At 43.8% G+C, this 144,179-nt stretch overlaps 4 protein-coding genes across 6 annotated transcripts; 2 read left to right on the top strand and 2 right to left on the bottom strand.

The window, feature by feature from the left end:
* The first annotated feature begins 14,563 nt into the window (after positions 1 to 14,563).
* Positions 14,564 to 38,775, top strand: LOC106611315 (forkhead box protein O3-like). 2 transcript variants are annotated; one of them, XM_045723670.2, is made up of 4 exons: positions 14,564 to 14,991; positions 15,206 to 15,335; positions 15,454 to 16,031; positions 35,179 to 38,775. In XM_045723670.2, the coding sequence occupies exons 3-4, from the start codon at positions 15,492 to 15,494 to the stop codon at positions 36,637 to 36,639; spliced, it is 2,001 nt and encodes a 666-aa protein (XP_045579626.1). In that variant the 5' UTR covers positions 14,564 to 14,991; positions 15,206 to 15,335; positions 15,454 to 15,491; the 3' UTR covers positions 36,640 to 38,775. The 2 variants fall into 2 exon arrangements, with proteins under 2 accessions (XP_045579626.1, XP_014066839.1); XM_014211364.3 differs by having other exon boundaries at positions 14,564 to 16,031.
* Positions 38,776 to 44,921: 6,146 nt separating this feature from the next.
* LOC106611316 (F-box only protein 30) lies at positions 44,922 to 53,685 on the bottom strand. Its single transcript, XM_014211368.3, has 3 exons — positions 53,461 to 53,685; positions 46,441 to 48,643; positions 44,922 to 45,984 (listed from the first exon to the last, which is right to left on the bottom strand). Exons 2-3 carry the CDS (start codon positions 48,583 to 48,585, stop codon positions 45,781 to 45,783), a joined length of 2,349 nt encoding a protein of 782 aa, XP_014066843.1. The 5' UTR covers positions 48,586 to 48,643; positions 53,461 to 53,685; the 3' UTR covers positions 44,922 to 45,780.
* Positions 53,686 to 53,804: 119 nt separating this feature from the next.
* Positions 53,805 to 74,286, bottom strand: LOC106611339 (pancreatic secretory granule membrane major glycoprotein GP2-like). Its single transcript, XM_014211467.3, has 9 exons — positions 74,031 to 74,286; positions 73,227 to 73,369; positions 72,894 to 72,998; positions 62,668 to 62,828; positions 62,183 to 62,318; positions 56,390 to 56,484; positions 55,050 to 55,215; positions 54,649 to 54,763; positions 53,805 to 54,253 (listed from the first exon to the last, which is right to left on the bottom strand). The coding sequence occupies exons 1-9, from the start codon at positions 74,116 to 74,118 to the stop codon at positions 54,078 to 54,080; spliced, it is 1,185 nt and encodes a 394-aa protein (XP_014066942.1). The 5' UTR covers positions 74,119 to 74,286; the 3' UTR covers positions 53,805 to 54,077.
* A 20,500-nt stretch (positions 74,287 to 94,786) lies between these two features.
* On the top strand, positions 94,787 to 142,676 carry LOC106611317 (metabotropic glutamate receptor 1). Of its 2 annotated transcripts, none has more exons than XM_014211372.3 (10): positions 94,787 to 94,973; positions 95,819 to 96,669; positions 107,346 to 107,595; positions 129,006 to 129,241; positions 133,962 to 134,208; positions 135,659 to 135,827; positions 136,268 to 136,394; positions 137,923 to 138,311; positions 138,812 to 139,338; positions 140,035 to 142,676. In XM_014211372.3, the coding sequence occupies exons 2-10, from the start codon at positions 95,940 to 95,942 to the stop codon at positions 141,020 to 141,022; spliced, it is 3,663 nt and encodes a 1,220-aa protein (XP_014066847.1). In that variant the 5' UTR covers positions 94,787 to 94,973; positions 95,819 to 95,939; the 3' UTR covers positions 141,023 to 142,676. The 2 variants fall into 2 exon arrangements, with proteins under 2 accessions (XP_014066847.1, XP_045579625.1); XM_045723669.2 differs by having other exon boundaries at positions 94,788 to 94,973; positions 140,070 to 140,316.
* The last annotated feature ends 1,503 nt before the right edge of the window (positions 142,677 to 144,179 follow it).

Genomic DNA, 144,179 nt, shown 5'->3' with positions numbered 1-144,179 from the left:
TGGACCTCAGGAGCGCGTACAATCTGGTGCGTATCCGGGGAGGAGACGAGTGGAAAACCGCATTCAGTACCACATCGGGCCACTATGAGTACCTCGTCATGCCGTACGGGTTAAAGAATGCTCCAGCCGTCTTTCAATCCTTTGTTGACGAGATTCTCAGGGACCTGCACGGACAGGGGGTGGTGGTGTATATTGACGACATCCTGATTTATTCCGCCACCCGCGCCGCGCATGTCTCCCTGGTGCGCAAGGTGCTTGGGCGACTGCTGGAGAATGACCTGTACGTCAAGGCTGAGAAATGTGAGTTTTTCAAACGAGCCGTTTCCTTCCTGGGGTATCGCATTTCCACCTTGGGGGTGGTGATGGAGGATGACCGCGTTAAAGCCGTGCGTAATTGGCCGACTCCGACCACGGTAAAGGAGGTGCAGCGGTTTTTAGGGTTTGCCAATTACTACCGGAGGTTTATCCGGGGCTTTGGTCAAGTTGCTGCTCCCATTACCTCACTGCTGAAGGGGGGTCCGGCGCGCTTGCGCTGGTCAGCAGAGGCGAACAGTGTGTTCAGTCGCCTGAAGGAGCTGTTTACCGTCACTCCAGTGCTGGCTCATCCGGATCCCTCTTTGGCATTCATAGTGGAGGTGGACGCGTCCGAGACTGGGGTGGGGGCCGTGCTATCACAGCGCTCGGGCACGCCACCCAAACTCCGCCCGTGCGCTTTCTTCTCTAGGAAGCTAGGGCCGGCGGAGCAGAACTATGATGTGGGGGACAGGGAGTTGTTAGCTGTGGTCAAGGCTCTGAAGGTGTGGAGACATTGGCTTGAGGGGGCAAAGCACCCTTTCCTCATCTGGACTGACCACCGTAATCTCGAGTACATCCGGGCAGCTAGGTGACTGAATCCGCGTCAGGCCAGGTGGGCCATGTTCTTTACCCGTTTCCGGTTCACCATCTCTTATCGGCCAGGTTCACTGAACACGAAGGCCGACGCACTGTCCCGCCTATATGACACCGAGGAGAGGGCCATCGATCCGGCTCCCATTCTTCCGGCGTCGTGTTTGGTAGCTCCGGTGGTATGGGAGTTGGACGCGGAGATCGAGCGGGCGTTACGGTCGGAACCTGCACCATCGCAGTGTCCAGCAGGTGTTCAGTACGTACCGCTTGGTCTCCGTGATCGATTGATTCGATGGGCCCATAATCTCCCCTCTTCGGGTCACCCTGGGATCGAGAGGACAGTGCGGAACCTGAGGGGGAAGTACTGGTGGCCCACCTTGGGTAAGGACGTGCGGTTTTATGTTTCCTCCTGCTCGGTGTGCGCTCAGAGCAAGGCTCCTCGACACCTGCCTAGAGGGAAATTACACCCCCTTCCCGTTCCACAGCGGCCGTGGTCACACTTGTCAGTGGACTTCCTCACTGACCTTCCCGTATCGCAGGGGAACACCACTATCCTGGTCGTTGTGGATCGGTTCTCGAAGTCCTGTCGTCTCATCCCGTTGCCCGGTCTCCCTACGGCTCTGCAGACTGCGGAGGCCCTGTTTACCCATGTCTTCCGGCACTATGGGGTGCCCGAGGACATCGTTTCTGATCGGGGTCCCCAGTTCACGTCCAGAGTTTGGAGGGCGTTCATGGAACGTTTGGGGGTCTCGGTCAGCCTGACCTCGGGTTTCCACCCCGAGAGTAATGGGCAGGTGGAGAGGGTGAACCAAGAGGTGGGTAGGTTTCTAAGGACGTATTGCCAGGACCGGCCCAGAGAATGGGCGAGATACGTGCCATGGGCAGAAATAGCCCAAAATTCTCTACGGCACTCATCAACCAACATGTCACCGTTCCAGTGCGTGTTGGGCTACCAGCCGGTCCTGGCTCCATGGCACCAGAGCCAGACCGAGGCTCCTGCGGTGGAGGATTGGGTGCAGCGCTCGAAGGACACCTGGAGAGCCGTCAAAGACGCACTTACAAAGGCGAGTGGACGGCAGAAGAAGAGCGCTGACCAGCACCGCAGTGAGACCCCTGTTTTTGCACCAGGAGATCGAGTCTGGCTCTCGGCTAGAAACCTGCCCCTCCGCTTGCCCTGCCGGAAGCTGGGCCGGCAGTCTGTAGGGCCGTTTAAAGTCCTGAGGAGGATAAACGAGGTGTGTTACCGGTTACAACTCCCATCTTACTACCGTATTAACCCCTCGTTTCATGTGTCTCTCCTCAGGCCGGTGGTGGCTGGTCCCATGCAGGAAGGTGAGGTGCCGGAGGTTCCTCCCCCCCCCGCTGGACATTGGGGGGTCCCCGGCGTATAAAATACGCGCCATTCTGGACTCCAGACTTCGGGGGGGGGGGGGCCTACAGTACCTCGTCGACTGGGAGGGGTACGGCGCAGAGGAGAGGTGCTGGGTACCCAGGAGGGACATTTTGGACCCACCACTACTGAGGGAGTTCCACCGCCTTCATGGGGATCGCCCTGCGCCTCGTCCTCCGGGTCGCCCTCGAGGTCGGTGGCGGCGCGCTGCGGGAGCCGCGCGTCAGGAGGGGGGTACTGTCACGAATCCCACCGAAGGTGGCTCCCCTGCCTGCTCGGGCGGCGCTCGGCGGTCGTCGTCACCGACCTACTAGCCGCCGCTGATCCTTTTTTCCTTTTCTTTAGGTTTGACTTATTGTTTGCACCTGTTCCTCATTTGTCTTTTGATTTTGGTTATTTAAGCCTGGTTAGCCCGCCCAGTGTTGTGCGGGATTATTTTAGCGTCAGGTTGTGTTTTTTCATTGGATGTGCTGGCGATTTATTACTGTGAGATTGTAGGCTGGCTGTGCACCTGTTTTGGGCACTTGGCATTTTTTCCACGCCGTTTGTGTTGGCGTTGTTCGTGTTGTGTTTTGGATTAAAATAAACACACAGTTCCGTACCTCTGCTCTCTGCGCCTGACTCCTACCACCACTCCTAGCAATCGTCTGACACTGTGTGATAGTGACCATAGCAGACTGTATGTTGGAGGAGCTGTCTGATAGTGACCATAGCAGACTATGTTGGAGGAGCTGTGTGATAGTGACCATAGCAGACTGTATGTTGGAGGAGCTTTGTGATAGTGACCATAGCAGACTGTATGTTGGAGGAGCTGTGAGATAGTGACCAAAACAGACTGTATGTTGGAGGAGCTGTCTGATAGTGACCATAGCAGACTGTTTGTTGGAGGAGCTGTGTGATAGTGACCATAGCAGACAGTATGTTGGAGGAGCTGTGTGATAGTTACCATAGCAGACAGTATGTTGGAGGAGCTGTGTGATAGTGACCATAGCAGACTGTTTGTTGGAGGAGCTGTGTGATAGTTACCATAGCAGACAGTATGTTGGAGGAGCTGTGTGATAGTGACCATAGCAGACTGTATGTTTGAGGAGCTATCTGATAGTAAGTGGGTCTCTCTCCTTCGACACTATTTTCTCCCATAATTCCCGCAGAGATCATAACACATTCTAAATATCTATGTACTCTCTACTGTAAGTCGACATGGAGACAAATGTCTGCTAAGTGGCATATATAATGTATTTTCCTTTCCAGACGTTGGGAGTGTTGGATTCTAGCTTGGAATATACTTATTCATGTTACCATACTACTTTACATGTATAATGAATATATATATTGGGGATCAATAGAGGTTGGATAAGGGGGAGTGAAGAAAGTTGACATTCTCTCAGAACATGTTATTGTAAAAACCTAATGTATCCTATGGAGAAAGGCAAAGAGCAACAGTCTGGTTTCATTCACTGATAAGGTTGGATAGCCGTCAATTAGCGAGGAGTGATGAATTATGGGCCGAGGTCAGGTCAGATGAAGTCAGAAGGAACAGTCATCACTTAAGTTCCTGCCTAGCAACAAAGATGTATTGGCTGTCTAGAGGTGCAAGGAGGGGACTCCGCCTAGAAGTAGGGTATAAATATATGTGCTTGTGTAAACATGTCTTTGTCTCCTGCAGCTGTTTTACCCAGTGGGGGAATAAACTTGGTTTGAGCTTCACTAGTCGTCCGTGAGTTTTACTCTGTTCAGAACTTAACAGGAGCCAGTGACTACGTTGAGATCTCCAGGCTCTTTGATACGGTCTTCATCAGGAACATTTCCCCGCTCACTATGAAGCAGGACACTCAAGCTAGATGCTTCCTAACGCTCATAGATGCCTTCTATGACCACAAGGTACATTCTGCACACTGCTCGCGTAATCTATCAATCAATGAAATATATTTATGAAGCCCTTTTTACATCAGCAGATGTCAGAAAGTGCTATACAGAAACCCAGCCTAAAACCCATGTCTATTTTAGTTGGGGTAATATTTTATTTTCATTTTATATGTAGATGTAGCCGCTGAGGTTGTTCGATTAACATTGTTGGATGCACTTGTATTTGGTGAGTTGCTGAGAACTAGCCTGGTCCCAGATCTGGCTAAAGGAGAACTCCCAGTCTCAGTAAACCGCTCATCCTTGGTTTCTTCAGGTACGAGTGGTGATTCTGGCCGATCACCCTCTGGATCACAACCCCGGCCAAGGCCAACAGCTCTGCACCCCCCCCCCCCCCCCTTCTCCTTCACCCAAATCCAGCCAGCTGATGTTCTGAAAGAGCTGCAAAATCTGGATCCCTACAAATCAGCTCGGCTAGTCAATCTGGACCCCCTCTTCCTAAAATTATCCGCCGCCATTGTTGCAACCCCTATTACTAGTCTGTTCAACCTCTCTTTCGTATCGTCTGAGATTCCTAAAGATTGGAAAGCGGCCGCGGTCATCCCCCTCTTCAAAGGGGGAGACACTCTAGACCCAAACTGTTACAGACCTATATCCATCCTGCCCTGCCTTTCTAGTCTTCGAAAGCCAAGTTAACAAACAGATCACTGACCATTTCGAATCCCACCGTACATTCTCCGCTATGCAATCCGGTTTCAGAGCTGGTCACAGGTGCACCTCAGCCACACTTAAGGTCCTAAATGATATCATAACCGGCATCGATAAAAGACAGTACTGTGCAGCCGTCTTCATCGACCTGGCCAAGGCTTTTGACTCTGTCAATCACCACATCCTCATCGGCAGACTCAATGGCCTTGGTTTCTCAAATGATTGCCTCGCCTTGTTCACCAACTACTTCTCTGATAGAGTCAATGTGTCAAATCGGGAGGCCTGTTGTCCGGGCCTCTGGACGTCTCTATGGGGATGCCACAGGGTTCAATTCTTGGGCCAACTCTTTTCTCTGTATACATCAATGATGTTTCGCTTGCTGCTGGTGAGTCTCTGATCCACCAGCAGATGATATCATTCTGTATACTTCTGGCCCTTCTTTGGACACTGTGTTAACAACCCTCCAAACGAGCTTCAATGCTATACAACTCTCCTTCCGTGGCCTCCAACTGCTCTTAAATACAAGTAAAACTAAATGCATGCTCTTCAGCCGATCGCTGCCCGCACCTGCCCGCCCGTCCAGCATCTCTACTCTGGACGGTTCTGACTTAGAATATGTGGACAACTACAAATACCTAGGTGTCTGGTTAGACTGTAAGATCTCCTTCCAGACTGTAACGGCTGTCTTCTGTCTTCTGTAAAAATGGACCAAGGCGCAGCAGGTATGTGAATACTCATCTTTAATTAAAATAAAGGAGTAGAGCATCCACTTAACAATTCAAACAATATATCAGACAGACCAACACAGAACAATCACACACACAAGACTGCCACGTCCTGACCCCAAAACTACAACAACAGCTCCATCTGCTGGTCAGGACGTGACAGTACCCCCCCCTCAAGGTGCAGACCCCGGAATGCACCTAACAACGAAAAAACACCAACAAACAAAATCCCCAACAAAACCCATAAACAATAACCCCTAAACAATAAGGGAGGGAAGGGAGGGTGGCTGCCGTCAATGACGGCACTGTGCTACACCCTCCCTCCCCAACCCACCTATCCTGGAGGTGGCTCCGGTGCAGGACGTGGACCCTGCTCCACCCTCGGCGTCGCCCACTTCGGTGGAGCCGATAGCTGCGCCAGGCAGACGGACCCCTCGAGCCGGGCCGGAGGACAGGAGGGCCCCTCGGGCTGGGCCGGGGGACAGGAGGGCCCCTCGGGCTGGGCCGGGGGGCAGGAGGGCCCCTCGGGCTGGGCCGGGGAGCAGGAGGGCCCCTCGGGCTGGGCCGGAGAGCAGGAGGGCCCCTCGGGCTGGGCCGGAGAGCAGGAGGGCCCCTCGGGCTGGGCCGGAAGGCAGGAGGGCCACTCGGGCTGGGCCGGAAGGCATGCGGGCCACTCGGGCTGGGCCGGAAGGCATGCGGGCCACTCGGGCTGGGCCGGAAGGCATGCGGGCCACTCGGGCTGGGCCGGAAGGCATGCGGGCCACTCGGGCTGGGCCGGAAGGCATGCGGGCCACTCGGGCTGGACCGGAGGGCAGGAGGACCACTCGGGCTGGACCGGAGGGCAGGAGGACCACTCGGGCTGGACCGGAGTGCAGGAGGACCACTCGGGCTGATCCTGACAGGCCGGGCACCCTGGCAGATCAGGGCAGGCGGGCACCTCTGGCAGAACCGGGCAGTCTGGCCACTCTGGCAGAACAGGGCAGTCCGGCCACTCTGGCAGAACAGGGCAGTCCGGCAGAACAGGGCAGTCCGGCCACTCTGGCAGAACAGGGCAGTCCGGCCACTCTGGCAGAACAGGGCAGTCCGGCCACTCTGGCAGAACAGGGCAGTCCGGCCACTCTGGCAGAACAGGGCAGTCCGGCCACTCTGGCAGAACAGGGCAGTCCGGCCACTCTGGCAGAACAGGGCAGTCCGGCCACTCTGGCAGAACAGGGCAGTCCGGCCACTCTGGCAGAACAGGGCAGTCCGGCCACTCTGGCAGTTCAGGGCAGTCCGGCCACTCTGGCAGTTCAGGGCAGTCCGGCCACTCCGGCAGTTCAGGGCAGTCCGGCCACTCCGGCAGTTCAGGGCAGTCCGGCCACTCCGGCAGTTCAGGGCAGTCCGGCCACTCCGGCAGTTCAGGGCAGTCCGGCCACTCCGGCAGTTCAGGGCAGTCTGGCCACTCCGGCAGTTCAGGGCAGTCTGGCCTTCCTCCTCTTCTGCTGCTTGGTCCTTTGGTGGAGGGTAGTTCTGTAACGGCTGTCTTCTGTAAAAATGGACCAAGGCGCAGCAGGTATGTGAATACTCATCTTTAATTAAAATAAAGGAGTAGAGCATCCACTTAACAATTCAAACAATATATCAGACAGGAACAGTTTTGCAGGCACACAACACGCAGTGCAAAAACAACTACCCACAAAACCAAGTGACAAACATACTCCTACATATATGACTCCCAATCAGGAACAACGATCCCCAGCTGTTCCTGATCAGGAGTCACAAGACCAACACAGAACAATCACACACACAAGACTGCCACGTCCTGACCCCAAAACTACAACAACAGCTCCATCTGCTGGTCAGGACGTGACACAGACTCACATAAAACATCTTCAATCCAAAGTTAAATCTAGAATTGGCTTCCTATTTCGCAACAAAGCATCCTTCACTCATGCTGCCAAACATACCCTCTTAAAACTGACCATCCTACCGATCCTCGACTTCAGCGATGTAATTTACAAAATAGCCTCCAATACTCTACTCAATAAACTGGATGCAGTCTATCACAGTGCCATCCGTTTTGTCACCAAAGCCCCATATACTACCCACCACTGCGACCTGTACGCTCTCGTTGGCTGGCCCTCGCTTCATACTCGTCGCCAAACCCACTGGCTCCAGGTCATCTACAAGACCCTGCTAGGTAAAGACCCCCCTTATCTCAGCTCACTGGTCACCATAGCAGCACCCACCTGTAGCACGCGCTCCAACAGGTATATCTCTCTCGTTACCCCCAAAGCCAATTCCTCCTTTGGCCGTCTCTCCTTCAAATTCTCTGCTGCCAATGACTGGAACGAACTACAAAAATCTCTGAAACTGGAAACACTTATCTCCCTCACTAGCTTTAAGCACCAGCTGTCAGAGCAGCTCACAGATCACTGCACCTGTACATAGCCCATCTATAATTTAGCCCAAACAACTACCCCTTCCCCTACTGTATTTATTTATTTTGCTCCTTTGCACCCCATTATTTATATTTATACTTTGCACTTTCTTCCACTACAAATCTACCATTCCAGTGTTTTACTTGCTATATTGTATTTACTTTGCCACCATGGCCTTTTTTGCCTTTACCTCCCTTATCTCACTTTATTTGCTCACATTGTATATAGACTTATTTTTCTACTGTATTATTGACTGTATGTTTGTTTTACTCCATGTGTAACTCTGTGTTGTTGTATGTGTCGAACTGCTTTGCTTTATCTTGGCCAGGTCGCAATTGTAAATGAGAACTTGTTCTCAACTTGCCTACCTGGTTAAGTAAAGGTGAAATAAAAAATAAAAAATAAATACATTCTGTATACTTCTGGCCCTTCTTAAGACACTGTGTTAACAAACCTCCAAATGAGCTGCAACACCATATAACACTCCTCCTGTGGTCTCCAACTGCTCTTAATTGCTAGTAAAACGAAATGCATGCTCTTCAACCGATCGCTGCCCGCACCCGCCCGCCCGACTAGCATCACTACTCTGGACGGTTCTGACTTAGAATATGTGGACAACTACAAATACCTAGGTGTCTGGTTAGACTGTAAACTCTCCTTCCAGACTCATATTAAGCATCTCCAATCCAAAATGAAATCTAGAATCGGCTTCCTATTTCGCAACAAAGGCTCCTTCACTCATGCTGCCAAACTTACCCTTGTAAAACTGACTATACTACCGATCCTTGACTTCGGCGATGTCATTTACAAAATAGCCTCCAACACTCTACTCAGCAAATTGGATGCAGTCTATCACAGTGCCGTCCGTTTTGTCACCAAAGTCCCATATACTACTCACCACTGCGACCTGTATGCTCTCGTTGGTTGGTCCTCGCTACATATTTGTCACCAAACCCACTGGCTCCAGGTCATCTATAAGTCTTTGCTAGGTAAAGCCCCCACCTTATCTCAGCTCACTGGTCACCATAGCAACACCCACCCATAGCACGCGCTCCAGCAGGTATATTTCACTGGTCATCCCCAAAGCCAACACCACCTTTGGCCGCCTTTCCTTCCAGTTCTCTGCTGCCAATGACTGGAACAAATTGCAAAAATCACTGAAGTTGGAGACTTATATCTCCCTCACTAACTTTAAGCGTCAGCTGTCAGAGCAGCTTACCGATCGCTGCAGCTGTACACAGCCCATCTGTAAATAGCCCATCCAACCAACTACCTACCTCATCCCCATATTTGTTTTTTGTTTTTCTGCTCTTTTGCACACCAGTATTTCTACTTGCACCTCCTCATCTGCACATGTATCACTCCAGTGTAAATTGCTAAATTGTAATTACTTCGCCACTATGGCCTATTTATTGCCTTACCTCCTTACTTCATTTGTACACACTGTATAGAGATTTTTCTATTGTGTTATTGACTGTACGTTTGTTTATATGTAACTCTGTGTTGTTGTTTTTGTCGCACTGCTTTGCTTTATCTTGGCCAGGTTGCAGTTGTAAATGAGAACTTGTTCTCAACTGGCCTACCTGGTGAAATAAAATAAAACAGAAATAAACTTCTTTGTACACGATGGAAATCACGAAAACCACCGTTATGAACTTATGGATGACCTTGACCTAAAAATGTTAAGAATTGCTCCAGTATTTTATTGATCTCAGAATTCTCCAATTCAAACATTTTAGCAAAATCAACACTTCCCTGCATATTATGCGTGGGCTTGCAAATTTGACCAATCACAGCACTATTTCCACATAAAACAGTCAAATCATCACATAAAACTGATCCAACACACAGTACAAAAAGAGAGCTCTCAATTTCAACCAATCACCACGCATCTATTTGACCTGCTACTGGTCACTATTACTGCTGTTTACATGTATATATTATCACTAGTATATTACCATCAGTATTTATATACTCCTGCTACCACTCACTTTTCAGCCCTGTTTATATGTATATATTACCACTAGTATATTGCCATCAGTATTTATATATTCCTGCTACTAGTCACTATTACTCCTGTTCACATGTATATATTACCATCAGTATTTATATATTCCTGCACTAGTCACTATTACTGCTCTTCACATGTATATATTACCATCAGTATTTATATATTCCTGCTACTAGTCACTATTACTGCTGTTCACATGTATATATTACCATCAGTATTTATATATTCCTGCACTAGTCACTATTACTGCTCTTCACATGTATATATTACCATCAGTATTTATATATTCCTGCTACTAGTCACTATTACTGCTGTTCACATGTATATATTACCATCAGTATTTATATATTCCTGCTACTAGTCACTATTACTGCTGTTCACATGTATATATTACCATCAGCATTTATATATTCCTGCTACTAGTCACTATTACTGCTGTTCACATGTATATATTACCATCAGTATTTATATATTCCTCCTATCAGTCACTATTACTCCTGTTTACATGTATATATTATCACTAGTATATTACCATCAGTATTTATATATTCCCCCTACCAGTCACTATTACTCCTGTTTACATGTATATATTACCATCAGTATTTATATATTCCTCCTATCAGTCACTATTACTCCTGTTTACATGTAAACTAAACAAAAAAAGAAACGTCCTCTCTCTGTCAACTGCGTTTATTTTCAGCAAACTTAACATGTGTAAATATTTGTATGAACATAACAAGATTCAACAACTGAGACATGAACTGAACAAGTTCCACAGACATGTGACTAACAGAAATTGAATAATGTGTCCCTGAACAAAGGGGGGGTCAAAATCAAAAGAAACAGTCAGTATCTGGTGTAGCCACCAGCTGCATTAAGTACTGCAGGGCATCTCCTCACGGACTGCACCAGATTTGCCAGTTCTTGCTGTGAGATGTTACCCCACTCTTCCACCAAGGCACCTGCAAGTTCCCGGACATTTCTGGGGGGAATGGCCCTAGCCCTCACCCTCCGGTCCAACAGGTCCCAGACGTGCTCAATGGGATTGAGATCCGGGCTCTTCGCTGGCCATGGCAGAACACTGACATTCCTGTCTTACAGGAAATCACGCACAGAATGAGCAGTATGGCTGGTGGCATTGTCATGCTGGAGGGTCATGTCAGGATGAGCCTGCAGGAAGGGTAACACATGAGGGAGGAGGATGTCTTCCCTGTAACACACAGCGTTGAGATTGCCTGCAATGACAACAAGCTCAGTCCGATGATGCTGTGACACAAAAAGAGCACTTTTTGCCAGTCCTGTCTGGTCCAGTGACGGTGGGTTTGTGCCCATAGGCGACGTTGTTGCCGGTGATGTCTGGTGAGGACCTGCCTTACAACAGGCCTAGAAGCAGTCAGTCCAGCCTCTGTCAGTCTATTGCAGACAGTCTGAGCACTGATTAAGGGATTGTGCGTTCCTGGTGTAACTCAGGCAGTTGTTGTTGCCATCCTGTACCTGTCCCGCAGGTGTGATGTTCGGATGTACCGATCCTGTGCAGGTGTTGTTACACGTCGTCTGCCACTGCGAAGATGATCAGCTGTCCGTCCTGTCTCCCTGTAGCGCTGTCTTAGGCTTTTCACAGTACGGACATTGCAATTTATTGCCCTGGCCACATCTGCAGTCCTCATGCCTCCTTGCAGCATGCCTAAGGCACGTTCACGCAGATGAGCAGGGACCCTGGGCATCTTTCTTTTGGTGTTTTCATAGTCAGTAAAGGCCTCTTTAGTGTCCTAAGTTTTCATAACTGTGACATTAATTGCCTTCCGTATGTAAGCTGTTAGTGTCTTAACGACCGTTTCACAGGTGCATGTTCATTAATTGTTTATGGTTCATTGAACAAGCATGGGAAACAGTGTTTAAACCCTTTACAATTAAGATCTGTGAAGTTATTTGGATTTTTTATGAATTATCTTTGAAACACATGGTCCTGAAAAAGGGATGTTTCTTTTTTGTGCTGAGTTTACATTTACACGTGTACCTGCCATTCAATCATTTCATCCCAACTGCTCATGGGCGTCTACGTAGCCAGGCGCTGAAATAGAAATTGGTTCTATTTTAGACGCTTGACTCGCTGCAAGTCCTGCCTCTCCTATCTACTCATTGTTTTTTATGAGCATATACCCAAGTTGGTGATAGAATGATGAACGAGGTTTACACTCCAGTCCAGTTGGTGGCAGTAATGCACGTTAAAGTTGGTTGCCAACCGCCATATAAAATCCACAGGAGAAGAAAGATGAATGAGGAGAGATTAATAAAAAAAGATGTACTAAAAACAAACTAGGTTTCCCCTTTTTATCTGTGGATTAATTGCCAGAGTAAAGAATAGCCCAAAATGTGTCAAAATTCTACAAAGATCCAGCTAAAAAAAAGACCATATGCATTTCAGATAAAATAACAACCAAATGTTTATCTCCCAGGACAAATTAGCTATCAACAGCAAGCTAGCTAAATGTCCATGAATGTTTCATGTGTGTTTCGACTTGTCCCCAAATGAATATAGTTGGTTCACAGTGGGTTTTGGTATATTAACCTGCGTGTCATGAACTTGTCGTGTGGGGATAGACAAAATCAACATGCGCACGCAGATGCACGCTCTGAGCCGGTTTGATCAGAAGGTAAGACAGTATGAATTCAAGCCTTTGATTTTACTTTGCCATTGCACTTTAAAACCTGACCATATGGGCCTCCTGAGTGGTGCAGTGGTCTAAGGCAGTGCTAGCTGTGCCACTAGAGAACCTGGTTCGAGTCCAGGCTCTGTCGCAGCCGGCTGTGACCGGGAGACCCATGGGGCGGGGCACAATTAGCCCAGCGTCGTCCGGATTAGGGAAGGGTTTGGTTGGCAGGGATGTTCCGCTCCCATTGTAACTCCAGTGGCGAGCAGTGCACGCTGACATGGTCGCCAGGTGTACGGTGCTTCCTCCGACACTCTTCTGGGTTAAGCAGGCAGTGTGGCTTGGCTGGGTTGTTTCGGGGGGCTCTCGACCCTCGCCTCTCCCAAGTCAGTACGGGAGTTGCAGCGATGGGACAGGACTGTAACTACCAATTGGATACCACAAAATTGGGGAGAATTAGGGGTCAAATAATAAAACCTTTTTAAAAAATATATATATAATAATACAAACTGACCATATTGTGCAGAATATTTTTACATTAAAACCCTGGTATCCGTTGATTTTTTTCTATATTTTAATCATTTACATTTACTATGCAGTACATGTGAATGGCGTTTGCAAAGAAGTCTTCAAGGGAATCCACTTGTACAAATGGAACTCCTGGTTCGAGGTGCATTGCTATTTTATTTGATTGAAATCTGGTGATGAAAAGGATTGTTAATTTTAATAAGTGATGTACTGTATTATTTAATTAAAACGATCACTAAGAGAGAACTACTACAGTAGGGTGAATAATATCATAGATGTATTTAAGGCTGCTTGTCTAATGTTGAAGGCAACATCCTGCCACCTACCTTCTTCATAGTCTTACATTTTATTTAGGAAACAGAGATTACTGTAGCCTGAGTGCCAGTCTGTGATGTGCTTTCATGTCACCGCTTTGTCACTAATTGTCATGCCAAACAATTGGCTTGACAATAAGCAATGGAGTTGGCAAGCGCCCAAACAGATCTGGGACCAGGCTATAGAAGGAGACAACAGATCTGGGACCAGGCTATAGAAGGAGACAACAGATCTGGGACCAGGCTATAGAAGGAGACAACAGATCTGGGACCAGGCTATAGAAGGAGACAACAGATCTGGGCCCAGGGTACAGAAGGAGACAACAGATCTGGGAGCAGGATATAGAAGGAGACAACCGATCTGGGACCAGGCTAGGAAACATAGATTACTGGGCATAACCTTGTAGTTTAAGACATGATGACATACCTTGACTGTGCAGCACCTTGTGTAATTTTGCCCTCCAATGCGATTTCATGATCATAATAGTATTATAATTATTATTTTAAATTCCAAGTAAGTACCTCTGTAATTCTGTAGAATTATGATGACACGTCACTGTATTAAAGCTGCAATAACTTTTTGGGTGACCTGACCCAATTCACATAGAAATTGAGTTATAGATTTGTAATTCTCATTGAAAGCAAGTCTACGAAGTGGTAGATATGTTCTATGTGTGCTATTTCTATGCTTTCAGTTCATACATTTCGTTTTTGGTTTTTATACTTATGGTTTTGTACACTAGCTTCCACCTGCTGAAAATACAACATGTTTGGTTATTAAAAATATATTTCACAGCGGTTTAGATGGTACAATGATTCTCTACATTCTGAGTGCTTGTTTTGTCACATAAACGGAAATTAGAGTCCTGCATATTGGCCTTTAAATTATATTATTGTGCTGCATTCACGTACTAGTCTGAACTAGGAAACTCGGACATTTTCAATTAGCTAATTCATTGAACGCAGCACTTGATAAACTACAACCAGTAGGAAGCCGGAAAATGTCGTGTTCCGACTAGCACATGAACGCGGCATTAGTATGTTACGTTCACTTAACGTCACTTGAAACGTTCCAACCTGTCAATGTGATGCGATACAGCGTGTCTCTTTAAAAGCCGATTCCTTTAGCGCAGGTCTGTTCTGTCCTCTGGGACTACTAGTTGCTAGGCTAATTGTATTGTACTACAGTGCTAGGTGCCAGTTAGGGATGGCCTTGGAGGTTGTGTGTGTGGTGTGCACGACTACTCGAGATGAGGAGAGGTAGCGCAGAGTCACAGACGGAGCGAATGTTTTATTTATTCGAATTTCGACATGCAACATTTTGTAAGTAGCTTAACTCTACAATTGGACTCGGTGCAAATGCTGAAAATGTCTCGATGGTAACCAGTAGCTAGCTCACTGGAGGCAGGGAAAGGGCTCTCGGTGGTGCTCTGCTCATAGCTAAACGAATAATAAAGGACTTCGAAAGGAAATGGTCAAGATGGCAGCTGCACTCGGTATGTGAAGGTGCTAGTTTTACATTTTGATGTAACCCGCATATTGGAAATGGTAAAGGAACACGGGCAAACGGAGCGCTGTTGATTGAGTAGCTAACGTTATCTATTCATTGAGGACGCGCTACACGCCATTCCCAAGATAGGTGATGGAATTATATTGAATCCCTTAACGTATGTATTAACAAATTATATAACTTTTTTTTTTTTTACAAAGTACAAACAGACGCTATCTCAATGCACATAAAACAAGGGACTTTTAAGCCGCGCCATCAGTTTTGCTGCGATCAGCAGAGAAGACAGTCGACTGGACGCACGTGGAGTTCTATCAGCTGGATGTGTGGAATGTGGGTACTAGTTATTGTACTCATTGTTTTAATATGAGTCTGGTAATGTCATGCTGATATTATGCATGATAACCAAACAAATAACATTTTATTAATGGAATGCAATTTTGTTAATCAGTGTATACCGAATACAAGCGACAAACCAAGGAGAGGAATATGGCTGAAGTACCGCACAATGATATTGACATCGATCCAGACTTCGAGCCCCAGAAACGACCAAGGTCTTGTACCTGGCCTCTGCCTCGACCCGAGTCCAACACAGGGAAGCCCGACTCGAACGATGACATCATCCCGGAGGACGAGGAGGATTATGTCACAGCGCCCAGCATCTCTAGCTCCACTCCTGTCAACAATGTGAATGGTGGCATAACTATACCTCAGAACACAAATAACTTATCTGAACACCAAACCATCTCCGCCACTAAGGAAGAAGTACTAACCCCAACTTCAAAAGAGGAGACGCATGCTTCACAGACACATGCTTTCACAGCTCTCAATGGCCTGGCCTCCCAACCTAGGAAGTCCTCAACTCGGAGGAATGCCTGGGGGAACTACTCCTATGCGGACCTCATCACCCAGGCCATAGAGAGCTCCCCGGACCAGAGGCTGACGTTAGCCCAGATCTATGATTGGATGGTGAGATCTGTCACTTACTTCAAGGACAAAGGGGACAGCAACAGCTCTGCAGGCTGGAAGGTAAGCAGTGGTAGTGGGGTGACATCACTGATATGGGAACTATGCGTTCAGTCAGAATACTAACAAAGTGCTGTGTGACCGAGCCCATGTTTTTAAGGTACGCCGTCATATGAAGGTGGCGTCTGAATTGATAAAGAAATGCACTGCTTTCACTTGGACTAAATCCACCTTTTAGGTACATAATGTACATATTGTAGTGGACAGGCGCACACACACGTTAAATACTTTATTTGATTCACATTACATCAAGAAGTATTCCAACATTTTAAAGGTGCATTCAAACAGACACTCGGACGCATTCAATCACATGCATACCAAGGACCACAGTATGGTATGCTGTTAGACCATGTCTCTCGGTGTGTATTAGATGAGATCCCAGAATTTATTCAATCATGCAGCACTGTCCAGGGACTGCCCGGTCCCTCGCAGATATCACTGATGACTGTTGCCAACAGCTCTCCTGTCACCCCATGATGCAGTGTTGTACTGTAATAGAAAAAGATGCACCAATTGTCATTCAGCTCTCTTGATGAAGACCATTCAGAGAAATTCAGGACAATCAGGTGTGGTCTCGCGTTTAGGACAGAGCCATATACAGTAGAGGTCGACCGATTAATCGGTATTTTTGGATGCCGACTTGTCAGATTTAAATATATATATTTTAGACCTTTTTAACTAGGCAAGTCAGTTAAGAACACATTCTTATTTTCAATGATGGCCTAGGAACGGTGGGTTAACTGCCTTGTTCAGGGGCAGAACGACAGATTTTTACCTTGTCAGCTCAGGGATTCAATCTTGCAACCTTACGGTTAACTAGTCCAACGCTCTAACCACCTGCTTTACATTGCACTCCACGAGGAGCCTGCCTGTTACGCGAATGCAGTAAGAAGCCAAGGTAAGTTGCTAGCAAGCATTAAACTTATCTTATAAAAAACAATCAATCAATCATAATCACTAGTTAACTACACATGGTTGATGATATTACTAGTTTATCTAGCCTGTCCTGCGTTGCATATAATCGCTTAGGTACACGTTGCTCCAACCATAAACATCAATGCCTTTCTTAATCAATACACAAGTATATATTTTTAAACCTGCATATTTAGTTAATATTGCCTGCTAACATGAATTTCTTTTAACTAGGGAAAATGTGTCACTTCTCTTGCAACAGAGTCAGGGTATATGCAGCAGTTTGGGCTGTCTGGCTCGTTGCGAACTGTGAAGACTTTCTTCCTAACAAAAACAGCCGACTTCGCCAAACGGGGGATGATTTAACAAAAGCGCATTTGCGAAAAAAACACAATCGTTGCACGACTGTACCTAACCATAAACATCAATGCCTTAAAATCAATACAAAGAAGTATATATTTTTTAAATCTGCTTATTTAGCTAAAAGAAATCCAGGTTAGCAGGCAATATTAACCAGGTGAAATGGTCATTTTGCGTTCATTGCACGCAGTCAGGGTATATGCAACAGTTTGGGCCGCCTGGCTCGTTGCGAACTAATTTGCCAGAATTTTACGTAATTATGACATAACACTGAAGGTTGTGCAATGTAACATGAATAACGTTTTGTTTTGGAGATGATAGTTTCCGGATTCGACCATATTAATGACCTAAGGCTCGTGTTTCTGTGTGTTATGTTATAATTAAGTCTATGATTTGATAGAGCAGTCTGACCGAGCGATGGTAGGCAGCAGCAGGCTCGTAAGCATTCATTCAAAATAGCACTTTCGTGCGTTTTGCCAGCAGCCCTTCGCAATGCATTGCGCTGTTTATGACTTCAAGCCTGTCAACTCCCAAGATTAGGCTGGTCTAACTGTTATGAATTGGCTAGCTAGTTAGCCGGGTGCGCGCTGATAGCGTTTCAAACGTCACTCGCTCTGAGACTTGGAGTAGTTGTTTCCCTTACTCTGCATGGGTAACGCTGCTTCGAGGGTGGCTGTTGTCGATGTGTTCCTGGTTCGAGCCCAGGTAGAAGCGAGGAGAGGGACGGAAGCTATACTGTTACACTGGCAATACTAAAGTGCCTATAAGAACATCCAATAGTCAAAGGTATATGAAATACAAATAGTATCGAGAGTCCTATAATTCCTATAATAACTACAACCTAAAACTTCTTACCTGGGAATATTGAAGACTCATGTTAAAAGTAACCACCAGCTTTCATATGTTCCCATGTTCTGAGCAAGGCACTTAAACGTTAGCTTTCTTACATGGCACATATTGCACTTTTACTTTCTTCTCCAACACTTTGTTTTTGCATTATTTAAACCAAATTGAACAAGTTTCATTTTATTTGAGGCTAAATTGATTTTATTGATGTATTATATTAAGTTAAAATAAGTGTTCATTCAGTATTGTTGTAATTGTCATTATATCAAATAAATAATTTTTTTTAAAATCGGCCGATTAATCGGTACCGGCCTTTTTGGCCCTCCAATAATCGGTATCGGCGTTAAAATCATAATCGGTCGACCTCTAATATACATTGCATTCGGAAAGTATTCAGACCCCTTGACCTTTTCCATGTTTTGTGATGTTACAGCCTTATTCTAAAATGCATTTAAAAAAAAATCCTTATCGATCTACACACAATACCCCATAATAACAAAGCAAAAACAGGTTTTTGGACATTTTTGTTAAATAGAAAATAGATTTTATTTGTATTTATTTCACCTTTTATTTAACCAGGTAGGCCAGTTGAGAACAAGTTTTCATTTACAACTGCGACCTGGACAAGATAAAGCAAAGCAGTGTGACACAAACAACAGTGTTACACATGGGATAAACAAACATTCACTCAATAACACAATAGAAAAGTCTATATACAGTGTGAAAATTAAGTACGATTAGGGAGGTAAGGCAATAAATAGGCCATAGTGGCAAAATAATTACAATTTAGCAATTAAACACTGGAGTGATAGATGTGCAGATGATGATGTGCAAGTAGAGATACTGGGGTGCAAAGGAGCAAAAAAAATCAATATGGGGATGAGGTAGTTGGGTGGGCTATTTACAGATAGGCTGTAATGAATGGTAAGCTGCTCTGACAGCTGATGCTTAAAGTTAGTGAGGGAGATATGTCTCCAACTTCAGTGATTTTTGCAATTCGTTCCAGTCATTGGCAGCAGAGAACTGGAAGGAAAGGTGGCCAAAGAGGTGTTGGCTTTGGGGATGACCAGTGAAATATACCTGCTGGAGCGCGTGTTACGGGTGGGTGCTGCTATGGTGACCAGTGAGCTGAGATAAGGTGGGGCTTTACCTTTGCCAGTGGGTTTGGCGACGAATATGTGGTGAGGGCCAGCCAACGAGAGCATACAGGTCACAGTGGTGGGTAGTATATGGGGCTTTTAAGCTCTCGGGTTTGATGGGGAGCGTCGCTGCACATCTATTTTCAGGTCTCTCCAGAGATGTTCGACCGGGTTAAAGTCCGGGCTCTGGCTGTGCCACTCAAGGACATCAAGACTTGTACAGAAGCTACTTCTGCCTTGTCTTGTGGCTGTGTGCTTATGGTCATTGTCCTGTTGGAAGGTGACCTTTCACCCCAGTCTGAGGTCCTGCGCGTTCCGGAGCAGGTTTTCATCAAGGATCTCTTCCCTCAATCCTGACTAGTCCCCCAGTCACTGCGACTGAAAAACATCCCCAGAGCATGATGCTGCTACAACCATGCTTCACCATAGGGAGGGTGCCAGGTTTCCTCCATACGTGACGCTTGGCATTCAGGCCAAAGAGTTTATAGTTGAAGTCGGTAGTTTACATGCACCTTAGCCAAATACATTTAAACTCAGTTTCACAATTCCTGACATTTAATCCTAGTAAAATTCCCTGTTTTAGGTCAGTTAGGATCACCACTATTTTAAGAATGTGAAATGTCAGAATAATAGTAGAGTGACTTATTTCAGCTTTTATTTCTTTCATCACATTCCCAGTGGGTCAGAAGTTTACATACACTCAATTAGTATTTGGTAGCATTGCCTTTAACCTCTATGGGCTAGGTGGGACGCTTGCGTCCCACCTACTCTACAGCCAGTGTAATCCCGTGGTGCGATATTCAAATACCTCAAATGCAAAAACTTCAATTTTTCAAACATATGACTATTTTACACCATTTTAAAGACAAGACTCTCGTTAATCTAACCACACTGTCCGATTTCAAAAAGGCTTTACAACGAAAGCAAAACATTAGATTATGTCAGCAGAGTACCCAGCCAGAAATAATCAGACACCCATTTTTCAAGCTAGCATATAATGTCACATAAACCCAAACCACAGCTAAATGCAGCACTAACCTTTGATGATCTTCATCAGATGACAACCCTAGGACATTATGTTATACAATACATGCATGTTTTGTTCAATCAAGTTCATATTTATATCAAAAACCAGCTGTTTACATTAGCATGTGACTAGCATTCCCACCGAACACTGCCGGTGAATTTACTAAATTACTCACGATAAACGTTCACAAAAAGCATAACAATTATTTTAAGAATTATAGATACAGAACTCCTCTATGCACTCGCTATGTCCGATTTTAAAATAGCTTTTCGGTGAAAGCACATTTTGCAATATTCTCAGTAGATAGCCCGGCATCACAGGGCTAGCTATTTAGACACCCAGCAAGTTTAGCACTCACCAAAGTCAGATTTACTATAAGAAAAATGTTATTACCTTTGCTGTCTTCGTCAGAATGCACTCCCAGGACTTCTACTTCAATAACAAATGTTGGTTTGGTCCCAAATAATCCATTGTTATATCCAAATAGCGGCGTTTTGTTCATGCGTTCAAGACACTATCCGAAAGGGTAAATAAGGGTGACGAGCATGGCGCAATTCGTGACAAAAAAAATTGTAAATATTCCATTACCGTACTTCGAAGCATGTCAACCTCTGTTTAAAATCAATTTTTATGCCATTTTTCTCATAAAAAAGCGATAATATTCCGACCGGGAATCTGCGTTTAGGTAAACAGACGAAAGAGATAAAGCATGGGGTCGACTCGGGCACGCGCCGAAGCCCATAGTACTCTGATCGGCCACTTGCCAAACGCGATAATGTGTTTCAGCCAGAGGCTGCCTCGATATCATTCAGCTTTTTCCCGGGCTCTGAGAGCCTATGGGAGCCGTAGGAAGTGTCATGTTATAGCAAAGATCCTCAGTCTTCAATAAAAAGAGCCAAGATGAACAACAACTTGTCAGACAGGCCACTTCCTGCATGGAATCTTCTCAGGTTTTGGCCTGCCATATGAGTTCTGTTATACTCACAGACACCATTCAAACAGTTTTAGAAACTTTAGGGTGTTTTCTATCCAAAGCCAATAATTATATGCATATTCTAGTTACTGGGCAGGAGTAGTAACCAGATTAAATCGGGTATGTTTTTTATCCGGCCGTGTCAATACTGCCCCCTACCCCCAACAGGTTAAATTGTTTAATTTGGGTCAAATATTTCGGGTAGCCTTCAACAAGCTTCCCACAATAAATTGGGTGATTTTTAGCCCAATCCTCCTCACAGAGCTGGTGTATCTGAGTCAGGTTTGTAGGCCTCCTTGCTCGCACATGCTTTCTCATTTCTGCCTACAAGTTTTCTATAGGATTGAGGTCAGGGCTTTGTGATGGCCACTCCAATACCTTGACTTTGTTGTCCTTAAGCCATTTTGCCACTACTTGGAAGTATGCTTGGTCATTGTCCATTTGGAAGACCCATTTGCGACCAACCTTTAACTTCCTGACTGATGTCTTGAAATGTTGCGCCAAAGCCCCATACACTACCCACCACTGCGACCTGTACGCTCTTGTTGGTTGGCCCTCGCTTCATACTCGTCGCCAAACCCATTGGCTACAGGTAATCTACAAGTCTCTGCTAGGTAAAGCCCCGGCTTCTCAGCTCACTGGTCACCATAGCAGCACCCACTCGTAGCACGCGCTCCAGCAGGTATATCTTACTGGTCACCCCCAAAGCCAATTCCTCCTTTGGTCTTCTTTCTTCCAGTTCTCTGCTGCCAATGACTGGAACGAACTGCAAAAATCACTTATGCTGGAGACTCATATCTCCCTCACTAGCTTTAAGCACCAGCTGTCAGAGCAGCTCTCACAGATCACTGCACCTGTACTTAGATGGGCTGTTTACAGATGGGCTATCATCCCCATACTGTATTTATTTTATTTATCTTGCTCGTTTGCACCCCAGTATCTCTACTTGCACATTCATCTTCTGCACATCTACCATTCCAGTGTTTAATTGCTATATTGTAATTACTTTGCCACCATGGCCTATTTATTGCCTTAACTCCCTTATCTTACCTCATTTGCACTCACTGTATATATACTTCTTGTTTTCTTTTTTCTACTGTATTATTGACTATGTTTTGTTTATTCCATGTGTAACTCTGTATGTGTCGAATTGCTTTGCTTTATCTTGGCCAGGTCGCAGTTGCAAATGAGAACTTGTTCTCAACTAGCCTATCTAGTTAAATAAAGGTGAAATAAAAAAATATCCACCATTTTCCTACCTCATGATGCCCTCTATTTTGAAGTGCACAAGTCCATTCTTCAGCAAGGGACCCCCACAACATGATGCTGCCACTCCTGTGTTTCACGGTTGGGATGGTGTTCTTCGGCTTGCAAGCCTTCCCCTTTTTCCTCCAAACATAACAATGGTCATTATGGCCAAACATTTCTATTTTTGTTTCATCAGACCAGAGGACATTTATCGAAAAAGTACGATATTTGTCCCCATGTGCAGTTGCGAACCATAGTCTGGCTTTTTTATGGCGGTTTTGCAGCAGTGGCTTCTTCCTTGCTGAGCGCCCTTTCAGGTTATGTCGATATAGGACTCGTTTTACTGTGGATATAGATACTTTTGTACCTGTTTCTTCCAGCATCTTCACAAGGTCCTTTGCTGTTCTGGGATTGATTTGTACTTTTCTCACCAAAGTACACTAATCTCTAGGCGACAGAATGCGTCTCTTTCCTGAGCGGTATGACGGCTGCGTGGTCCCATGTCGTTTATACTTTCTGGAGGACTACAATTTTTTTCCTGAGGTCTTGGCTGATTTCTTTTGGTTTTTCCATGACGTCAAGCAAAGAGGCACTGAGTTTTAAGGTAGGCCTTGAAATACATCCACAGGTACACCTCCAATTGACTAAATTATGTCAATAGGCTAATTGACATCATTTGAGTCAATCAGAAGCTTCTATAGCCATGTACATTTCTGGAATTTTCCGAGCTGTTTAAAGGCACAGTCAACTTAGTGCATGTAAACTTCTGACCCACTGGAATTGTGATACAAAATAATCTGTCTGTAAACAATTGTTGGAAAAAATACTTGTCATGCACAAACTAGATGTCCTAACCGACTTGCCAAAACTATAGTTTGTTAACAAGAAATTTGTGGAGTGGTTGAAACACTTAGGGTGGAGTCATTAATACTAGTTTATGTAAACTTCTACAACTGTGTATCTTGGTTTCATCAGACCAGAGAAAATTGTTTCTCATGGTCAGAGTCTTTAGGTGTCTTTTGACAAACGCCAAGTGGGCTGCAAGTGCTGCGGAGATGGTTGTTCTTCTGGAAGGTTCTCCCATCGCCACAGAGGACCTCTGGAGCTCTGTCAGTGACCATCGGGTTCTTGGTCCCTGACCAAGGCCCTTCTCCCCCGATTGGCCGGGCAGCCAGCTCTAGGAACAGTCTTGATGGTTCCAAACTTCCATTTAAGAATGATTGAGGCCCCCGCGTTCTTGAGAAACTTCAATGCTGCTGAATTGTTTTGGTACCATTCCCCAGATCTTTGCCTCGGCACAATCCTGTCTCGGAGCTCTGGCCAATTCCTTTTCCTTGGCTTGGTTTTTGCTCTAACATGCACTGTCAACCGTGTGACCTTTTATATAGACAGGTGTGTGCCTTTCCAAATCATGTCCAATCAATTGAATTGACCACAGGTGGACTCCAATCAAGTTGTAGAAACATCAAGGATGATCAATGGAAACAGGATGCACCTGAGCTCAATTTCGAGTCTCATATTAAAGGGTCTGAATTCTAATGTAAATAAGGTATTTCTTTTTTCTTAATACATCTGTTTTCGCTTTGTCATGAGGTATTGTGTGTAGATTGAGAAATATTATATTTAATCAGTTTTAGATTAAGGCTGTAATAAAATGTGGAAAATGTCAAGGGTTCTGAGTACTTTACATTATTGCTCTGGTTTGGTTGATTTGGGCTATAGGCTAATTGTTCAGTTTTACTTAATTTTAGATCCAGGCTAGGCTACTAGGATTCTAGAGTTCCTCTGACTGACAGTCGTATCAGTGGTCGTTACCTCAACCACAAATTCATAAACCCTACTTATCTCTTAATTCGATTTTTAACCATAACCACACTGCTAACCTTATGTCTAACCCTAGCTCTTAAACTCTAGGTGGCATTTTGCCTTCCCCTAGCAGTTCAGCCATTAGCTTCGCCCACGACCGGCTCGTGAACTACAATCCCCATGCTGTGTGTTAAATGTTTAGAAACGTTGATTAATCATGGCTTTTGAAACATATGGCCATTGTCTTTCATCACTGATAAATAAAACCGATAGACTTACTGTAGCAGTTTTGCACAGATCCATACAGCTATATGGGTGACTTCCCGAGTTACGTTTACACACAGGTGTTCAGAGTAGCCATATAGCACAGGTACCTGTTGTCTTCTGTCTGTTTTCTGTATACAAGGTCTGTAACATGGATATATGGCTGTGTGGGACCGCTAACCCTATAAAGGTGTGTAGTAATTGAACCTTTTTGTTTTTTGAAACTTATTTCTTGCTGATTTACAAAAATATGTTCTTTGTTTCCAAAACAGTACCGCAAGCGACGTGTGTTAATGTTTACATCAAGCATCGGGGTGCTTAACAAAACTCTCCCAGTCAGAAGATACTATTGGCAATGGGCACTAAAACAGTTTGCGTCTGTGAATGGGGTAGCCTAACCTTAAATTCATAACAATAATTGTTTTCAGTAAATTTTTACAATCTAGCCGTTGTGGCTGTGGTAACTAGTGGAAACCTGAGACTAAGGGTATTTGCATCTAGTAGAGCAGCGTTGCGCGAGAGGGGAAAAAAAACAACCCAAGGGGTACACGTTTTTGGCCGTATTACTACACGTTTTTGTTTTTGGCCGTAGTACTACACGTTTTTGTTTTTGGCCGTATTACTACACGGCTGGTTCAAATGATCAAAGCTTGATGATTATTTTGAGTCCGCTGTTTAGTGCTAGGGCAAAAACCCAAACTTGCTCCCCTTGGGGTCCCGAGGACCGAGTTTGGTGAAACCATGTAGTAAAGGACTTCTGGCCTGCAGGCCTCCATGCAAATCTCTAATCACAAAAAATAAACACTTCTTGTAAAGCAATCTTTGTCATTAGTTGCAACTTTTAAAACACTTTAGGCTAACCAATTGTTTTGGGCTCCCAAGAAGAGAAGCGGTCTAAGGCACTGCATTACAGCGCTAAAGGCATCACTACTGACCCTGGTTCAATTTCAAGCTGTATCACAACCGGCCATATTTGGGAGTCCCATAGGGCGGAGTACAATTGGCCCAGCGTTGTCCAGGTTAGGGTTTGGTCGGGGTAGACCGTCATTGTAAATAAGAATTAGTCCTTAACTGACTTGCCTTTTTTAAATAAATACAAAACTGCTAGTGATTTGTGGTTTAAGTGGATTTATTAGAACAGTTGTCAGTCACAAGATCATAACCAAGGGGCAGTTAAACACAAGTGTACCAAATGAGTCCCTTTTATAGCGATCTACGTTTGATTAGGTGGCCCATAGTGCTTGATATAAGGAATAGGCTGCCATTTGGGACGTGACGAAGGATAGCTATGATGATGGTGAGAGAGCCGTTCTTTATGTAAAACAGATCTATACAGCTGAGGATGAAAACAAAAGACTCACTACTAGTCCTGAGCAGCCTAATCATACCTGGGAAGGGAGTCCCACTAGTCCTCAGCAGCCTAATCATACCTGGGAAGGGAGTCCCACTAGTCCTCAGCAGCCTAATCATACCTGGGAAGGGAGTCCCACTAGTCCTCAGCAGCCTAATCATACCTGGGAAGGGAGTCCCACTAGTCCTCAGCAGCCTAATCATACCTGGGAAGGGAGTCCCACTAGTCCTCAGCAGCCTAATCATACCTGGGAAGGGAGTCCCACTAGTCCTCAGCAGCCTAATCATACCTGGGAAGGGAGTCCCACTAGTCCTCAGCAGCCTAATCATACCTGGGAAGGGAGTCCCACTAGTCCTCAGCAGCCTAATCATACCTGGGAAGGGAGTCCCACTAGTCCTCAGCAGCCTAATCATACCTGGGAAGGGAGTCCCACTAGTCCTCAGCAGCCTAATCATACCTGGGAAGGGAGTCCCACTAGTCCTCAGCAGCCTAATCATACCTGGGAAGGGAGTCCCACTAGTCCTCAGCAGCCTAATCATACCTGGGAAGGGAGTCCCACTAGTCCTCAGCAGCCTAATCATACCTGGGAAGGGAGTCCCACTAGTCCTCAGCAGCCTAATCATACCTGGGAAGGGAGTCCCACTAGTCCTCAGCAGCCTAATCATACCTGGGAAGGGAGTCCCACTAGTCCTCAGCAGCCTAATCATACCTGGGAAGGGAGTCCCACTAGTCCTCAGCAGCCTAATCATACCTGGGAAGGGAGTCCCACTAGTCCTCAGCAGCCTAATCATACCTGGGAAGGGAGTCCCACTAGTCCTCAGCAGCCTAATCATACCTGGGAAGGGAGTCCCACTAGTCCTCAGCAGCCTAATCATACCTGGGAAGGGAGTGCTTTCCCTTTTATTTTTCCCCAGTGGAGGTACTTCGTCATCTGCCAATTTCCATTTTATCAGTAATGTTCAGGCTTCTCTAGGAATAATGATCATAGTGATAACATAGGGCTGGGCCATATCAAACTCATTAGATGAATTCCTATTTGTTTTGCATGTAATTCCTAATGCGTGTATCATTTAAATTATTTGTATATTTTTTTGAGCGTTTGTCTGCTGGTTCGTTCATGTTGTCTTTTTGGTCTCATCTATTTAACTCCTGGGCTATGTGCACATTACCATTTATACCAGAGATCTGGATATAATGAGGAGACGCTCATGTCTCCGTCCTAACAATAGGAGTTGTGCTGAAGGCAGGTGACAAGTTTGGGTCCAAAATAAGCCCATAGAAACACATTGGGCTTATTTTGGCGAGAGTGAAACCTCTCGCTTCACCTCTTCCTGTTTACACACACCAATCCTCTCCCCCTGCCACACACTACAACAAAGATGAGATCACTTCTTCCTCTGACAAGCGGTTTCAACTTGCTAATTTGAGATTTGGTCTGACCAAATCGGTCATGTGGACTTGACACATGAAGACATGATTTGACTGTAATAGAAAAGATGACCTTTTAATGACACCCTTATGTCTCAAATTACATGCAGAGCAGACACTACTCAAATAGGACTATCTATGAACCTTTAGTCATTCTAGAAAATGCTTGCTCAGTGTGTCGCGTTTATTGCGGTACCACATACCACTAACAGCATTTTAGCCAAAGACTGTTATACTGGCTGTCTAGTCTGTGCAATAAGCATAAACACAATTTATATAAGGAATTGGCAACTTGTTCTCAATCTGAGAAATAAGGTATGCCAATTGATTTCAACATCTGAACAAAGTGGACAGGTTAGCATGCTGTTCAAAGGTTGAGACGGACAGAAGGGTGTTCATAAACTGTTCTACCCTGTTAGATAACAAATGGATCCAATTTGGCTCAACTTTAAATATGAAGATTAGCTGGCTACTGTAAATTCCGGACTATAAACCGGAACTTTTTTCCCAGGCTTTGAACCTCACGGCTTAAACAATGATGCGGCTAATATATGGATTTTTCCCGCTTTCAAAATTTTTTTCCCAAAAAAACACATTCTGTGACGTGCTCAGTTTTTTGGCGGCATGAAGCTTTCATTAGACCAATGAAATTGCCGAACGGGTTAAGGTCAAACAACTTTTTTGTTTACTGTTTTGATTAAATCGAGCGCTCTCAAACTTCCCATCATTCTGATTACGGTAGTCATTTTGTCACCCTCATCATGGCAAAGACATGGAGAAATGCATATGATGCAGCTTTCAAGTTGAAGGCGATTGATCTGGCTGTTGGAAAAGGAAATAGAGCTGCTGCACGGGAGCTTGGTCTTAATGAGTCGATGATAAGACGTTGGAAACAGCAGCGTGAGGAATTGACTCAGTGCAAAAAGACAACTAAAGCTTACTGCAACATTTATTTTTTTTTTTTTGTTACAAGCCGTGTTTTTGTTAAAGCCTGTGTAAAGTTCATTTGTTTCAATGTACCGGTAGGCACCTGCGGCTTATAGACATGTGCGGCTTATTTATGTTCAAAATATATATATTTATTTATTTATTTATTTATTTATTTATTTATATATATATATATATTTTATTTATTTAATTCAGTGGGTGCGGCTTATATTCAGGTGCGCTTAATAGTCCGGAAATTACGGTACTCACTAGCTTGAGTGATTGTTTACTAGACCTTTGCTCATTTTCTGTAATGCCCTGCTACAAGTTAGTAAAATCAAATTTACAATCAAATTGTATGTCACATGCGCCGAATACAATTGATGTAGCTTTTACCGTGAAATGCATGCTTACGAGCCATTCCTAACGATGCAGTTTAAAATTAAAATAGAACAATTTTACAAGAGGAATAAAAGGGCATTTTCTTAAACCGACTTGAAAGCCACATCCAGTAATTATTGCAAAAAAGGTTCAACTGTTTAGATGAAATTATCATTGTGGTAGGTTTATTTTTAGCCTAGGTATAAGCCCTGAATTATTCGATTATTGCTGACTGTTTTGAAATGGTGTATTTGACCTTTTACTTTTTTTTTTATTGTACAACAAAGCTTATTTGGGGAACATTTTAATAAGGTCCATGTCAACGCCCATGTGGAAATCAATTAGCATAATATAAAAATCCATCACTTTAAGCTAGAGATCTGTTTTTCATTGGATGTCCCAATCCACCACATCAGCCTATATAAAACTTCCGCATCTGCGTTGAAATGTGACCGAGCTAGAGCGGTGTTTGTCAGACCATGAGACATCCCGAAAATCGGTCTTCTCACGATCGTCTGAACAGTTTGGGTTACACAATAATATAACCCCTCTGTGTAAAGGTGAGACTCTCACGAACACATACATGGTGGTTATACACAGGCTTCACAACATCTGTCTGACGGTCCCCCGGTACCGTTTGGTTATTGGTGCATTTGAGTGCATTTGGAAAGTATTCAGACCACTTCACTTCCCCATTTTGTCACGTTACAGCCTTATTCAAAAATATATTATTGTTTTTCCTCATCAGTCTACACACAATACCCCATAATGACAAATGTATTTGTTTTTTTATATACATTTGCAAAAATATCACATTTACACAAGTACTCAGACCCTTCCCTCAATAAAACCCCATTCCTAAAGAGGTTTTCAAAGACCTGTTTCAGAATCATGGCATCTGGGAAGTTTCTCCCATTCTTCTCTGTAGTTCCCCTCAAGTTCTCAGGTTGGATGGGGAGCATCACTGCACAGCTATTTTCAGGTCTCTCCAGAGATGTTCGACCGGGTTCAAGTCCGGGCTCTGGCTGGGCCACTCAAGGACATTCAGAGACTTGTCCCGAAGCCACTCCTGCGTTGTCTTGGCTGTGTGCTTAGGGTTGTTGTCCTGTTGGAAGGTGAACTTTTGCCACAGTCGAGGTCCTGAGCGCCCTGGAGCAGGTTTTCATCAAGGATCTCGCTCTACTTTGCTCATTTTTCCCTTGATCCTGGCTGATCTCCCTGCCACTGAAAAACTTCCCCACAGCATGATGCTGCCACCATGCTTCACCATAGGGATGGTATTGGCTAGGTGCTAAGTGCTGCCTGGTTTCCTCCAGATGTGACGCATGGCATTCAGGCCAAAGTGTTCAATCTTGGTTTCATCAGACCAGAGAGTCTTTAGGTGCCTTTTGGCAAACTTCAAGGGGGCAGTCATGTGGCTTCCGTCTGGCCACTACTGTAAAGGCCTGATTGGTGGAGTGCTGCAGAGATGGTTGTCCTTCTGGAAGGTTCTCCCATCTCCACAAAGGGACTCTGAAGCTCTGTCAGTGACCATCAGGTTCTTGGTCACCTCCCTGACCAAGGCCCTTCTCCCCTGATTGCTCAGTTGGCTGGGCGGCCAGCTCTAGGAAGAGTCTTGGTGGTTCCAAACTTCTTCATTTAAGACTGTCAACTGTGGGACCTTATAGACAAGTGTGTGCCTTTCCAAACCATGTCCAATCAATTGAATTTACCACAGGTGGACTCAAATCACGTTGTAGGAACATATCAAGGATGATAAATGGAAACAGGAAGCATCTGAGCTACAGTGCGGCAAAAAAGTATTTAGTCAGCCACCAATTGTGCAAGTTCTCCCACTTAAAAAGATGAGGCCTGTAATTTGTCATAGGTACACGTCAACTATGACAGACAAAATGAGAAAAAAAAATCCAGAAAATCACATTGTAGGATTTTTATATTTATTTGCAAATTATGGTGGAAAATAAGTATTTGGTCACCTACAAACAAGCAAGATTTCTGGCTCTCACAGACCTGTAACTTCTTCTTTAAGAGGCTCCTCTGTCTTCCACTCGTTACCTGTATTAATGGCACCTGTTTGAACTTGTTACCAGTATAAAAGACACCTGTCCACAACCTCAAACAGTCACACTCCAAACTCCACTATGGCCAAGACCAAAGAGCTGTCAAAGGACACCAGAAACAATTGTAGACCTGCACCAGGCTGGGAAGACTGAATCTGCAATAGGTAAGCAGTTTGAAGAAATCAACTGGAGCAATTATAAGGAAATTGAAGACATACAAGACCACTCCCTCGATCTGGAGCTCCACGCAAGATCTCACCCCGTGGGGTCAAATTGATCACAAGAACGGTGAGCAAAAATCCCAGAAGCACACGGGGGGACCTAGTGAATGACCTGCAGAGAGCTGGGACCAAAGTAACAAAGCCTACCATCAGTAACACACTACGCCGCCAGGGACTCAAATCCTGCAGTGCCAGTGCCCCTGCTTAAGCCAGTACATGTCCAGGCCCATCTGAAGTTTGCTAGAGAGCATTTGGATGATCCAGAAGAGGATTGGGAGAATGTCATATGGTCAGATGAAACCTAAATATAACTTTTTGGTAAAAACTCAACTCGTCGTGTTTGGAGGACAAGGAATGCTGAGTTGCATCCAAAGAACACCATACCTACTGTGAAGCATGGGGGTGGAAACATCATGCTTTGGGGCTGTTTTTCTGCAAAGGGACCAGGACAACTGATCCTTGTAAAGGAAAGAATGAATGGGGCCATGTATCGTGAGATTTTGAGTGAACCTCCTTCCATCAGCAAGGGCATTGAAGATGAAACGTGACTTGGTCTTTCAGCATGACAATGATCCCAAACACACTGCCCGGGCAACGAAGGAGTGGCTTCGTAAGAAGCATTTCAAGGTCCTGGAGTGGCCTAGCCAGTCTCCAGATCTCAACCCCATAGAAAATCTTTGGAGGGAGTTGAAAGTCCGTGTTGCCCAGCGACAGCCCCAAAACATCACTGCTCTCGAGGAGATCTGCATGGAGGAATGGGCCAAAATACCAGCAACAGTGTGTGAAAACCTTGTGAAGACTTACAGAAAATGTTTGACCTGTGTCATTGCCAACAAAGGCTATATAACAAAGTATTGAGATAGACTTTTGTTATTGACCAAATACTTATTTTCCACCATAATTTGCAAATAAATTCATTAATAAATCCTACAATGTGATTTTCAGGATCTTTTTTCTTCTCATTTTGTCTGTCATAGTTGAAGTGTACCTATGATGAAAATTACAGGCCTCATCTTTTTAAGTGGGAGAACTTGCACAATTGGTGGCTGACCAAATTTTTTTTTGCCCCACTGTATATTTCAAAATTCATAGCCAAGGGTCTGAATACTTATGTAAATAAGGCATTTGTTTTATTTTTAATACATTTGCAAAAAATGTCAACCTATTCACTTTGTTATTATGGGGTATTGTGTTTGAGGGGAAAAAAAATGTAAATCAATTTTAGAATAAGGCTGTAACATAACAATGTTGAGAAAGTGAAGGGATGTGAATACTTTCCCAATGCCCTGTATATGGAGACTTAGTGACAAAAATAAGGGGTGAAATAATGTACATCTTATCTCTGATATACAGTAGTTAATCCAGCTCCCACTGTGATAATGCTGTTTTGTCATACACCAGTTCTTATATTCAACCTTGAATGTAGTTTTTATTTAACCTTGCAGTCAACCCAATTCGTTCAACACGTAACTAACCTTATTTTTAGAGTATTGATTCTATGCATCATGTGAGGCTGCTAGATGGATCACCAACCCTTTTGCTGTAGCTATTGTAAGATTTTTGTGACGGTTATGGAGTTTTGGGTAACATTTAATTGTCTTGCAATTGAGCGTAATCATTTTGGTTGAAAGATGTTTTGAGCTTGTAATCCATCATAATGCGTCTTTGACAATGAGCTATGACATCCTTAATTAATACAACACATTTTTGGTGAAACCCACGTCTCAAAAACCAATGGTTTTGACCGCTTGAAACTTTTGGGAACTAAGATTTTTACTCCCGACTACCGTTCTACTGTGCTCGTCCAAAAATGAACAACTTTACCCTCCATGTAGAAAGTAAACTGCTATTGGGTTAACTATGTCTACTTAAGACAGTTAGGCATTTTGTTCACGTTATTGTCTAGAATTGTCCGTTACTTACACGATAATACAGTAATAGTGCCAGCCCTTGCTAATGCTCTGATGCAGTGTTATGGGCCTACCTACTACGATTAGCTTTAAATCAATGGGAGGCTTGCCATTGGCAGTTGTGCTCCATACCTCCTTTTTTTCATTGGCTGGTGGCCTGAGCACAATCAATCAGCTGACTGGAAACTGTTGGTCAGCAGTGAGAGATAGCAGGAGAGCCTGAGAGAAGTGGGGGGGTAGTAGAGGGTGACAGAAATGGAGGGTTTGTGTGTGAGGGAGAGGCCCTGTCTGTTCACAAGGCTTTGCTTAAAGGCTGCTAGCGCTGCTGTGCACTGACAGGGTGGGGGAAGGGAGCACTGCACTGGGTGCTTTTGGCACAGTCTTTCTACAGGAATCATGTTTTAGATGTGATATCTTTTCACTCTGCAATTCCATCAGAGAATCCATAGAATCTTGCTTAGTTGATTTGATTTTGATTTTCCACAACTGGAAGAGTGTTTACCATGTGTTTGTTTAATGTCACATCAGTGACAAAAGACATGCAGAATAATTGTCAAGGTATTCGGTTCACAGGCCTCGTGGTAGTGTTGCACACATCCATCCCCGTGTCAGTCGACATCCTTTTTAGATGTGACCACACTGGCCAGCCAGCTAGCCTACTGGTGTGACAGGTTGGAGGAGGAAGCCAACATGCGTACCCCTGTTTCTTTCTCCACACAGAAGAGCACTTCGGGGAGAGAACCCGAAGTCTGCACGCTGCACAATACTTTTTGAGGAGGTTTTCATTTAAATGGGCTGGGACTTGTCGCTGCCTGAGGGTTGTGGAAAATGTAATTCCTACTCTTCCGTAGCGGGCTTGAGTTCAACTACATAGCTTGGCAACAAAGGCATTCATTTAACTGAATAGTGAACGTGAAGTTCCAAGATCTTGGAAAAGCCTAGAATGTGGGAAAGGAAAGGGGCTTAGGCTTTTGACTGTCTCTGCCACAAATAATTAACTTTCTTTTGACGTCAGTCCCAGCTGAGCTAAAAAAAAAAACCCACCTAAAGGCTTTGTTCTTTTTTAAAGGCATCACAACAATCAAACGTTTATATGCTATGACTTGGCCTACAAGGAAAAGTTCTGGATTGGGCTACATGGGTTCTCAAGAATGAGCCTTTGTAGTTTGATTGGATTATACATGGGGAAAATACAAATGATGTAACAAAGAATACATTTGGATCTTAATGAGGTAGGTTTGTGTTACCCTGATCTGCTAACCTTAGTCATGAGCACCTTGCCAGGCTAGTCCATAACAAAGACAGGCTGAGTCATTAAGAGTTAAGGAGAAGCATGTTTCACTTCTTACTGACTGGGTGATGAAAAGGTTCACGGTTTTATTTAACCCTGTAATTAATTGGCTTGGAGTAAGCGAGGGCTGAGGGCTTTGCTAGAAGTTTGATTTCACAAGACCAACCCATTGACCCCAAAGTAAAATATAGACCGGCATGGTCAGGCCCAATGACCCATAGTACATCGTGGACAGACTTGTTCAGTCATCTCTCACATCACAGAACTTCCCAGCTTTGTAGACTATTGTGTGATTCTAGCGGAATGCTTACGTAGGCTATTATGCAACCTGAAACCATATGGGACATATCTAATTTGTATACCACCAATCAAGCTGTCAGCTGACTCTAGCCTAAATGGTAGAAAGACTAGAACCACTCCCATCCATACATGCCATTAGCCCAGCCCTCTGAGCCCTGGTGCTGCAGTGCCAGAGATGACTTACTGCGCTGGTTCCTCTGCTCTACGGCAGTACTCGGTTAGTGTAGCCTGAATAGACTTTCATTTAGACGCTACATGGTTGAGAATATCTCCAGGGAAAGCTGTTAGACCTTTTACAGAAGACAGAAAATGGGTCACAGCTGCAGTGGAATACTGTATCTCCCAGAAGAAGACACGCATTGTATAACTAACTGCAGTGTAATAACCAGTGTATATTAGTGTTTTCTGCTTAGTGCCCAGTTTATGTATAGTTGAGTACAGAGGTTGATATTTTACACAAGTCTCCATAGGAAAAACAACTTTTTGGAGCAAAGTTACCACTTACTGCCAAGAATCTTTTAACATCAAAGACGATTCACAAATTTGCATCAGCAATTAAATCAATACTGCTAAATCCACGTGTATTGGGCTCACTCCATTAAAAAAAAAATGATCACGTTATATTGTTGCTCTTAAACCTGAGTAGTAACACTAATTACACAACTGAAGTGACCTAATTCTAACCAACCCTCTCCTCTGTCTCCAGAACTCCATCCGACACAACCTCTCTCTCCACAGTCGTTTCATGCGGGTGCATAATGAAGGAACGGGGAAGAGTTCCTGGTGGATGGTAAACCCAGAGGTTGGGAAAAGTGGCAAAGCTCCACGACGACGGGCCGTATCCATGGACAACAGCAACAAGCTGATCAAAGGTGCTCGAGGCCGCGCCGCGAAGAAGGCATCTCTAGGCCTACAAACCTTCCAAGATGGCAGCTCTGAGAGTTTATCTTTGTCCTCTAGCCTGTCCAAGTGGACAGGAAGTCCCACGTCTCGCAGCAGCGACGAACTGGACACCTGGACAGACTTCAGGTCACGTACCAACTCCAACGCCAGCACGGTCAGTGGGCGCCTCTCCCCCATCCTGGCCAACCCGGAACTGGACGAGTCTCTGGATGACGACTCGATCGCGCCCCTCTCCCCCATGCTCTACTCCAGTCCCAGCAGATTGTCCCCCTCCACCGCCACCCTCGGTCTGGGCGACATGGCCCTTACTATGAACCTCAACGACGGGCTCCCTGACCACCTGATGGGCGACTTTCTTGACAACATCAGCCTGACAGCGTCCCAGCAGCCCCAGGGGCAGGAAGTGGAGAGCATAACCAATCAGACGGGGAGCTCAGTGTTTACCTACACGTGTCCAGGAAGCAGCAGCAGCAGTAGTCTGGTCGTCCCGTCCTCTGGCAGCTTTGGCCCTCCCGGCACCATCTTCCTGCTCAGCCCCCCACCCTCCTCAGTGGCCTCCCTACGTCAGTCCCCCATGCAGACCATCCAGGAGAACCACCAAGCTTCCTTCTCCTGCCTGTCCTCTCGTTTCAACAACCACCACACCCTGCAAGACCTAATGAACCTGGAGACCCATGGCAGCCAAGTCAGCGACGTCATGCTCACACACTCTGACCCGATGATGTCACAAGCCAGCACCTCTGTCACTTTGTCCCAGAATTCCCAGCGGAATGCTATGCTTCTCCGCAAGGACCCTATGTCATCATCAATCCGGGACTGTGCTGCAGGTCCGAATTCACAGACTTCCTCAGTGCCCGGTTGGTGGGCTCAGGCTGGCTTGTCAACACCTGACAATGAAGTCTTGTGCTCAAGCAATGAATTGTCCCAGCAGGCCAACCAGCTTCTCCAGCACCTTCCGTCTCCCAGTAGAAATTCTTGTATGCAGCTTGGTGGCTCTTGTACCAACAGCAGATCTGGAAGCCTTTTGCAGTTGAATGCTCAGGACCACTTCCCAATACCTGCAGACCTTGATCTGGAGGGGTTCAACGGCATCCTGGACTGTGACATCATACGTAATGAGCTGATGGACGCTGACTGCCTTGGCTTATGCTTTGACCACTCGCCCCTGCGCTCTGATACTCAGATCACTAATAACTTAAGTACAGCAGGGGGATTCTCCAGCTCCAAACAAACCTCTTCTTCCCCAAGCTGGGTTCCAAGCTAGCTGAGGTACTGTACTACCCAGTGCCCGGTCTCAGAACAGTGTCAAGTTTGGGGTCAGTTTGAATTTCAGTTAAGGTAATTCAATGAAATTTCAGTGTACTTGCTGAATTGACATGGAATTGAACCCAACCCTGATCAGTATAGTGATCATTGCAGATGAGCTTTCATAACTCATGCATATTGTGCAACTTGATTGTATAGCAGGGCTAAGTGTCAAGTATTCAATGATTTTCTTGTTTTTATTATCAGGCATTACATATTTAGATCTGCACGTGTCTGGAAGACAAGATGGAGATGAGCTTCTTGTACCCTAAACCATGTTCCAAAAAACAAGGAGGCTTGAGTCTGCTTTCAGGGCATGTATTCACAAATCGTCTGCCAGTAGAAGGGATGATCTAGGACCAGGTCCTCACTCTTATTCATAATGATCTGAAAGGCAAAAACTGATCTTAGATTAGCACTTGTACTCTGAGGTGCTTTGTGAATACAGGCCCTGGACATGTGTGTAGTCTGTTGGGACAGTGACATTAAAAAATGTTTTTTAACCTTTTTAACACCAGTGTTATCAGTGGGATTTATGTGAAGTAGACACTGCTTTTAAGTCTCAGGGATTTGTCCTTATGTGGTGGATTGTAAACACTGATATATATATATATATCAAACTTTTTTTTTTACCCTGCTTCCCATGTCATATTTCTTAACCAAACAATATTTTTACCAAACCATTTGTCAGTCCAGTGGTTGACTGCCTGGTTACATCTAACAAGCTCCAGCGAATGTGACCCTTTTGTTGTAGATACTTGATTCAGCTTTTTATGCTTTTACTGGTATGTTCTCAGCAGAAAAGAGGACAAAATAAACAATTGTTTTTGAAAAGCCTTGCATCAGTGCACAATTCCATGCACCTATATAATAAAACATGGTTTTTATGTGTAATATCAAGTCCAAGGTAATCCACATTGTGTTAATTGTACTGTATGTAACTTGTGTTTGAATTTTCTTATATGATTTTAGTATTCAATACTCCTGTGATAAACCCTGAAAAGGATGACAAGATTCTGCTTGTAAAGGGGGGACCTGATCCTAGATCAGCACTCCAAATCTGACACTTTATGACTGCGGGCCCAGTTGTTGGCTGGTTGTTATTCCTTAAAGTGATGTAATTACAGCTTAAATCTAATTTTTGAACATTTTACAAGCATTTACTCATGCTAAATATTGACATATAGGCTAGGCCTAAAATATGATTATGGAAAATAACATTCCACGTAGAATCAGAAGCAATAAACTCTCAATGTTCTGAATTATTGCCCCGAAAAATATGAAGTCAATATTTTGAGTTGATTGCCCACATGGAGTAGGATTACGTGAAGAGACGTTAACTAACTTCATAGCAACAAAGGAGGTCTTGGTAATTAATTTCGATGGATTTAAACTCCTAATTCAACATATTTAGAATACAGTAATTGGATTGGTTTTGGGATGATTAACCATTTGACAGGCTGGTTTTATGCTGAAACAAGTTGTTTGTATCATTAAAGGAGCAATCTGCAGTTGCAATGTCCGTTTTTAGACTTTCAAATGAATGATGCATACCCATTGATTCTTGAAGAATGCAACATAGATGCCTCATGTGCTTACCTCAACTGTCGTAACCCATTCAACCCTAAATGTAAACAAACACTATAGCCTCAACAAGGTTAACTATTAGTGTGATATCATGGAGGGTCGGTCCATGAGTTTGAAAGTGCTTACATTTCTCCAACCCCATCCCTCAGCAGTTTACCAAATCAGCGGCGGGAGTGTCCGCTTTGTTGTTCAAACTGCAGATTGCGCCTTTAAAGTAATTTAACAGTATTACGTCACGTACTGTAGATCGACACCCACTGCCTACCGATGTTCTTATTTACCTCACTGGTCCTCCATGAATTGCTTCTGCATTGCTTGCTGTTTGAGTTGTGACATCTGCTGATGTAAAAAGAGCTTTATAAATACATTTGATTGATTGACCACAACCATATTTGATTTGTTGGCTTTTCCTCATGTATTTTTCCACTTTGCATTATGTTATGTATGTCTGAAAAATGGTGCATGTAAATAAAAGCTTTGTGAAGCACTATAATTGTCTTGAAAATGGATGTTATTCTTCTATTGTATTGAATATTTATATCAATCTCTGTGTATTTAAAAATGTTTGCTCTTTTCTGAGACAAAGGGAAGTCTTTTACAAGAACGTTATTAGATTTCCTATATGTCATTTGTCCTCAGACATCCTGCTATAGGAAATGGTTGTTAGGGAGACATGCTGCCATAAAATGGGGGGGTTGCAACCAGATTCTGTTAAAAACCGAGCATTTCTATAGTTCTGTCTTGTTGGGATAGAAATAGAATGGTGTGTGGAGACAAACTTGATTCATAAATTCAACAACAAACCATATTGAATTATTGTTAATCATCTACCCACAGTCATTGATTCATTGTGCAGTCCAGGCGATCACAGCCTTCTCTCCTTCTTGTTCAAAGGAATTAGAACAATCCCTTGTCCTTGTGCACTTATTGGTGGAAGTGCACCTTGTGACCATTTCTTATTGGATGTGCCCATCCTTTGTTGGAGCCAATCAGTTTCCCTGTATCCAAGAGAAGTGAGCATGTTGAGCTATTTCAATCCAGCTTGGGTAGTTGATAATATAATAATTCAATATTTGAAAGGTACAGTAGGGTAAATATCTACAGGCAAGAGATCAAGGTGCACCTGACTTATCAAAATCACTGATAATGGTTTTGGATTTGTACGGCGGAAGTTTATACTTGTAATTATAATTTTTTTAAGATAAGATCTGCTAAATACACTGAGTGTACAAAACATTAGGAACACCTGTTCTTTCCATAACCTACTGACCGGGTGAATCCAGGTGACAGCTATGATTCCTTATTGATGTCACTTGTTAAATCCACTTCAATCAGTGTAGATGGTGAAAGAAGGATTTTTAAGTCTTGAGACATGGATTGTGTATGTGTGCCATTCAGAGGGTGAATGGGGCAAGACAAAAGATTTAAGTGCCATTTGAACGGGGTATGATAGTAGGTGCCAGGCACACCGGTTTGTGTCAACTTCAACGCTGTTGGGTTTTTCACGCTCAACAGTTTCCTGTGTATCGAGAATGATCCACCATCCAAAGGACATCCAGCCAACTTGACACAACTGTGGGAAGCATTGGAGTCAACATGGGCCTGCATCCCTGTGGAACGCTTTTGACACCTTGTGGAGTCCATTCCCCAACGAACTGAGGCTGTTCTGAGGGGGGGTGTTCCTGATGTTTTGTACACTCTGTGTATATTATCAATTACAATATTTTACAAGAGCATAGTGCATTTATCTCCCTTGACGTTCCCTTGAAGTTATTGAAAGATAATGAAGTGTATTCACCAATGAAAGAACATACAAATATTACCACTAATTGATTTGGGGGGGGGCATATGCAAATCAGAACATTCTGATTTGCATAGATCAGCAATCCAGTTGGATCATAGTGTTATTGGAGTTCTAGTGCCCTCTAGAAGTCAAAGGTATGTATAGGTTCCCTTCACAAGTAAATCAGACTCTTCTTGGATACTCTGAAAAACAAGCTTGGATGAGGAACCAGTTTGGAGTTGCTTTCAGGAGCCAATGACTCACTAAAATGTGTTTATTTCTGTTTTGTAAGATTTGAGAAATGTAACTACTATACACTACAATATCTCTCCCCAGAGATGTTTTGGTTGGATTACAGCAGTAGAGATACGCCCATTGATTGTGCAGTGATACATCTCTTCATAATGAACTTGATTTTTTTTGCATTTGTTACTCATAGAGTCTCCAGGACATCCTGTCATGTCCAAGGTGGTTTACAAAGTTTCCTCTGCTGCTAAGGTAGAGCTAATGGAACCAGAGTTGTCTTCTCAGTTCTCCGTACAGAGATAGTAACACCCTCCCAGTCTTATACGTACAGACGGATATGGGGGAGGTCTGTGAGCAAAACATAGTTTAAATGCCAGTCAGTGATTGTCATATTGTCTGTTTATAGTCTTTTTTTGGTCATTTTTATTTTATTCCATTATTGTTGGACCTTTTTATAGCTCAGTTCCGGTTTCTAAAGATGTATCCTACTTCCTGAGGAGAGATCACTACCAGACCTCACCGATGGAGACCCTGCCCCCAGACCTCACCGATAGAGACCCTGCCCCCAGACCTCACCGATGGAGACCCTGCCACCAGACCTCACCGATGGAGACCCTGCCCCCAGACCTCACCGATAGAGACCCTGCCACCAGACCTCACCGATAGAGACCCTGCCCCCAGACCTCACCGATAGAGACCCTGCCACCAGACCTCAACGATAGAGACCCTGCCCCCAGACCTCACCGATAGAGACCCTGCCACCAGACCTCACCGATAGAGACCCTGCCACCAGACCTCACCGATAGAGACCCTGCCCCCAGACCTCAACGATGGAGACCCTGCCACCAGACCTCAACGATGGAGACCCTGCCACCAGACCTCACCGATGGAGACCCTGCCACCAGACCTCACCGATGGAGACCCTGCCACCAGACCTCAACGATGGAGACCCTGCCCCCAGACCTCAACGATAGAGACCCTGCCCCCAGACCTCACCGATGGAGCCCCTGCCACCAGACCTCACCGATGGAGCCCCTGCCACCAGACCTCACCGATGGAGACCCTGCCACCAGACCTCACCGATAGAGACCCTGCCACCAGACCTCACCGATGGAGACCCTGCCACCAGACCTCACCGATGGAGACCCTGCCACCAGACCTCACCGATGGAGACCCTGCCACCAGACCTCACCGATGGAGACCCAACCTCCTCCAGTCTCCAGCACACCTTTAGCAGCTGAGACTCAACCATCAGTAAACATGATGCTGTTCTCGTAGAAGATATTTAAACCATGTTGTAGCAAGTAAAGAACATTTTTTATTGGTGATGAAATTGCTGTTGATGATACACAGTAATGTGAAGGAGCTTTATACACCAGGGCCGCTAAAAGAAGCTGAACAAAACATGTAAAACAAGACACCGTGGGAAAACGTTTTTGTATAGCAAAAGTAACGCGTTAAAGCTAGAATCCTTAGATGCTACATCAATTTTTGGACTTTAATTAATGATACCCATTAGAACCCCAAATATAAGCTTGTTTTACTCAAGTGTTTGTAAACCATATAAATGTAAACAAACAGTATATAGCCTCAAAACATGGTTAAAACTATCATTTTGATATCATGGATGGGCAGTCCTTGCATCCATAGCTGTCTATGAATTTGAGCGGTTACATTTGTCCAGGTTCATCCCTCAGCTTTTGACCCTTAGTTATTGTTTCAAGTAAGGATTCTAGCTTTAAGTGCAAAATGTACCATAAACCTCATTGTAATCTGGCAGCATGATTTAATCTCAAACCTTTTTTCAACAATGTGTTATTTAACTAGAGTTTAGTAAACTGGGCAATACATAATCACCTCTTTATAACATAAATTGTTGAAAAGTTTCAAACTAAATTACGCTGCCAGATTACAATGCAGTTTATTGTAAAATGTTCACTTAACACTACAGAAATGTAGCCTCTTGTTTAAAGCTGTCATTTCATTGTTGCAAATGCTACCATCAAATGTAGTCAAATACAGATAATCCCATTGTATAGAGGCACACACACAACAGTTAGAAATGTTATTGTACTGTGAAAAATAACCTTGCATTTTATGGATAAATCATGTTTTTAAGAATGACGGTTAATCTCTTCACTCACATGCAGAAAGAAAATTGGAATTAAATCTGACGCGAGCAGAAACATGTCTAGCCTGGTCCCAGATCTGTTTGTGCTGTTTTGCCAACTCCTAGTGATTGGTTATCAACGACCATCAGACTTGTCTAAGCATCAAACAGATCTGGGCCCAAGATATGTGGGGATGATCAATAGGTTAAAATCAGACCTGAGAACAACCAGACCTGATTGGACCCAGCCAAGTTGCTCTTCTGGTTAACGAATAGGTCTTTATACTGTATGTTGTCTAGGCCTTCTAAGTCAATAAATTCCCCGTATTAGCGTAAAATAAATGTTTTAGACTATGCAGAGCCGTGGTTGTGGCCATTCGGATCTATCAGCTGTAGTTAAATTGACCCGAGACCCAATGACAATCAAACAGGACCCGTCCCGGATCCTAAGGAAAAGTTTGAATCTTAGACCCGTTCAGGTCCCAGGTATTCAGGTGGACCCACGAAGACCTCTACCTTTGAGTAGTCTATGTAATATTGGTGGCATGTTAATAACATCCTGAACTACACCAAATAATAGAAAAAAACTAAATTAAAAAAAGTGTTGCATGGAAGAATACTAAACACGTACAAAATGTGTATCAAACCAAACAAGCGTGGATTATTTCACCATATCAAACTGTTTCAAACTATTCATCCGGGGTGTTCATCATGATTGCAATAATGCAAAGTTTGCACTGGTCTTTTCCCCCAAAATGTAATAAAACACACAGGAAAGAACAAACAGTACAGGGATTCAGAGAAGAACTTGAAGTAAAATAAACATTTACTTCCTTTTAAAAAGAACACATGCAAACTGTGCCCTTAAGATCCAAGGCTGTTACAACCCAATCTTAAACCCATGAATTAAGGCGGGATTCAATTCGATTCTGCTTCGCCGACAAAGCGTCATTTAAAGGTCATTTCCAATTGAACCGAAATATACAGCATTTACTGTGAATGCGATTTCCGCAAAAACTGGAAGATTGCCTTTTAAAGCCACATTTTCTTCAACCTGCTATCAGATTGAATCCAGGCCTTAATTTCATTAACACCATCTCTAAGACTGATTAATTAAATATTGCACTCCACTTCCAAACCCAAACAGATTTTCAACTAATATTCAAACCCGGAGAAAATCATGTCAAATGATGGGTTTGGGTTTGAAACTCATCAATACTCCTGAACGCTGTACCAGTCCTAGAACTAACAACACTCTACAACCATGACAATAAAGTGACTGTTCCATGTGAAGACTGGTAGATAGACTGGTGCATCTTTTACACATAAACCAGATTCACACTATAGAGTCCGGTTTGGCTTGGCGCTATAGTGTCAATCAGGCAATACAGTACAAGTAATGGCCTGCACTATTGATGCAGTTTCATGGCAACTACCCAAATCGCAGCCTAATCTCTATACAGTGCACTACTGTTGAGCCCGGAGCGTCAAAATTAGAACACTATATAGTTCATAGGGTGCCATTTGGAAGGCAACCATGTTTTACAAACCCTGAGACACAGCAGGCAACTTCTGAACACAGTGACTACGAGAGCCAAGAGGAAAACACAAAGATAAAAACACTAATATGATAAATAATAGACGTGCCCATGATTGAATGATGATCAGTTTCCATACTGATCAACTCTAAATGAACGGAAGCTACGTTATGCCCACGTTCCTGGACCTGCAGGATTCACTGATCTATAACAAGTATTCACACAAATGGTTTTCACACAAGTAACGTTGTTCTCAAAATGAGGAACAGGAGAGTGGATACAGAAAGACAACCAATCACCCTTAACTCAAACAGTCAACATTGTTGTTCAGCCTGATACTGATGGAGGTTGAGTTAGGTCGGGATTCATTCTGATCTACATTTAAAGGTCATTTCAAATTGAGCTGACATCCGCCAAGTTTACCTTTAAAATCTGCGTTGTCTACAAGCGTGATCGGATTGAATCCCGGCATTAAATAGCTACACTGACAATATATTAACATGATCCGCTGACTCAAAAGTAATGGCATGATCCGCTGACTCAAATGTAATGGCATGATCCGCTGACTCAAAAGTAATGGCATGATCCGCTGACTCAAAAGTAATGGCATGATCCGCTGACTCAAAAGTAATGGCATGATCCGCTGACTCAAAAGTAATGGCATGATCCGCTGACTCAAATGTAATGGCATGATCCGCTGACTCAAAAGTAATGGCATGATCCGCTGACTCAAAAGTAATGGCATGATCCGCTGACTCAAACTCAACAAAAATCATGATCACCCTAAGTATATAAAACCATGCAAGACGGTGTAAATCACTCTAGCCGGGGGTCAATGAGAAATCTACTCATTAAAAGATCCCCATCAGATCCCTCCCATGACCAGAAATCAAGTCTTTATCATAAGTTAAGGCTCCATTTTCTTTTGTTGTCAATGCGGCACAGTACGGACTTAGTTCTTATAAAAATAGAAAATGTAACGTCAAAACATGTTTTATTTACACATTGACAGAGTATGTAAAAGTTAAATAATCTATTCAGTACATTGGTAACAAGAATATATACAGTGCACAAAACATTAAGAACACCTTCCTAATATTGAGTTGCGCCGCCCCCAAGAACAGTCAGTTCATCAGGACTCTCCAAGGTGTCAAAAGCGTTCCACAGGGATGCTGGCCCATGTTGACTCCAATGCTTCCCACAGTTGTGTCAAGTTGGCTGAATGTCCTTTGGGTGGTGGACCATTCTTGATAACAAGGGAAACTGTTGAGTGTGAAAAACCCAGCAGCGCTGCAGTTCTTGACACAAACCGGTGCGCCTGGCACCTACTACCATACCCCGTTCAAAGGCACTTAAATATTTTGTCTTGCCCATTCACCCTCTGAATGACACACATACACAATCCATGTCTCAAGGCTTAAAAACCTTCTTTCACCTGTCTCCTCCCCTTCATCTACACTGATTGAAGTGGATTTAACAAGTGACATCAATAAGGGATCATAGCTTTTACCTGGATTCACCTGGTCAGTCTTGGAAAGAGCATGTTTTGTCCACTCAGCGTGTATGCATATCAGATAGGTTGAAAACAATGCAGGTTTTTTCTGTCAAAACCAGAAGAGAATGATAGCAGCATTTTGTATTTGCTTTTCATAGAGCAGGGTTGGAGTGCATTTCAATTCAGTGAATTCTGGGAGGACGTCTGTAAGAACTTACTGAATTGATTGAAATGAATAGAGCTACGTCTATAATAGTACCCTAAAGCCTACATAGTGCACTACTTTTAATAGGGTGCCATTTTAAATGTACCCATGGACTCCAACCCTTTCACAGCGTTACTCATAATACTGGCTTCAGGACTGAGCGCAGTGAGCGTCCCTCTTTGGTGAGCTCTCTGGATAAGCACATGCAGGGCAGAGGGATGGCCTCGTCCCGACAGGTGATGGTGTTAAACTTGCACTTTTTCAGATGGTCGGCCATACTGGTGATGTTGGCAAACTTCCACTCCTTCACTGTACCGAAGGCTGTGCTGAATCGCCACACCTGGTTCACAAACAGAATATTATAAATGAATTAGTTCTCATCCAATAACGATAAAGCCGTTGATATACTAGATGTCATATTGTATTCCTGCTTGTGTTTGTCCTTTTGCTATGCCAAGCCTTTAATCTAATTGACAATTGTGTTGAGACAGGACAACCTGCATTCAATGGTCAGCAAATAGGTGTGAATTCTAACTTGAGATCCCCACACATCTCAGACTGTCGTACTATTCCATGGATCATAGATTTATGGGAAAATTACACTAGATAAAATTCAATTCAACATTTATTTAACTAGGCAAGTCAGTTAAGAACAAATTCTTATTTACAATGACGGCCTACACCTGATGACGCTGGCCCAATTGTGCGCCGCCCTACGGGACTCCCAATCACGGCTGGTTGTGATACAGCCTGGGTACAGATGTTAATGCACACACATACACAGTAAGTGACTAACCTTGTTTTGGATCTGCCATGAGGACGACCCATCAGGCCTTCGTGTGTTCTCCCAGAGCAGCACCACCATGCCTCTGGACTGCAGTAAACTGCCACACACATCCCTCATTGTCCGAGAGACCCTGGACAACTGGCACAGGCTGAAGCCATCCAGGAAACTGGCCACATACTGTTGCACCTCGAAGGGCAAGGAGCTCAGGTGGTCGCAGGTGGACCCGAACCGAAAGGCATTCCTGGGGAGGGTTTTATCGCCGTACTGGGGAGGCATGTCGGGCCGCACCCCAAACGAGCCCAGGTGTCTGTCATGGATGATCCTGGAGCCCTGAACAGAGGGACAGAAGCGTCTCTGGGAGTAGGTGCAGCCGTAGTAGGCCAGGGGACAGCGATGCTCCAACCAGCCGTTCAGCCCGGCGTGGATGTCCCCGTGAACGTTTTTGAAATGCGAGGAGAACTCGTCCCTGCGGAACAGCTGTCCACACACGAAGGTGAACATGGTGCGCTGCTTGGTCTGGTAACGGGCCACACACTCCAGAACCAGGTCCAGTCTGAGAGAGTGGAAGGGGCTGGGGTTGGAGAGCTGAGGGCTGGCGTGATCACAGGCCGACGCTGAGGCGATATCCCCCACCATGGTGTTAGTGGCTAGTATAGCCGAGGGGAAAGAGAAGGTCTGGGTACCAAAGTCAACGTGGTAGCCGTCTACAAACCTGCTGTCTGAGATGCTGCGGCCCCCAGGGGAGTCCCCCAGACAGAAGAGCAGCGCTGCTGTGATCAGGTCGATTCCATGGAGCCCCAATGGATCGTCAGATACCTCCAGGTCTGAGGTGTCCACTGACTTGTCCTCCATTTTGGCTCTGAACAGATAGGGGTCAGACATCAGAGCCCTGCGCCCATTAAATGTAAACACACTCATCCCTCTGAGCACCTGGAGGTTCTGTAGTTTCCTCTCCAGCCACCTGTCTTCTATCTCTAAGGGCAGATGCTGGAGCATGTTGTAGGGTTCCAGATTAGGGAGAGGCATGGGAAGAGGCAGGTGGATGGGTAGTGGTGGAGGGTGGGGCCCAGAGGTCTCCCGTGGTGCTACTATATTAGGCATGGAAAGATACGGCATCACCAGCCTGAAGTCTGAAAACCTGTTGACTTCAGAGCGTCTGGGTGGAGATCTGCTCAGATCCATCCACTCACGCTGTGTCAAGTGATTTTGGTTGTCTCCTGTATGGTTGAAACCATTACTGAGAGGAGGACAACCCACCTCAGCAAGACCCATCACATGGTCCGTCTCCACTTCCTCTGAAGACTCTATCCAATAGCTCTCGTCTCCCTGTCTGTCTGTTCCAAATCCACAGTCCACTCCGACTCCGCCCACTGCTCCGAGCTCACAGCCCGACTCTGTGTCACTTGCCTTCATCTCTACATTCTTCAAATCATTATGATTATCACTGTCCTCTCCCCTATGGAGAACCCCTTCTCTCTCACCGTTTTCAACATTTACACTGATCAAGTCAATGTCCTTGGCACTTCTGAGGACGGCCAAGGTAGCTGCTAAGTTTATTTTGTGCACCTCACTATAAGACTCATCATCATCTTCCATTTCAACCACTCCATTAGTCAAAGCAGCAGCCTCATCCATTTCAACCGTTCCATTACTAACGTCAGTCTCTGGTACACTTGACACTACATCAGCGATCTTGTAACACGTTTCCTCAGCTGATTTATTATATGTGTTCTTTGATGTGTTGGTGATGACTCTAAGAGACTCCAGTAGCATCCTCTGATCTTGCAGAGCCAGGGCCATGTCGAGCTGCTCCACCACTTCAACATTGCTCAAATGCTCATAGGACTTCCTGTCTGAATAGCTCACAGGCCAACGGTTCCACTCCATGGTGCAACACACCACACTGGCCGGGCACGTCTCTAGGTGTTTTGCCATCTTGATCCGGGGGATAGTGAAAGGGCACCCAAATCCAGTGTTGAGGCAAGGCACTCTTTCAAACGGGCATAGTAAATGATGCTCCTCCTCTTTACAGGAGTGGAAGACTGCTCCACAGACGAGAGGACAGCCAATGAGATCACAGGACATACCAGTCTCTGTGCGAATCATACACCTCCGGTTCACACAGTTCAGGCAGTGGACATGGAGCTCCTCCATCTTTGTTGTGTTGATATTCTGGATTTAAAAGGGGGTGGGGTGTTAGGGGTGAAGTGGCCTGCAATAATGAAGGGAAAAAAACACCATTATTAAAAACATTTATTAAATTGGACAATTTAGGTCTAATTAAAATAGACAAAATCAAGTTCAACCACAGTCAGTTTATGAATAGAAAAAGCAACCAGGCCATGTCCCAGTTGCTAGAAACATCCTGTCCTGTTACATTATCCCACTGACCGGCTCTCTCTCTAGCCACGGAACATGTGGCAATGGAGGCTCGTGCCTTTAAAAGGCTTGCATAGCGCCTGCTCCCTGCTGCCGTCTCAGACGGTTTCTGTTTACTAAATCTCTTACGCTGCTGCATGACATTTCACGACACTCGTCTTGGGTTGCAGTACACGGTCACGCCAGTTCTAGAATATAACCTGAAGTACCACAGGGTTCATGACCTTTGACCCCAAGGTGAGGCTGTATGAACCAGAGGCCGGTTCAGTGGTCTCACCAGAGACAGAAGAGGAAGCGAGACATCTCACTTGCTCCCTTTTCAGGTTCATATACAGTCAATGACCTAAGCAGATCAGAACCAGCTGTTATTGCATTGGTGCATATGGGAGAGCCACTTAAGCAGACAGGAACTGTGACAATTGTTTTTCAACTGTAAACGGTTCGGAGTGGGACATCTTAATTTATTCACCATCTTTGGCCTCACTGGCCTGCTCATAGCTTGATAATGACAAAACTTGAAGATTATTATAAGCAACTGTCAGCCAACCATGACAGTCTAAGGAGAAACGTTGCACTGCTGGGCTTGGATGGCTTGACAGGCCTTGAATGACTATAAACACAACAGCAGGACAGGATTCCATTTTGGAATATCTGGTCATCCATGAAAGTGGCGTGTAATGAAAATATAAAATACTAGAGATGCGTTTGCAATTATTATTGGACATATACAGGTAACTGCCAAAATAAAAGAAACACCAACATGTCTTAATAGGGTGTTGCCCCCAGAACAGCTTCAATGCACCTTGGCATAGATTCTAAAAGTGTCCTGAACTCAGTTTGAGGGATGAGACATCATCTGGTGGTTTGTTGATGGTGGAGGAAAATACTTTCTCAAGCGCCACTTCAGAATCTCCCATAAATGTTCAATTGGGTTGACTACTTTTCTCCTTCCCCCCTTCTGACACCCAGGTGCAACACGCATCTTCTGCGTGCCTGGCAGATATCTCAACTTGGATGTCAGCCCACCACCTCAAGCTTAACAAGACAGAGCTGCTCTTCCTCCCAGGGAAGGCCTGCCCGCTCAAAGACCACTCCATCATGGTTGACAACTCCAGTGTCGCCCTCTCAGAGTGTAAAGAACCTTGGCGTGACCTTGGACAACACCCTGTCGTTCTCTGCAAACATCAAAGCAGTGACTCACTCCTGCAGGTTCATGCTCCACAACATCCGTAGAGTACGACCCTACGTCACACAGGAAGTGGCGCAGGTCTTAATCCAGGCACTTGTCCTCTCCCAGCTGGACTATTGCAACTCGCTGTTGGCTGGGCTCAACGCTTGTGCCATCAAACCCCTGCAACTTACCCAGAACGCTGCAGCCCATCTGGTTTTCAACCTTCCCAAGTTCTCTGCCACCCCGCTCACTCCACTGGCTTCCAGTCGAAGCTCGCATCCACTACAAGACCATGGTGCTTACCAACAGAACAGCAAGAGGAACTGCCCCTCCCTACCTTCAGGCTATGCTCAAACCCTACACGCCAACCCGAGCACTCCGTTCTGCCACCTCAGGTCTTTTGGCCCTCCCACCCCCAATGGAGGGCAGCTCCTGCTCAGCCCAGTCCAAGCTCTTCTTTGTCCTGGCACCCCAATGGTGGAACCAGCGTCCGTCCCCCTGAAGCTAGGACAGAAGAGTTCCTGCCCATCTTCCGAAAACATCTGAAACCCTACTACATCAAACAGTATCTTAAATAATCCTCCTCACCCCGATTACTTTCTATGCCTGTGATGTGGTTGTCCCACCTAGTGCATTCATCTTAAGATAGTTAACTAAATCACTCTGGATAAGAGCATCTGCTAAATCAGGGTTTCCCCAAACTCTGTCCCCAAACTCTGTCCCCCCCTGGGAGCACATTTTGGTTTTTGCCCGAGCACTACACAACTGATTCAAATAACCAACTCATCCAGCTTTTATTATTTGAATCAGCTGTGTAGTGCTAGGGCAAAAACCAAAATGTGCACCCAGTGGGGGCCCCCAGGACCGAGGTTGGAAAACCCTGTGCTAAATGAGTAAAATGTAAAAGAGATCTGATGACAGACGACTCACTAAGCCCCTTTGAGACTCCTCTTTTCAAAGTCACTGAGATCTCTTATTCTAGCCATGGTAGCCAAATAATGGGCAACTGGGCATTTTAATACATGACGGGGAAGTGAATTGCTTAACTCAGGAACCACACCTGTGTGGAAGCACTGGATTTCAATATACTTTGTATTCCTAATTTAGGTCTTCCTTTATTAAATAGGGCAACACCCTACTAAGACACTATAAACTTGCATCTAAATATGCTTACTTCCTGCTGTAGTTCTAGCTAAGAATGTCACTTTTTAGTCAGATATGGCTAGCTACTGTTGTACAGTTATTTGTGTAGCTAGCTATATTTATTTTCTCCAGTAACTTTCATATGTAGAAATGCATAAGATACGACTAGGAAAAACAGTTCAACAGAACTTAGTCACTGCAAGAAGTAGGTACACACACACACACACAGCTAGTTATTTTTATTACTACCACTGCCCGTTTTGCACAATATAAAGAAAATAACTTGTAGCAAGGAACACAGATTTTTACAACTCACCTGTTCTATCTTATCCATTGATCTTGACTCTCAGTTACATTATATTACACAAATGAGCAGTGGTGTAAAGAACTTAAGTAGTACTTAAAAGTATTTTTACTTAAGTAGTTTTTTGGGGTACTGTACTAATTATGTTTTACTTCACTACACTCCCAAAGAAAATAACATACTTTTTTTTACATACATTTTCCCTGACACTCAAAAGTACTGGTTACATTTTGAAGGTTTAGCAGGACAGGAAAGGGGTCTAATTGACACCCTTATCAAGAGAACATCCCTGGTCATCCCTACTGCCTCTGATCTGGTGGACTCACTAAACAGAAAATCCATGGTCATCCCTACTGCCTCTGATCTGGTGGACTCACTAAACAGAAAATCCATGGTCATCCCTACTGCCTCTGATCTGGTGGACTCACTAAACAGAGAACATCCATGGTCATCCCTACTGCCTCTGATCTGGTGGACTCACTAAACAGAAAATCCATGGTCATCCCTACTGCCTCTGATCTGGTGGACTCACTAAACAGAAAATCCATGGTCATCCCTACTGCCTCTGATCTGGTGGACTCACTAAACAGAGAACATCCATGGTCATCCCTACTGCCTCTGATCTGGCGGACTCACTAAACAGAAAATCCATGGTCATCCCTACTGCCTCTGATCTGGTGGACTCACTAAACAGAGAACATCCCTGGTCATCCCTACTGCCTCTGATCTGGTGGACTCACCAAACAGAGAACATCCCTGGTCCTCCCTACTGCCTCTGATCTGGCAGACTCACTAAACAGAGAACATCCCTGGTCATCCCTACTGCCTCTGATCTGGAGGACTCACTAAACAGAGAACATCCCTGGTCATCCCTACTGCCTCTGATTTGGAGGACTCACTAAACAGAGAACATCCCTTGTCATCCCTACTGCCTGTGATCTGGCGGACTCACTAAACACATGCTTCTTCGTTTGTAAATGATGTCCAGTTTTGGAACGTGCCACTGGCTATCCTTAAATAAAACTTTTTTTTTTAAGAATGGTGCTGTCTGGTTTACTTAATACAAGGAATGTTTAAGCATTTTAACTTTTGATACTTAAATATATTTAAACCCAAATACTTTTAACTCAAGTAGTATTTTACTGGGTCATTGGACAAAGACGTCTTCTGTATGGGGGAGTTTTAAGAGCCCCGACGCTCAATCTGAACATTAATGCGCGTCGCTTGCGCTACGGGATTGGAAGCATTTAAGGACCTTATCTTTCATATCAGCGAGAAATCATGAAGAAAAAAAAAAGTAAAATTGATACACATATTGATAGGGTTTGACTTCCCACACAGCCAAATCTCCATGTTACAGACCTTGTATACAGAAAACAGACAGAAGACAACAGGTACCTGTGCTATATGGCTACTCTGAACACCTGTGTGTAAACGTAACTCGGGAAGTCACCCATATAGCTGTATGGATCTGTGCAAAACTGCTACAGTAAGTCTATCGGTTTTATTTGAAGGATTATTTATCGGTGATGAAAGCCATGATTATTGACATTTCTAAAACGTTAAAACACAGCATCGAGATTGTACTTCACATTATTAGCCAGTCGTGGGCGAAGCTAATCACTGAGAACTGTAGGAGAACGCAGAATGCTGCCTAGAGTTTGAGACCTACTGTAGTTATATTGCTAACATATGAAATTAAACATGGTAGCAAGCTAACTGGCTAGATGATCACAATGATGCAGTTAAAATGATAGCCAGCTAAACATGCCACTGCATGGCAAGTGGTATGCCTGGCTTAGCGGCTTCAAATAGAAAATAACGATGTCTAGACTAGCAACACCCGCCAGCTCACATCTGTAAGCCTACTTCAGCAGTAAATTAGCATTGCTAGCTAGCGGCTAACAAACACCCATGTGATTTAATTTACAGGTAATAAGGAGTTTGAAAAATAACTTAACTGCCGTTAACTAGCTAAACGAGTATTATAGCTAAATCAGCTGGTTACTGTTACTTGGCAAAGTTGGCTTACCCGTAAGAAAAAACGATACAGCAAATGAGTCTTGTCTTTAAATTCGGCAGCAACACTAGCCACACACAATGAAGTAGTTCGGCAATGTTGTAGCTGTTAGATAGTTACAAATATTCACGTCGTGTCTTTCGACTCCAGTCGCTGTGTTGTAAAAAGCTAACTAGCTCATCTTTGGATAGCTGCTGAAAGCTACAAGTGGCGCTAGTTGATTACGTCATCATGAAGTTTGGCTAGAGACCTGCGCCTGAAATAGATGGGCAATAACCTCACAATATTACATCTCACTGAAATATGTTGTCATAGACATTGAAAAGGTCCGAAATATTACAATTAAACGCCATAAACAGCTCTTTGAAATACCTTTATTTTTTCTCTAGAAAAAAAACCACAGAAAACTCCTTGCAGAGACATGTTTTCATTTACATCTTCAAAATCCCTCTAATTTCTACAATGAGATTTTATTTACACCCCAAACTACAGTCAATTCATACTTTCGTCTTTCCTTATGCAGAAATGTAATGTGTGTTTATGTGTGCATGCATGCCTGTGCATGCTTTAATTTGTGTCTGCGTGCACCAGTTCATATCAGTTCTCATTGCTTGAACTACTGGGTTAGATCAGCGGGCCACCTCTGAATTGTGGTGTATGTTGGATAAGGTGAGGTGAGCCTCCTGTGTTGGGTAGGAGCGTCTGGTTCGCAGCCACAGCCTCCCAAACACTCCAGTGAACAGCAGCAGGACTACAAGTAGGCCTCCCAGGACAAAGGTCTCCACCGAGGGCACACCTCCAGAGTCTGCAGGGCAAGAGCTCGGTCAGCCACATGCAGGGACGTATTCAGTAGGGCACCGCTTAGCAAAACCATTTTAAAACGGAAAACATAAATGAGCTGGGGTGTGTTCAGCAGGACACAACATTTTGGAACGTTCAGGCCAGCATACCGGAGTCACCTCTTCACTGTTGATGTTGAGACTGGTGTTTTGCAGGTACTATTTAATAAAGCTGCCAGTTGAGGACTTGTGAGGCGTCTGCTTCTCAAACTAGACACTCTAATGTACTTGTCCTCCTAAACTTTTGAATGGTAGTGTACCTCACTGTTTCACTCTAATACAACATTTTTATCTCGACTGAACATGACCCAGTACAGTATGTTGGTTATGGTAAATAAAGAGCCTTTATTGGGAGACTTACTCAGGCTGGGTTGGTCACTCTCAGGCAGACGTCGCCTGATTGGTCCATAAGATACTGTATGGGCCGTAGTGACATCTCTTCTCATCCGCCCATTGTTATCCTCACCAGAACAGTTCTGTTAAATGAAGGGTAGTAATCAACGATAGAAATTAGGGAGACATATTAAGGTACAGCAAGCAAATATATATAGTTTAATTACAGTACTATTACCCAGTCTAATTACCATATTTACTTTTTGTTTTCAATTTTCCAAAATGAAAGTTCATTGCAATAATAGACATTAAAAAATCAGTTTGTTTTGTTGTCTATTTTATGACAGCAGTGGGCCCTTGCTATAAACTAGGGTTTGAACGAGCCAGTGGGCATCATCTTTATGAAGAAAGGGGGGAGGGATCACTCACAGGCTGACAGACCCCAAGTGTGTTGTGACAGATCTGAACATTGCAGTGGAGAAACACATCCTTGTAAGAGCTGCCCACGAACTTGAACATTTGTATCCTGAACATAGCCTCTGGCCCCTGTCCATTCTTCAGCACTGTCAACGGTTCGTTTGACAAAACGGGGCAGCTGAGACAGACCGAGAGAGAGCCAGAGAAAGAGAGAGAGCCAGAAAAAGAGAGAGCGAGCCAGAAAAAGAGAGAGCGAGCCAGAAAAAGAGAGAGAGGAAGTCAGAGAGAGAGGGAGTCAGAGAAAGAGAGAGAGGAAGTCAGAGAGAGAGGGAGTCAGAGAAAGAGAGACAGAAAAAGAGAGCCAGAAAGAGAGAGAGACAGCCAGAGAACAAGAGAGGGAGCCAGAGGGAGACAGAGCGACAGAGAAAGCGAGAGAGAGCAGGCAGACAAAGCAGGCAATGGATCGTATCAGAGGCAGCATGTGCAACCGTTGAATAAGATATCATACATTTTAGAATGTGTTTGTTAATAAAACTCCGAATTTTAATGGATTTCCCTATAATTCCTAGTAAACTATTCCAACATCTTGTACAAAAAAAACTGGTGTAGAATCTACAGTCACTTGTTTTGATTGAACACATGCCAATGTAAGAGCAGAGAACTTTGCTATTGTGACATATCCATCTTTCATAATGGGAATGCAAACACATTAACATTAGTATTCTTGTAATGACAAGACGAATCCTCCGAAGTGTTTTGTCCTCAGATGTAATGAACAAAAGTCCTTGTGCAAGTTATTGCTGTGCTGTTGCTAACAGTACAACATACCTCCTGGTTGTCAAGGACATGCACAGTTGTTGAGCTGAAATGCATATGGCTGATGCAGTGTTCACGTCATGTTGAAAACTCGGGACCTCAGATTTAAAATGAACGTAAGTTATTTGCGTAGAACTTCCTATTGGTTGAGTCTGATACTTCCCAAGTGGGAAACTCTGATATCATCTTTCTACCACAAGTAAGCAAGTCGGAAATTTTGGCGTTTCCGACATGACATGAACGCGGCATCAGACAGGGCCCGGTCCATGTGACAGGGGTCTGAAGTTGTCACCCCCAGGTCTCTTGTCTAAGCAATTCAGCAGCTCTTATTTCATATTTCAACAACACCATTCCCAGAGGACTGTGTGCTGGTGTCAAGTGTGGTTGAAAATGTGACACTACAAAAATATACATTTTTATAGGCCTCCATAACATATTTATGAATTCTATCAAACAGAATGAAATTTAAAGCAAGATGTGGTGAGAGGGGCTTATAATACACAGTGATATAATGTTTGACTTCCCTTTGAACAGACCTGTCCCTGATGAAGGTGTACTGGATGTTGCTGTACGGGTCGTTGGTTGGGGTAGCCCAGCATCTCTCCACACGCAGCAAAAGATGAGCCGGTATCTAAGTGAGAGCGAGACAAACCAGGACCGCAGTCAGTGACACACAAACACACACACACACACACACACACACACACACACACACACACACACACACACACACACACACACACACACACACACACACACACACACACACACACACACACACACACACACACACACACACTAAAGAGGTGACTCAGGCCTGCAGTCATTAAATATTTTGACCAGGTCAACAGATAGAGAGTAAAACACCAAAAATGCATGCAGAGCAGAATTAGGACAAAACCCGCTAATTATCAAAATCCAGAAAAGAACCGTTAAATTCTACAACCACCTAAAAAGAAGTGATTCCCAAACCATCATAACAAAGCCATCACCTACAGAGAGATGAACCTGGAGAAGATTCCCATCAGCAAGCTGGTCCTAGGGCTCTGTTTACAAACACAAACAGACCCCACAGAGCCCCAGAACAGCAACACAATTAGACTCAACCAAATCATGAGAAAACTTAAAGATAATTACTTGACACATTGGAAAAAACTAACCAAAAAACTAAGCAAACTGGAATGCTATTTGTCCCTAAACAGAGAATACACAGTGGCAAAATACCTGACTACCGTGACTGACCCAAAATTAAGGAAAGATTTTACTATGTACAGACTCAGTGAGCATAGCCTTATTGAGAGAGGCCGACGTAGGCAGACCTGGCTCTCAAGAGAAGACAGGCTATGTGCCCACTCCTAGTCAAATGTACGACCATATTAGAGAGACATATTTCCCTCAGATTACACAGACCCACAAAGAATTAGAAAAATAAAATGTACAGTCGTGGCAAAAAGTTTTGAGAATGACAAAAATATTAATTTCCACAAAGTTTGCTGCTTCAGTGTCTTTAGATATTTTTGTCAGATGTTACTATGGAATACTGAAGTATAATTACAAGCATTTCATAAGTGTCAAAGGCTTTTATTGACAATTACATGAAGTTGATGCAAAGTCAATATTATCAATACACCCTTCTTTTTCAAGACCTCTGCAATCTGCCCTGGCATGCTGTCAATTAACTTCTGGGCCACATCCTGACTGATGGCAGCCCATTCTTGCATAATCAATGCTTGGAGTTTGTCAGAATTTGTGGGTTTTTGTTTGTCCACCCGCCTCTTGAGGATTGACCACAAGTTCTCAATGGGATTAAGGTCTGGGGAGATTCCTGGCCATGGACCCAAAATATCGATGTTTTGTTCCCCGAGCCACTTAGTTATCACTTTTGCCTTATGGCAAGGTGTAACGCCCTGGCCATAGAGAGGGGTTTTTGAGCTTTATTTTGGTTAGGCCAGGGTGTTACATTGGGTGGGCGTTCTATGTTCATTTTTCTATGTTTTTGTATTTCTTTGTTTTGGGCCGTGTGTGTGTGTGTGTGTGTGTGTGGCTCCCAATCAGGCACAGCTGTAGTTCGTTGTTGCTGATTGGGAGTCACACATAAGTAGCCTGGTTTTCCTTTGGGTTTTTGTGGGTGATTGTCTTCTGTTAGTGCGTTTTCCTGACAGGACTGTTTTGCTGTCGTCTTTGGTTTATTTTTGTCAAGTGTTCTCTTTTTTCATATTAAAATTCTAATGATGAACACATCCTCCGCTGCACCTTGGTCTAATTCTGACGACGGCCGTTACAGAATCACCCACAAACAACGGACCAAGCAGCGGAGGAAGGAGCAGCACAAGGAGGGGATGAAGCAGCGTGCTCGGGAGGTAATGGCATCCTGGTCGCTGGAGGTTTTGGAGTCAAGGATTGACTGGACATGGGAACAATTATTTGACCACTGCAACAACCTGCCGAGGGAGCACGACGAGAGGCAGCCCCAAAAATTGGGGGCACACGGGGAGTGGGGCAGAGTCAGGTTGGAGACCTGAGCCAACTCCCCGTGCTTACAGGAGGCAGCGCAGTACTGGTCAGGCACTGTGTTATGCGGTAAAGCGCACAGTGTTCCCAGTACGCGTTGATAGCCCGGAGCGCTACATGCCAGCCCCCCGCAAGTGCCATGCGAGAGTGGGCATCGAGCCAGGACGGATTGTGCCAGCTCAGCGTGTCTGGTCTCCGGTGCGCCGTTTCGGTCCAGGCTATCCTGCGCCGGCTCTGTGCACTGGGTCACCAGGGCGCTGGGAGGGCTCAGTTCGCCCAATGCCTGCTCTCCGCCCGTGCCGGGCCAAAGTGGGCATTCAGCCTGGAGTAAGGGTGTCAAGGCTAAGGACCAGAACTCCAGTGCTCCCCCACAGCCCGGTTTATCCTGTGCCTCCTCCTTGGACCAGGCCTCCAGTGGGTCTCTCCAGCCTGGTCTATCATGTGCCTCCTCCCAGGACCAGGCCTCCAGTGGGTTTCCCATCCTGGTCAGTCCTGTGCCTCCTCCACGGACCAGGCCTCCAGTGGGTCTCCCCAGCCTGGTGAGTAACAATCGGAAAGGGGATTCATCAGAGAAAATGACTTTACCCCAGTCCTCAGCAGTCCAATCCCTGTACCTTTTGCAGAATATCAGTCTGTCCCTGATGTTTTTCCTGGAAAGAAGTGGCTTCTTTGCTGCCCTTCTTGACACCAGGCCATCCTCCAAACGTCTTCGCCTCACTATGCATGCAGATGCACTCACACCTGCCTGCTGCCATTCCTGAGCAAGCTCTGTACTGGTGGTGCCCCAACCCCGCAGCTGAATCAACTTTAGATGGTCCTGGCTCTTGCTGGACTTTCTTGGACACCCTGAAGCCTTCTTCACAACAATTGAACCGCTCTCCTTGAAGTTCTTGATGATCCGATAAATGGTCGATTTAGTTGCAATCTTACTGGCAGCAATATCCTTGCCTGTGAAGCTCTTTTTGTGCAAAGCAATGATGACGGCACATGTTTCCTTGCAGGTAACCATGGTTGACAGAGGAAGAACAATGATTCAAAGCACCACCCTCCTTTTGAAGCTTCCGGTCTGTTATTCGAACTCAATCAGTATGACAGAGTGATCTCCAGCCTTGTCCTCGTCAACACTCACACCTGTGTTAACGAGAGAATCACTGACATGATGTCAGCTGGTCCTTTTGTGGCAGGGCTGAAATGCAGTGGAAATGTTTTTTGGGGATTAAGTTCATTTGCATGGCAAAGAGGGACTTTGCAATTAATTGCAATTCATCTGATCACTCTTCATAACATTCTGGAGTATATGCAAATTGCCATCATACAAACTGAGGCAGCAAACTTTATATTTGTATTTGTGTCATTCTCAAACCTTTTGGCCACGACTGTATATTAGGTGAAATACCAAAGCGTGCCATCACAGCAGCAAGATGTGTGAGCTGTTGCTACATGAAAAGGGCAACCAGTGAAGTACAAACTACACTGAGTATTCAAAAGGATCCAACCCTTTTTTTCAATTGTCTTCTAAAATGACATACCCAAATCTAACTGCCTGTAGCTCAGGACCTGAAGCAAGGATATGCATATTCTTGATACCATTTGAAAGGAAACACTTTGAAGTTTGTGGCAATGTGAAATTAATGTAGGAGAATATAACACATTAGATCTGGTAAAAGATAATACAAAGAAAAAAAATCCATATTTTTGTAATTTTTTTTTATACCATCGTCTTTGAAATGCAAGAGAAAGGCCACATTGTATTATTCCAGCCCAGGCACTAGATGGCAGCAGTGTATGTGCAACGTTTAAGACTGATCCAATGAACCATTGCATATCTGTTCAAAATGTTGTGTCAAGACTGCCCAAATGTCCCTACTACAGTAATTGGTTTATTAAGAACACCTACTCTTTCCATGACATAGACTGGCCAGGTGAATCCATGTGAAAGCTATGATCCCTTATTGATGTCACTTGTTAAATCCAGTGCAGATGGGTGGATACCAGTTAAATGTAATCGAAAATGTAATCTACGTAATCTCCAAAAGTAATTATTTATCATGAGAGGGCCAAAAACAATAACTAGTAATGCGGCATACTCAAAGAAAGGTTAAAATCTCACCTTTCTGGTAAAAATAGTTTTACATTGCTGAGGTGTAGTCACTTTTAAGGACACAAGCTCAAGTATACAGTACAAATATGAAAATTTGATGTATTTCTTATTCAACAAAACTGTATGAATAAGGTTGGAAATTACTGATATGCTTTCTAAATACAGCATAATCAAATTATAAAATGACTAAGTGTAAGATTTCACCTTCCTTATAAAATACATATTTGTATGTTTAGTGTTAGAGAAAATGTACATATTTTCTTAAGGTCTCTCTTGATCAAAACGTCTGCCCCCTTTTATACTTCAACTATTTGTACATTGTTAAAACACTGTACATGGCCATAGCATTTGAAATGTCTATATTCTTTTGAAACTTTTGTGAGTGTAAGGTTTACTGTTCACTTCTGATCATTTAATCTTTATTTATTATCTATTTCACTTCCTTTGGCAATATAAACATGTTTCCCATGCCAATAAAGCCCTTTGCATTGAATTGAATTGAGGATAGAGATACTGTGGGGAGAAATAGAGAGGGAGAGAACTAGAGTCCAAGTTGTAGTTAATATGCAGAGCAGTGATAGAGGCAGGGGGTCAGAGAAATGATAGAAGCAGGGGGTCAGAGAGGTGATGGCAGACTGTGATAACAACAAAGAGGCAGGGGGTCAGAGCAGTGATAACAGCCTGTGATAACAGCAGAGAGGCAGGGGGTCAGAACAGTGATAACAGCCTGTGATAACAGCAGAGAGGCAGGGGGTCAGAGCAGTGATAACAGACTGTGATAACAACAGAGAGGCAGGGGGTCAGAGAAGTGGTAGCAGCCTGTGATAACAACAGAGAGGCAGGGGGTCAGAGCAGTGATAACAGACTGTGATAACAACAGAGAGGTAGGGGGTCAGAGCAGTGGTAGCAGCCTGTGATAACAACAGAGAGGCAGGGGTCAGAGCAGTGATAACAGCAGAGAGTAGAGAGGATCAAGAGCAGCAGCACTCACATTACTGTCCAGTCTGTCACAGACTGAGTAGTTGATTAGCTGCCCACAAGGTCTAGTGTCCAATATAATTTTCATTTTACATTTGAGTAATTTAGTAGATGCTCTTATCCAGAGTGACTTATAGGAGCAATTAGGGTTAAGTTCCTTGCTCAATGGCACAATGACAGATTTTCACCTAGGCTGCTCGGGGATTCGAACCAGCGACCTTTCGGTTACTGGCCCAAAGTCTCGTAACCACTAAGCTACCTGCCGGCAACGCCCTACTTGACAAGTACTGTATGTGTATGGTCAGGACTAAAGACTGGGGTTATATCCCAAATGGTACCCTATTCCCTATGTAGTGCCCAATGTGCCCTGGTCAAAAGTCATGCACTATATAGGGAATAGGATGCCAAAGACTGGTCATTCAGCTCAACATTCACTAAAGGTGCTTATCTTTATCCAACAAGAAGCACAAATGTCTCAGACACAGTAAGCTTCTACAGATTATAGGGTCTGTTATGGATCATTCAAATTCGGTAACGCATTTGTTGGTACTTCCAGTAACCAGCAGATATTTAGTTAGGCTAGTTATCTTTACATGATCAGCTCTGATTTCATATTTCAACAACACCATTCCTAAGAAGACCGTGTGATGGTGCCGAGTGTGGTTGCAATATACAACAGATAACAGATACAGTACATGACACTGAATCAAACAGAAAGAAATCACATGGTGATCTTTACCATCAACACTTTAACGTAGATGTTGTCGTCCAGGGTCAGGGAGGGCACAGTGGTCCACTTGTCCTCAAAGTCTTCATCTTTATAAAGCAGCATGGACACAGAGAAGTTCCCATCTTCTGTGTTCAGAGTGATGGTCCTGGAGAGAATAGTACAGATGTATAGGTGCAGTGCTCGAGTTAAAGTTAGAGGGACGAATCCTAATTTCCAATAAAGTCACATTTTTTGACACGAATGACTAAAGTGAAAATTCGACTTTAGTGGAAGTTAGAATCATCCAACCGAGATCTTAAAGGTGATTGGATCGATGTTTTCTACAAACTGTAAGCACCACATAGAACATAAAACATCCTCTTTTAGATAAGATCCTTTGGTCAATAAAGACTGTGTGAACAATCGTAAATTAAAGTTTAAATCATGTGTTAGTGAACTCGTAATGTAAACCTATTACCAAATGTGATTTTTTAAACCTTAGCTAGATATCTTACTTGACATCCACTCGGATCATGTTTTCCCCATTGGGCTGCTGTACCATGTAGTTTATTGGGTAACGGCAGACGAACGTGATGTTGATGTAGTTCCATGTGACGACATCCAAATCGTTGTTGCGTATGGTGTTTATGAACATAATATGTGTATCATCTGATGCCTAGAAGGACGTCAGAAAAACAACAGTGTCAAGGAAACATGAAGGTTATGAGGGCAGACCTATAAGTCTATCAGTCAGACAAACGTGATGTACTGGCTGGCTTGGTACATTATTCCACAGCTAAATGAGTCACTTAGGAAGTAACTGGAGATTGATAACCATGACATACGCAACACAAATATAATAAAATTTGAATACAACTTGTGTAGACTTTACCATCAAATGCTTGCTTACAAGACCTTCCCAAAGACGCACAGTTTAACCTTTAACTGCAGTGGGCTAAATCAGGCTCACACAGTGTTTCTTGGTAGTTTTAAACAAATCTACTTTGAAACAAAAGTATCCACCTCACACACATGGTTATGGGCTTTAAAACAGAAGACACCTGTACCAGGTCAGATATAGAGTTGAAATGTATTCATTTTTGTTTGCATCCCAATATTACACTTTATATATATCACAGAAGACTGAAATATAACAAAACAGTTTGACATAGAAACACCAGATTTAAGGAGGGTTTTTTTTCAAATAATGTTTACTATTTATGAAATAATGAAAAATATACATTCCACCCATGAGTCCACGAGGTCATTTGACTACAGGAAAGGGCTACAAATAATAATACAAATAGTAATAAAATACAACACACAAGAATGGAGCTATATACAGGAAGTACCAGTACCAGATCAATGTGGAGCTATATACAGGAAGTACCAGTACCAGATCAATGTGGAGCTATATACAGGGAGTACCAGATCAATGTGGAGCTATATACAGGGAGTACCAGATCAATGTGGAGCTATATACAGGGAGTACCAGATCAATGTGGAGCTATATACAGAGAGTACCAGTACCAGATCAATGTGGAGCTATATACAGGGAGTACCAGTACCAGATCAATGTGGAGCTATATACAGAGGGTGTCAGTACCAGATCAATGTGGAGCTATATACAGAGAGTACCAGATCAATGTGGAGCTATATACAGGGACTACCAGATCAATGTGGAGCTATATACAGGGAGTACCAGATCAATGTGGAGCTATATACAGGAAATACCAGATCAATGTTGACCTATATACAGAGAGTACCAGATCAATGTGGAGCTACATACAGAGATTATCAGTACCAGATCAATGTTGACCTAGATACAGAGAGTACCAGTACCACATCAATGTGGAGCTATATACAGGGAGTACCAGATCAATGTGGAGCTATATACAGGGAGTACCAGATCAATGTGGAGCTATATACAGGGAGTACCAGATCAATGTGGAGCAATATACAGGGAGTACCAGATCAATGTGGAGCAATATACAGGGAGTACCAGATCAATGTGGAGCTATATACAGAGAGTACCAGATCAATGTGGAGCTATATACAGGAAATACCAGATCAATGTTGACCTATATACAGAGAGTACCAGTACCACATCAATGTGGAGCTATATACAGGGAGTACCAGATCAATGTGGAGCAATATACAGGGAGTACCAGATCAATGTGGAGCTATATACAGAGAGTACCAGATCAATGTGGAGCTATATACAGAGAGTACCAGATCAATGTGGAGCTATATACAGAGATTATCAGTACCAGGTCAATGTGGAGCTATATACAGAGAGTACCAGATCAATGTGGAGCTATATACAGGGAGTATCAGTACCAGATCAATGTGGAGCTATATACAGGGAGTATCAGTACCAGATCAATGTGGAGCTTTATACAGGAGTACCAGTACCAGATCAATGTGGAGCTATATACCAGGAGTACCAGTACCAGATCAATGTGGAGCTATATACAGGAAGTACCAGTACCAGATCAATGTGGAGCTATATACAGGAAGTACCAGTACCAGATCAATGTGGTGCTATATACAGGGAGTACCAGTACCACATCAATGTGGCGCTTTATACAGGGAGTACCAGATCAATGTGGAACAATATACAGGGAGTACCAGTACCAGATCAATGTGGAGCTTTCTACAGGGAGTACCAGATCAATGTGGAACAATATACAGGGAGTACCAGTACCAGATCAATGTGGAGCTATATACAGAGAGTGTCAGTACCACGTCAATGTGGAGCTATATACAGGGAGTGCCAGATCAATGTGGAGCTATATACAGAGAGTGCCAGATCAATGTGGAGCTATATACAGAGAGTACCACGTCAATGTGGAGCTATATACAGAGAGTACCAGATCAATGTGGAGCTATATACAGAGAGTACCACGTCAATGTGGAGCTATATACAGAGAGTACCAGATCAATGTGGAGCTATATACAGAGAGTACCAGATCAATGTGGAGCTACACACAGAGGTTATCAGTACCAGATCAATGTGGAGCTATATACAGTGTACCAGATCAATGTGGAGCTATATACAGAGAGTACCAGATCAATGTGGAGCTATATACAGAGAGTACCAGATCAATGTGGAGCTATATGCAGAGATTATCAGTACCACATCAATGTGCAGAGGCATGAAGTATTTGAGGTAGATATGTACATGAAGGCAGGGTAAAGTTACTAGACATCAGGATAGATACTACTAATAATAAGATATTTGAGGTAGATATGTACATGAAGGCAGGGTAAAGTTACTAGACATCAGGATAGATACTAATAATAATAAGATATTTGAGGTAGATATTTACATGAAGGCAGGGTAAAGTTACTAGACATCAGGATAGATACTACTAATAATAAGATATTTGAGGTAGATATTTACATGAAGGCAGGGTAAAGTTACTAGACATCAGGATTGATAAAAATAAGGTATTTGAGGTAGATATTTACATGAAGGCAGGGTAAAGTGAATAGGCATCGGGATAGATAATAATAAGAGTAAAATAAAGAAAACAGAGTAGCAGCAGCAAGTTATGCGTGTAAAAGTTTGTGTGTAATGTGTATATTCACTGAGTGTACTAAATATTAAGACACCTGCTCATTCCATGACATAGAGGTACATGTGAATCCAGGTCAAAGTTTTGATCCCTTATTGACTTCATTCAGTGTAGATGAATGGGAAGAGACAGGTTAAAGAAGCCTTGAGACAATTGAGACATGAATAGTGCATGTGTGGCATTCAGAGGGTGAATGGGCAAGACAAAATACTTAAGCGCCTTTGAACGGGGTGTGGTAGTAGGTGCCAGGCGCACCGGTTTATGTCAAGAACTGCAACACTGATGAGTTTTTCACGCTCAGCAGTTTCCTGTGTGTATCAAGAATGGTCCACCACCCAAAGGACATCCAGCCGACTTGACACATTTGTGGGAAGCATTGGAGTCAACATGGGCCAGCATCCCTGTGGAAAGCTTTCAACACCTTGTAGAGTCCATGACCTGACAAATTGAGGCTGTTCTGAGGGCAACTCTTCAGTAAGAAAGTGTTCCTAATGCTTGGTACACTCAGTGTATAGTCTAGTGAGTGTGCGTACGGTCAGTGCAAGATAGAGTCAGTGCAGATAGTTTGGGTACCATTAATTGACTATCTAACAGTCTGGTTATTTAGCAGTCTGGTTATTTAGCAGTCTGGTTATTTAGCAGTCTGGTTATTTTGCAGTCTGGTTATCTAACAGTCTGGTTATTTAGCAGTCTGGTTATTTAGCAGTCTGGTTATTTAGCAGTCTGGTTATCTAACAGTCTGGTTATTTAGCAGTCTGGTTATTTAGCAGTCTGGTTATTTAGCAGTCTGGTTATTTAGCAGTCTGGTTATTTAGCAGTCTGGTTATTTAGCAGTCTTATGGCTTGGGGGGGTAGAAGCTGTCATGGAGCCTGTTGATCCAAGAGCTGATGCTCCGGTACCATTTGCCAGACGGTAGCAGAGTTTTTAGGACCTTCCTCTGACACCGCCTGATGTAGAGGTCCTGGGTAGCAGGGAGCTCGGCCCATGTGATGTACTGGGCTGTCCGCACCATCCTCTGTAGTGCTTTGCAGTCAAGTGTGGTACATTTGCCATACCAGGCGGTGATGCAGCCAGTCAAGATGCTTTTGAGGATATGAGGGCCCATGCCCATTCTTTTCTGCCTCCTGAGGGGGAAGTGGCGCTGCCGTGCCCTCTTCACAACTGTGTGGGTGTGTGTGGACCATGTTAAGTTCTTAGTGATGTTGACGCCAAGGAACTTGAAGCTCTCAACCTGCTCCACTACAGCCCCGTCGATGTGGGTGAGGGCGTGCTCTCCCCTCTTTCACCTGTAGTCCACGATCAACTCCTTGGTCTTACTAACATTGAGGGAGAGGTTGTCCTAGAACCTCACTATGTCTCTGACCTCCCTGTAGGCCTTCTCATTGCCGTCAGTGATCAGGCCTACCATCATCGTGTCGTCAGTGTTGGAGTCGTGCGCGGCCACTCAGTCGTTGGTGAACAGGGAGTACAGGAGGAGACTAAGCACACACCCCTGAGGGCCAGCATGGCGGAGATGTTGTTGCCTACCGTCACCACCTGGGGTCTGTCCGTCAGGAAGTTCAGGATCCGGTTGCAGAGGGAGGGTGTCAGTCCCAGGGTCCCAAGCAGGGTGATGAGCTTGGAGGGGACTATGTTGTTGAACACTGAGCTGTATGTAGTCAATGAACACCATTCTCATCACAAACCCTGCTACATTCACCAAATGCCTGTATGCACGTATGCTGTAAGTCACTTTGGATAAAAGCATCTGCTAAATGGTATATATTATTACATTATTAAAAGCCATTCTTCTCTAGCAAACTCTTTCCTTAGTCTCGTGTGACAAGACTGTTAACATAAATGTCAAATTGAGCAGCTGGCCAGTCCACGCAAGATTTGGTTCTGGGTTCCAAGATGACACTTTCCCCAAACAGAGCCTCTATGTACAGTAGGCAGCAACCCTGTGGTTTTCTGTGACTGAAGAATGTGTGATTATTACAGTGGAAATGTTTAGTAGGCAGAAACTATAAAGAGGGGTTAGATGATAAGGTGTGCCAGGGTTGTGCTCAGATCCGTGTTGTGGGCAAAAGGAGTACTGGTCCCATGACCATTGAGAAGGATGAATTGACCCTTGGCCTTACTGTCCAGACTTAACAACACCAGGGTATATATTGCCCCCATTGGGCCTACCACTCACTATGTTTGGCCCACAGACGGTCTGCCTCAAATGTCTCACTATTCCCTATATAGTGCACTACTGTTGAACATGGGCCCATAGGGCTCTGGTCAAAAGTAGTGCACTACTGTATATTGCGGGTAGGGTGCCATTTGGGACAGAGAGAAACTAATGTCTTAATTACTCTGTAGGAAAACTGCTCACTGACCTTGGGTTCTTATAAATGGTTCATTAACAAACTCATATTGTATGCAATTTGACAGACAGAGACCACAATGATAATGGGCGATAAGACCTTCAAATTCAATTTATTTCTAGTTAGATCATTTCACTTTTCAAGTACATTCCCACCTACTAACCTCTCTGGTCCAGTCTGTACCTCTCTGGTCCTCTGTGTACCTCTCTGGTCCTCTGTGTACCTCTCCCGTCCTGTCTGTACCTCTCCGGTCCTGTCTGTACCTCTCTGGTCCTCTGTGTACCTCTCTGGTCCTCTGTGTACCTCTCCCGTCCTGTCTGTACCTCTCCCGTCCTGTCTGTACCTCTCCGGTCCTGTCTGTACTTCTCTGGTCCTGTCTGTACCTCTCTGGTCCTGTCTGTACCTCTCTGGTCCTCTGTGTACCTCTCTGGTCCTCTGTGTACCTCTCCCGTCCTGTCTGTACCTCTCCGGTCCTGTCTGTACCTCTCTGGTCCTCTGTGTACCTCTCTGGTCCTCTGTGTACCTCTCCCGTCCTGTCTGTACCTCTCCCGTCCTGTCTGTACCTCTCCGGTCCTGTCTGTACCTCTCTGGTCCTGTCTGTACCTCTCTGGTCCTGTCTGTACCTCTCTGGTCCTGTCTGTGTCCCTCTCTGGTCCGATCTGTGTACCTCTCTGGTTCTGTCTGTGTACCTCTCTGGTTCTGTCTGTATACCTCTCTGGTCCTGTCTGTGTACCTCTCTGGTCCTGTCTGTGTACCTCTCCCGTCCTGTCTGTGTACCTCTCCGGTCCTGTCTGTGTACCTCTCCCTGTCCTGTCTGTGTACCTCTTCCGTCCTGTCTGTGTACCTCTCTGGTCCTGTCTGTGTACCTCTCCGGTCCTGTCTGTGTACCTCTCCCGTCCTGTCGGTGTACCTCTCCCGTCCTGTCTGTGTACCTCTTCCGTCCTGTCTGTGCACCTCTTCCGTCCTGTCTGTGTACCTCTCTAGTCCTCTGTGTACCTCTCTGGTCCTCTGTGTACCTCTCTGGTCCTCTGTGTACCTCTCTGATCCTCTGTGTACCTCTCCCGTCCTGTCTGTACCTCTCCGGTCCTGTCTGTACCTCTCCGGTCCTGTCTGTACCTCTCCGGTCCTGTCTGTATCACTCCGGTCCTGTCTGTACCACTCCAGTCCTGTCTGTACCTCTCCCGTCCTGTCTGTACCTCTCCGGTCTTGTCTGTACCTCTCCCTTCCTGTCTGTACCTCTCTGGTCCTGGCTGTACCTCTCTGGTCCTGGCTGTACCTCTCTGGTCCTGGCTGTACCTCTCCGGTCCTGCCTGTACCTCTCCGGTCCTGTCAGTGGGGTTCAAGAGGTTTAAGAGGGTCTGTTCCTACCTCACAAGGTGAAACGAAGGAGTGTTTCTTAACTATGGCATTCCCTCCTTTTCCCAATCAGCTTCTAATCCCAAATGCAAAGCAGGCTTAAAACTTTCACTAGGGCTGGAACCTTGTAAAACTACTGCGAGGGTAGAGCGAGGGAGAGATCCCCCCACAGTGTTAACATTCCGCTCGCTTTACAAGAAATGCCTCTGTGCATTCTAAGCAAGCATCACATTGACAGTCATGGTCTTAAGTACAGATTTAAACCACACCAAAGTTAAAAGAGCTGTGGTACTGCTGCCACTGTATGAGACCGGGCTGGGAGGGATTATAAACGGCGGGAATACAAAGTGGACCAAAGGAAAAGGAAATCTCTGAGGGTGATTTTAACCTTGGAATTGTATACAGTACTTGCGACATATTGTTAAATGCACAAAAGAGAAACAATGGGTAGCCTCCATATTGAAGATGCACATTTTCATCCCCAGAATCTTTTAATGTGTCTATTTTGAATGGATAAAGCTAATAACCTGGTTAAGAATTCAATGGATTCTACAAGAACCAATATCACTCCCTAAAAACACACCCCTATGGAAAAATCCTTGGATAGCTTTTCAGAATTCACCAATAAATTGGCCCACATGGAAAACTAAAGGTATAGAAACCATAAATTACTTCTTGGGTAATATACAATTATTTCCATGACAGAATTAATAAGCAATTTGGAGTGACCAATGTAGACATTTTCAAATACATGTAACTTACAAGTTTTATACCATACAATTTCTATCTGAAATCGTTTGTTGAGGGAATCCTATTTGAGTCCAAAAAGGATACTATATGTTAGGTAATATATACTAAACCTTGCAGAAAGCCTATCCTACTGGCAATCTCTTAGAACAAAAATATACTATTGGAACCAAGACCTAAAAAGAACTGGTGTTGGCACAAGATGGAGGGAGTGTATTATAACTTAACAAAATTACAGTTCAATGTATGCTTAATCCAGTATAAAATAATGTACAAAATGCAATATACAAGAGAAAATCCACAAATTCTACAGCACAACGGCAGTCATGTCTTAAGTGTAAAACAAACAATGACTCAATATTTCATGCCTTCTAGGAGTGCTATAAATTCCAAAAGTTATGGTTCGCGGTAGACAGTTGGCTTTCAGAAGTTTTACAATTTAAAAATACCTTTTAATCCGTCTATCTGCATTTTTCAAGACATGGCAGCCGAACGTGCGGTGAGATACCCACTGTGTTGGACAATCCTTTTCTCGTCAATCATTTTGAAAATAAAAATTGATTATACTTATTAACTAGAAATAGAATGATCAGATCCTCCATCATTAAGACATTGGATGAATCAAATGCAGTATTATTGAAAAAATGCGGGCTACAGAAATAAACTAAATAGAACAATTTGAAGCAGTGTGCCATAAAATGAAAGCACTAGAAATAACCAATGGATGAAAAGTGAAAACAGTATGTTATTATGAGAACAAACAACATAGGTGTCGATACAGTGGGAACAGGTCTGAGCAAATATGATGTCATTAATGGTTGTTGAAATGTATTCGTCTTTTTTTCTTTATGTTGAAGGTTGGGCGTTAAATCCTAGCCAACGTCATGTCTAGTTTAGTGGATCCATGTCTATGAATTGTTAAATTGTCTATTGTTCTTGTCTATTGTCTGAAAACCAAAATAAAATCTTACAAAAAAAAAAAAAAGATTTATTGCTTGGCTATTCAGCAGGTCTGAAAACACGCTCCTCATTTCTATGTCAACCCTGATAATTTAGAGCTTTAAGCTCCCACCCATCCTTGCTGCTTTGAATAAAGTCTAGTAGCTCTTGGGACGAACGACACCCATTTTCATATAGGCTACTTATCCCTCCCTCTTTCCTTTCTCTGTCTCACTCTCTTACTCTCTCTCTCTCTCTGTGTGTCTCTCCCTCTCTCGTTCTACAGATTACAAGATTATTACAGTGCAGGAAGCTGATATCTGAGGTCTACACTCACCAGCCTGTTTATTAGGTACACCACCCCATTAACAAAAATGGTCTGCTCTTACAGACAGTGAGTCATGTGACTTTCTATATAAAGCAGCCAGAAAGGCATGGAGTCATTAAATTATTGTTCAACTGAACATTGGAGGGGGCAAAACGAGTGACCTAAGCGACTTTGAGCGTGATATGATCGTTGGTGCCAGGCGTGCAGGTTCCAGTATCTCAGAAACGGGCGACCTCCTGGGCTTTTCACGCACGACAGTGTCTATGGTTTACAGAAAATGGTGAGACAAACACAAAACATCCAGTCAGCAGCAGCTCGTTGATGAGAGGTCGAAGGAGAACGGCAAGAATGGTGCAAGCTAACAGGCTGGCCACAAACAGACAAATAACGGCTCAGTACAACAGTGGTGTGCAGAACGGAATCTCAGAACGTACAACTCATCGGTCCTTCTAAAGGAAGGGCTATTGCAGCAGACGGCCAGACCGCGATCTACAGTGGGCACGCGACCACCAAACTGGACTATAGAGGAGTGGAAAAACATCGCCTGGTCCGACGAATCCCAGTTCCTGTTGCGTCATACTGATGGCAGAGTCAGGATTTGGCTTAAGCAGCATGAGACCATGGACTCATCCTGCCTGGACTCAACGGTACAAGCTGGTGGTGGTGGTGTAATGGTGTGGGGAATGTTTCCTGGCACACGTTAGGTCCCTTGATACCAACTGAGCAACAATTGAACGCCACAGTGTATCTGAACATTGTTGCTGACCGAAACAAATAGAGCATCTTTGGGATGAGATGGAACAGGCTATTTGCAGCATGAATGTACCTCAGTCCAATCTGCAGCAACTGCATGATGCCATCGCGTCAGCATGGACCATCATCCTTGTGGAACATTTCCGAAACCTTGTAGAATCCATGCCTTGAAAAGTTCAGGCTGTTCTGGAGGCAAAGGGGGATCCGATCCGGTACTAGATGGGTGTACCTAATGAACTGGCCAGTGAATGTATATGTAATTTATAAAGGAAAACAAGAGGTGTTATTTATGCTAGTCATTTTAAGCATTGCGTCTATCCAAACTCCTATTTAGCACACACAAACTAGTGCAGGGAGGTTCTACAATACTACACCAGACAGGAGGCCAGAGCTCAGTAAAACAGAAGTGCATCGTAAAATTAGGTAATTTACTTTGATGGGGATTTTATGTGATTGGTGAAAGGAATCCCAACTGTAGTTTATCTCTATGTTCCTGGTACTAATGTCTTTCTACTTTGTCTGGGTAGCTCTGAATGACAAAGGTTACTACTTTGTTTACTTCACAGATTTAAATCCTTCATAGTTGGCGTACACAAGTAAATGTAAATCTTCCAAAGCAATTATTACAGAATTGCAATGCCCCTGAAATGAAAGGGCATGTCCAAAGGGAAAAACTCAGTCTTACCATGATCGTCCCACAGTCAGAGAGATTAGTCTTGATGCTGAAGACATAGTCATCTCCAATCTCAACACCACGGCATTCCGGGTCATTTAGGTGCAAATCCCAGACCTAAGAGAGGGGATTACTAGAGAGTTGCAGTAGACCCACGTGACAGCCTAATATTAAAATGGTGATTTGGTTTTGGGTATTGAGATTACTAGAGCAATATATTGCACAATATGACACAGCACATCACAGCACACAGGCAGTAATCTTTAATACCAAATGTAACAGTAGATTAATGGTAAGTAAGCTGTATTATAAAGAAATATTAATTCTAGGTGAAACAGAACTTACATAAACGGGTGGCACATTGTTGAGGAAGAAGGCACTGGGAATGACCACCTCCATCAGGTCATTGGTGCAGAGGACAGTTTCATTCAGCTCTAGGCGAGAGGAAGGAGTCAGAGGGACTACAAATACATCCTGTCCCCCTGACCCTGACATGAAGTCACAGAACATGAAATCACAGAACATAAAATTAGATCAAATTAAATCACATCACATGAAATCACAGAACATGAAATCACATGTGAAATATCATAACGTAATATGAGATGGCATTAAATCTGTTAAATGGAGTTTTAAATGTATCAATATGTAAACCTATACCGTTATTATAAGGGCAGTTGTTTAAGAATGTTCTATGCCACACAGCATGTGACAATATCAGTATTGTTACGGCAAGGTTAAATCTATAGATTCCATTCTCCTACATGTTTCATCACAAACTCCAGTTTCTCCTGTGACAACATGCTGCTTCTGGTATGCTTCTGTAATACATGTGATCTCTAGATTTATTGGATCTTATTGTTGAAAAAAATCCATCAAACATTAAACCCACATCAACAAACAGTTCAAAAACAGATGTTCAACTTGACATTTGCTCACGAATAGGGTTGCAAAATTCCTGAAAACGTCCCCAAAATTAATTTGTTTATCAAAAAGCTTGGTTGAAAAGAATTCCAGCTTGGAGGATTCTCTCAGCGTATTCCCTGCTTATTCCAGAAATCCTGCAACCGGAATTTTTTGGGGAAAAACGGTATTATAGCAACCCTCTAGTAGTTGGATCCCAGTGGTGTTGAAGTGAACTGAACTCACCCTCTTCCTCAGGGTCCAGATACACAGCAGAGTTGACTGTCCTCACAGCGAGCAGGAACCAGCCTAACACCAAACGGGCAGGTGTCATCTTCAAAGTTTCTCTCTCTCTCTCTTTGGCTTATCTACTGTCAGACACTCACAACCTTAGACTCCTGTCTTCTTGGCACTTTCTCCCAGATTTTTGAATCTTTTGAGCTATTCACCACAGTGTAGCTGTCAGGTTCAGATGTAGTTCCCCCTCTGAGTGCAGCCCTCCAAACACAGCTCTAATGAACAAGGACTGGGACCCAGCCTCCCTCCTTTCTTCCCTCTCTTCAGACCTTAAAGGCCCAGTGCAGTCAAAAACAAGATTTTCTTGTGTTTTATATATATTTCCACACTATGAGATTGGAATAATGCTGTGACCTTTTGAAAATGATGATAATGCCCTTTTAGTGTAAGAGCTCTTTGAAAAGGCCGCCTGAAATTTCAGCCTGTTTTGGTGAGAGGGAATTTTGGCCTTCCATGGTGACATCACCATGTGGTAATATTTAATAAACCAATAAGAAAGAGTTCCAAACCTCTCTGCCAATAACAGATCATTTTTGTTTCTTTTAGACCAGTTGAATTGAAAAACAATCACAGTAGGATACTTAATTGTTGCCCAGACATGATCTGATATTGAGATTAAAAACAGCTGCAATGGACCTTTTTAAAAACCAAGCCTGAATGATGTCCCCACCAACAATGAGATTACACATATGAATAGGGGGAACCGATGTTGTAGGTAGTAGTCCAAGGTAACACATAAGTCTGCATCGCAAATGGCACCCTCTTCCCAATATATTGCACTACTATTTGTCAAAAGTAGCACACTACGTAGGAAAAATTGTGCCACTTGGGCTGCAGCCATACAACTAGGCCGTTGCCGGAGATGCCCTCTTAGTAAACATCTTACAACTACGTAACTACGTCGTCTTACTACACACATCAACAAGCAGACTCATTAACATGTAAACAGGGGCAATAGTACATGGGTGGTACTGCTCTTTTGTCTGCCGTCTTTTGTACATACATTTTAAAGGCCATTGTGAAATCTTTACTGGTGCGGGAACCCCAGTCAATGTCTACGTCCCAAAGGGCACTCTATTCCCTATATAGTGCACTACTTTCGACCTGGGCACACATAGGGCTCCAGTAATACACTATATAGGGAATAAGGTGCCATTTGGGATACACAAAGTGAAATGAAAAGAAGGCCTGCCAACGAGTCAAGGGCAGTTCACTGACACTGCCAATGCTCTAACGGTGTGTGTGCGTGTGTGTGCGTGTGTATGCGTACGTGCGAGGCTGTAACAGAGAAGGAGCACTGCAAAGAAAGCTAGAACATGAGGAACATTTTAAGAAAATTGTACCATTTTTTTTTTTCTTTGGAATTTAACTTTTTACGAGTAGATTTTTCAGCCTACATTTTACAGACATAAAAACATGTTTTTGGGGTTTTTTTTGCAAATAAGACTAGCTGAACAGTTAGACTGTGATTGTCTGGCATTATCCCACCAGACAACCAGCTTCAATGGATCCTCTCAACGGATGAGATTCCCCCAAAACTCACAAAATCCACTTACTGTATGATGTAAAGGACAACAGCTTCCTTCCTGCAAACTTTTTACAAAGCCCTCGCCGAGGCCATTAACAACTGAGTTTGACATGAACGTCATATATATATAATAATACAAAAGTAGCAGGTTCAAAACAGATTAACAAACAACTCTCCTATGACAGCCTTTAATTCTTTAAAAAGGGATGGAATACCTCAACCAATCAACACAGTGATTACATCATCTGGAATGTTTTCCCTCGTCAGAATATCAACATTTGATGAAGGATGTAATGATGTCATGTTATTCTGTATCTGGATAGGTCATGAGCAGTCTTTTGTTTTTTGGGGTTTATTCTTTTTTGGGGGGCTTTATTGTTAATTTTTTCGGGTTTCTTTTTTATTTTTCGGGTTTCTTTTTTATTTTTTGGGGGTTTCATTTTTTTTTCAGGTTTTATTTATTTTTATTTTTTGTGGAGTTGGTTACAGATCCAATAACTGATAATGATGCTTGTTCTGTAGGCATTTTCTGAAATCAAATTGATAATACATGATCTACTGTAAGGTGTATTTTGAGCAGTGGGGAATACAGAGAGGTAAAACATCACAATATTTCAGTGCAATTGATTAAATGGAATCATACAAGCAGCACCTCATCGGAATGAGATGGAAGCTGAGTGTCGAAGGAAGAGCAACACACAGCATTTAAACCCATTTCAAAACCTCCCCGTTTTCCAATCTGTGGCAACAAGTGAGCTAACTATTCTTTACCAGACAGACAGATCTGGTCACCCCCAAAGCCAATTCCTCCTTCGGCTGCCTCTCCTTCCAGTTCTCTGCTGCCAATGACTGGAACGAACTACAAAAATCTCTAAAACTGGAAACACTTATCTCCCTCAATAGCTTTAAGCACCAGCTGTCAGAGCAGCTCACATATTACTGCACCTGTACATAGCCCATCTATAATTTAGCCCAAACAACTACCTCTTCCCATACTGTATTTATTTATTTTGCTCCTTTGCACCCCATTATTTCTATTTCTACTTTGCACTTTCTTCCACTACAAATCTACCATTCCAGTGTTTTACTTGCTATATTGTATTTACTTCACCACCATGGCCTTTTTTGCCTTTACTTCCCTTATCTCACCTCATTTGCTCACTTTGTACATAGACTTATTTTTCTACTGTATTATTGACTGTATGTTTGATTTACTCCATGTGTAACTCTGTGGTGTTGTATGTGTCGAACTGCTTGCTTTATCTTGGCCAGGTCGCAATTGTAAATGAGAACTTGTTCTCAACTTGCCTACCTGGTTAAATAAAGGTGAAATAAATGAATAAAATAAAAATCTAACGGGACCAAATACAATTTCGCTTTAAATAGTTTAAAAGACACAAAGTGATATCTAGTACTTTACTTACAGGCTTGCTTTTCCTATTTTTGTTATTTTTTATTGGAAAGCTACGTAAAAAGGGGAATGTTTACTATCAATGAAAGACTTGGTCTACTATCAGCACTGTGAGCTGGATGCACTGTAGGCCCTGATGGGGAAGCATGGTGGACATCTGTAGCCCCTGATGGGGAAGCATGGTGGACATCTGTAGCCCCTGATTGGGAAGCATGGTGGACATCTGTAGCCCCTGATGGGGAAGCATGGTGGACATCTGTAGCCCCTGATGGGGAAGCATGGTGGACATCTGTAGCCTCTGATGGGGAAGCATGGTGGACATCTGTAGCCCCTGATGGAGAAGCATGGTGGACATCTGTAGCCCCTGCTGGGGAAGCATGGTGGACATCTGTAGCCCTGATGGGGAAGAATGGTGGACATCTGTAGCCCCTGATGGGGAAGCATGGTGGACATCTGTAGCCCCTGCTGGGGAAGCATGGTGGCCATCTGTAGCCCCTGATGGGGAAGCATGGTGGACATCTGTAGCCCCTGATGGGGAAGCATGGTGGACATCTGTAGCCCTGATGGGGAAGAATGGTGGACATCTGTAGCCCCTGATGGGGAAGCATGGTGGACATCTGTAGCCCCTGCTGGGGAAGCATGGTGGCCATCTGTAGCCCCTGATGGGGAAGCATGGTGGACATCTGTAGCCCCTGATGGGGAAGCATGGCGGACATCTGTAGCCCCTGCTGGGGAAGCATGGCGAACATGTGAATCACATTTTTCTTTGCCGTACACCCAAATGTGTTTTGCGTACCCCTGGGGCCACGTGCACCCCAGTTTGGGAACACCCTCTCTATTTAGCAAGTTGTTCTGTTTTTCATACCAATACATGAAACCAAAATTGCACTAGCCTACTGGGTGAATTAATTAAAATATCAAGGAGGGCTCCCCCACTTCCCAGTTCCCAATTAAATTAACCCCTGCCTATCAGATTAGAACAAGGTTTATAAGGCCGAGTTCAAATGCCGATATCAAATTCAAAGCAATCGGCAAAGCAAACTGGCACTGTCTGCTTTCTGAAAGGGAAAGAAAAGGGTTGCAGGCTGGCAGCTGCTCTCCAAAGCCATGGTCGGCATGGTCCTAAAGCCAGCCAGTCATTACACTAAACAACCGTTGCATTTTATTCGGGATTGGAAAGATTTTAGCCTACCTAAAATTGTTGGTCTTGAGCTAGGTAGGGTATGGCAACTTCCATACCATGCCATACGTAGGGTATGGCAACTTCCATACCATGCCATACCCAACTGATGGCCCTGGCATGAAGTCTTTGTTCAAAAAAACAGAAAGAATCAATAGAAAGAGAGAGTTAATGAAAACGGAAAAGTTGCAAATCTGATGTTGAATAGGTTTTGATAGGGCCTTAAAGAGATTGAACAGGATCTTAAGCACTTACAAATTCGTAACATATCATACGAATTGAAGGCTTTTTTCTCTTTTTTTCTATTTTTTTGCAGGACGTAACATATCATACGAAATGGATGACATAGTACCCAATTGTGCACAATTTCCCGGGACTCATGACCTCTACTTTCAAAACTACTGGATGAAATTATACAAAACATTTATAACGCATCTTTAAGATGACGGCTGCGGATTGTAGCATATACCTGCAGTGAATCAATCTTCAATCGTCCTTTGTGTTCCTCTGAAGACGTCAGGGTTTCTTTGTACATCTCCACTGCCTCCACAAACTCATCTACAGGTGGGCATGACAACAAAAACACTCCTCATTAAAGCCACACTACTCAATTTGTTTTTCAGCAGTTTCAACCATCATGCCAGAGGCAGATTGGGACCAGAAATTGGCCATGGCATTTCTAACTCACAGGCCCATTTTCTTTGAGGCCCCCACATTGGCCCTTTTTTCCTCGAGGCCCGCTCACCAGACCATTTTTTTCCTTGAGGCTCCGATTATTAGCCTGATCATTATCAACTTGCACAAAAAAAAGGAAGTTAGACAGGCCCATTAAGCTAAAAATGGACTAGCCCATCTGGTATTTGCCCGAAATTACAGATGGCCAGTCTGCCCCTGCACACAGCACAAGGATTAGGGATCCTCATTATTGGGACAATCGCAGATCAATGATGTCACAGTCTATCAGGTCGGTTTCCCATGGGAAAGACAGAACAACTGGAGAGGTAGAGGAGAGAAGGCGAGGTGGTGTTTTATTGTCTACCTCTGATGATGTGGATGCCTGCCAGACCGTTGAGGGCGTACACCAATTTGTCTGTGAGCCTCTTTACATTCCACTCAACATTTTTTCTGCAGGGACTTGAGCAGCTCCTCCATCATCATGGTGCTGTGTGATGGCATTACTGTAAGTCATAGGATCTATAAGTGTCACTGACATCATCGCAAACAACTAGCAAACTAAACTAAATAAACCAACTGGAAGACTAAACCAAAGAAACCAACTGGAAGACTAAACCAAAGAAACCAACTGGAAGACTAAACCAAAGAAACCAACTGGAAGACTAAACCAAAGAAACCAACTGGAAGACTAAACCAAAGAAACCAACTGGAAGACTAAACCAAAGAAACCAACTGGAAGACTAAACAAACAGCAGCACCAGAAACTGAAACCCACTTTAGGCTTCCTTTATCAACCAACAAATTAAAACTGTGCCACTGAAACACATTGTCGGTAAGACCTCATTAACTGTCAAACAGAACTGAACAATACAATAGCGCACCACAGACCCGAACACACTGGCTTTATCGATTAACCAACGAACAAATGTGAGGCCATAGAGACCATTTATCTCCATGTGAGGCCATCCAATTACCAGCTAGTAATTTGGGCTCCGTGCCAACCAACTAATATAAGAAAGAGCAATTCAGTCATCAAAGACAGCATGATGAGACAAGAGCCCTTGTATTGGCCACCCACTCCGACTTGCTTCATACAGTGAATGGGTCCTTGTAACACGGTAAAATAAGGTGAAAAAAACTGTGCTATTAAGATGCTTTTGAACCACAGAGCCCAAACCTTATATACTTCAATTTATTAAAGACATTTTTTTTATCTTTTATACGGAGAAAAATGTTAACTACAAAATGTAATGCTTTTATTTACAACTTTGGAAGGATTCTGAAAGGATATTTGTCAACGCTTCTGTTTTTATTCACATTTCATGATTTATACTTAATGATTCCTAAATGTCAGGGCATTAATTCACAAATCTTTATTCATGTTTACAAAAATGTTTACATTTATTCAAATTATGGTGTACGAATACAACGCAATATGTTTTTGTGTGTGGATTATATTTGTGCTTTTTTTGTTTACAGATCATGGCTTATATATTTTTATTGTACTCTCCTATTTCCAATAATATTGCCATTAATCTACCCACATAGGAGGAGCAATGACAACATTCCTACTATGTACTGGGTAGGAGTGTCTTTGGCTGTTCATAGGATAAATAAACCCTTTGTTTACTTCTAAAGGTAGGCTACTTCCAACATAGCCATGTTATTTTGGCATTAATTTCGTGTTACATATCAGTTTGCAAACAATGTAAAAAAAAATTCAAATACATTTTGATCCTTTAGTTAATAAAGCTGCATACAAACATTGTCTCTTGAGTAACATGCTGACTTCACTGGGCGAGCGTGTGCGTCCATCCGCGAGTGCCGTCGCGTGCATGTTGATTTTGTCCATCCACACCAGACTCGATCAGGACACGCAGGTTGAAATATCAAAACAAACTCTGAACCAACTATATTCATTTGGGGACTGATTGAAAAGCATTAAATATTTATGGCAATTTAGCTAGTTAGCTTGCTGTTGCTAGCTAATTTGTCCTGGGATAAAAACATTGGGTTGTTATTTTACCTGAAATGCATAAGGTCTTCTACTCCGACAATTTATCCACCTTAGCTGTGTGATAACAGCTTCTCCATGTTCTGCCTCTACAAGTCAGCGTCACACTTCTTCTCCTCTGTCTCCACCACTTCTAACATGGGAACAGAGAAATTGTACACATACAGGGTCATGGATCAGTGGAGGAAGAGGAGTGGGACGTGAAATAATAATAAGAAAAGTGACTAACCAGAAATGATGAAGTCATAGTAAAACTCCATTAAATTCTGGATCTGTTGATTTGCTTTTCTGATGCGTCCGTTTCCCTCGCTGAGGAATTCAGGCTTTTCCAATCCCGATTACAGTACATATATCCTCACCTGCTGCAGGAAAGTCAACAAACACAGGAGAAAAAACATCACTTTAGACTGAAACAACAAAATAAAAGGAAACATAATAATTTACTCCATATTCATGACCAAAATGGATGGACACAATTGATGGGTGACTACGGCAGACAACCACCATGCTGATCAAACTACATATTTCATTGAAGCACTTGAAACTGAAGAACAAAAACATGCCTGAATATTGACACTACTCTCCCAATGATCACATACAGAGTATACGAAGTCAGAGTGGAGTATACGAAGTCAGAGTGGAGTATACGAAGTCAGAGTGGAGTATACGAAGTCAGAGTGGAGTATATGAAGTCAGAGTAGAGTATGTACAGTGTAGATTATATAAAATCAAAGTATAGTATATAAAGTGTAGAGTATAGAAAGTCAGAGTAGAGTATATAAAGTCAGAGTAGAGTATATAAAGTCAGAGTAGAGTATATGAAGTCAGCATAGAGAATATAAAGTCAGAGTAGAGTATATAAAGCGTAGAGTATATGAAGTCAGCGTAGAGTATATGAAGTCAACGTAGAGTATATGAAGTCAGCGTAGAGTATATGAAGTCAGCGTAGAGTACATAAAGTCAGAGTTCATAAAGTCGGAGTAGAGTACATCAAGTTGGAGTAGAGTACATAAAGTCGGAGTAGAGTATATAAAGTGTAGAGTATTTAAAGAGTGTATATAAAGTCAGAGTAGAGTTTATAATGTCAGCGTAGAGTATATAAAGTCAGTGTAGAGTATATAAAGTCAGTGTAGAGTATATAAAGTCAGAGTAGAGTATATAAAGTGTAGAGTATATGGAGTCAGCGTAGAGTATATAAAGTCAGAGTAGAGTATACTTTATATACTCTATACTTTATATACTCTGACTTTATATACTCTACACTTTATATACTCTACTCTGACTTTATATACTCTATATGAAGTGTAGAGTATATAAAGTATAGAGAAAATAAAGTCAGAGTAGAGTATATAAAGTCAGAGTAGAGTATATAAAGTGTAGAGTATATAAAGTCAGAGTAGAGTATACTTTATATAGTCTATACTTTATATACTCTGACTTTATATACTCTACACTTTATATACTCTACTCTGACTTTATTTTCTCTATACTTTATATACTCTACACTTTATATAGAGTATATAAAGTCAGAGTAGAGTATGTACAGTGTAGATTATATAAAATCAAAGCAGAGTATATAAAGTGTAGAGTATATAAGGTCAGAGTAGAGTATATGAAGTCAGCGTAGAGAATATAAAGTCAGAGTAGAGTATATAAAGCGTAGAGTATATGAAGTCAGCGTAGAGTATATGAAGTCAGCGTAGAGTATATGAAGTCAGCGTAGAGTATATGAAGTCAGCGAAGAGTACATAAAGTCAGAGTACATAAAGTCGGAGTAGAGTACATAAAGTCGGAGTAGAGTACATAAAGTCGGAGTAGAGTGTATATAAAGTCAGAGTAGAGTATATAAAGTTTGAGTAGAGTACGCTGACTTTATATACTCTACGCTGACTTTATACAGTGAGGGAAAAAAGTATTTGATCCCCTGCTGATTTTGTATGTTTGCCCACTGACAAAGAAATGATCAGTCTATAATTTTAATGGTAGGTTTATTTGAACAGTGAGAGACAGAATAACAACAAAACAATCCAGAAAAACGCATGACAAAAATGTTAGAAATTGATTTGCATTTTAATGAGGGAAATAAGTATTTGACCCCCTCTCAATCAGAAAGATTTCTGGCTCCCAGGTGTCTTTTATACAGGTAACGAGCTGAGATTAGGATCACACTCTTAAAGGGAGTGCTCCTAATCTCAGCTTGTTACCTGTATAAAAGACACCTGTCCACAGAAGCAATCAATCAATCAGATTCCAAACTCTCCTCCATGGCCAAGACCAAAGAGCTCTCCAAGGATGTCAGGGACAAGATTGTAGACCTACACAAGGCTGGAATGGGCTAAAAGACCATCGCCAAGCAGCTTGGTGAGAAGGTGACAACAGTTGGTGTGATTATTCGCAAATGGAAGAAACACAAAAGAACTGTCAATCTCCCTCGGCCTGGGGCTCAATGCAAGATCTCACCACGTGGAGTTGCAATGATCATGAGAACGGTGAGGAATCAGCCCAGAACTACACGGGAGGATCTTGTCAATGATTTCAAGGCAACTGGGACCATAGTCACCAAGAAAACAATTGGTAACGCACTATGCCGTGAAGGACTGAAATCCTGCAACAACCGCAAGGTCCCCCTGCTCAAGAAAGCACATATACATGCCCGTCTGAAGTTTGCCAATGAACATCTGAATGATTCAGAGGACAACTGGTGAAAGTGTTGTGGTTAGATGAGACCAAAATGGAGCTCTTTGGCATAACTCAACTCGCCGTATTTGGAGGAGGAGGAATGCTGCCTATGACCCCAAGAACACCATCCCCACCGTCAAACATGGAGGTGGAAACATTATGCTTTGGGGGTGTTTTTCTGCTAATGGGACAGGACAACTTCACCGCATCAAAGGGACGATGGACGGGGCCATGTACCGTCAAATCTTGGGTGAGGACCTCCATCCCTCAGCCAGGGCATTGAAAATGGGTCGTGGGTGGGTATTTCAGCAAGACAATGACCCAAAACACACGGCCAAGGAAACAAAGGAGTGGCTCAAGAAGAAGCACATTAAGGTCCTGGAGTGGCCTAGCCAGTCTCCAGACCTTAATCCCATAGAAAATATGTGGAGGGAGCTGAAGGTTCGAATTGCCAAACGTCAGCCTCAAAACCTCAATGACTTGGAGAAGATCTGCAAAGAGGAGTGGGATAAAATCCCTCCTGAGATGTGTGCAAACCTGGTGGCCAACTACAAGAAACATCTGACCTCTGTGATTGCCAACAAGGGTTTTGCCACCAAATACTAAGTCATGTTTTGCAGAGGGGTCAAATACTTATTAAAATGCAAATCAATTTATAACATTTTTGACATGCGTTTTTCTGGATTTTTTTGTTGTTATTCTGTCTCTCACTGTTCAAATAAACCTACCATTAAAATTATAGACTGATCATTTCTTTGTCAGTGGGCAAACGTACAAAATCAGCAGGGGATCAAATACTTTTTTCCCTCACTGTATAGAGTATATAAAGTCAGCATAGAGTATATATATTCAAACTGCACACCTTAATTGCCTCCACTCCTGGCTGATGACACAGCTGCACTCTTTTTCTTCTCTAGTCAGTCCAGTCACTCCACTGGGCAGGTCCTTTCCAGATGCCTGTTCTCCACTGGGCCAGTCCGGTCCAGAGGCCTCTACTCCACTGGGCAGGTCCTATCCAGATGCCTGTCTCCACTGGGCCAGTCTGGTCCAGAGGCCTCTACTCCACTGGGCAGGTCCTATCCAGATGCCTGTCTCCACTGGGCCAGTCCGGTCCAGAGGCCTCTACTCCACTGGGCAGGTCCTATCCAGATGCCTGTCTCCACTGGGCCAGTCCGGTCCAGAGGCCTCTACTCCACTAGGCAGATCCTATCCAGATGCCTGTTCTCCACTGGGCCGGTCCTATCCAGAGGCCTACAATCCATTAGGCCAGTCCTATCCAGATGCCTGTCTCCACTAGGCCAGTCCTATCCAGAGGCCTGTTCTCCACTAGGCCAGTCCTATCCAGTGGCCTCCACTCCAGTTCTCCTTTACTACTACTACTACTACTCTCGTCACTGCTCATCGCTGCTGCTGGTCAAACTGAGGGTGAAGCCCCTCTCGTCAAAACATGGGGGATTAGCCCGAGGCTAAAATCCCCAATCAGAGACTTCCAGACGTGAGCCAAGTCAGAGAGGGGCAGCACAGTGAGGGAGAGGGAGGTGGAGGAGGAGTTGTTTGTCGAGGAGGTACCAGGGAGCTGGGACTCCTCTCCTAGTCCTAAATCTGAGCTGAGCTGGATCAGCTTGTTTCACAGTCCCCTGGATGGTCAAGAGAAGAGAACCTGTTGGGAATTGGTGGCCAGTTGCAAGGAGGGAGCTGGTTGAAATTTGTTCGCCGGTGAAGAGAAGAGTATCTGGTCATCCTCTTCTTGGAGTAGAGACTCGTTCCTGCGGTCCTTGTGCATGTTCCAGTTCAGCTTATTTTTGGCCTCCTCATCCACCCTCAGCAATGGGGCACGCTTCCTTCTGTTGCTCATTATGACAGCCATAGGAGAGGGTAAAATGATGTCAGGATAGTCACACATAGGTGCTCAAGTACATTCATGACGTCATGAAGGTGATTGAGCGAGTGAGTCCGTGTGCACCCGTCAATTAACAGCTCCAGTGAAGACCATTGAGCTATAATAAGAACGGTGAAGACAGTCTCCGGTGTTGCTTTGCTAGCTACCTAGCTATGTTTATTGTTTTATTAAAGCCAGCTAAGCTTAACAAAGAAGATGGCGAGGTACAGATTTGGACTCTGCTCTATTTGCTGGGGAAGGAAGCTGATCAAGTTTTTCAAGACATTCACATTTTCAGTGGAGGAGAATCAGAACGATTATGAGACTGTTATGGGGATAAACTGGACAATCATTTTGTACCCAAAGTAAACACTAATGATGAAAGAGCCCGCTTTCTTTCATCAGCGTGCCCAAAAGCCCAGCTAGCTGATACTGTACGTGTGCTTTCGACACTGCCAAGAACGAAAATATCTGGGCCAAGTTGGCCAAGTTAGATATTAGATAAGGAGTTGTTGCGGAAGCTTCAGCTGGGGAAGCTTCAGCTAACACCTGACTTGACCCTCGACAAAGCGGTAGAGCTTGTGAGGCAGTCAGAGCAAGGGGTATATTAGCGAATAAGGGGCTAATGCTAACAGTGCACAGTTCGGTGAAGTATCATACAAACGCTCGTCTCACAATGAGAAACAGAGACACAGAAATGGGCATTTGGACAAAGCAAAGGGCCCAAAGCAAAAGGACACAATGTGAACATGACAGGATGCAAATGCTTCAGATGTGGTAAGGCACATGCTAAAGAGGACAGATGTGCTGCCAGGAATGCAGAATTCCGCAACTGTAGGAAGCTGGGACATGCCGCAGTCGTTTTTTTGCCCCTGTGTGGTCAACGGGGGTGGACTGAACTGTATGGGTCACTTTACAACTAGTACTATTTGGAAAGAAAAGCAGGATAGCTTCAAAGTGTATGTGATAAAGGGACCATCTGGTGGGCTGTAATGTAACTGCTGTTGCAGTGAGCTTGGTGAAGAGAATAGAAGAGATTCAAAGCACTGAGCAGGTTGAATATATGACCAATCAAAATAAGCCTGAAAGATGATGCAGTGCCCTACAGTGTAAACACAGCCCTATGTGTGCCAATGCCCATGCTCCCTAAGGCGAAAAAGGAGCTTGACCGCATGGTGGCGAGTGGTGTGATCAGGGAGCCTACACAGTGGTGTGGTCCTATGGTTCTGGTACCCAAGAGAAACAAAGACCAGCCTGAGGGTATGTGCTGATTTGAGAAGATTCAACAAATCAGTGAAAAGGGAGAAATACCTTCTACCCACTGTTCCCCGGGCTCCGAAGATGTGGATGTTGACTAAGGCAGCCCCCCGCACCTCTCTGATTCAGAGAGGTTAAATGCGGAAGACACATTTCAGTTGAATGCATTCAGTTGTACAACTGACTAGGTATCCCCCTTTCCCTTACCCTTTCTACTCACCATTCTACCCACCCTAGACCATATGCTGCCAAAATTGGCTGGTGCCAAGGTGTTTTCTCTTTTAGATGTTGTAAGTGGCTTCTGGCAGATTCGACTAGTACCAAGCATACCACGTTCATAACACCTTTTGGAAGGTACTATTTCATTTGGAATCAGTAGTGCCCCAGAAATCTTCCAGCGCGAGATGACAGAGCTCCTGAGGACCAAGAAGGCATGGCCATTTACATGGATGATATCCTTATCCTCTCAGAGGATCATCAGGGGGAGACTCCTATGCACACTGGAGAAAGCAGGTTTGAAGCTCAACCCAGACAAAATGTATACTGCGTCAGAAACGGCTCAACTACTTAGGACACTGCATCGACGAGAATGGCATTTGTCCAGATGAGGTCCAAGATCCAGGCTGTCACCCAGCTGGAGCCATCAAGTAATGTGACTGATCTGAGGAGGATCCTGGGTATGGTACACTGCCTAGGCATGTACCTACCAGGTCTAGCTGATGCCACCAAACCACTCAACGACCTGCTCAAGAGTGATGCTACATGGACATGGAGTGCAGTGCTGTGCAGGAGGGGGCCTTTAGGAAGGTAAAGCAACTCGTCACAGAGTCCCCTGTAGTGGCATTCTATGACACGAAAAAACGTACCATAGTCCGTACAGACGGCAATAGTTATGGGTAAGGTGGGGTCCTTCTACAGAAACATGATGGACAGTTAAAGCCAGTAGCTTATTGCTCCAGGACTCTCACAGATGCAGAGAAGTGCTATGCACAGATAGAAAAGGATTGTCTCGCAGCAGTCTGGGCATGTGAGAAGTTTACCAGATATCAGTATGGCCAAGATGCAGTCACACTGCAGAGTGATCACAAACCCTGCATTCCACTGATCAACTACAAGACTTTGACTTAGTTCCTTTGAGGTGCAAGAGACTGTTAATGTGCATGATGCCTTATAACGCTACAGCGGAGTATGTTCTGGGGAAACCGCTTGTTATAGCAGACACCCTTTCCAGACATCCCCAGGCAGCTGTTACATGAGAGATCGCAGAGCTGACCAGTGAAACCGAGGCCTATGAGGATGCAGTTTGTGTAACCGATGTGAAATGGCTAGTTAGTTAGCGGTGGTGCGCGCTAATAGCGTTTCAATCGGGTGACGTCACTCGCTCTGAGACCTGAAGTAGTTGTTCCCCTTGCTCTGCAAGGGCCACGGCTTTTGTGGCGTGATGGGTAACGATGCTTTGTGGGGTGTCAGTTGTTGATGTGCGCAGAGGGTCCCTGGTTCAAGCCCAGGTTGGGGCGAGGAGAGGGACGGAAGCTAAACTGTTACATTTGTACAGCAAGGCCTATCTCACCCACCAAGCTTGATGTGGTCAAGAAGCAGACACAACAGGCTGCAGATGGTGAAACACTATGTGACAGTAAGCAACAAAAGTGCCAGACAAGGTAAAAGCCTACTACACCTCCCAACAGCACCTCACAGGGAATAGTGGTGTATGGAAATAGAAGTAGTGCCACAAGACATGAGAACTGAGATGTTAAAGACACGACGGCCATCAGGGCATTGTGAAGCGCCGGGAGTGAGCTAGAGGTAGTATGTGCTGGCCTGGAATAAGTAAAAATATCCAGGAAATAGTCAGTACATACAAAGGAATAAGTAAAAATATCCAGGAAATAGTCAGTACATGCAAAGGAGTCTAAACCAACTTGTCGGCGGGAACCTCTGATCACCACTCCGCTCCCCAGTCACCCATGGGAAAGAGTAGCAGCTGATATGTGTGAACTCAACAAGCTAAACTACTTGGTAGTTGGGGAGTATTTTTCTAGATACAGTGCCTTCAGAAATTATTCAGACCCCTTGACTTTTTCCACATTTTGTTACGTTAAAGCCTTGTTCTAAAATGGATAAAATAAAAACAATTTCTCATCAATCTACACACAATACCCCATAATGACAAAGCGTAAAAAAGGTTAGCACATTTTCTGTGCACATTTATTACAAATAAAAAACGGAAAAACCTTATTCACATAAGTATTCAGACCCTTTGCTATGAAAATTGAGCTCAGGTGCATCCTGTTTCCATTGATCATCCTTGAGATGTTTCTACAACTTGATTGGAGACCACCTGTGGTAAATTCAATTGATTGGACATGTTTTGGAAAGGCACACACCTGTCTATATAAGGTCCTACAGTTGACAGTGCATGTGAGTGAGTGGCTAACCAGTTAACGCTACCCTATATACATTATCGTGTTCTGTCTGACTCTAACCAGTCAACGCTGCCCTTTACATTATCGTGTTCTGTATGACTCTAACCAGTCAACGCTGCCCTATACATTATCGTGTTCTGTATGACTCTAACCAGTCAACGCTGCATTATACATTATCGTGTTCTGTATGACTCTAACCAGTCAACGCTGCCCTATACATTATCGTGTTCTGTCTGACTCTAACCAGTCAACACTGCCCTATACATTATCGTGTTCTGTCTGACTCTAACCAGTCAACGCTGCATTATACATTATCGTGTTCTGTATGACTCTAACCAGTCAACGCTGCCCTATACATTATCGTGTTCTGTATGACTCTAATCAGTCAACGCTGCATTATACATTATCGTGTTCTGTATAATTCTAACCAGTCAACGCTGCCCTATACATTATCGTGTTCTATATGACTCTAATCAGTCAACGCTGCATTATACATTATCGTGTTCTGTATGACTCTAATCAGTCAACGCTGCATTATACATTATCGTGTTCTGTATGACTCTAACCAGTCAACGCTGCATTATACAGTATCGTATAAGGACATCTCCCGTCTGGATTACTGCAACTCGCTGTTGGCTGGGCTCCCTGCCTGTGCCATTAAACCCCTACAACTCATCCAGAACGCCGCAGCCCGTCTGGTGTTCAACCTTCCCAAATTCTCTCACGTCACCCCGCTCCTCCGATCTCTCCACTGGCTTCCAGTTGAAGCTCGCATCCGCTACAAGACCATGGTGCTTGCCTACGGAGCTGTGAGGGGAACGGCACCTCCGTACCTTCAGGCTCTGATCAGGCCCTACACCCAAACAAGGGCACTGCGTTCATCTACCTCTGGCCTGCTCGCCTCCCTACCTCTGAGGAAGCACAGTTCCCACTCTGCCCAGTCAAAACTGTTCGCTGCTCTGGCACCCCAATGGTGGAACAAGCTCCCTCACGACGCCAGGACAGCGGAGTCAATCACCACCTTCCGGAGACACCTGAAACCCCACCTCTTTAAGGAATACCTGGGATAGGATAAATAATCCTTCTAACCCCCCCCCCTAAAAGATTTAGATGCACTATTGAAAAGTGGTTGTTCCACTGGATATCATAAGGTGAATGCACCAATTTGTAAGTCGCTCTGGATAAGAGCGTCTGCTAAATGACTTAAATGTAAATGTAAAAATGTCAGAGCAAAAACCAAGCCATGAGGTCGAAGGAATTATCCATAGAGCTCTGAGACAGGATTGTGTCGAGGCACAGATCTTGGAAAGGGTACCAAAAATGTTCTGCATCATTGAAGGTCCCCAAGAACACAGTGGTCTCCGTCATTCTTAAATGGAAGAAGTTTGGAACCACCAAGACTCCTCCTAGAGCTGGCCGCCCGGCCAAACTGAGCAATCAGGGGAGAAGGGCCTTGTACAGGGAGGTGACCAAGAACCCAATTGTTGCACTGACAGAGCTCCAGAGTTCCTCTTTGGAGATGGGAGAACCTTCCAGAAGGACAACCATTTCTGCAGCACTCCACCAATCAGGCCTTTATGGTAGAGTGGCCAGACAGAAGCCACTCCTCACTAAAAGGCAAATGACAGCCCGCTTGGAGTTTGCCAAAAGGCACCTAAAGGACTTTTAGACCATGAGAAACAAGATTCTCTGGTCTGATGAAACCAAGATTGAACTCCTTGCCTGAATGTCAAGCATCACATCTGGAGGAAACCTGGCACCATCCCTATGGTGAAGCATGGTGGTGGCAGCATAATGCTGTGGGGATGCTTTTCAGTGGCAGGGACTGGGAGACTAGTCACTATTGAGGGTAAAATGAACAGAGCAAAGTACAGAGAGATGAAATCCGGCTCAGGACCTCAGACTGGGATGGAGGTTCAACTTCCAACAGGACAACGACCCTAAGCACACAGCCAAGACAACGCAGAAGTGGCTTCATGACGAGTCTCTGAATGTCCTTGAGTGGCCCAGCCAGAGCCTGGACTTGAACCTGATCAAACATCTCCAGAGAGACCAGAAAATAGCTGTGCAGCAACGCTCCCCATCCAACCTGACAGAGCTTGAGAGGATCTGCAGAGAAGAATGGGATAAACTCCCAAATATAGGTGTGCCAAGCTTTCAGCGTCATACCCAAGAAGACTTGAGGCTGTAATCGGTGCCAAAGGTGCTTCAACAAAGTACTGAGTAAAGGGTCTGAATACTTATGTAAATGTCAAATTTCCGTTTTTTTCAACAAAAAAAAAAACTGTTTGCTTTGTCATCATGGGGTATTGTGTGTATATTGATGAGGAAAAAAAACTATTACATCCATTTTAGAATAAGGCTGTAACATAATAAAATGTGAAAAAAGTCAAGGGGTCTGAATACTTTCCGAATGCACTGTATATATAAATAGCTTACCTCAAACACATGTCAGGATAAACTACTAGAGCTAAACTGAAGAACATCTTCCCCAGGTGGGGATGCCTTAATGTGCTAATTACAGACAATGCTCCCCAGTTGTCAGGTAGATCTTTCACACAATTCTCGAAGGACTATGATTTCAGACACATTACCACCAGCCCTCACTACGCCCAAGCAAATGGTGAGGCAGAGCGAGCCGTGCAGAGAGCCAAAACGATCTTGAAGCAGGCTGACCCATTCTGAGCTCTCATGACCTACAGAGCAACGTCACTGCACAGCACAGGTGTGAGCCCAGCACAGCTCATGCTTGGCAGACAGCTCCACACCACAGTTCCCAGCCTGGAGGTTAACCTACAACTGGCATGACCAGACCTCCCAGCAGGTGAGACATGTTGACAAGAGAGCAAAGCCAAGGTACAGTCATGTCAACAACAACAGGTACAACTTCAGAGCCCTTCCAGAACTCCGGCCCGGAGTAAACGTCGCCGTGAAGCTGGATGACGAACGATGCCTGGACAAAGGTGGCTTCAGTGCTTCAACAGTGTGACACACCCAGGTCATACTTGGTCCAGACAGACAAGGAAGTGCTGCGCAGGAATCCACGCCACCTAAAACCCCTCCACAGTGCTTCAGAGACTTCGCCAAAGGGTAGAGAGGAACACACAGAGCGTGACACGGAGTTGCACTTACCTGTTCCAGATGCCGGCCCACCTCCTGTCTGCACCACAGACTCCAGTGCACATGACTTCTAGTGGCAGAGTTTTCAAACCACCAGACAGATACAGAGACTATGTGCAGTAGTTAATGCATCGTCTGCATTATGTGGCAGAATAACCCCACTGCAGCTATGAAGGTGACTGGCAGTTTACCCAGCTCACCTTAGGGTAGAATATAGATAATGTTGAAGAAACAAGAGACTGTTTTAGGAAATGTTCTGTCAACAAAAAAGGAGTTGATGTTTCATGAGTTAACTTTAAAGACAGAAAAGTTTGTTTATGAACTCATATGTTAGGGAGACAAAAGTTTATTACAGAGTGATGGACTATAAACATTCATTCATGTAATGTGATATTTTTAAACATTTTAGAAATACATGTCTTAAAAAACTAAAAGAAAGGGTGATGTGATGGATTGTAACTATTTTATTATAGGGAGCAAGGATATTCATGACCTCATAAAATATGATTGGGCAAGTGAGTCCGCATGCACCCAGTGAAGGCAGTGAAGGCAGTCTCCGGGGTTATGTTGCTAGCTATGTTTTGTTTCATTAAAATTATATTCGCCTCCGAATTCTTCATATAAAGCATAACACTAGAATGATGAGGAAAGAATTGCCCACATAAAAGTTTGCACAATTTTTTTTTAGAGGGAACTGACTTATGCAGAACAAATTGTTAACAATGCAGTTACGAAAGGGAAGGTAATCATGACGTGCAGGGATTCTTTTTGTAAACATTGAAAGTCCATGCCAGAGGATCATAAAACCTTGTGGTTTGGCCACTTCGATATCCTGTCGTTCTTCATCCTTCTTGTAAAGCAGTGATGGAATAAGAATCCAATTGCCATACTTAAGTAAAAGTAAAGATACCTTAATAGAAAATTATTCAAGTAAACGTGAAAGTCACCCATTAAAATCCTACTTGAGTAAAAGTCTAGAAGTATTTGGTTTTAAATATATACTTCAGTATCAAAAGTAAATGTAATTGGTGAAATATACTTAAGTATCAAAAGGAAAAGTATAAATCATTTCAAATTCCTTATATTAAGCAAACCAGACGGCACCATTTTCTTGTTTTTTTTTATGTATGCATAGCCAGAGGCACATTCCAACCCTCAGACATCATTAACAAACTAAGCATGTGTTTAGTGAGTCCACCAGATCAGAGGCAGTAGGGATGACCAGGAATGTTCTCTTGATCAGTGTGTGAATTTGACAATTTTCCTGTCCTGCTAAGGATTCAAAATGTAACAAGTACTTTTGGGTGTCAGGGAAAATGTATGGAGTAGAAAGTACATAATTTTCTATAGGAATGTAATGAAGTAAAAATAAAAGTTGTCAAAAATATAAATAGTAAAGTAAAGTACAGATACTCCCAAAAAAACTACTTAAGTAGTACTTTCAAGTATTTTTACTTAAGTACTCCACCACTGGTTGTGAGTAGCTAATTGTCTTCACATATTGACAACTGGTTACTGAATGATTATTGAGCTACTACATGTCAACAATGGTTCTGTAATGTAGAAATCCCATACTGCAACATTTTGTTACATGATGAGCTTGCAACAATGTAAGAGAAACCTACACCAGTATCTGTGGTTGTTAGTGTTACAGTTGCCTTCTTCAAGATACATTATGATTGTTGTCTGGCTAGGATGGCACAGACATCTTGCTAACAAACTTTGAACATTTACTTTTTATTTCTCACCAAGAGTTGGCTCTGTTCCTGCAGACAAAATAATAGACTGGTCCGGATGTTCAAAACCAGTCAAGAATGGACTTTACAGTCTTCTTGTACAGACTGCTCCTTTGCCGCTGCTGTGCACCATGTTTTCATGCAGGCCGGAAATGAGGTGGCGTCATAACCCTAGAATTAGGAATTAGAATACTATTTCATTTATTACGTAATTTAATAGGATCTCTATGGTCACAACAACATTGAACCGGAACCGTCAGGCCACAGCCACTAGGTCGCAGCATTGCTCTCCATTCCTCTGTAGAGAGTCAAAAAGGTGGCTCTTGCTCGCTTGCTTGTCCCTTTCAACTTGTTGCAGTCACATTGCACAAAAAATGCATTAAGATAATTCAGTCAAATGCAACAAATATGTAGGCTAGTGTCGATATGTTGCATATTTGCAGGTATCACTGGTTTAGCCTACTTGGTTACAAGGCTATAGCTACAGATGCCTATAGACTCATTTCATACTTACAATACTTATCTTCTTATTGTAGGCCTGATTCTTCTTATTGTAGGTATGATTATACCTTTTGTTATGAAAAATAAATCAAGCAAACTTGTACATGCAATTAACTATTTTACTGAGCCTACATTACTCCCAGCATATACATTTTAAATGATGGGCGTGTCATTGCAATGTACTGGACGATACTCCGGATAGAGACAATTAACTCCACTCCATACGTTTCTATCTCTCTCTTCGTACTGTCTTTTATCCGGGCCATACAATGCATTCTATGTGACCCGGTTTTAAAGATGCATGCAGTGATCAAGAGGAATCGAAGGGGGCACCCATGCTTCCTTTCAGAAAGATAGAGAGCTAGAGGTTGGGGGAAAAATGAGAAATACTGTATTTGCGCTGCAGAGGCTTATTAAACTTGGTCTCCAAACTGAGAGGTTCAGGAGACGAGGAGATACGCAATGTTCCCGAGGCAGCAGGTGCAGGTATGTACACTATAACGTTACGATATCTAAGGTATTTTAGGCTATAGCGAACGCAAAAGGTACAATATAACATGAATGGGGGAGATTGCCCCTCATGTGAATAGCAATGATGGTAAGCATTGCTTTAGTTATTTGATTACTAGCCTACGGCATTTCATTTACAAATGTCCTGGAAAAAAAGTGAAACACTGTAAAATACCCTATTTTACCTAAACCGTTTGTAGGTGATTATCAATTGGAATATCAATTAGATGTTGACAATCTCGATATATAAATAATAAAATGGTAAATTATATGAGATCTGATTAATTGATCATTTCAGTGGAACATTTACGCAGCATTTTAAGCAGCAATTTATGTAGCTAAACACAATCTCATCGTGGGTGGGCAAATTATTGTGAGCCCAACCGTCAAGTCAGAACCAAGCGCTGTCCAAGGTTACTGAAACCAGCCGCGCAACCCAACCATCGCACAAATCAACTTTTAATCAGCCTCTTGTAGGCGGTTTTTACTGTAGGCTATAGATTATGAGAGGCATTCAACGTCGTTTCTGACTGTACGCAGCTCTGGATAAGAGCGTCTGCTAAATGACTGAAATATATCAAATGGTTATACATTACTGTAGACTATTAGCACTTGAATTATTCAAGATTGAATGTCAGATTGGCTTCTGCAGCAGCCTATAACTATATTTGCCTTTGCTTAATTGCGGAGTTGTGTAGCCTATTAAAAGAGTTGCCAAAGATAGATTGGCAACACATAGCTGTTTATCATCACTTGTTGAAAAACTTGTTGCAAAACTTGTATCACTTGTATCAAACTTAAATGAATATGTCTCTCACCAGCAGGAAAGACATCAGTGAAAGACGGATGGTAAGGAGATGATGGATCTTCAGTTAAACTTGGATCCTCAGCTCTCCCCAATGGCCAAGCGGACATGATTATATCCCCAAGACTGTTGACACCATGTGGAATATGATTTACCTGAATGCTATTAGGTTTTTGTATTTCCTTATTCTACTGTATGATGCGTTTGTCTCCCCCAGTAACATATTTGAGAGGTCGGTGGTTTCTAAAGCTGCTGGGTCCCGCTCGGTGGCCAGAATGGACGGGGACATTATAATCGGTGCACTGTTCTCGGTCCACCACCAACCATCAACAGAGCAGGTAGCGGAGAGGAAATGCGGTGAGGTTCGGGAACAATACGGAATCCAACGAGTAGAAGCGATGTTCCACACCTTGGACAGAATCAACTCAGACCCAAACCTTTTACCCAACATCACTCTGGGGTGCGAGATCAGGGACTCCTGCTGGCACTCCTCAGTGGCTCTTGAGCAGAGTATTGAGTTCATTAGAGACTCTCTCATCTCGATTAGGGATGACGACAACAAAGATGGTACATCCAGACAGTGGTGCATTGATGGGACGCCTGCAAGTCAGCCGCCCACTACCAAGAAACCCATAGCAGGTGTCATTGGACCTGGGTCCAGCTCAGTGGCTATCCAGGTCCAAAACCTCCTGCAGCTGTTTAACATCCCTCAGATAGCGTATTCTGCGACCAGCATAGATCTGAGTGACAAAACGCTCTTCAAGTATTTCCTTAGGGTTGTGCCTTCTGACACTCTCCAAGCCAGAGCCATCTTGGACATTGTGAAACGCTATAACTGGACCTATGTGTCAGCAGTCCATACAGAGGGTAAGACACTTCACTTTCCATGTTAAGTTTCTAGTCCAAGAAGTAATTGGCCTGCATGTTGCCTACTGACCATCAATGCCTATTCAAACACAATTTTGATAAAGTTGTGTTGGGGATTGAACTGTGAATATTCACATTCTAGATATGCATAGTTCTATCCAATTGATTATGATCATTCATAACACAGGAGGATGCTGAGGGGAGAACGGCTCATAATAATCGCGGAGCAAATGGAATGGTATCAAACACATGGAAACCATGTGTTTGATGTATTTGATACCATTCCACTGATTCCGCTCCAGTCATTACCATGATCCCGTCCTCTACAATTAAGGTGCCACCAACCTTCTGTTATTCATATTTCATAATCACAATGGATTTAGGTCAAAAAAGGAGAGGGGTTCAACATCATCCACCAAAGTTAATAGCCTGTGCTTGTTCATTCAGGCCTTCCTCAGCCCTCTGGCCTACAATTCTCGAGGAATCCTTGACAGGTACAAAGAGAAGAGAGAAGCCACTTTCTCATGGTCAAATTTTGTGGTTGCTACAAATTTGAGTGGTCAACAATCCTAGCCCTTCAAGGTTCCTCAACCCTGGCCTAGCCAGCAGCGTTTGAGGGGCTTAATTGGGTGTGGAGAGAAGTCTCAGATCAGTAAAGGTAGCGAAATGTTTGGATTCAGCTGTAGGTTCAGGAGGAGGGTATAGCCGGTGTGTAGTTTGAGTTTGGCACATGATTATGACAGGCTTGGATCTATGAGGTTCTGTACTGTCAGTCAGTGTCAATGGTCAGTCAAATCAGTCCATGTCCATGAACTCAACTATTTATTAGCATTTTTACACAAGCTATATCAAATATCAAAGCTATATCAACCCACTATCAGATGGGTATACAGATGGACACATTGGTTTTCTTTATGTTCCATTTGAATTGATCCAGCAATGCTGAAAGCAACAGATTAATATTATTTTCCATAATTGAAGCAGTTCAAATAGCAATCATGACTACAAAAAAATTAAATAAACAATACTACGTTAGAAGCTTAAACATGATGGCATCCCATGCAATTATTTGTGTTGATGTACACAAAGATATCATCTTGTTTTGTTGGTTTATCAATTTCTATTTAGAAATTCATGTGTGCTATTCACTACCGCAACCCACTGCTCACAATTCACTATCACAACGCAATACTCAATATTCACTACCGCAACCTTCTACTCACTATTCACCACCACAACCTACTACTCACTATTCACTACCGCAACCTACTACTCACTATTCCCTACCACAACCTACTACTCACTATTCACCACCACAACCTACTACTCACTATTCACTACCGCAACCTACTACTCACTATTCACTACCACAACCTACTACTCACTATTCACTACCACAACCTACTACTCACTATTCACCACCACAACCTACTACTCACTATTCACTACCGCAACCTACTACTCACTATTCCCTACCACAACCTACTACTCACTATTCACAACAATATCCACTGCTCACTATTCACAACAACAACCCACTACTCACTATTCACTATTTGCTACCACAACCCACTACTCACTGCTCACTACTCACTGTTTGCTACCACAACCCACTACTCACTATTCACCACAACAACCCACTGCTCACTATTCACTACCGCAACCTACTACTCACTATTCACTACCACAAACCGCTATTCACTATTCACAACAATATCCACTGCTCCCTATTCACAACAACAATCCACTACTCACTATTCACTATTTGCTACCACAACCCACTACTCACTGCTCACTACTCACTGTTTGCTACCACAACCCACTACTCACTATTCACCACAACAATCCACTGCTCACTATTCACTACTACAACACACTACTCACTATTCACTACCACAACACACTACTCACTATTCACTACCACAACCCACTACTCACTATTCACCACCACAACCCACTACTCATTATTCACTACCACAACACACTACTCACTATTCACTACCACAACACACTACTCACTATTCACTACCACAACCCACTACTCACTATTCACTACAACAACCTACTATTCGCTACTCACTACCCAGTACTCAATATTCACTAACCCAACCCACTGCTCACTATTCACTACCACAATCCACTGCTCACTATTCAATACCACAACCCGCTATTCACTATTCACTATCCACTACTCACTATTCACTACCCACTATTCACTTTTCACTACCAACTACTCACTATTCATTACCCCAACCCACTGCTCACTATTCACTACAACAACCCACTGCTCACTATTGCTACCACAACCCACTACTCACTGCTCACTACTCACTGTTTGCTACCACAACCCACTACTCACTATTCACCACAACAACCCACTGCTCACTATTCACTACCACAACACACTACTCACTATTCACTACCACAACACACTACTCACTATTCACTACCACAACCCACTACTCACTATTCACTACAACAACCCACTGCTCACTATTCACTACCACAAACTACTACTCACTATTCACTAGCAAAACCCACTACTCACTATTCACTACAAACTATTCACTATTCATTACCTACTACTCACTATTCACTACCGCAACCCACCCACTGCTCACTAATCACTACCACAACCTACTACTCACTATTCACTAACACAACCCACTATTCATTATTCACTACCACAACCCACTGCTCACTATTCACACCCACAACCCACTACTCACTATTCACTGCCACAACCCACTACTCACTATTTACTACCACATCCCACTGCTCACTATTCACTACCACAACCCACTGCTCACTACTCACTATCACAACCCACTACTCATTATTCACTACCACAACCCATTTCTCACTTTTCACAACTATAACCCACTGCTCACTATTCACTACCACAACCCACTACTCACTATTCACTACCCAGTACTCAATATTCACTACCCCAACCCACTGCTCACTATTCACTACCACAATCCACTGCTCACTATTCAATACAACAACCCACTACTCACTATTCACTATCCACTACTCACTATTCACTACCCACTATTCACTTTTCACTACCAACTACTCACTATTCATTACCACAACCCACTGCTCACTATTCACTACCACAACCCACTGCTCACTATTCACTACCACAACCTACCACTCACTTTTCACTACCACAACCCACTACTCACTATTCACTACCACAACCCATTACTCACTATTCACTACCCATTGCTCACTGTTCACAACCACAACCCACTACTCACTACTCGCTATTCACTACCACAACCTACTACTCACTATTCACTACCACAACCCACTACTCACTATTCACTACCACAATCCATTACTCACTATTCACTACCCATTGCTCACTGTTCACAACCACAATCCTCTACTCACTACTCACTATTCACTACTACAACCCACTACTCACTATTCACTACCACAACCCACTACTCACTATGAATGACAACAACCCACTACTCACTATTCACTACCTCAACCCACTACGCACTATTCACAACCACAATCCACTGCTCACTATTCACTATTTTCTACCACAACACACTACTCACTATTCACTACCTCAACCCACTACTCACTATTCACAACCACAACCCACTACTCACTATTCACTACCAACTATTCACGATTCACGACCTACTACTCACTATTCACTACAGCAACCCGCCCACTGCTCACTATTCACTACCACAACCTACAACTCACTACATTTACATTTTACATTTACGTAATTTAGCAGACGCTCTTATCCAGAGCGACTTACAAATTGGTGCATTCACCTATGATATCCAGCGGAACAACCACTTTACAATAGTACATCTATATCTTTTTTGGGGGGGGGGAGGGTGGGGGGGAGGGTTAGAAGGATTACTCAATCCTATCCCAGGTATTCCTTAAAGAGGTGGGGTTTCAGGTGTCTCCGGAAGGTGGTGATTGACTCCGCTGTCCTGGCGTCGTGAGGGAGCTTGTTCCACCATTGGGGTGCCAGAGCAGCGAACAGTTTTGACTGGGCTGAGCGGGAACTGTGCTTCCGCAGAGGTAGGGGGGCCAGCAGGCCAGAGGTGGATGAACGCAGTGCCCTTCTTTGGGTGTAGGGACTGATCACTACCGCAAGCACTATTCACTATTCACTCTCACAACCCACTGCTCACTATTCACACCCACAACCCACTACTCACTATTCACTACCTCAACCCACTATGCACTATTCACAACCTACTACTCATTATTCATTACCACAACACACTTCTCACTATTCACAACCACAACCCACTGCTCACTATTCACTACCACAACCCACTACTCGCTATTCACTATTCACTACCACAACCCACTACTCACTACTCACTACTCACTACCTCAACCCACTATGCACTATTCACAACCCACTGCTCCCTATTCACTACCGCAACCCCTACTCATTATTCATTACCACAACCCACTGCTCACTATTCACAACCACAACCCACTACTCACTATTCCCTATTTTTTTTTTATTCATTTTTTTATTTCACCTTTATTTAACCAGGTAGGCTAGTTGCGAACAAGTTCTCATTTGCAACTGCGACCTGACCAACATAAAGCTTAGCAATTCGACACATACAACAGCACAGAGTTACACATGGAATAAACAAAACATACAGTCAATAATACAGTAGAACAAAATAAAACAAAAAGTCTATATACAGTGAGTGCAAATGAGGTAAGTTAAGGCAATAAATAGGCCATGGTGGCGAAGTAATTACAATATAGCAATTAAACACTGGAATGGTAGATGTGCAGAAGATGAATGTGCAAGTAGAGATACTGGGGTGCAAAGGAGCAAGATAAATAAATAAATACAGTATGGGGATGAGGTAGGAAGATAGATGGGCTGTTTACAGATGGGCTATGTACAGGTGCAGTGATCTGTGAGCTGCTCTGACAGCTGGTGCTTAAAGCTAGTGAGGGAGATATGAGTCTCCAGCTTCAGAGATTTTTGCAGTTCGTTCCAGTCATTGGCAGCAGAGAACTGGAAGGAAAGGCGGCCAAAGAGGAATTGGCTTTGGGGTGACCAGTGAGATATACCTGCTGGAGCGCATGCTACGACTGGGTGCTGCTATGGTGACCAGTGAGCTGAGATAAGGCGGGGCTTTACCTGGCAGAGACTTGTAGATAACCTGTAGCCAGTGGGTTTGGCGACGAGTATGAAGCGAGGGCCAACCAACGAGAGCGTACAGGTCGCAATGGTGGGTAGTGTATGGGGCTTTGGTGACAAAACGGATTGCACTGTGATAGACTGCATCCAGTTTGTTGAGTAGTGTGTTGGAGGCTGTTTTATAGATGACATCACCGAAGTCGAGGATCGGTAGGATGGTCAGTTTTACAAGGGTGCGTTTGGCAGCATGAGTGAAGGATGCTTTGTTGCGATATAGGAAGCCGACTCTAGATTTAATTTTGGATTGGAGATGCTTAATGTGAGTCTGGAAGGAGAGTTTACAGTCTAACCAGACACCCAGGTATTTGTAGTTGTCCACATATTCTAAGTCAGAGCCGTCCAGAGTAGTGATGCTGGACGGGCGAGCAGGTGCGGGCAGTGATCGATTGAATAGCATGCATTTAGTTTTACCTGCGTTTAAGAGCAGTTGGAGGCCACGGAAGGAGAGTTGTATGGCATTGAAGCTCGTCTGGAGGTTAGTTAACACAGTATCCAAAGAGGGGCCAGAAGTATACAGAATGGTGTCGTCTGCGTAGAGGTGGATCAGAGAATCACCAGCAGCAAGAGCAACATCATTGATGTATACAGAGAAGAGAGTCGGCCCGAGAATTGAACCCTGTGGCACACCCATAGAGACTGCCAGAGGTCCGGACAACAGGCCCTCCGATTTGACACACTGAACTCTATCAGAGAAGTAGTTGGTAAACCAGGCGAGGCAATCATTTGAGAAACCAAGGCTGTCGAGTCTGCCAATAAGAATGTGGTGATTGACAGAGTCGAAAGCATTGGCCAGGTCGATGAATACGGCTGCACAGTAATGTCTCTTATCGATGGTGGTTATGATGTCGTTTAGGACCTTGAGCGTGGCTGAGGTGCACCCATGACCAGCTCTGAAACCAGATTGCTACCACAACCCACTACTCACTATTCACTATTTGCTACCACAACCCACTACTCACTACCACAACCTACTACTCATTATTCACTACCACAACACACTACTCACTATTCACAACCACAACCCACTACTCACTATTCACTATTCAATACCACAACCCACTACTCACTACTCACTACTCACTATTCACTACAACAACCTACTACTCACTATTCACTACCCACTACTCACTATTCACTCACTATTCACTACCACAACCCACTATTCACTATTCACTATTTGCTACCACAACCAACTACTCACTACTCACTACTCACTATTCACAACCACAACCCGCTGCTCACTGTTCACAACCCACTACTCACTATTCACTATTTGCTACCACAACCTACTACCCACTACTCACTATTCACTATTTGCTACCACAACCCACTACTCACTATTCACTATTTGCTACCACAACCTACTACTCACTACTCACTATTCACTGTCCACAACCACAACCCACTATTCACTATTCACTATTCACTACCACAACCCACTACTCACTACCACAACCCACTACTCACTATTCACTACCTCAACCCACAATGCACTATTCACAACCCACTACTCCCTATTCACTACCGCAACCCCTACTCACTATTCACAACCACAATCCACTGCTCACTATTCCCTATTTGCTACCACAACCCACTACTCACTACTCACTATTCACTACCCCCACACACTACTCACTATTCACTACTACAACCCACTACTCACTATTCACTACCACAACCCACTGCTCACTACTCAATACCACAACTTGCTACTCATTATTCCCTACCACAACACACTTCTCACTATTCACAACCACAACCCACTGCACACTATTTACTACCACAATCCACTACTCACTATTCACTACCCACTACTCACTATTCACTACCACAACCCACTACTCACTACTCACTATTCACTATTCATTACCACAACCCACTACTCACTGTTCACTATAACAACCTACTACTCACTATTCACAACCACAACCCACTACACACTATTCGCTACCACAACCCACTACTCACTACTCACTATTCACTACCACCAAACACTACTCACTATTCACCACCACCACCCACTACTCACTATTCACTACCACAACCCACTGCTCACTACTCACTACCACAACCCACTACTCACTATTCACTACCACAACCCATTACTCACTATTCACAACCACAGCCCGCTGCTCACTATTCACTACCACAACCCACTACTCACTATCCACTACCCACTACTCACTATACAACCCACTACTCACTATTCACTACCACAACCTTCTACTCACTATTCACTACCAGAACCCACTACTCACTATTCACTATTTACTATTCACTACCACAACCCACTGCTCACTACTCACTATTCGCTATTCACTACCACAACCCACCACTCACTGTTCACTATCACAACCTACTATTCACAATTCACTACCACAAACCAGATCTCACTATTCACTGTTCGCTACCACAACCCGCTACTCACTATTCACTATTCACAACCACAACCTGCTGCTCACTACTCACTATTCACTACCACAACCCACTGCTCACTATTCACTACCACAAGAACCCACTACTCACTATTCACAATTCACTATTCACTACCACAGCCCACTGCTCGCTATTCACTATTCACTATTTGCTACCACAACCCACTACTCACTACTCGCTATTCACTACCACAACCCACTACTCACTATTCACTACCTCAACCCACTATGCACTATTCACAACCCACTACTCCCTATTCACTACCGCAACCCCTACTCACTATTCACTACCACAACCCACTGCTCACTATTCACAACCACAATCCACTACTCACTATTCCCTACTTGCTACCACAACCCACTACTCACTACTCACTATTCACTACCCCCACACACTACTCACTATTCACTACCACAACCCACTGCTCACTACTCACTACCACAACTTACTACTCATTTTTCACTACCACAACACACTTCTCACTATTCACTACCCACTATTCACTATTCACTACCACAACCCACTACTCACTACTCACTATTCACTATTCATTACCACAACCCACTACTCACTGTTCACTATCACAACCTACTACTCACTATTCACAACCACAACCCACTACTCACTATTCACTATTCGCTACCACAACCCACTACTCACTATTCACTATTCACTACCACCAAACACTACTCACTATTCACTACCACCACCCGCTACTCACTATTCACTTCCACAACCCACTGCTCACTACTCACTACCTCAACCCACTATGCACTATTCACAACCCACTACTCCCTATTCACTACCACAACCCCTACTCACTATTCACTACCACAACCCACTGCTCACTATTCACAACCACAATCCACTGCTCACTATTCCCTACTCACTACCACAAGCCACTACTCACTATTCACTACCCACTACTCACTATACAACCCACTACTCACTATTCACTACCACAACCTTCTACTCACTATTCACTACCAGAACCCGCTACTCACTATTCACTATTCACTATTCACTACCACAACCCACTACTCACTATTCACAACCACAGCCCACTGCTCACTATTCACTATTCACTACCACAACCCGCTACTCACTATTCACTACCCACTACTCACTATACAACCCACTACTCACTATTCACTACCACAACCTTCTACTCACTATTCACTACCAGAACCCGCTACTCACTATTCACTATTCACTATTCACTACCACAACCCACTGCTCACTATTCACTATTCACTACCACAACCCACCACTCACTGTTCACTATCACAACCTACTACTCACTATTCACTACCACACACCGCTGCTCGCTATTCACTATTCACTACTACGACCCACTACTCACTATTCACTGTTCGCTACCACAACCCGCTACTCACTATTCACTATTCACAACCACAACCCGCTGCTCACTACTCACTATTCCCTACCACAACCCACTGCTCACTATTCACTACCACAACCCACTACTCACTATTCTCCACCCACTAGTCACTGTTCACTATTCACTTCCACAACCCACTGCTCACTATTCACTAGTCACTATTCACTACCCACTACTCTCTATTCACTCTCACAACCCACTACTCACTACTCACTAACTATTTTGATAGTTAGTGAGTAGATATCTGCATCTTACTACATCTTACTGGGGGGGTGGTAGCAGGTAATCTACTGCATATGAGACCTGGAGTCCAAGAATCCTGGAGACCAAGACAATCCTCGGCTTCAGTAGCTACAGTTCTGTTCTGCAGTACAGTGCTACCACAGATAGAACAATGAGACAGATATTTCACCAGACGTATAAATGTGAAGCATCCGGTTGGCGTTTCCACTCACTTCCAAATATGGTGATGAGAGGAAGCCCAGTGTCCGGCAGTGGGAGAAGATGGAGCGAGATGGATTTTGTCCGATGTTCTGCTAATTTACTCATCGATGAAACATTTGATCTCCATACAGTTTTCTGTTTCCAAAACTAGAATATGTAACACACTGAGTGGACTGCGTTTTGTAGACTTTACCCTCTGCCAAAGTTTCAAAAAGTTAAAGGGTGAATTGAGTTTTTGCACACGCTGCACTTCACAGAGTAGTCGTTCCCTAATGGAAATATGCAAATAAATGCTAAGATGCACCAATAGGATCTCACTAGCTCGTGCTTGGCTCTACCCAGCTCCTTGCTTGTTCTTCCAACTGGGATTAATTTGCTCCCATTGGAAACAACAGGCTCTGGTCTATCTTGGGTTAGTTATACAAATCTTTGCTGGGCTGTAGATTATTATACAGTAATTAAGATTCCAGTTCCAGGTGATGAGATGTCTGAATGACATCAGGGTCATAGCTGCCTGCCTGATATGCATATGAACGTTCCCCATAGTCACAGTGTGCATCCTATTGCAGAATATTCCCTACACAGTGCAATACTTTTGAACAGAGCCCTATAGGCCCTGGTCAAAAGTAGTGCACTACCCCTATGGGCCCTAGTCAAAAGTAGTGCACTACCTCTATGTGTGCCATCCTGTAAAAAGTAGTGCACTATAAAGGGAATAGGGTGCCATTTGGGAAGCAGTACCAGACCTCTGATCTGTCTGCAGTGAGGGAGAGTTGGTGATGAACTGATTAAAACTCAATTACATTTCTGTTCTGGTGCACCTTCGTTATTTACCAGACCGATGAGCAGAATGATTAGTATTTTTTATTATTATTATTAAATACAGTGAGATACAGTGACATGGCACTTCCGTCTCTGAAATAGAGTGATAACAAGCAGACTGAAAGGTTAAAATGCAGCCAGCCACTAGATATAGGTTGCAGTGCTGTTGTGTTTGGCTTGTTGGCAAAAATTACAGGTAAAGTTATAATACAAAGTGTCTTAAACTTCTTCGGAATGTAGAATTTTGAGTAAACCTTTTAAATAATATTGTATTTTAAAATGTGCTAAACTTTAAAAACCAGGATATAATGTTGTTGTTTTCTTTGTTAATGCTGTTTATTTCCCCAGGTAACTACGGAGAGAGTGGTATGGAAGCCTTTAAGGATCTGGCCTCTCAGGAAGGGCTGTGTATCGCCCATTCAGACAAGATCTACAGCAACGCCGGGGAGAAGCACTTTGACAGGCTCCTGAGGAAGCTGAGAGAACGTCTGCCCAAGGCCCGGGTGGTCGTCTGCTTCTGCGAGGGCATGACGGTCCGTGGGCTGCTCATGGCTATGAGACGACTTGGAGTGGCAGGGGAGTTCCTTCTCATCGGCAGGTAAACTGTTGGTCCCCACAGAACTTTGATCATTGTACATAATCGTTATCAGTCTCAGGAATGGGTTAAATGGAGTCATATCAACCTGGGGCCTTATGTATCAAGCGTCTCAATTTTGCCTTTTAGATCACAATGAATAAGATTATACGGACAGGGGGACACTTGATACATTAGGCCCCAGATCAGATCAGATCAGATCAATCTGAACAGAATTACATACAGTGCATTCGGAAAGTATTCAGACTCCTTGACTTTTTTACAGCCTTATTCTAAAATCGATTAAACAGTTTTTTTCCCTCATCAATATACACATAATACCCCATAATGACAAAGCAAAAAAAGGATTTTAGAAATGTTTGCATATTTATTACAAATAAAAAATGGAAATATCACAAAGTGCTTTACTCAGTACTTTGTTGAAGCATATTTGGCAGCGATCACAGCCTCGAGTCTTCTTGGGTATGACGCTACAAGCTTGGCACACCTGTATTTGGGGAGTTTCTTCCATTCTTCTCTGCAGATCCTCTCAGGCTCTTTGAGGTTGGATGGGGAGCGTCACTGCACAGATATTTTCAGGTCTCTCCAAAGATGTTCCATCGGATTCAAGTCCGGGCTCTGGCTGGACCACTCAAGGACATTAAGAGACTTCGCAGTGTGCTTAGGGTTGTTGTCCTGTTGGACTGTGAACCTTCGTCCCAGTCTGAGGTCCTGAGCGCTCTGGAGGAGGTTTTCATCAAGGATCTCTCTGTACTTTGCGCCGTTGATCTTTCCCTCGATCGTGACTAGTCTTCCAGTCCCTGCCACTGAAAACATCCCCGCAGCATGATGCTGCCATCACCATGCTTCACCATAGGAATAGTGCCAGGTTTCCTCCAGATGTGACACTTGGCATTCAGGCCAAAGAGTTCAACCTTTGTTTCATCAGACCAGAGAATCTTGTTTCTTAAGGTCTGAGAGTCATTTAGGTGTTTTTTGGCAAACTGCAAGCGGGCTCTCATGTGCCTTTTACTGAGGAGTGGCTTCTGTCTGGCCCCTCTACCATAAAGGCCTGATTGTGGTGTGCTGGAGAGATGTTTGTCCTTCTGGAAGGTTCTTCCATCTACACAGAGGAACTCTGGAGCTCTGTCAGAATGACCATCAGGTTCTTGGTCACCTCCCTGAACAAGGTCCTTCTCCCCTGATTGCTCAGTTTGGCTGGGCGTCCAGCTCTAGGAAGATTCTTGGTGGTTCCAAACTTCTTCCATTTAAGAATGACAGAGGCCACTGTGTTCTTGGGGACCTTCAATGCTGCAAAACATTTTTAGGACTCTTCCCCAGATCTGTGCCTCGACACAATCCTGTCTCAGAGCTCTACAGACAATTCCTTCGACCTCATGGCTTGGTTTTTGCTCTGACATGTGCTGTCAACTGTGGGTATGTGCCTTTCCAAATCATGTACAATCAATTAGATTTACCACAGGTGGACTCCAATCAAGTTGTAGAAACATCTGAATGAGGATCAATGGAAACAGGATGCACCTGAGCTCAATTTCGAGTCTAATAGCAAAGGGTCTGAATACTTTTTTTATTTATTTAATCCATTTCATAGAAGGCTGTAACGTAACAAAATGTGGAAAAAGTCAAGGGGTCGGAATACTTTCCGAATGCACTTTATTTGCTGTTCTTACCTTACTCCATTTTGTGGAGTGATTGACCTCATTTTCATCATATGGAAACACAAAAGTATTGCCATGACTCTTGAGGATTGTTCAAAATAATATGTTGCTGTTTGTACCTTTGATATTTCATACAAAGGCCCCCATGGTTTACTCAGAGTTTATACTGGAACACAATAATTATTATTATTATTCTAGCAGTAGTGGAGTTCCTTCTGAAAGAAGCAGGAAGCTTTGATTCACACTCACACCCCTGAATAATGCATGGTTAGACAGTGAGTTAGTGAGTTATCTCTCTCTCTCTCTCCCTCTCTCTCTCTCTCTCTCTCTCTCTCTCTCTCTCTCTCTCTCTCTCTCTCTCTCTCTCTCCTGTCAGGTCACAGGCAAACTGGGGAGGCTTGGGTAATATGGGACAGCTCCCTCTCCCCCTGTCAGATCACAGAGACTGGGGTAATGTGGGATAGCATCTCCAGCACAGAGCCCAGTGGTTAGGACTACTGAGCATCAAAGCACATATCAGCTAGAAGACATTCCCTCACTGTAGTTAGACTGTAGCTATCCATTGAGGATGGAGCTAGCTAGCTAACAGCTCAAACTACCCTGAATTAGCCTGGTCTCAGATGTTCTTACAGGTAGTAATTTCCTTTCACAAGATAGCAATACAGTTGGACCATTCAGGCTAACCCTGGAAAACGGTTTGGACAGTTCCTCATCAAAAAACAGAAATAAATTGTTTTTACAAACAAAATAAGTTGTATAAATCAGATATATGGTGACAGTGAGGATATAAAAATCTCTGTAGTTGAGTTATGGAGCTTGTGACGTCTCCGTGGAGGATGAATAGGACATGGAATTGGTGTGGCTGTTTCTTTCTGGGTCAAGGAGACTTGCGACTGAAAAAAGATTGTTTTGCAGAGCAGTGCAGTGAGTGAACGCAAAGGTTGGTGGTGACCATCCATCCATCCTGGGCTGTGTGGAAGATTGGGTCCATCTAGATCAGTGGTATTCTGGGGACCTCATTTGTTTTCCCAAGAATAACTCACAACCCCAGTGGCGGATTTAGGCATAGGTGACATGGACAGCTGCCCAGGGTGGCATCTTGCCAGGGACGGCATGGCGCCCGCACAAAAAACAATAATATTCTGAATGGTGACATTTGCGCGATCGGTTTTCTATCGCTCATTTGCACGTCACGTCAGTGATATCATGTCACCGTGTGGGACTGTGGGTCAATTAACCTTGTCGGAGTTGGCGCCCTGATTCTAGTTTGTGAGCTAGGCAGGCTACTTCCTGGGAAGGTCTCCCACTCAGAAGTATGAGATGGGGAGGGGGCGGGGGTAGGTTGACTGGAAGCCCGAGGTAGGGGGAGTGGGGGAATCTATCAAATAACGCACCTCTAACTTTGTACAGTACTAATGCAATTAGTTGTGCAATTTAGTTTGTGTGTTTCTTGTTTGAAGTGCAATTGTGTAATAATCAGGTTCTCTTCTTTATAAGTGTGTTATTCTAATTGTGTATTTGTGTGATATAGGCTTTGTGCAATTTAGTTTTATTTTAGTGTTTTTTGTTAGCAATAGGGTAATAGTGTAATTGTCACGGTTGTCGTAGGAATGAGCGGACCAAAGTGCAGCGTGTGTGTCGTTCCACATTTTATTTATACTGTGAAACTATGCAATACATAAATAAACTGAATGACAAAAAACAACAAACCGTGATGCAGAGGTGAAACATACACTACTCAAAATGAATCTCCCACAAACCCAGGTGGAAAAACCCCCTACTTATAAGTATGATCTCCAATTAGAGACAACGAGGACCAGCTGCCTCTAATTGGAGATAATCCCAAACAAAACCAACATAGAAATACCAAAACTAGAACATGAACATAGAAATACAAACATAGAAAACACCCCCTGTCACGCCCTGACCTACTCTACCATAGAAAATAACATCTTACTATGGTGTAGGGGGGAATAGTAGGGGGGAATTTTTATTTTGGTGTTGTTTGGGGTTATTTTTGTTAAGGTGCTTCCGGGGTTAGCACCTTTAAGGGGGGGGGATACTGTCACGTCCTGGACAGTATAGGGGTTAATTGGTATTGTAGTTTGGTCAGGACGTGGCAGAGGGTATTTGTTTTATGTGGTTCGGGGTGGTGTTTTGGAAAAAGGGTGTTTGATTTAGTATTTCCGGGTTTTTGGGTTATGATCTTTGTTTACGTATTTCTATGTTTATCTAGTTAGTTGTATGTCTATGTTTGGTTAATTGGGGTGGACTTCCAATTGAAGGCAGCTGTGTGGTGTTGCCTTTGATTGGAAGTCCTATATTAGTTGGGTGTGTTTGTTTGTTTAATTGTGGGAGATTGTTCTGTGTTTAGCCTTGTGCCTTGCCAGACTGTTGGTATATCGTTCGTTCACTTGTTTTTGTTATTTTTGTACGTTCATTTTGGGAAGTTAATAAATGTTCAAAATGAACAAACACAGTCCTGCTGCATTTTGGTCCTCCTTCACCGACGATAACCGTGACAGAATCTCCCACCAAACCAGGACCAAGCAGCAGAGGAAGGAGCAGTGGGATTTTGAGTTGGACAATGGTGAGAGATGGACTTGGGAGGAGATCTTGAAGGGAGAAGGCTCCTACACTTGGGAGGAGATCCAAGCAGGAAAAGATCGCCTTCCATGGGGACAGGTGGTAAGAGAGAGAGAGGAAAGGCGAAAGGCTGGTATGGACCGGGAACGTTTCCGAGGAACACGACTGGCGTTGAAGCACGAGAGGCACCCCCAAGAATTATTTTTGGGGGGGCACACGGGTAGTTTGGCTAGGCATAGGAAGAGCCGGAAGCCAGCTACCCGTGGTTATATGGAGGAGCGTATGAGGTGGAGAGCGCCATGTTTCGCTGAGGAGCGCACTATCTGACCCATACGCATGCACAGTCCGGTGCGCGTTATTCCAGCCCCTCGCAGGTGCCGTGCTAGAGCGGGCATTCAGCCTGGTAGGAGGATGCCTGCGCAGCGCATCTGGTCGCCGGTACGCCTCCGAGGACCAGGCTACCCAACTCCCGCTCTACGCACGGCTACCATCAGGCCCCTGCACAGCCCAGTCCACCCTGTACAAGCACCCCGCTCGTACAGGGCTACTAGTTCCATCCAGCCAGGACGGGTTGTGCAGGAGGTAAGATCAAGACCGACTGTGCGCCTCCATAGCCCTAGGTTTCCAGCTCCTGTCTCTCGTGCGGACCCGGAAGTGCGTCAACCCAGTCCGACTTGTCCTGTTCCCGCTCCCCGCACTAGCCTGGAGGTGCGTGTTCTCAATCTGGTACGCACAGTACCAGCACCACGCACCAGGCTTCAAGTGCGTAAACCCAGCCTCGCCAGTCAACAGTCACCAGAGCTGCCCGCCAGTCAACAGTCACCAGAGCTGCCCGCCAGTCAACAGTCACCAGAGCTGCCCGCCAGTCAACAGTCGCCAGAGCTGCCCGCCAGTCAACAGTCGCCAGAGCTGCCCGCCAGTCAACAGTCGTCAGAGCTGCCCGCCAGTCAACAGTCGCCGGAGTGCCCGCCCTGAACTGCCGGAGTGGCCAGACTGCCCTGAACTGCCGGAGTGGCCAGACTGCCCTGAACTGCCGGAGTGGCCAGACTGCCCTGAACTGCCGGAGTGGCCAGACTGCCCTGAACTGCCGGAGTGGCCAGACTGCCCTGAACTGCCGGAGTGGCCAGACTGCCCTGAACTGCCCCGAGCTGCCAGACTGCCCAGACTGCCCCGAGCTGCCAGACTGCCCAGACTGCCCCGAGCTGCCAGACTGCCCAGACTGCCCCGAGCTGCCAGACTGCCCAGACTGTCCCGAGCTGCCAGACTGCCCAGACTGTCCCGAGCTGCCAGACTGCCCAGACAGCCTGGAACGGCCAGAACCGGAGCCACCTCCAGAGATAGGTGGGTTGGGGAGGGGGGGTGTAGCACAGTGCCGTCGTTGACGGCAGCCACCCTCCCTTCCCTCCTTTAGTAGGGGGGAATTTTTATTTTGGTGTTGTTTGGGGTTATTTTTGTTAAGGTGCTTCCGGGGTTAGCACCTTTAAGGGGGGGGTACTGTCACGTCCTGGACAGTATAGGGGTTAATTGGTATTGTAGTTTGGTCAGGACGTGGCAGAGGGTATTTGTTTTATGTGGTTCGGGGTGGTGTTTTGGAAAAAGGGTGTTTGATTTAGTATTTCCGGGTTTTTGGGTTATGATCTTTGTTTACGTATTTCTATGTTTATCTAGTTAGTTGTATGTCTATATTTGGTTAATTGGGGTGGACTTCCAATTGAAGGCAGCTGTGTGGTGTTGCCTTTGATTGGAAGTCCTATATTAGTTGGGTGTGTTTGTTTGTTTAATTGTGGGAGATTGTTCCGTGTTTAGCCTTGTGCCTTGCCAGACTGTCGGTATATCGTTCGTTCACTTGTTTTTGTTATTTTTGTACGTTCATTTTGGGAAGTTAATAAATGTTCAAAATGAACAAACACAGTCCTGCTGCATTTTGGTCCTCCTTCACCGACGATAACCGTGACAGACAGTAATAATTCCATTCTCTTTTTTATTTGTATTTATATACTACAATTTGTTTTTGTCTTATTTTTGTATATATTTTTATATTTATATAGTTTTAAATGTTATAATTATTTATTTGTGTTGTTCCATATGTCTGAATAAAAATTACAGTTAGTACAGAATGGTGGGTTTTTTGTTGTTGGGGGGGCGCTGAAGGGACAGTTCGCCCAGGGAGCTATACAGTGCCTTGCGAAAGTATTCACCCCCTTGGCATTTTTCCTATTTTGCTGCCTTACAACCTGGAATTTAAATAGATTTTTGGGGGGTTTGTATCATTTAATTTACACAACATGCCTAATAGTTTGAAGATGCAAAATATTTTTGGGTGAAACAAACAAGAAATAAGACAAAAAACTGAAAACATTAGCGTGCATAGCTATTCACCCCCCCCAAAGTCAATACTTTGTAGAGCCACCTTTTGCATAAATTACAGCTGCAAGTCTCTTGGGCTATGTCTCTATAAGCTTGGCACATCTAGCCACTGGGATTTTTGCCCATTCTTCAAGGCAAAACTGCTCCAAATCCTTCAAGTTGGATGGGTTCGTGCTGGGGTACAGCAATATTGTCACGCCCTGACCAGGTGAACTCGGGTATTTTGGGTCAGGGTGTGTCATGTTGGGTATTTTTCCTTGGTTTGTTGTCTATGTTAGCGTTATAGCCTTGTGTTAGATCTATGTGGGTTATTTCTATGTTGGGTTCTGTCGATTCCCAATCAGAGACAGCTGTCGCTAGTTGTCTCTGATTGGGATCACATTTAAGTTCCTCTTTCCCCCACGCTGTTTGTGGGGTGTTGTCTCTTTGATTTTGAGCAGCTAACGTATCGGCATTTTCTTGATTTTGTGTACGTGTTTATTTCAGTGTAAAAGAATAAACATGTGTTCGCTCCCAGCTGCGTTTTGGTCCGCTTCCTCGTCACCCGACGACGATCGTTACAGAACACCCCACCGAACCAGGACCAAGCAGCGGGAGGAAAAGGAGCGCGAGAGATGGGCTCGCGAGGGTAAGGAGTTCTGGACCTGGGAGGAGATCATGTCGGGGAAAGGACCCTGGCGAAAGGATTCCCAGGTCGAGGAGGTAATGCCAGCCGGTGGACGGAGTCGCAGGCGGCGGTCGAGGAGGCCCGGAAGACACCCCCAAGAAAAAATGTTGGGGGGGCTAATGGGGTGGTCCGGAAGGGCAGAGGAAGAGCCCAGACCACTGCTCTCGTGGGGGATGACGGCGGAGGAGGAGACGGAGATGAGGCGGTTGATTGAGGACCTGCTGAGGGAAGATCTGGAGGAGGAGCCATGGTATGCGGAGTTGCGCGCTGTGTCGCCAGTGCGCCCGCACAGCCCGGTGCGTCTGGTGGACATGCCCAGCACATGCCGTGCTAGGATGGGCATCCAGCCAGGACGAGTGGCTAAACCGGCTCCACGCTTCAGTTCACCAGTGCGTGTTCACAGTCCTGTCTGGCCCGTTCCTGTTCCCCGCACCAAGCCCACGGTGCGTGTCCACAGTCCTGCCCGGCCTGTTCCTGCTCCCCGCACCAAGCCATGGGAAGCGGAGTTGCGCGCTGTGTCGCTAGTGCGCCCGCACAGCCCGGTGCGTCCGGTGGACATGCCCAGCACATGCCGTGCTAGGATGGGCATCCAGCCAGGACAAGTGGCTAAACCGGCTCCACGCTTCAGTTCACCAGTGCGTGTTCACAGTCCTGTCTGGCCCGTCCCTGCTCCCCGCACCAAGTCAGTGGTGCGTGTCCCCAGTCCAGCCCGGCCCGTCCCTGCTCCCCGCACCAAGCCCACGGTGCGTGTCCACAGTCCTGTCCGGCCCGTCCCGGCTCCCCGCACCAAGCCCACGGTGCGTGTCCCCAGTTCGGCCCGGCCCGTCCCTGCTCCCCGCACCAAGCCCACGGTGCGTGTCCACAGTCCTGTCCGGCCCGTCCCGGCTCCCCGCACCAAGCCCACGGTGCGTGTCCCCAGTCCGGCCCAGCCCGTCCCTGCTCCCCGCACCAAGTCAGCGGTGCGTGTCCCCAGTCCGGCCCGGCCCATTCCTGCTCCCCGCACCAAGTCAGTGGTGCGTGTCCCCAGTCCGGCCCGGCCCGTTCCTGCTCCCCGCACCAAGCCAGTGGTGCGTGTTCCCAGTCCGGCCCGGCCCATCCCTGCTCCCCGCACCAAGTCAGCGGTGCGTGTCCCCAGTCCGGCCCGGCCCGTTCCTGCTCCCCGCACCAAGCCAGTGGTGCGTGTCCCCAGTCCGGCCCGGCCCGTTCCTGCTCCCCGCACCAAGCCAGTGGTGCGTGTTCCCAGTCCGGCCCGGCCCGTCCCTGCTCCCCGCACCAGGTCAGTGGTGCGTGTCCCCAGTCCTGTCCGGCCCATCCCTGTTCCCCGCACCAAGCCCACGGTGCGTGTCCACAGTCCTGTCCGGCCTGTTCCTGTTCCCCGCACCAAGCCCACGGTGCGTGTCCATAGTCCTGTCCGGCCCGTTCCTGTTCCCCGCACCAAGCCCACGGTGCATGTCCACAGTCCGGCCCGGCCCGTTCCTGTTCCCCGCACCAAGCCCACGGTGCGTGTCCACAGTCCTGTCCGGCCCGTCCCTGCTCCCCGCACCAAGCCCACGGTGCGTGTCCACAGTCCTGTCCGGCCCGTCCCTGCTCCCCGCACCAAGTCAGTGGTGCGTGTCCCCAGTCCGGCCCGGCCCGTTCCTGCTCCCCGCACCAAGCCAGTGGTGCGTGTTCCCAGTCCGGCCCGGCCCGTTCCTGCTGCCCGCACCAAGCCAGTGGTGCTCCCAGACCGGTACGGCCCGTGTCCGGTCCACCGGTGCCCAATCCTGTTCCGGTCGACGGCTCCGCTCCAGAGCCTGAGCATGCCGCTCCACAGTGGTCCAGTCCGGGCCAGAGGGGTAGGGCTAAGGTGGAGGCGGGGGAAAGAACACGCCCGGGGCCAGAGCCTCCACCGAGGGTGAGGCGCCCACCCGGGTCCCCCCCCCCCTAATAGACTTAAGTTTGGTGCGCCGGGAGTACGCACCGTTGGGGGGGGGGGGGGGGGGGTACTGTCACACCCTGACCAGGTGAACTCGGGTATTTTGGGTCAGGGTGTGTCATGTTGGGTATTTTTCCTTGGTTTGTTGTCTATGTTAGCGTTATAGCCTTGTGTTAGATCTATGTGGGTTATTTCTATGTTGGGTTCTGTCGATTCCCAATCATTGATTGGGATCACATTTAAGTTCCTCTTTCCCCCACGCTGTTTGTGGGGTGTTGTCTCTTTGATTTTGAGCAGCTAACGTATCGGCATTTTCTTGATTTTGTGTACGTGTTTATTTCAGTGTAAAAGAATAAACATGTGTTCGCTCCCAGCTGCGTTTTGGTCCGCTTCCTCGTCACCCGACGACGATCGTTACAAATATTTAAGTCATACCACAGATTCTCAATTGGAATGAGGTCTGGGCTTTGACTAGGCCATTCCAAGACATTTAAATGTTTCCCCTTAAACCATTCGAGTGTTGCTTTAGCGGTATGCTTAGGGTCATTGTCCTGCTGGAAGGTGTACCTCCGTCCCAGTCTCAAATCTCTGGAAGACTGAAACAGGTGTCCCTCAAGAATTTCCCTGTATTTAGCGCCATCCATCATTCCTTCAATTCTGACCATTTTCCCAGTCCCTGCCGATGATGAGAGGTGTTGGGTTTGTGCCAGACATACCGTTTTTCTTGATGGCCAAAAAGCTACATTTTAGTCTCATCTGACCAGTGTCGTGTCTTTGGCATCATTAAAACTGAATACATATTTATCAAATAACTCTCTGTAATTATTATTACGCGATTAAACTGATTAATCGTGTAACAGTAATTAACTAGGAAGTCGGGGCACCAAGGAAAATATTCAGATTACAAAGTTATAATTTTCCTAATATAACTTTCAGATATCATAATATCTGATCTATTAGTCTTCGGATTAATGATGTATTCTTTACCTCGTCAGTCTCATTCCAAACGTCGTAAATTGTTGGTTATCTGCATGAACCCAGTCTTCACTATGAGTCATCCATACATCAATTGTCTTAAAATCATTTATTTACTAACTAAGTAATTCACAGAAATGCATAACAAACAGTAGCTATGGTTACAAGGAAATGATAGGAGAATGTGCCCTAGTGGGCTAAACCGGCATGGCGGCTTGTTACACAAAAGGTTGATAAGAGTTGATAATTATAACAATTGAAATGCTAATCCTTTGCACATGAACGCTCACTCATTCGGGAACAATTGCAATCAATATATATATATATTTATGCTCAGTGTGTCGTCGGGATCTTTGTTGAAAAGTTCGTTCTGTTGGAGAGTTTTGTCCTCGCGTTCTCTCTGTCTCTCTCTCTCGCTCTCTCTCGGTTAGAATGGATATTTCAAAGTGACATTCATTAATGTCGTTATAGGACAGATGTTTCGTCGGTCTTCGCGTTCAAAGATACCGAATTCCTAGCTGCAGACTAGTAATTAATATGAAAGACTTATTAAAGTCTTATTATTCTGTCGGTATCAATAGTCTAAGAGTTTAACCTCTATGGGCTAGGCGGGACGAATTCGTCCCACCTACGTAACAGCCAGTCTAATCCAGTGGCGCGATTTTTGAATCGTTTGAAATACTATTACTTCAATTTCTCAAACATATGACTATTTTACAGCTATTTAAAGACAAGACTCTCGTTTATCTAACCACACTGTCCGATTTCAAAAAGGCTTTACAACGAAAGCAAAACATTAGATTATGTCAGGAGAGTGCCCAGCCAGAAATAATCAGACACCCATTTTTCAAGCTAGCATATAATGTCACCAAAAACCCAAACCACAGCTAAATGCAGCACTAACCTTTTATGATCTTCATCAGATGACACACCTAGGACATTATGTTATACAATACATGCATGTCTGTTCAATCAAGTTCATATTTATATCAAAAAACAGCTTTTTACATTAGCATGTGACGTTCAGAAAAAGCATACCCCCCGCAAACTTCCGGGGAATTTACTAACAGTTTGCTAAATTACTCACGATAAACATTCACAAAAAGCATAACAATTATTTTAAGAATTATAGATACATTACTCCTCTATGCACTCGATATGTCCGATTTTAAAATAGCTATTCGGATGAAGCACATTTTGCAATATTCTAAGTACATAGCCCAGCCATCACGGCTAGCTATTTAGACACCCGGCAAGATTAGCCTTCACCATAATCACATTTCCTATAAGAAAAATGTTCTTACCTTTCCTGTTCTTCGTCAGAATGCACTCCCAGGACTTCTACTTCAATAACAAATGTAGGTTTGGTCCCAAATAATCCATAGTTATAGCCAAATAGCGTCGTTTTGTTCGTGCGTTCTAGACACTATCAGAATGGCAATCCACGGTCGCGCGCATGGCGCATGGCGTGACAAAAAATGTCTAAATATTCCATTACCGTACTTCGAAGCATGTCAACCGCTGTTTAAAACCAATTTTTATGCCATTTATCTCGTAGAAAAGCGATAATATTCCGACCGGGAATCTGCAATAAACTAAACAGCCGAATTAAAATACTCCACGGGGGCTAATCGCGCACGCGCCTCATTCCATTGTCACCTAATGGGACACTTGAATAAGGTGATAATCTGTTTCAGCCTGAGGCTGCCTCGTCAACCTTCATGATTTTCCCGGCTTCTGAGAGCCTATTGGAGCCCTGGGAATTGTCACGTTACAGCTAAGATCCTTACTCTTCAATAAACAGATGCAAGACGCACGACTCCTTGTCAGACAGGCCACTTCCTGCATGAAACCTTGTCAGGTTTTTGCCTGCCATAGGGGTTCTGTTATACTCACAGACACCATTCAAACAGTTTTAGAAACTTTAGGGTGTTTTCTATCCAAACCTGAACAATAATATGCATATTCTAGCTTCTGAGTTGGTGTAGGAGGCAGTTAAAAATGGGCACATATTTTTTCCAAAATTCTCAATACTGCCCCCTAGCCCAAACAGGTTAACCACGTGGTATGGTTAAAGTTCAGAACGAGGAATGCATGGTCAAACCTTGGCCCTCTCGTTATCGAGGTAAGCTGGTCTCCAACGTTTAGCCACTCGTAATGGAGGTAAGCTCGGTCTGGTGATAGAAACCCTGGGTTGGGGTTATATTCGGAATAACAGAAAAAGGCTGTCTCATGACGCCAGGTCCCGTCTGTTCATGGGGGCGTGCCAATGACTTGGTGAAACTTTAAACAGAAATAAAATTCTCTCACATTAACATCTTACAAGCATCCCAACATATTCCAAATAGCTTTATCCTTATTAATTCATTTTATACAACCATTAGATGTAAGTCTCACAACTGAGGCTATTATATAAACAGCGCCATGGTAATGTGGCCGTATTGTCTCTCATGAGTTTCACAAAATTGTACCAAACGGACCAGTTCGTAGCTGGATACTTCACCGATCTTTTATACCTTCTCCAGAACATAAATGTAATTCGGTTCTCCAGTCCTGTGAGGTGGAAGAATTCCTGGGTTCTTTCTATGAAACCCACTCTGTCTCAAAACTGTGGCCATGAGGTAGGACATTCTTTTAGGAATTTACTACAGCTCTCACAGAGCCTGGGTAGGGGGGGGGGGGTAGGGGGATGGTGCATAGAAACCCAAAGAGGGCAACATCAAGACACCGGAGTACTTTCTTCCATATGTTTGGGGAGTCTCCCACATGCCTTTTGGTGCTTGCTTATTTCTTTCTTTAAGCAATGGCTTTTTTTCTGGCCACTCTTCCGTAAAGCCCAGCTCTGTGGAGTGTACGGCTTAAAGTGGTCCTATGGACAGATACTCCAATCTCCGCTGTGGAGCTTTGCAGCTCCTTCAGGGTTATCTTTGGTCTCTTTGTTGTCTCTTTGATTAATGCCCTCCTTGCCTGTTTCGTGAGTTTTGGTGGACGGCCCTCTCTTGGCAGGTAGGTCTTCCCTGTGGCTCAGTTGGTAGAGCATGGTGTGTGCAACGCCAGGGTTGTGGGTTCGATTCCCACGCGGGGCCAGTATGAAATGAGATGTATGAAATGTATGTATTCACTACTGTAAGTCGCTCTGGATAAGAGTGTCTGCTAGATGACTAAAATGTTGTGGTGCCATTTTCTTTCCATTTTTTAATAATGGATTTAATGGTGCTCCGTGGGATGTTCAAAGGTTTGGATATTTTTTTATAACCCAACCCTGATCTGTACTTCTCCACAACTTTGTCCCTGACCTGTTTGGAGAGCTCCTTGGACTTCATGGGGTCGCTTGCTTGGTGGTGCCCCTTGCTTAGTGGTGTTGCAGACTCTAGGGCCTTTCAGAACAGGTATATATATACTGAGATCATGTGACAGATCATGTGACACTTAGATTGCACACAGGTGGACTTTATTTAACTAATTATATGACTTCTGGAGGTATTTGGTTGCGCCAGATCTTATTTAGGGGCTTCATAGCAAAGGGGGTGAATACATATGCACGCACCACTTTTCTGGGTTTTTTTGTATAATTTTTTTTAAACAAGTAATTTTCTGTCATTTCACTTCACCAATTTGGATGATTTTGTGCATGTCCATTTCATGAAATCCAAATAAAAATACATTTAAATTACAGGTTGTAATGCAACAAAATAGGAAAAACAGTAAAGTCGAGTAGAGTACAGTATAGGTGAGTAGAGTATAGTAGAGTACTGTCGAGTAGAGTACAGTACAATACAGCAGTGTGCAGTAGATTGCAGTTGAGTAGAGTACAGTAAAGTCGAGTAGAGTTCAGTATAGTTGAGTAGAGTACAGTACAGTAGAGCAGAGTACAGTACGGTACCATACAGTACAGTACATAACAGTAGAGTAGAGTACAGTAGAGTAAAGTAGAGTACAGTATAGGAGAGTACAGTATAGTAGTGTACGGTACAATCGAGTACAGTACAGTACAGTAGAGTGGAGTTCTGTACAGTGCATTTAAGTAGAGTACAGTATAGTAGAGTGTAGTAGAATACAGTACAGTAGAGTACAGCACAGTACAGTACAGTAGAGTACAATAAAGTAGAGTACAGTACAGTAGAATACAGTAGAGTAAAGTACAGTATAGTAGAGTACAGTCCAGTATAGTTGAGTATATTACAATAGAGTACAGTAGAGAACAGTACAATATAGTACAGTAGACTACAGTAGATTACATTTACATTTTAGTCATTTAGCAGACGCTCTTATCCAGAACGACGCTCTTATCCAAAACGACGCTCCTATTCCACAACATGTCACAATGACGACGCTCCTATTCCACAACATGTCACAACGACGCTCCTATTCCACAACATGTCACAACGACGCTCCTATTCCACAACATGTCACAACGACGCTCCTATTCCACAACATGTCACAATGACGACGCTCCTATTCCACAACATGTCACAACGACGACGTTCCTATATTCCACAACATGTCACAACGACGCTCCTATTCCACAACATGTCACAATGACGACGCTCCTATTCCACAACATGTCACAACGACGCTCCTATTCCACAACATGTCACAATGACGACGCTCCTATTCCACAACATGTCACAACGACGATGCTCCTATTCCACAACGTGTCACAATGATGGTCCTATTCCACATGTCACAATGATGGTCCTATTCCACAACATGTCACAACGCCGACGCTCCTATTCCACAACATGTCACATTGACGACACTCCTATTCCACATGTCACAATTATGCTCCTATTCCACAACATGTCACATTGACGACACTCCTATTCCACATGTCACAATTATGCTCCTATTCCACAACATGTCACAACGACGACGTTCCTGTCCCACAACATGTCACAACGACGAAGCTCCTTTTCCACAACATGTCACAACGACGGCGCTCCTATTCCACATCATGTCACAATGACGTTCCTATATTCCACAACATGTCAATACGACGCTCCTATTCCACAACATGCCACAACGACGACGTTCCTATTCCACAACATGTCACAACGACGACACTCCTATTCCACAACATGTCACAACGACGACGCTCCTATTCCACAACATGTCACAACGACGCTCCTATTCCACATGTCACAATGACGACGCTCCTATTCCACAACATGTCACAACGACGACGTTCCTATATTCCACAACATGTCACAACGACGCTCCTATTCCACAACATGTCACAATGACGACGCTCCTATTCCACAACATGTCACAACGACGCTCCTATTCCACAACATGTCACAATGACGACGCTCCTATTCCACAACATGTCACAACGACGATGCTCCTATTCCACAACGTGTCACAATGATGGTCCTATTCCACATGTCACAATGATGGTCCTATTCCACAACATGTCACAACGCCGACGCTCCTATTCCACAACATGTCACATTGACGACACTCCTATTCCACATGTCACAATTATGCTCCTATTCCACAACATGTCACATTGACGACACTCCTATTCCACATGTCACAATTATGCTCCTATTCCACAACATGTCACAACGACGACGTTCCTATCCCACAACATGTCACAACAACGACGCTCCTATTCCACATGTCACAATGACGCTCCTATTCCACATGTCACAATGACGCTCCTTATCCAGCGACTTACAGTAGTGAACGCATACATTTCAGACATTTCATACATTTTTTTCCCCGTACTGGTCCCCCGTGGGAATCAAACCCACAACCCTGGCGTTGCAAACACCATGCTCTACCAACTGAGCCACGCTGAGCCACACGGGAGTGCAGTCGGGTAGAGTACAGTGCAGTCGAGTAGAGTAGAGTACAGTACAGTAGAATGCAGTAGAGTGCAGTACAGTAGAGTACAAAACAGTAGAGTACAGTACAGTACAGTAGATTAGACTACAGTAGAGTACAGTACAGGATAGTACAGTACAGTATAGTAGAGTCAAGTACAGTTGAGTAGAGTACAGGATAGTACAGTACAGTATAGTAGAGTCAAGTACAGTTGAGTAGAGTACAGTCGAGTAGAGAACAGAACAGTTTAGTAGCGTACAGTACAGTCGAGTAGAGTGCAGTAAAGTACAGTAGACTACAGTAGAGAAGATTAGAGTAAAGTAGAGTAGATTACATTAGAGTAGAGTAGAGTACAGTACATTACAATAGAGTACAGTAGAGTGCAGTAGAGTACGTTATAGTACCGGACAGTGGAGTACTGTAGAGTGTACTAGAGTACAGTACAGTATAGTAGAGTACCTTAGAGTACAGTACAGTACAGTAGAGTACAATACAGTAGAACATAGTACAGTACAGTATAGGAGCATAGAGTAAAGTACAGTAGTGTAGAGTACAGTAAAGTAGAGTATAGAACAGTTTAGTAGAGTACAGTACAGTCGAGTAGAGTACAGTAAAGTACAGTAGAGTAGAGTAGATTAGAGTAAAGTACAGCAGAGTAGAGTACATTAGAGTACAATAGAGTAGAGTACAGTACAGTAGAGTACAGTACATTACAATAGTAATAGTGGAGTGGAGTGCAGTAGGGCGTAGTAGAGCACAGTACAGCAGAGTAGAGTAAAGTAGACTACAGTAGAGTACAGTACAGTAGGGTATAGGACAGTATAGGAGAGTACAGAACAGTTTTGTAGAGTACAGTACAGTACAGTAGGCTACAGTACAGTATAGTAGAGTACAGTATATTATAGTACAGTACAGTGCAGTAGAGCACAGTACAGTTGAGTAGAGTACATTGCAGTCGAGTAGAGTACAGTACAGTCGAGTTCAGTAGAGTGCAGTACAGTAGAGTACAGTAGAGTAGAGTACAGTAGAGTACAGTATAGTAGAGAAGAGTTAAGTACAGTACAGTAGAGTAGAATACAGTAGAGTACAGCATAGTAGAGTACAGTATAGTAGAGTACCATACAGTATAGTAGAGTATAGCACAGTACACTTGAGTAGAGTACAGTACAGTTGAGTACAGTAGAGTACAGTATGGTAGAAGACAGTAGAGTCAATAAGAGTTGAGTAGAGTAGAGTACAGTACAGTAGAGTAAAGTAGAGTACAGTAGCGTAGAGTAGAGTTCTGTACAGTAGAGTGGTGAAAAAGTACAGTACAATAGGGTACAGTAGAGTGCAGTAAAGTACAGTAGAGTACAGGACAGTGGAGTACTGTAGAGTGTACTAGAGTACAGGACAGTAGAGTACAGTACAGTACAGTAGAGTACGGTAGAGTGGAGTGCATTAGAGTACAGTAGAGTACTGTAGAGTAGAGTACAGTAGAGTACAGTATAGTATAGTACAGTACAGTGCAGTAGAGTACAGTACAGTTGAGTAGAGTACAGTGCAGTACAGTAGAGTACAGTACAGTGGAGTGGAGTACAGTATAGTAGAGTACATCACAGTAGAGTGCAGTACAGTAGAGTACAGTAGAGTACAGTGGAGTAGAGTACAGTAGAGTAGAGTACAGTAGAGTACAGTAGAGTAGAGTATATTACAGTACAGTGCAGTAAAGCACAGTACAGTTGAGTAGAGTACAGTATAGTAGAGTACATCACAGTAGAGTAGAGTACTGTACAGTAGAGCTCAGTAGAGTGCAGTACAGTAGAGTACATTGCAGTAGAGTAGAGTACAGTAGAGTAGAGTACAGTAGAGTACGGGACAGTAGAGTACAGTATAGTAGAGTACCATACAGTACAGTAGAGTAGAGCACAGTACAGTTGAGTAGAGCACAGTATAGTTGAGTAGTGTACAGTGCAATCGAGTGGAGTAGAGTACAGTATAGTAGAGTACATCACAGTAGAGTACTGTACAGTAGAGTACAGTAGAGTGCAGTACAGTAGAGTGCAGTACAGTAGAGTAGAGTACAGTAGAGTAGAGTACAGTAGAGTAGAGAAGAGTTAATTAGAGTACCGTAGAGTAGAGTACAGTAGAGTAGAGTACCATACAGTACAGTAGAGTAGAGCACAGTACAGTTGAGTAGATCACAGTACAGTTGAGTAGAGTACAGTGGAGTCTAGTAGAGTAGCGTACAGTATAGTAGAATACAGTACAGTCAAGTAGAGTAGAGTACAGTAGATTAGAGTAAATAGAGTAGAGTACAGTAGAGTAGATCAGAGTAAAGTACAGTAGAGTAGAGCACATTAGAGTACAGTACAGTAGAGTACAGTACAGGACAGTGGAGTACTGTAGAGTGTACTAGAGTATAGTACAGTAGAGTAGTGTATAATACAATAGAGTACAGTAGAGTAGATTAGAGTACAATACAGTTGAGTAGATTAGAGTACAGTACAGTTGAGTAGATTTGAGTACAGTACAGTTGAGTAGATTTGAGTACAGTACAGTTGAGTAGAGTACAGTACTCTGGACCAGGTATTCCCAAACTGGGGTACCCACAACGCCGTAGGGCTACATCAATAACAACACAATGTCAAATACAGGTAGCTCAGTCAAATAATTAATATCCAATCACATTAACCGTTACTCTCTCGCAGAAATTCCACTAACGGTCTGTATGTAGCCAAACGTGGCTGCTGCTCATGTTGGTATCTGTACTGATGGCGCAAAACCCATGACAGGGAGCAAGGCCCCTGAACTCTCGTGTATTTTCTGCACTATGCAATGATATGGGCAGCGACCATGTAACGCTTTTACAACATACAGAAAGTATTGACACGTTTTTTTTTAATTGAGAGACGAGCTTAAAGTTTTCTTTACTGACCATAATTTTCACTTGTCTGACCGCTTACATGATGACGAATTTCTCACACGACTGACCTATCTGAGTGATGTTTTTTCTCACCTGAATGATCTGAATAAAGGATTACAGGGACTCTCCGCAACTATATTCAATCTGCGGGACAAAATTGAGGCTATGATTAAGCCTCCAGTCCACTTACCGATATCTGAACAAGAGAGCCTCATTGAAATTGCAACAAGCTGTTGTGTGAAAATTGAATTGCCAGATTTCTGGATTGTGCTGCGCTCAGAGTATGATGCCTTGGCAAATCGCGCTGTTAAGACACTGATGCCCTTTGCAACCATGTACCTATGCGAGAGTAGATTCTCGGCCCTCACCAGCATGAAAACTAAATACAGGCACAGACTTTGTGTGGAAAATGATTTAAGACTGAGACTCTCTCCAATACAACCCAACATTGCAGTTATGTCACACCCTTCTCATTAACCTGTGCTGAGTTATTCACAATTTTCGATGAACAAATAAGGTTTTATATGTAAGATGGTTAAATAAAGAGCAGAATGATTGATTAGTATTATTATTTGTGCCCTGGTCCTATAAGAGCTCTTTGTCACTTCCCACGAGCCGGTTGTGACAAAAACTCACACGCATTCTTATGTTTAATAAATGTATTGTATAGTGTATGTGTGGCAGGCTTACAATGATGGCAAAAAACATCATTTGAGAGTGCGCTGACCCTGGTGCTAGAGAGGGTACACAGCTGGAGGTTGAATGTTTGAAGGGGTACGGGACTATAAAAAGTTTGGGAACCACTGCTCTAGAGTACAATAGATTATAGTACAGTACAGTAGAGTGCAGTAGATTAGAGTGTAGAGTACAGTACAGTGTAGTAGAGTACATTAGAGTAGAATACATTACAGTATTGTATAGTATAGTAGAGTAGAGTAGAGTAGAGTAGAGTAGAGTACAGTACAGTACAGTACAATAGAGTACAGTACAGTAGAGTAGATTAAAGTAGAGTACAGTACAGTATAGTACAGTACTGTAGAGTACTGTAGAGTACAGTACAGTAGAGTAGCGGAGAGTACAGTAGAGTAGACTATAGTACAGTGCTGTACAGTACAGTACAGTAGAGGGGAGTAGAATAGAGTACAGTAGAGTAGACTACAGTAGAGCACAGTAGAGTATCGAAGAGTAGAGCACAGTAGAGTATCCATTTTTTGCACTCTACATGTGTGTGTGGTCTCTCTAGGAGACAAGAGGCCTTTTCTAAATACCAGAGGGCTCTTTCATTGAATGCTGACATGACATTTGTCATTGTCTTTGATTTGGGTGTATTGGGTTCCTTGCGTCTATGTAAAGGTTAGACAATACAACAATTCTATGTGTCCCACATCGAAGTGATTTGGCCTCGTTGAGTGTGTTTTGTTCCTACTATGGTTTGTGTGATGACTTCTATGTGCTGACGTCAGAGCAGCAAGTTCTTGGCACATAGTGTGTGTGTAGTGCTGTGAAACAGATGGCTATATACTGGTGATGTTGCCATGCTGGAGAAGGGAGGAGGACATTCATTCAATTGTTACATTTTTGTATCATTAGCATATTCACCTGGCAAGGCTGCAAGGAGTGTAGTTCTAAGTATTACAGATGTCGGATCTTAATTTGATCACTAATTTGATCACACTTCCTACGAATTTAGGAAATGGAAACTTGAGTTTTAAAAAGGCTCCTAAAGTTTGTAATTTCCACTTTGAAATTTCAGACTTGATTTTCCCTAACAAAAAATGTATCATCCCCTACAAAAATGTCCATTAATTATAATCCACATAATAATTCACATTTCCTGTTGCTGCAGGATTATTTTACTGCTATAGCAACTGGCTCAAATTAAGATCCTACATCTGTATGATACTGATTCAGCTGTCCTGTCCCCTATAGTGATGGCTGGGCAGACAGATATAAGGTGGTGGAAGTCTTCGAGCAAGAGGCTATGATGATGTTACTGTGATGTTATTGTGTCCCTAAACTATGACATGAGTGCACGCAACACAGAGGCTATATTCATTAACTTTACTTCTGTTATGCTCTGCAATATTCTTTGTTTGGGACACAGTTTTCCTAGACAGAGAATCTCATAGGTTATATTGGCCCTGTCTTGCTGACCACTTTATGAGGCGCTTGCTACTTGGCAAGCACTTTACTTGTCCCAGAAGGTAAGAGTAGTAACACCCAGACTTCAATTCTCTTTCTCTTGCGGTTTTGTCACACCATAGCTTCAGCTTTTGTTGTGACGCTTGAATATGCTGTCTTGCCACATCCCTCAGACTCTACGACTTGTGTCTCTTCGATGTAGGCAAAGAAAAAACGTTTGTCTCAGTCCCTGACAGATTCATGTAAAACCATTCCAAACATATTTTTTAGGATCCCATTGAAACGCTCTAAAGGACCATCCATTTAAGGGTGGTAAAGAGTTGTCCTAACAGTGATGTTACTACAATGCTACTGTGTCTCTCTCCACAGTGATGGCTGGGCAGATAGAGATGAGGTGGTTGAGGGCTATGAACAGGAGGCTGTGGGCGGGATCACTGTGAAGCTACAGTCGGAGGAGGTCACGTCTTTTGATGATTACTTCCTGAAGCTTCGCCTCCACACCAACACCAGGAACCCGTGGTTCCCTGAGTTCTGGCAGTACAGGTTCCAGTGCCGCATCCCAGGGCACCCGCTGGAGAACATGAACTACATAAAAAACTGCTCAGGTAGATATGATAGTGTATAATAATGGTTTCTTCAGAAGGGTTGATGACTTACATTGTAAACTAACATGGTATACTTGATGTTGTCTCAATAACTACGTTAAGATTTTTAGATTTGATATCATTTTGGTATTTTTGTTTCAAAAGTCTAGAAGCTTCATGAAACTCGAACGAATATATATTTCTTCTATTATGCGTACTTTAGGGTGGACATTTCTGTGCGTCTACTGGAGCCATACAATAATATTATGTTTTGTTTTTTTATTTCTGAAACATTCTCCTGGCCAACCAAAGATGATCTAGGTAAATTGAATTATCATAGCACATTTGATCTCACAATTTTTTTTTTATAATCAAGATTAATTAATTAGCTAAAGCTATATTGATCACTTGAAACAATGCTCAGAAAGCATGTTTTCAAAATGTTTTTTTGTTGTTGCATTTTTATATTCCTTTTGAGCTAGCTGTATATTTACTTTTTTAACCCAAGCTTGTCGAGTCGGGTACAAATCTAGTCATGAATTCTATAGAAATTACTTATTTTTGTTGTCAAAAACAATGTATTGAAGGTAAACGTATATATACACTGCATGCAACAGTATAGATTAAAAAATATATATTTAGCATGAATTTACATTTCTCTTTTACATGTCCTGTTTCCTTGGTCAATCTGCTGTTGCTATTTTTTTCCAATCTATATCCAACTTGTTTTGACAAGAAAGACTCCTCTTCCACCTCATTTCACAAATCAAGCTCTAAGTTTCTCTACTTCCTATGTATGAGAGGGATATTGATCATGTGTGATAATCAGAGACAGCGTTATAGTCTGCTGTTGAGTCACATCTATTGTTTCTTTGCATAGAGCTCCAAGATGGTGAGTGTGTATTTTATCTGAATGATCTCGTAAAGCACGTCACTCTGGCAATATACATAGAGGTCCACTGATATTGTGATTTATCAAGAGACAACTCTAGGATTTGTTTGATGGGAAGTTATTACCCTTTGTGGTTTAGACGGTTTTTCCTAGGCTGCATGGAGACCAAATCAGAGTCATAGCAACCCTGAAATTCAACCCTACCAATGTATATCTGTTGACCTCTACTATATAAGGCTATTGGGGTGGTTTTATGCATTGCAGTGAGATCACAACAACTGGTTTTGAGATTGCTGTATAAAACATAGCCCAATAACATTTGAAAGCATTAGATGAGATGCCAACTGGCTGGTCTGCCTTGTAGAACCACATGCTGCATGATCCTATATGGACCTCGGCCCAATACGTTAAGACACCGTGGTGTTAGAATGGATGCCAGTGTGTACATACAGTACACACACTTAAGTAGTAGGTTTCATGACATTACAAGATTTATCAGTAGGATGAGATGAGGACAAAAAAAGATGATCAATTGTTCAGTTGGTAGAGCATGAGGCTTGCAACACCAAGACAGGGGGGTTGTTTCCCGGGACAACCCATACGTAAAATGTATGCATGCATGACCGTCAGTTGCTTTGGATAAAAGCATCTGTTAAATGGCATATATTGTTATTACTATTATCTTATATTAAACTAAACATGGTCAACAGCTGATATACTTGAAAAGTGAAATAGTAGTGATTATCTGTATGCTTGTAACGTACTACTTTATCAAGAGTGAAAAGTTAGTGAAGTAAGTAAGGGTCAAACTCAAGGACTCATTCTAAATGGGGCACCATCAGGTATATAACTGAATATAACTCTCACTCTGCCTGCCACTATCCAGTACAACCCTATCCAATCTATCGTTGGTGTATTTGTTAGTACTTGTATCACTCAGTGAGCTGATTGATTTAAAAAAAGAACACAAGCCCGACTACAAACAAACACATCTGAATACCGAGCAATCACTGCAGAACTGTTGGATTTACAAATTGATATGAACACAATTGTTTATTTGATGCTTAATGTTGATCACTTTCTGTACCGGATACTGTTATTAACATTGAGATATTGTAGTATAAGATCACCAACGGGATGTGCTACTTATACTGCTTCTAGCTTGCTTAACGCTTGTTAATCCATTAGGGTGGCCCTGGACCTATTGTATATTGTTCTCTTCAAATACTATACCTTTTGTAAATCATCAAAGTGTTACCCTGCAGTCTCCATCTTTTAACATATGGCAGAATACGGTTTCATTCACGAGCCCTGTATTTCTGGCAAACAAAGGATACAAATGGATCGAGGGAGGAAGGAATACATTAGAATAATAGATTTTCTTCCTCTGTCAATTAATTATAATATCACCATTATTTATACCTAATTGAAGGGCGACTTGCAAATACAAAACTTTTGGTGGCTCCATGGTAACAGGAATTCTTTGATGCCATAATATAATGCCTGCTCTTTGATGCCCTAAACCACAAAACAGTACAGAACAGTACAGAACAGAACAGTACAGAACAGTACAGAACAGAACAGTACAGAACAGTACGGAACAGAACAGTACAGAACAGTACAGAACCGTACAGAACAGAACAGAACAGAAGAACAGTACAGAACAGAACAGTACAGAACAGTAAAGAACAGAAGAACAGTACAGAACAGTACAGAACAGAACAGAAGAAAAGTACAGAACAGAACAGAAGAACAGTACAGAACAGAACAGAAGAACAGTACAGAACAGAACAGAAGAACAGTACAGAACAGAAGAACAGTACAGAACAGTACAGAACAGAACAGAAGAGCAGTACAGAACAGCAGAGAACAGTACAGAAGAGAACAGTACAGAACAGAAGAACAGGACAGAAGAGAACAGTACAGAACAAAACAGAAGAACAGTACAGAACAGAACAGAAAAACAGTACAGAACAGTACAGAACAGAACAGAAGGACAGTACAGAACAGAAGAGAACAGTACAGAATAGAACAGAAGAAGAGCACAGAACAGAACAGAAGAGAGCAGTACAGAACAGAACAGTACAGAACAGAACAGTACAGAACAGAACAGTACAGAATAGAACAGAAGAAGAGTACAGAACAGAACAACAGTACAGAACAGAACAGAACAGTACAGAACAGAACAGTACAGAACAGAACAGTACAGAACAGAACAGTACAGAACAGAACAGAAGAACAGGACAGAAGAGAACAGTACAGAACAGAACAGAAGAACAGTACAGAACAGAACAGAAGAACAGTACAGAACAGGACAGAAGAGAAGAGAACAGTACAGAACAGAAGAACAGTACAGAACAGAAGAGAAGAACAGTACAGAACAGAAGAGAAGAACAGTACAGAACAGAAGAGAACAGTACAGAACAGCAGAGAACAGTACAGAACATTACAGAAGAGAACAGTACCGTACAGAACAGAACAGAACAGAACAGAACAGTACCGTACAGAACAGAACAGAACAGAACAGTACAGTACAGTACAGTACAGTACAGTACAGAAGAGAAGAGAACAGAAGATAACAGTTCAGAACAGCAGAGAACAGTACAGAACAGCAGAGAACAGTACAGTACAGAACAGAACAGAAGAGAACAGAACAGTACAGAACAGAACAGAACAGAACAGAAGAGAACAGAACAGAACAGAAGAGAACATTAGAGAACAGAACAGAAGAGAACAGTACAGAACAGAACAGTACAGAACAGAACAGTACAGAACAATACAGAACAGAAGAGAACAGTACAGGACAGAACAGAACAGAACAGAACAGTAGAGAACAGAACAGAACAGAAGAGAACAGTACAGAACAGAACAGTACAGAACAGAACAGAACAGTACAGAACAGAAGAGAACAGTACAGGACAGAACAGAACAGAACAGAACAGTAGAGAACAGAACAGAACAGAAGAGAACATTAGAGAACAGAACAGAAGAGAACAGTACAGAACAGAACAGTACAGAACAGAACAGTACAGAACAATACAGAACAGAACAGAACAGTACAGAACAGCAGAGAAGAGAACTGTACAGAATAGTTCAGAACAGTACAGAACAGAACAGTACAGAAGAGAACAGTACAGAACAGAAGAGAACAGTACAGGACAGAACAGAACAGAAGAGAACATTAGAGAACAGAACAGAAGAGAACAGTACAGAACAGAACAGTACAGAACAGAAGAGAACAGTACAGGACAGAACAGAACAGAAGAGAACATTAGAGAACAGAACAGAAGAGAACAGTACAGAACAGAACAGTACAGAACAGAACAGTACAGAACAATACAGAACAGAACAGAACAGTACAGAACAGCAGAGAAGAGAACTGTACAGAATAGTTCAGAACAGTACAGAACAGAACAGTACAGAACAGAACAGTACAGAACAGCAGAGAACAGTACAGAACAGAAGAGAACAGAACAGTACAGTGCAGAAGAGAACAGAACAGAACAGTGTGTCCTTCTGATGCCCATAGCCTAAAATTATCGAAAGTTAATGTGGATCCATATAAACAAATTTGCCCAAGAATAATAATAAGCATGTGTCTTTGGACAACCTATACTTCTTTTGCAATATGTCAGTCTGTATTATGCTGCCAAAAATGTGATAATAGAAAAATATGATTGTTTATTTCATATTCAGCTATGAATATCTATTCCACTTTGTATTGCATAGCATTGTAGCGTTATATTATTGTTGTATAATGGTTGCAGCACTGAAACATGTAGCACTTTCTTTCTTTCCATTACAGGAAAACAATCCATCCCTAATCTTCATTTCATGTTTTAATTACAGGTTACGAAAGTCTGGAGGACAACTATGTCCAGGACAGTAAGATGGGGTTTGTCATCAACGCTATCTACGCCATGGCTCAGGGTCTGCATGACATGCACAGCCACCTCTGCCCCGGCCATGTGGGACTGTGTGAGGCCATGGACCCCATCGATGGAAGCCAGCTGTTGGAGTTCCTCCTGAGGACCTCCTTCACTGGGGTGTCTGGAGAAGACGTGTGGTTCGATGAGAATGGGGACACGCCTGGCAGGTAGGTGTAGCCCAGGTGATTTGGAGTCACGTTCTCGTGGTGGCATAGCCCTGTCATAAGACGTAGAACCAGTGTGGCCCCGGCTTAAGATGGGATTTCCTCTTGATCTAATGGTTAAGAAGTTGGTGCCTTAGAGCGAGATGACTGCACTAGAATCCGACCAGTACAGCAACTCTTTGTATTCAACACAAATCCCCTGACAGTGACAATACTGTTGCAGATGATTAGAAAGATGTTCCCAGAAGCTCATTATGGATCAATTCTACTGAAACATATCAAATACATGTACTTGTCAACTTTGTAAGAAGAGAAGCTCCTTCATATATATATTTATCCCAAAGTTCATTTTAGGGAGATAAAACAACATCTCATGGCAGAATAGGGACTGTGAAATGACACACACACACACACACACACACACACACACACACACACACACACACACACACACACACACACACACACACACACACACACACACCACACACACACACACACACTCTCTATCACACTCTACACACACACACACACACACACACACACACACACACACACACACACACACACACACACACACACACACACACACACACACACACACACTCTCTATCACACTCTAACACACACACACACACACACACACACACACACACACACACACACACACACACACACACACACACACACACACACACACACACACACACACACATCTCTATCACACTCTAACACACACACACACACACACACACACACACACACACACTCTATCACACTCTAACACACACTCTACACATGTATTATTCTTTAGTTGTATTGTTTGTATATCGTTGTACTTGAAGTTTGTGTGACTGCCCTTGTCTATCAGTGTTTTGTTACATGTCATGTTATATGTTCTTTGTGAGGACCCCAGGAAGAACAGCTGCTGCTTCGGCAAAAGCTGATGGGAATCCGAATAAACCAATAAACCAAAGTCCCCTGACCATTAATATAATTTAATCTGTTGCATTCCCTTTCACAATGAAAATAAGTCTATGTACACTTGAATCAAATGCAAGTTTCAAATTTTATGTGCTAAGATATTTTATATGCGCTAAGATATTTTATATGTGCTAAGATATTGTATATGTGCTAAGATATTTTATATGTGCTGAGATATTTTATATGTGCTAAGATATTTTATATGTGCTAAGATATTTTATATGTGCTAAGATATTTTATATGCACTAAGATATTTTATATGTGCTAAGATATTTTATATGTGCTAAGATATTTTATATGCACTAAGATATTTTATATGCACTAAGATATTTTATATGTGCTAAGATATTTTATATGTGCTAAGATATTTTATATGCACTAAGATATTTTATATGCACTAAGATATTTTATATGTGCTAAGCTTTGTCAACAACGATCTTCATCAAATCACCTGTCCCTCCTCTGTTAGGTATGAAATAATGAACCTCCAGTATGTGGAGCCTGGTGCTTTCGACTACATCAACGTGGGTTCGTGGCACGAGGGTCAGCTCAGCATCGATGACTACATGATGCAGATAAACCGCAGTGACATGGTCCGCTCCGTCTGCAGTGAGCCCTGCTCCAAGGGAGAGATCAAGGTGCGGGTCAATAGCACATACAGTACACACACACACACACACACTGATGCTACTGAACCGTATTATTCATGTATCCATTGACTTTCATTAACACTAGGACGCCCACTGGCATTTGATTTGGTAATTAAAATCAATCTGTCTTTGTGAAAGCTTGTGTTAGCCCAACTAACACATCAGCAATCTGCAATAACCTTTCAGTTTGCAGATCTGTAAGGTGTAAGAAATATGGTTGACTCTCCACCACTACCCTGATTATACCTATACAGGCCCTGCAGGGCCTTTGGGAAGGGTAGGGGTAGGGGTAGGGAGTGAACTGGGAGCGGCTGTATGAGTTAGGGGAGTAAGTAGAGCGGCTACACTAACAGTGTTATCTCATCCTGTCTGTCGGTGTTTTTAATGATCTAATACATACAATCACTCAATGTGTTTGATGGATACAGGTGATCAGGAAGGGAGAGGTGAGCTGTTGCTGGATCTGTACGCCCTGTAAAGACAACGAGATCGTCCAGGATGAGTTCACCTGCAGGACCTGCGAGCTGGGCTGGTGGCCGGACCCCGAACTGGAAGGTACAGCCATTCTCTCTTCCATATCTACAGAATTGTGGCTAAATGGGAACAAACGAAAGGGTGCAAAACAGTGCCATCATGCTGTTGTTTTTGTTAGGAGGGTATGCTGTTATATATATACACAGCTAATGAGGGCCAAAATACACCTGGTTACAGTACATCAGAGGATTCTATGCCATATATTATCATCTACCATTGTATATATCTTGTGTATTATTACCTGACATTATAGTAGGCCTACAGCCTATTGTCTATTTGCAGTGAATATTTAGATGGAGTTCCTTGCTCACGTGTTTCGCTTTGCCTTTCTGTTCAGCTGTATAATAGCATAATATTTTCGAGATCAGAGCAGATATCTCATTCACAGGGGAAGCTCCATTCCCCCAGGGGTTATTACGCCGTTATGTTGACGTTCAGTTCCCTAAAACCTTCACAGGACAACAGTTAGTTTCAGCACAACAGAGTTTATTCATCCATAATGGTTAGTAGCAGCAGTATATCACCCACCTGTCCTATACTGCTGTCCTATTTTCAGAGGTGTCCCTATGGCTCCAGAGCACCATTAATCATGTTCAACGTGTTGCAGACAGCCCTACTTCTCTCTTGCTGCTGATGCTTACCCGTTCTACTTTCAAAAGGGCTTTCAAGCTCTTCAAACGCTTCAGACGCTCTCCTTTAAATTCATTCACATTTCTTACTTTTAGGCCAGAGTCATTAGACATGAAACGACAATACTGACCCAAAAATAATTGCGAACAGCTTTGTGAAAATAAATATTTTGTTTAGATAGCAATTATTTTAACTATCATAACACAAACTACTTAATGACCTTATTTGATTATTTAGTTTTTGCAGTTTGATGTTGATATAAAATTGGTCAGTGAAATATTTGGCATCAGTTAGGTGTGTCTGTGAATGGATACTGTTGTGATGTTGGATGCTTGGACCAGTGGTATGTTGCAGTGATTTAATGAGTCCTGCTGCAGTCCTGTCCTTCCCCCTTCCCTCCCATGGTTATGCTCTGTACTCCAGCCTGTCTCTTCCTCCCCTCCCCATGGCTAGCTGTGCCGTGCACTAGCCCTCCCTAAGTAGAGAGGGGGTTTATTTATAGTTGAGCTGAAAACCTACTTTAATTCTTGGTGTGTTTTCAAACTGGAGGCAGCGGTCACACAGGCTCGTTGGTGGTTGATTTGGTGAAAGTGAAATTCTATAGACTACCCATGTTTAATGAATAATATTCTGGGAAGCATTCATTCTGGGCAACTGGGCAGCATTCTAATTTCGACCCACTATTGGTTTCTACCTTTGTGATTTTGAGTTATTTTCCTAATATTGAATTATTAAGAAGTGTCAGGTAAGACATACTTTGAAAGATATTGGACTAGGACCTAGGTTAAATCAACCAATCAACCCATCGACGAATCAACCCATTCGCCTATTACATTAGAGTCTTTGTCCTTTGTTTCTAGTGAAACCTCTTCAGAGAAAGGTCTCACACATTTTCTCTTTATCTGTGTCTTCTCCCCAGGTTGTGAGCCCATCACCTTGCGGTACCTGGAGTGGGGGAACCCAGAGTCCATCGTCCAGGTGGTGTTTGCCTGTTTGGGCATTCTAGTCACCTCCTTCGTCACTTTCATCTTTGTCTTGTTCCGAGACACGCCCGTGGTCAAGTCCTCCAGCCGCGAGCTCTGCTACATCATCCTGGCCGGCATCTTCCTGGGCTACATCTGCCCCTTTACCCTGATCGCCCGGCCCACCGTGGCCTCCTGTTACCTGCAGCGCCTCCTAGTGGGCCTCTCGGCCTCCATGTGCTACTCAGCGTTAGTCACCAAGACCAACCGCATCGCACGCATCCTGGCAGGCAGCAAGAAGAAGATCTGTACCAGGAAGCCGCGTTTTATGAGCGCCTGGGCCCAGGTGATTATATAGATTTATTCCTTAGTCTCTTTTTTTGTATTCATCTGTTCGGTTTTGATTTTGGAAGCGTTCGAAATGGCACCATATTCCCTACACAGTACACTACTTTTGACCAGGGCCTTCTCAGGGCTCTAGGGCATGCTCAGGGCTCTGGTAAAAAGTACATTACATTTACATTTAAGTCATTTAGCAGACGCCCTTATCCAGAGCGACTTACAAATTGGTGCATTCACCTTATGATATCCAGTGGAACAACCACTTTACAATAGTGCATCTAAATCTTTTAAGGTGGGGGGGGGGGGTTAGAAGGATTACTTTATCCTATCCTAGGTATTCCTTAAAGAGGTGGGGTTTCAGGTGTCTCCGGAATGTGGTGATTGATAGAGTACTACAAGGAATATAATGTTATTTCAGACGCATCATTTTTTTTGTCTTTGGTGTGTCTGTGATCTTGAAAAACGTCATATAAAACCTGTCTTCTTCTTATTTTGTATAATCAGCTGGTGATCGCCGGCCTCCTAGTCAGTGTCCAGCTCACCCTGGAGGTTACTCTGATCATCCTGGAGCCGCCCATGCCCGTCAAGTCCTACCCCAGCATCAGGGAGGTGTACCTCATCTGTAACACCAGTACACTGGGCATGGTGGCGCCGCTGGGCTACAACGGCCTGCTCATCCTGAGCTGCACCTACTACGCCTTCAAAACGCGCAACGTCCCGGCCAACTTCAACGAGGCCAAGTACATCGCCTTCACCATGTACACCACCTGTATCATCTGGCTGGCGTTTGTCCCCATCTACTTCGGCTCCAACTATAAGATCATCACCACGTCGTTCTCCGTGAGCCTGAGCGTCACCGTGGCGTTGGGCTGTATGTTCTCGCCCAAGATGTACATCATCCTCGCCAAGCCGGAGCGTAACGTGCGCAGCGCGTTCACCACCTCGGATGCCGTGCGCATGCACGTGGGCGACGGCACCTGCCGGAGCAACAGCCTGCTCAACATGTTCCAACGGAAGAAGAACTCTGAGAAGTAGGTTGATGTAATCCTGGGTCCATATTCACAAAGAGTATCAGAGTAGGAGTGCTGATTTAGGATCAGTTTAGCCTTTTATATCATAATGAATAAGATTACACGGACAGGTGGGACCTGATCCTAAATCAGAATTCGTACTCTGAGACACTTTGAGAGTACAGACCTTTCTCCTGAGGTACCACTGGGATGCTGATTTTTGTCTTACAGTAATTAACTCTCAGATTCTTTGTCCCACATGGCACCCTATACCCTATGTAGGTTAGTTCTCTACTTTTGACCAGGCCCCAAAGGTATTGCACTATGTAAGGAATATGGTGCCATTTGGGACACAGAGAGAGTATATTATGCCAGATCCAGGTCAAATGCTCAATTAAAAAACACCTTAACATTTGATCTGTTGCTGAATATAATGAAAACCAGCATACACATAAGTACTATCAGGATACACTGTACCACAGCATAATGGTTTATAGTATATTGGAAATACATTCATCTGAATATATAAATAAAGATATACAATCCTCAGTAAGGTATAGTTCAACCCAAAACGTCACCATCAACATAGAATTGATCTGATTTTAACGTTCATTTAAAAATAAAATGTATTTTTACATGAACCAGAAATGCTGTTGTTGTCTTCACTTTTCTGAGTTCCTGTGAAAGAGCTAACAGCCATCTTTATTCTGTTTATAGTTCTAATGGAAAGTCTGTGTCATGGTCTGAACCAGGTGCAAGACATCATCCTCCAAAAGGGGAGCACAATTGGCACAGACTGTCTGTGCACGTGAAGAGACAGGAAGCAGGATGCTCCAATCAGATGGCTGTCATCAGACCCTTAACTAACACCTACCATAACACAGGCAGCAGCATGGCCATGGAGTTCTCTGACCTCAGCACCAAAACTCTGTACAACGTAGCCGAGGAGGACGAGTGCGACCTAGTCAGATACAACCCTCCCCTTAGTCCGCACATGATGGCCCACGGGCAGATAATGCCCTCCATCAGTGGGCCGATGAAAGAGGTGGATGAGGTGGTTGAATATTATCCCCCTGTTGAGCACATGCCCCTGCCACAGAGCAGAGTGATCCCCCAACAGAGGGTCATCACGGACCACCTACTGTTACAGTACAACAGTGATTTCATCATCCCTGAGCTCAATGATATGGACATGATCAGTCTGCCCGGCCCTGGCCCTATGGCTGGTGGGGGCGGTGGTGGTTTTGGGGGCCGGTCTGGGAGCAGTCATGGCAGGCCTGTGTACCACCAGGCTCATCTCATCCAGCAGCATGCAATCCTGCCCCTGCAACTAGACCTTGGCCCCTTTGATGACGAGGAACCCACCTCCACCCTAGAGATAGAAGAGGAGATTGAAGAGATTGAAGAGATTGAGGAGATTGAGGAGGAGGAGGTAGAGGAGGAGGAGGAACAGTTTGGCCTCCTCCATGGATATATGTATGACAACGGCTTGATTCACGAAGAAGAAGAGGACGACGTTGTTCAGATCAAATCAGCCATGGAGGATTCTATGGCCCTGATGCCCCCCTCTCCGTTCCGTGATACAGCGAGCATGGGGAGCCCTTTTCACAACACCTCACCCGTGTCCGAGTCCATATTGTGCACCCCTCCGAACTATGCCTCCGTCATTCTGAAGGACTACAAAGAAAGCTCCTCAACTCTGTGAACATGTACTGTAGATATAGTAGAATAATATAGAGCCATTTTGTAGCTGATGACTTGTAGCATATTGTTTGTGTTCCATTTAATGACCAGTAAGAAATGGCAACAATGTCTTGAATAAGTTATTGAGTGGCTGACTGGACTATATTGGTTGACTCATGAAATCTACGAGCAAAAGTGTTTGTGCTTACATGGACAAAAGTGAGCAAAAACACACAAGGCACACTTTTAAAAATGTATTTTTGTTGTATAGCAAATATCATGGAGAAAAGACAAAGATTTAACCATCGCAAAATGCATTTCCATGTTTATGCAAGAGATGAAAAGCTTTGAACTTGCTCTAGGCTTTGTGCTTATTAGGAAAACAAAAAGATAAGATAGTCCTACCTATTGAAGTAATTTAAGTAGAAGTTATTCAGGGTACAATACAGTGTAAATTTCAGCATCATCAGGTATTACAATAATGATTGTGTTTGTTGCTTGTTTTTATAAAGGCAAACTTCCACCGCTTGAAATTAGATGGTTTATCAATTATAATGCTACCAGACTATCCCACATGTAGTTCACACAAATATTTGTATAAATGATATATGCGCTGTGTAGGCCTGTGTTTACTAATAGAACAATAACCTGTAAATGTAAAATATTCTAGATTAATGTGTTTTGTTGTTTTGCTCATATCAAGTGTGTGTTATATTTTGAAAAAAGAACAAAGATTATTACCGCATCTGTCCTCATCAGATAACGTCAGAATGAACTTATGATACTGATACAATACCTACTGTAAGAATGTAGCAAACAAAACCAGAAGGATTTTCAAGTGCCATGTATCCTGTATGCTTCCATTTACACAAGATATATATATATTTTTTTATGTCTCTCATTTCAATTGCAAGTTTGTATATTTTATAAACAGCCCTCTAAACCCATACTTGCAACAGTTTCTATTTAAGCAATAAGGCCCGAAGGGGTGTGGTATATGGCCAATATACCACGGCTAAGGGCTGTTCTTACGCACGACGCAACTCGGAGTGCCTGGATACAGCCCTTAGCCGTGGTATATTGGCCATATACCACAAACCCCAGAGGAGCCTTATTGCTATTATAAACTGGTTACCAACCTAATTAGAAGAGTAAAAATAAACGTTTTGTCATACCTGTGGTTTACGGTCTAATATACCACAGCTTTCAGCCAATCAGCATTCAGGGCTCAAACCACCCAGTTTAGAATATAATATGATTGCCAAAAATGTAATAGATTGTCATTTGAATGTCATTTGAATGTCATTTGTTTTGTGAATGAACTGTATGTAGTATCCATCCTATTTTGGTAACGATTCAGATTAGTTTACTAAAGGCATTACTATGTAAAGTTTATTTAACAATTTATAAATGTGTTGTTTATTGTGACTGTTGGGTTTGTACAACATTATTCTTACTTTTCACAATTGTTAAGATCTCACTATATACAATGTAATAAACAATGGGTATTATCATCAGTAATATGAATAGGCTGTTTGATAGAAATGGCTTCATAGAGTTGAGTAGGTGTTCTGTTTAAAACATGTATCCGATATAGCAGTGCAGAACAAAGTCATTGTCGTTTAGATTCTGAAGGATATATGTTTTGTTAGAATAAATTAAATCTTTTTTTTTCACGTGTACCGTGTCATTCATTCATGACGCCTGTCTGTATTGGTCACATGCAGCAAAAAGAAAGTATAGCCATTCTCTGGTTTATATCACGAGCCTACAACAAGCCTGATGTTGCAGTAGATTTTTGAACATGGCAGGGGGTTTAGTATATGCACAGAGTACACGTTAAAAGTGGTCATTGGAGAGCGAGGAGTTGGAAAAACCAGCTTCGTCTCGCGTTACGTCCACATGCGCTTCAAGGAACGGAGTTGACTTCGCGTTGAAAACGACTGAATAGGACGACGAGACCGTGCTGAGACTTTAGCTTTGGGATGTAAAGAAAGAAGGTTTATAGGACACACACAGCTGAAATATTATCAACAGATGTTTCCAGTTTCTTTTCTCACTCATAAAACAATTATGCCTAGAAAGAGCAATAAGATTATCGAACTAACTCAATAAATCCGATTTGAGTGAATGTTCAAGAGCACATATATTTATTTCACTGTGGAATTGGTTGACAATATGATAATCTTCACAGTTCTGTGTTTCTCTGCTTTGGATAAATCAAATCAAATGTTATTGGTCACATACACATATTTAGCAGATGTTATTGCCGGTGTAGCAAAATGCTTGTGTTCCTAGCTCCAACAGTGCAGTAATATCTAACAATTCACACATGTCTAAAAGTAAAAGAATGGAATTAAGAAATATATAAATATTAGGACGAGCAATGTCGGAGTGGAATTGACTAAAATACAGTGAAATACAGTATGTAAACATTATTAAGGTGAACAGTGTTCCATCATTAAAGTGACCAGTGATTCCATGTCTATGTACATAGGTCAGCCTCTAAGGTGCAGGTTTGAGTAACCGCAGTGCTCTCCAGAGAGTAGTGAGGTCTGCACAAAGCATCACCGGGGGCAAACTACCTGCCCTCCAGGACACCTACAGCACCCGATGTCACAGGAAGGCCAAAAAGATCATCAAGGACATCAACCACCCGAGCCACTGCCTGTTCACCCCGCTACCATCCAGAAGGCGAGGTCAGTACAGGTGCATCAAAGCTGGGACCGAGAGACTGAAAACAGCTTCTATCTCAAGGCCATCGGACTGTTAAACACCCATCACTAACTCAGAGAGGCTGCTGCCTACATACAGACTTGAAATAATTACCCACTTTAATAAATCGATCACTAGTCATTTTAATAATGCCACTTGAATAATGTTTACATATCTTGCATTACTCATCTCATATGTATATACTGTATTTTATATGATCTATTGCATCTTGCCTATGCCGCTCGGTCAATGCTCATCCATATATTCATACAGTGCCTTGCGAAAATATTCGGCCCCCTTGAACTTTTTGACCTTTTGCCACATTTCAGGCTTCAAACATAAAGATATAAAACTGTAATTTTTTGTGAAGAATCAACAACAAGTGGGACACAATTATGAAGTGGAACGAAATTTATTGGATATTTCAAACTTTTTTAACAAATAAAAACTGAAAAATTGGCCGT

Source organism: Salmo salar, chromosome 09 (assembly GCF_965601325.2).
Source record: "Salmo salar chromosome 09, fSalSal1, whole genome shotgun sequence".
Taxonomy (NCBI): domain Eukaryota; kingdom Metazoa; phylum Chordata; class Actinopteri; order Salmoniformes; family Salmonidae; genus Salmo; species Salmo salar.
The sequence above is the reverse complement of the archived record's forward strand: the minus strand, read 5'-3'. Positions and strand labels throughout refer to the sequence as shown.

Bases quoted from the DNA above. Each gene is read 5' to 3' on its own strand.
- LOC106611315 (XM_045723670.2), top strand. From the start codon at position 15,492: ATGGCTGAAGTACCGCACAATGATATTGACATCGATCCAGACTTCGAG. The intron at 16,032-35,178 runs GTAAGCAGTGGT...CTCTGTCTCCAG, and splicing joins ACAGCTCTGCAGGCTGGAAG to AACTCCATCCGACACAACCT.
- LOC106611317 (XM_014211372.3), top strand. From the start codon at position 95,940: ATGTGGAATATGATTTACCTGAATGCTATTAGGTTTTTGTATTTCCTT. The intron at 96,670-107,345 runs GTAAGACACTTC...TTATTTCCCCAG, and splicing joins GTCAGCAGTCCATACAGAGG to GTAACTACGGAGAGAGTGGT. The intron at 139,339-140,034 runs GTAGGTTGATGT...TTCTGTTTATAG, and splicing joins CGGAAGAAGAACTCTGAGAA to TTCTAATGGAAAGTCTGTGT.
- LOC106611316 (XM_014211368.3), bottom strand. From the start codon at position 48,585: ATGGAGGAGCTCCATGTCCACTGCCTGAACTGTGTGAACCGGAGGTGT. The intron at 45,985-46,440 runs GTTAGTCACTTA...TTTGTGAACCAG, and splicing joins CATGGCAGATCCAAAACAAG to GTGTGGCGATTCAGCACAGC.
- LOC106611339 (XM_014211467.3), bottom strand. From the start codon at position 74,118: ATGACACCTGCCCGTTTGGTGTTAGGCTGGTTCCTGCTCGCTGTGAGG. The intron at 54,764-55,049 runs GTGAGTGATCCC...TTCATTTAACAG, and splicing joins CACTTGGGGTCTGTCAGCCT to AACTGTTCTGGTGAGGATAA. The intron at 54,254-54,648 runs GTAAGTCTCCCA...CTTGCCCTGCAG, and splicing joins GAGTGACCAACCCAGCCTGA to ACTCTGGAGGTGTGCCCTCG.